This window comes from Thalassophryne amazonica, chromosome 15 (assembly GCF_902500255.1).
Source record: "Thalassophryne amazonica chromosome 15, fThaAma1.1, whole genome shotgun sequence".
Classification (NCBI taxonomy): Eukaryota; Metazoa; Chordata; class Actinopteri; order Batrachoidiformes; family Batrachoididae; genus Thalassophryne; species Thalassophryne amazonica.
In genome coordinates this window covers 15,557,126-15,701,304 of record NC_047117.1, presented here as the reverse complement: position 1 = coordinate 15,701,304, position 144,179 = coordinate 15,557,126, and the positions used below count along the sequence as shown (strand labels likewise).

Sequence of the window (144,179 nt, the reverse complement as noted above, 5' to 3'; positions counted from 1 at the left end):
AGGCCCCAGTCAGCTTGTCTTTGTGCTCTGGACACACAGAGGCCTTGTGACCCTGCTGCTGACAGTAATAGCAAACAAGGGGCTTACCATTTGCTGACTGGGTGTTAGCAGAGCTGGGTGTACCTCCAGAGTCGTGGTTGGTCTCTTTACTATGACGAGAAGATGCCGGGTGTTGAGATGAACGGGGTGCAGAGACAGTGAAGCGCGGAGGTCCTCCTCGACGAGCGTTCTGGTACTGCAATGCCAGCATCGCTGCCGTCAGGCCGTCTTTAGGCTCGAGGCTCGTGTTCTCTGACCCAAGTGCGAACATCAGGCGGCAGGACACGAAGAAGCTGCTCCAAAATTATGAGTTCCCCGATTTGCTCCTTGGTGAGCTGATCCGGATGAACCCACCTTCGATAGAGGCTCTTCAGTTGATGGTACGTTTCTATGGGTGTCTCCCCAGGTGGTACAGTGGGACACCGGAACCGCTGTCTGTATGTTTCAGGGGAAATGTCAAATTTAATCAACAAGGCAGCTTTTAGATCCTCGTAAGAGTGCGCCTCCTCCTCATCCATGGCTGTATATGCTTCCAGGGCCTTCCCGGATAGAAGCGGCACAAGACGGCAGGCCCACTCAGTCTCTGGCCATTTCCACGTTTTAGCAATTCTCTCAAATCGTAACAAATAGTTCTCAATGTCCTCTCCAGTCTGGTAAGGAGGTATCTTTGGCTCAACCGCATAAGGTCTCCCCTCCATAGGTGGCACCGTATCCAGACCACTGGGGTTGTCCTCTGGCGGCCAAAACAGGGTCATTGACTCACCCTGAGGTTGCCTGGGAGCAGCAGGGGTAGGTAGTGTGGAACATGGACTCGGAGTGACCATGCTTGGACCCTCAACTCCAGTTTTAGATCCGGCAATGGAAGATGAGTGCAGACTCACACGGAGGTTGTGAATCTCATTTAGCAAACCCTTCTCTCTCTCCTTCTGACCTGCCACAAAGTCCTTTATTAAGCTCAGGAGCTCACCCATCGGTTTCGCAGCAGCTCTCCCCTCCTGGAGCGAGCCTCCTGCCTCCTCCTCAGAAGCATACTCCTCTTCAAATTTTCTTTGGGAACAAAGTCCTTTTCTCTTCCTTCGGCTAGCCATCCCACTTCTGACACCACATGTGACGGGGTTCTTGTACAGGATGATAAATGATGGCAAAAGTTGCAGGATGTTTTAAGGTGTTTTCAATTTCCCAAAAACCAAAGTGGAGTGCTATACAAACAAACAGTGAACAATTATTTACAATATTTACAACCAACAGAGAAATAACAATAAACAAAAGGATCATAGTTACCTTCTCTGTAACACGACCAGGCCATGAGCCAGGGAGACTGGCGCCCCTTTATACCCCTAGGCCGCTCCCACAAACCAATTAACCAAAAAAATACAGTTTTCTGCAATCAAACTGCAAGTTTCAGAAATACAAAAATACAAAAAAAAAAAAACAAAATCATCAAATTAATACTTTATTATTTTGCCTTGTCCCCTTACCTGTAAGAAACTCAGGAGAAATGATAAAAGCAGATTTTTGAAAAAACGGCCCTTAATGATGCCATCAGCGGAAGTGGGACTTCACGATTAGTCGCGCAAGATTGATGCACCGCTGAACATGGGCATTCAGTTTGAAACATTGGCCTATTCTTCTTCCGAGATGGCTGGCCAAGCTAATTGTTGCTACTTTAGTGAATGACTATGACCCTTCTCGTGTTTATTCACCTCTATGCGTTTTCCCAATAGTTGCTAGATTGTTAGCTGAACAGAGCATATCATGTTTCACCTCATCGCCTTATGATGTGCCCAGTGTTCAGGAGGCAAACTGCCTGTGCGATCAACCACATCTTTTTATTTTCAATCATTCCTCCTGCAGTAACCATCCAGCAGGAAGCAGACACATCTATCCGATATTACATAGGCAAAACAAAGTTGCTCTTTTGAGTTATCTGGCGCATCAAAGTTCACCAGATACAATATGGTTTGTGCTTATTATATAGTTTTTGTTTTTTTGGTGAGTTACAAGATGGCAGTATCTATTGTTTTTGTTATTGTCTACTACCCAAACTGGCTTAGATGGACTAACACACTCATGTACTCATCCACATTTTTGCTGTCCAAGTGCTCCAGTGGGAAAATCTAACATCACACTTAGCTGTGGAATTTACAAATGAGAAAGGTCAGTGACATCATGACATTAGAGGTGTGACTCTTTAAAATGTGTTTGCATAAACACAGGGAGCCTGTCGCTTTAAGAAACTTAATGGCGTTTATTTACAGGGTCAAAGGGCACTAGTCACAGGGTGTGTTAGATGCTGACTCACCTCCTACTGCAGCCTGTGGGTGCGTTCTAAGGCTTACGTTTTTTCTTCTCTCATACGTAAAACACAAGGACTGAGAATCCAGAAAAATATATGATCATTTTTCTCAAATGTGTTTCCTGACATGACAGACGTTTGACATGCAGGCGATGCATTTGGGTCAGTGGTTAGTTTAATGGACAGCTGCTCTCACATATCCCTCACATTTGACAAATGGGAAGTTTGACAGACCTCCAAACATAAAAAACAATCCGCCTCTCTCACTAAAGATAAAAAAAAAATTGTTAACCGTCTGAGCCCCTGAATTGTCACAATTACAAATTTTCATTGAAAACAAGTTTTAACCTGAAAATTCACCTCCAGCAGCCGTTTATCTTTCTATTTACATTTTTTTTTATCTTTAAGTTATTCTTTTAATCTCAGCATGCTTCTGATTATTTACCTTTGATTCTGACCATTCATCTTTGATTTTGCTGAACCTTTATTTAACCTTTAATCCTGATCACTCGTCGTTGGTCCTGAATGCTGAACTTGGACTTGGCTCCTTGATCAATATCACTCCCACTTTTAGCCAGTTGTTGAACTTTCCTCCTGATCTTTGATTCCCACCTACAAAAATTTGATCCTCATCCCTTATCTTTGATCCTTATTGCTGAATCTTTATTATCTATGATCCTGATCACTCACCTTTGATCATGATTGATGAATTTGAATCCTGCTCTTTTATCCAAATCACTCATCGTTAATCTGATTGGTTAACTAAACACCAATCCTTATTACAGGATCAAAGAAACCTCGCTAAGAAGTTATGTTTTTGGCATTAATGGATGTTTACCTTGCTTTTGTTGTGTGGGCTGCTGATGAGGAGGTACTGCTGGCCCACCACCACCAGAGGGCGCCCTGCTTGGAGTGCGGGCTCCAGGCACGAGAGGGCGCCAGACCTAGAAGAAGTGACAGCTGTCATTCATCCCCTGCACCAGCTGTCACTCGTTCATCATCATCACACCATAAAAGCCGGACTGCAACTCCATCTCCTCGCCGAGAAATCGACTACCAATACCAAGGTAATTTCTCTGCTGACTGACACTGTGTGTGTTTAACCTGCACTTCTATTACAGCCGTTTTCCTGGAGTGTTGCCTTGTCTGGAGGATTGGCGTTTGGTGTGACAGCGACGGCTTCGCCTCACACCCCATCTCAGATAAGTGGTTGACCAGGAGCTGCACAAGTGTGTGTGATTTGGAGGTGGAGGTGCTCCCTCCTAACTGTGTTTGGACTGTGAATTACTGAGTGTGCGGACCCACACTCACACATCATATCTCTGCTTTCTGCCAGCAGTACCAGGGTCGACAGCCGAAGACAGAGGCCACCTGGGGACTCGGGACTTGGCGGCTCCGTTGTTCTTCAGACCATTGGTGGTGGAAGCCGTGTGGGACGCGGCTTCTCTCTCGTCAGGGGTCTTCTATCTTCGAGCCTGCCCACACGTCACCTGGTGTTTATTGACTGTGAAGATTATTGTACGTTTCGTTGTGTATTATCACAACATTAAACTGTTACCTTTTGGCTTACTCATTGTCCGTTCATTTGCGCCCCCTGTTGTGGGTCCGTGCTACGACACCTTCCCAGCAGGATTTCTCGGCCATCGTCATGGATTCCGAGGGGCGTCAACCCGAGCTTGAACGGCCAATGGAAGAGCCAGGAGCGCAGGCGTCAGCGGGAGGCGTGTTGAGTGAGCTGCAGCAGATCTTAACCGCCTTCACGGCTCGGTTAGATTTAGTGACCGAGCGGAATGTCCTCCTTAATCGGAGGGTGGAGGCTCTCACCGCCAGGGTGGAAGCGCGCGATCAGGGCGCTGTTGCAGCCACTCCTCTGGCCGGTCCTGGGCCTGTATCAGACGTTCCACTGGTCGTTCAACGAACCCCCCCCACCGTCCCCTGAAGCATACATAAGCCCTCCGGAACCGTACGGGGGCTGTGTTGAGACGTGCGCAGACTTCCTCATGCAGTGTTCGCTCGTCTTTTCACAGCGCCCTGTCATGTACGCGTCAGACGCTAGCCGGGTGGCTTATGTTATTAATCTGCTTCGAGGAGAGGCGCGCACCTGGGCTACGGCGCTTTGGGAGCAGAATTCACGGCTCCTAACGTCTTATACTGGGTTTGTACGGGAGTTCAAACAAGTGTTTGATCATCCCAACAGAGGCGAGACCGCTTCGAACGTGCTGCTGTCTATGAGGCAGGGGCGCCGTAGCGCAGCCGAGTATGCAGTCGACTTCCGCATCGCGGCAGCGAGGTCCGGCTGGAATAACGTTGCGCTCCGCGCCGCCTTTGTAAATGGACTGTCCTCGGTCCTTAAGGAGCACCTACTGGCTAAGGAGGAACCGTGGGATGTTGACGGGCTTGTCGATTTAGTTATACGCTTAGACAACCGTTTAAACGAGCATCGTCGGGAGCAGGCCGGGGGGCATGACCGGGCACGAGCTGTCCCTCCCCCTTCCGGTTCCGACAAAGTGACGTCGTCCCCACGCTTCACTGCCAGAGAGCTCCGTGTGGCTACAGCTCCCCCTGCTGAGGAGGCTATGGACACGAGCAGGGCCAAAGTAAAAACAAATGTTAGACAAAGGAGGCTGGCCCGCGGGGAGTGTTTTGTCTGCGGCTCTTGTGAGCACATGCAGAAAGACTGCCCTAAACGGTCAAACTACAACGCCCGTCCTTAGAAACTGGGCTAAGGGTGGGCCATAACACACACGCGGGAAAACCCCGCAAATCTGCACGAATCCCAGTAACAATCCTTTGTGGGGATTTAACCCTTCACGCCCCAGCACTGGTAGACACGGGGTCGGAAGGGAATCTGCTGGACAGCAGATGGGCAAAGGAAGTAGGGCTCCCCCTGGTGGCTCTGCCGGCACCATTGCAGGTGCGAGCACTAGATGGCACCCTGCTTCCATTAATCACACATCAGACACAACCAGTGACTTTGGTTGTGTCTGGGAATCACAGGGAGGAGATAGTGTTCCATGTAACACCATCTACCTCCCGAGTGATTTTGGGCTTTCCATGGATGGTGAAGCACAATCCCCGGATAGATTGGCCGTCCGGGGTTGTGACGCAGTGGAGCGAAACCTGCCACCGGGAGTGTTTAGGATCCTCGGTTCCTCCTGGCACTACAGCTAATGAGGAGGTCAAAGTTCCCCCCAATCTATCGGCGGTGCCAAAGGAGTACCATGATCTTGCTGACGTTTTCAGCAAAGATCTGGCGCTCACTCTTCCCCCGCACTGACCGTATGATTGTGCCATCGATTTGGTCCCAGGCGCTGAGTACCCGTCCAGTAGGTTGTACAACCTCTCACGTCCGGAACGCGAATCAATGGAGACCTACATCCGGGACTCCTTAGCTGCCGGGCTGATCCGGAACTCCACCTCCCCGATGGGTGCTGGTTTCTTTTTTGTGGGTAAAAAAGACGGCGGACTCCGTCCATGCATTGATTACAGAGGGCTGAACGAGATCACGGTTCGCAACCGATACCCGTTACCTCTGTTGGATTCAGTGTTCACGCCCCTGCATGGAGCCCAAATTTTTACGAAATTGGATCTTAGAAACGCGTACCACCTGGTTCGGATCCGGAAGGGAGATGAATGGAAGACGGCATTCAACACCCCGTTAGGTCATTTTGAGTACCTGGTCATGCCGTTCGGCCTCACTAACGCCCCCGCGACATTCCAAGCTTTGGTAAATGACATCTTGCGGGACTTCCTGCATCGGTTCGTCTTCGTATATCTGGACGATATACTCATCTTTTCCCCGGACCCTGAGACTCATGTCCAGCATGTACGTCAGGTCCTACAGCGGTTGTTGGAGAACCGGCTGTTTGTGAAGGGCGAGAAGTGCGAGTTCCACCGCACCTCTTTGTCCTTCCTGGGGTTCATCATCTCCTCCAACTCCGTTGCCCCTGATCTGGCTAAGGTTGCGGTGGTGAGAGATTGGCCCCAACCAACAAGCCGCAGGAAACTACAGCAGTTCCTCGGCTTTGCAAATTTTTACAGGAGGTTCATTAAAGGTTACAGTCAGGTAGTTAGCCCCCGACTGCCCTGACCTCCACCAAGGTCCCCTTCGCCTGGTCGGATCGGTGCGAAGCCGCGTTCCAGGAGTTGAAACGCCGGTTCTCGACTGCACCAGTTCTGGTGCAGCCTGATCCTGATCGCCAGTACATAGTAGAGGTGGACGCCTCTGACTCAGGGATAGGAGCCGTGCTGTCCCAGAGCGTGGAGGCTGATAAAGTTCTCCATCCTTGTGCCTTTTATTCCCGCAGGTTGACCCCAGCTGAACGGAACTATGACGTCGGCAATCGGGAGCTCCTCGCGGTGAAGGAGGCTCTTGAAGAGTGGAGACACCTGCTGGAGGGGGCATCGTTGCCCTTCACGGTTTTCACGGACCATCGGAACCTGGAGTACATCCGGACCGGCAAGCCCGCTGGTCTCTGTTCTTCGGGCGCTTTGACTTCCAGATCACGTACCGCCCCGGGACCAAGAACCAAAAATCAGATGCATTGTCCCGGGTGCACGAAGAAGAAGCCAAAGCGGGGCTGTCGAACCCCACCGAGACCATCATCCCCGAGTCCACTGTCGTGGCCACCCTCACCTGGGACGTGGAGAAGACCGTCCGGGAGGCCCTGACAAGGAGCCCGGACCCAGGGACTGGCCCCAAGAACAGACTGTACGTCCCACCAGAAGCTAGAGCTGCCGTATTGGACTTCTGTCACGGGTCCAAGCTCTCCTGTCATCCCGGAGTGCGTAGGACCATGGCAGTAGTCCAGCAGCGCTTCTGGTGGGCGTCCCTGGAAACCGACGTCCGGGACTACGTCCAGGCCTGTACCATCTGCGCCAGGGGCAAGGCAGACCATCGGAGGACGACGGGACTCCTCCAACCCTACCAGTGCCTCATCGCCCCTGGTCTCACATTGGCCTGGATTTCATCACGGGCCTCCCGCCGTCCCAGGGCAACACCGTGATTCTCACGATAGTGGACCGGTTCTCCAAGGCGGCCCACTTCGTGGCCCTCCCGAAGCTCCCGACGGCCCAGGAGACGGCAGACCTCCTGGTCCACCACGTCATGCGGCTGCATGGGATACCATCGGACATCGTTTCAGATCGTGGTCCCCAGTTCTCTTCACAGGTGTGGAAGAGTTTCTGCAAGGAGCTGGGGGCCACCGTGAGTCTCTCGTCCGGGTACTACCCCCAGACAAACGGCCAGGCAGAGCGGGCCAACCAGGAGTTGGAGCAGGCCCTTCGATGTGTCACCTCCGCGCATCCGGCGGCCTGGAGTCACCATCTGGCCTGGATCGAGTATGCCCACAACAGCCAAGTTTCGTCTGCTACCGGCCTCTCCCCTTTTGAGGCATGTTTGGGGTACCAGCCCCCATTGTTCCCGTTGGTGGAGGGAGAGGTCGGTGTGCCCTCAGTCCAGGCCCACCTCAGGAGGTGCCGCCGGGTGTGACGGGCCGCCCGCTCTGCCCTGTTAAAGGCCCGGACGAGGGCCAAGGCCTATGCGGACCGCCGGCGTTCCCCGGCCCCCACATACCAGCCCGGGCAGGAGGTGTGGCTCTCGACCAAGGACATCCCTTTGTGTGTCGACTCCCCAAAGTTGAAAGACAGATTCATTGGACCCTTTAAGATCCTCAAGATCATCAACCCGGCCGCAGTGAAGCTTCAACTCCCGGCTTAACTGCGGATTCACCCTGTCTTTCATGTTTCCCGTCTCAAGCCACACCACACCTCGCCCCTTTGTACTCCGGGACCTACGCCGCCTCCTGCCCGGCTCATTGACGGGGAGCCTGCCTGGACAGTCCGCAGGCTCCTGGACGTCCGTCGTAAGGGCCGGGGTTTCCAATATCTGGTGGACTGGGAGGGGTATGGACCTGAAGAACGCTGCTGGGTGAAGAGGAGCTTCATCCTGGACCCGGCCCTCCTGGCCGAGTTCTACGCAAGACATCCGGACAAGCCTGGTCGGACGCCAGGAGGCGCCTGTTGAGGGGGGGGGGGGTCCTGCTGTGTGGGCCGCTGAAGAGGAGGTACTGCTGGCCCACCACCACCAGAGGCCCTCTCGTGCCTGGAGCCCGCACTCCAAGCAGGGCGCCAGACCTAGAAGAAGTGACAGCTGTCATTCATCCCCTGCACCAGCTGTCACGCGTTCATCATCATCACACCATAAAAGCCGGACTGCAACTCCACCTCCTCGCCGAGAAATCGACTACCAATACCAAGGTAATTTCTCTGCTGACTGACACTGTGTGTGTTTAACCTGCACTTCTATTGCAGCCGTTTTCCTGGAGTGTTGCCTTATCTGGAGGATTGGCGTTTGGTGTGACAGCGACGGCTTCGCCTCACACCCCATCTCAGATAAGTGGTTGACCAGGAGCTGCACGAGTGTGTGTGATTTGGAGGTGGAGGTGCTCCCTCCTGTGTTTGGACTGTGAATTACTGAGTGTGCGGACTCACACTCACACATCATATCTCTGCTTTCTGCCAGCAGTACCAGGGTCGACAGCTGAAGACAGAGGCCACCTGGGGACTCGGGACTTGGCGGCTCCGGTGTTCTTCAGACCGTTGGTGGTGGAAGCCGTGTGGGACGCGGCTTCTCTCTCGTCAGGGGTCTTCTATCTTCGAGCCTGCCCACACGTCACCTGGTGTTTATTGACTGTGAAGATTACTGTACGTTTCGTTGTGTATTATCACAACATTAAATTGTTACCTTTTGGCTTACTCATTGTCCGTTCATTTGCGCCCCCTGTTGTGGGTCCGTGCTACGACACCTTCCCAACAGCTTTGATCCTGTCAACAGAGTCAGGACATATTCTGACCTTTGATCCTGAGCATTAAAATAATCAGTAATCCTGTTTACTGGATCAAAGAAATCAGGATCTGAGATCCATCATGAAATATCAAAGGAAGGATCAAGATCAAAGGAATTGGGGTCAAAGATCAAAAGTCAAAAGCAAAATATACCCCTTGATGAGGCACAAAAAAATGTACCTTCTTTTCTGAAATAAGTTTTTAACAGTTTTAAAAAATTGCTTTAATCAAGATACTCTATTCCTGATTCAGAGGTATTCATTCATGCGTGACTGAATTTAAATGACATCAGTAGATAATTAAAATGTGCTGGATTTCTGAAAGGCACCAAACCACGGTGCCAAACTGGAAAGTCCTGAATAAAGAGTGATGACCGAATCTGAGCCAAGATGCAAGTTGGACAGGAAACAAAATGTCATGAAAACAAAAGCTAAACACAGGATGAGTTCTATCAGTGTGTGTTACATTACAAACTAGATTTACATCCCAGACAAGCTATTTCTGTACAAGTAGTTTGTCAGACTGCTGGTTGTCAGTGGAGAAGGTGAGGAAGCCACCTGATCATCTGCCTGTAGAGGCCGACCAGCCAGGTGTTCTAAATAAAAATAAAATAAAATAACCCACTTAGGCTGATGAAAAAATCAAGTTTAAGAAACAAATCAAAAAGTATAATGGTTGTTGTTTTGGTTTTGAGTTGGAAGTGAAACAAGAAAGAGGAAGAACATACAGTGTGTTTGTGTCTGTGTGTTTGAATAAGGTCATTATTGTCATGTGTGCCTGAGTGGAACCGCACAGATGACATTCTTCAGCAGCTGAACACTAAAAGAGAATGTTGATGTCAGTGCACATGTGACACGAAGATGTCAGATAAACTCGGTGGGAAAGTGAGAGTGTAGTAAAGTCAACACACCCAGGCGTGACCCAGAAAGGCTGCAGAGATCATGTTGACACTGTGAGCAGGAAGGTTCAGAGTATTTATGAGCCACATGATGTGACCTGCACATGTTCATGTGCATTTCTGTGTTCAGGGTGCGTTCTGGGGCCTGATGGTGGGGCTGGTGGTGGGTCTGTGTCGGATGGTGTTGGAGTTTGCCTTCCCCCCTCCTAGATGTGGTGTGGTGGACTCTGCACCCGCAGTGCTGCGCAGCGTGCACTACCTGCACTTTGCCATTCTGCTCTGTGGGCTCACCGCCATTGTGGTCACCACAGTATCACTCCTCACACCGCCGCCGAGCCACGAACAGGTGTGTACACATTGTGCAGAACAACAGGGCAGCGAGCCGACGTGCGAATTTCACTGTTGATACAACTGTGATGGCATTTATCTTTACTGGGTTTGACACAAAAGCAGCTTGCAGTTTGAAACATAGGAGCCAATAGTCTGAGGCCACACCCACTCAAATCATAAAAAAGTCAACAATAAAGTATAAAGAAAACATCACTTGATGCATTAAATGTGACAATCTCATGGTTTCAGCCGTGGACTGCTCAAAGACTCAGATATCTGCATCTTTCAGGTTCTTATTGTCCTATAAATGATGCATGCACAGTCGCACACTAAAAATTCTTTTTGTCAAATTCTGTATTGTTCCAACGCTATGAGCTTGACTTTTCATGTTTTTCCTCATGAGTACTGTCTAAGCTTTAAGAATAAAATCTCCCAATACAGTTGCATTTGATCTTTGTTTTTACTTCTTGCAGACACGGCAAAAGTGGGAAGTAATTGCACCTAGCATGGACAAACATGGCCGACCTATTTGGGCACCATGTGTTTGGGTGCATTCCAGGCAATTTCCTATACAAGTATGACCCACATTGCTGAGTGGCTGGCACAAATATTGAAAAAGCACCAGTTCCGTCTTCTTCTCCCCTTTCTGGGTGCTTTACAGACCTTCTTTCCAGTATGGTGCCGCCAATTGTTCCGAAGATGATACACACTCTTTGTGTACAGCTGTTATGAACTAATGTATGAGCTATATAATCCAGCATTCCACCACAGAGTTAACTAAATGCCTGTCCAATAATACATCTGAAAATATGGCCAATATGAATTATGACTGGAACGTCATACAACTTGACCTTGTGACATTTGTTCCTCATAGTCCAAAGGTGGTCAACACATGGTTATGTGCCAAATTGCTGTGGGGAAGGTCACAAATGTTTGACATTGACCTTTGGATGCCAAGCCTTCCACATCAGACTCAGTTAGATCTCGAAATGAATTAATCCTTTATAAAATGTCAGAAAATAGAAGAAAACAGTCTCAAGCTCAACAGCAGATATTTTAAATCGTTATTGACAGCTATGCTCTCTGTTGTCCAAGTTGGAGAACTTGTCCCTCGAGAAATAACATTAAATAGTAAATGTATTTGCATATCAAAGTAAAACTCTTGAAAAATATCATGACAATTCACATACAGACACAAAAAATGGCTTTTTAGTCTAAGTTCTCTTTCATTTTCTCTTGATTTTTACAGGTACGCAATCTGACTTGGTGGACTCTGACGGAAGAGCCACAAAGAGAAATTCCTTTACAGAGGGGGCCCTCCGTTAGCCACCGTAGCTCCCAGGGTAACAGAAAATATTCAACAAGCATGAAGAATACCACTCATATGTTATTCCCCAAACTGCTCTAAAAACAGCCTGTCATGATTTTCATTAATACTCAGTAGTAGTAGTAGTACATATTCCTTTCACTATGTGCTAGTTAGCTAGCTACTGTGGTCTGCTCTGCTCATAATATTGTTTTTGCTAAACCTGATGTAGCACATTCTCTCATTTTATAAAATTAAACCCGATATAGTTGTATAACTTGTTACAATTTGTAGTAGGTCATAATAGTAGATATTCCATTGACTATGTGCTAGCTAGCTTGCCACCATGGCATGCGCAATTTTGTTATTAGCCATGATATACTGTAGTCTCATTTTATAAAACGCTGCATGATATAATTTTATGTCACATATTTTCTAATGGGTTGTAAGATAATACTGGCTAATACAACTACATTCATGTAATTGTTATCTCATTGGTTAGCATGGAGCTAGCACATGAATGAGCGTTGAGATAATTTGTAAGCAAATGATACTATTGTTAGATATTTCTGTGTATTTATACAGCGACCATGTTCTTAGTATTACAACAAGTACTGGGAAGGTAACAGTATATTTTTTCATTGCACAACATCAGACTATCTTTTAAGTTATTTTACGGAGTAATTTTACCTTGCAGCTGTGTAATGCAACGTATTTACTTATGATTAGCTCCACATTGACAAGACAGTAGCCACTGCACACACAAATATTCAAATACATCACAGACATATTATGGGTATTGCCATACAGATGTTTCTAAACAAAATATGTCCCAGCACCTTTGAAATATTACTTTTGTAATTTTTATGATTTAAACACACAAGATCAGCTATATGAACCTTCAAGATTACTGCATGTTTTCAATACAATTTCACACCAATAATGTCATAGTAAGTGCCTTCTTGTGTGCGTATATGTGTGTGTATAATGTAGGTTCTGAGCCGGCATGGTGGGTCACATGTGGTCAGGGGGCCAGATGGTGTATCTCAACAGTACACCACCAAGAAGAGACGTCATCCCCGAGGATTCCTAGCGTTAGAGAGTGTGTGTTCTGGTCTCGGTTCTGTTGTGTCAATGCACTCCTGCTGGTCAGCATCAACATTTTTCTCTATGCGTACTTTGCCTGAGTGAAGGAGCAGATTTCACATCGCGCCTCATTCTGTCCTGCTCAAGTGTGACCAGCCACCTTCAGCGACAAAGCAAGGACTGACCTGTGCAGATCCAAAGAGGCGAGGACAACAAATGATTGTTTTTATTCAGATTTTCACTTAATACATCTGAAGTCAAGGATTGTGCTTTAAAGCTACAGTCTGTAGGATTTAGCATCATCTAATTGTCAGGTTGCCAACTGCATTTTGCCACCGCTGGTCACGACTTTGTTCCCTTCATGTTTTTATATGTCTGGTGACAGGGTTTCATGCTTCCTTGGCTTCTCTTCCAGTAAGTAATATTTCTGATCCTCCATTTCTATGTGGGCTACCAAACATGTTAGCTTACATTACCAACTAGTAATGCAAGTCTGCTTCAGTCTTCAGGCTGCATTGCATTGTGAAAAGCAGACCAAGTCCTTTTTGGGTTACGGTATCAACATGGCAGTCTCCATGAGGGGGCCTGTTCCCATGTAGATATGAAGTGTTCATTCTAAGCTTTTGAAAACCCATAGATTATTTGTTGCAGGTAATTACAGACTAATGAACATATAGTTATGAATGCAATATTCCATTTCTGCTAAGAAACACCCCTACATCCTACACACTGTAGCTTTAAAAAGTGAAGCCTTGAGATGTAATAGGTGGTGAGTAAAAGCACACTAATTATATAAAATATCCAAACTCATTAGGCCAAAACAACCTGAATATAATTCCTGTGTCTACTCCCAACTTTACCCAGATCCACCTTCAGATTATTTCATATCGCTTCCAGGTCAAGGTCAAACCTCATGTTTTTTTGTTTTTTTTTGTGAAAATCACATTTGTTTTTTGAAAAAAGCTGGTAAACTAAAAACTGATAGCCCCACCACCTCTGAAAAAAAAAAAGCTGTATAACCTCTGCGGCAAAGGTAATGACAAAATACAGTGTGCATCCATCAATGAAATGCTAATGTGCATAGATATACACCTTACTGACAGATGATAGTTTTTTTTTCCCCCAAAATCAGTTGGAGTACATGATTTAAAAAAGTTTGCGACACAAAAATCACCCTTTTTTATACCAACTTGCCTATACTGTTATGTATGTTCTTGTCTATTTACTTTAAATCAAAATTCAAGGAATTATTGTTTCATTCAATTAACTGTTTTAATAAATGGGTGTATAATCATGAGAGATGAGACATTATGAGCTTGACTTATATTGAAATAAAGCATGTGAAGTTTATTCCTTTGAAGACAATTTAAATATCACAACAGAGGTCTCCTCAGAGTGTCATATAGAGTATTACCCATCCCATACAGTGACAATGTCAAAGAAAGAAAGAAAAAAAAAAAAAACAACAGGAAGAGATCTCAGGTTTCAGAACTCCACACAGAAAGGGAAGCGATCTCATCGCCTTTTTGCTATGAGGCAACAGTGTTAACCACTACACCACCATGCTGTCCATATAAGGATTATTGTTAACAGAAATCATCAGTTATACAGCCAGTTTTTTTTTTAGACATGTCTTGGAGTTCATTTACATAAATCATTAAGAAACACAAACATTATGGTTTTGTATGTTAAATCAGACCCTCCAGAAATATGCAGTGCCAGGAATACAACTACTTCAACAAATAATTTAAGCAATACATCTGTATCTCTATTTATATAGATATATACCCGCCCATCTCTTTATATGTCCATGTATATTGGTTTATTTCTCTGTTGAAATCCTGCACATTCCTTGAAGGTGTGGTAAATGTGTCTTACAAGTGAAGGAAGCCACCAAGTCACCTATGACAACCCCGAAGGAGTTAGAAGCTCCTGTGGCTGTGATTGGACAAACTGCACATGGTGTAACTTCTGGCTGTTACGTCACTACTTACACAGCTTCATGTCGAAGTGGAAAAGAGGATTTTCATGCAAGAAAACACATCAAATCTAGGCTTCAGTCTCCCATGTGCCTTCTAGCAAGTTTTAGCTGAAATTTCATTTATTTTTTTATTTTTACAAAAATCCTTCTCTGTGCTTTTGAAACTCAGAAAAGTAAAACTGTGCATGAAAATAGGGTGAGGAATCTGAAGTCCTTGAGACAAATGTGGGGAAAGTGTTATTAAGAAAATTAATGTATTCGTGTACAATTGTAAATTGTTCATCCTTCTGGGGGACCCATAGGGTTTCAGTCGGAAAGTCCAGTTTACCAAACACTCTTCCAAGGATTGTCTCTACCGAATTTCAGAAAAATCCATCGAATGGGTTTTTAAGAAAATCATTGGATGATGCATGAATGTAATATTAGTTAAACCTCTCGAGTCTGATCGATTCATTTAAACTCCATTTTGGTGTTCAGAGGTAAAAAAAAAAAAAAAAAAAAAAAAAATCACTGGCCAAATACATCTGGACCTGACTGTCGACCATGTGTTATTTTAGGGTATTTAATTTCCTTCTGCTCATTATATGCTTGTATTTAAGGTCTTTGTACTTGTGAAGGAGGCTTCTTGTTACAGTTTTGTGGGAGTTCGACTCGTTCTTGTCAGCAGTTTCTGGTGAATGACTGCTTTATATTAAATTATGACACAAGCCCAGACTTTGTTTGAGTGTTATGTGGAGCAGCTTTAAATAGAACTCACCGCCCTCCCCCCCAAAAAGTTTTTTTTCTTAAAATTACAGGCAATAAAATAAGAAAAAGTGTAAATTTTACTTTAAATTGAACTTTCAGCAGGAACATTGTTGATATAAAGAATCTGTCGCCCATTAAAGGCCTTAGTAACCAAATAAAATCACTTTTTATTTTAAATCTGTGCAGTTCTCTCATTTAGTCTACTATAAAGAAGGGGTGGGGCTTAGACGGCATAGCATGTTGGGCGCAAACATGCCCACCTGAAGTTAAGTGCAAGCTGTTGGAAGGACGGACAGTGGTCGGTTAATACAGCTGATCGGTACGAGTTGGTAGGACGTCATTGGTACAGCGGTTGGACGTACTCTGGTGGAAATACTCCCACTCTGCCGTGGCACCGCCCCCTCCAGCTCACCGAACTGGAGCAGTCCAGCAGGTCGATGATGTCACCTCGCCGGAAGTGAAGGTGGGCAGTTTGAGGCGGTGCGTAGTCGCAGAGGGCATGAGCCAGTCGAGGATTCTAAAGAAAAAGTGATGACATCAGTCGGAGGCGTGCGTTTAATAACAGACTATATTACTGACGCCGTTTAACGGTGTCATACCCCCATAACTGGTTTCCAGCAGGCGCAGAGAAGGTTCTTTCTCTTGGTGAGACATGCTGTGGATGTACAGGAGGGACTCCTGACAGCTACTTTTGTAAGGGTTTGGGTAGGGGTTACAACTCGTGTGGGACGTCAGGGGAGGGAGCGTGTCCCAGTGAGCGTCTCTGAGGTAGACCGCTTTCTCCACAGCGATGCTGTGAGTCCTGTAGAAATCCACCAACTGATTCAGGGAGCAGAAGGACTCGTCCCATATGCAGTATTGACTGGCCCCCTCCAGAACCCGAAAGTGTTCCACTTTGTCACCATAGCTGCAACAAGAGGGTGGGACACAAATAAGTAAGACTGATTATGTAGCACCTTTCAAGAGCAACAATTTCAAAGACCTTCACGAACACAAAGGTGACAACATTCAGAACGCAGAAAACTGTAACTATGAGCCTGAGTAGGAGGAGCTCGGACTTCTTTATGAAGGTATCACAGTGTCCAATGGAAGAACAAGTCCCTTCGGCTGCTCCCTTGTTTGCACTCGGGGTCGCCACAGCAAATCCAAGGTGGATCTGCATGTTGAATTGGCACAGGTTTTACGCCAGATGCCCGTCCTGATGCAACTCCACATTACATGGAGAAATGTGGCAGGGGTGGGTTTTGAACCTGGAACCTTCTGCACTGAAACCAAGCACATTAACCACTTGGCCACCACCCCTGCCTGTCTAATGGAAGAACATTCCACAATTTAATATTCTTAAAAGTACCGCCTCCTTTAGCTTTCAAAAACCAACAGGCTCAGACTGCAAAGCCTCAGAAACCTGCTCGTCACATGAGGGCGTAGAAGCTGCAAATTGTAAGAGGTCTTACCACGAAGAGTTCCGAATATGATGACGTGAACTAAAGCCTGAGCTTAACTGGGATCAAGTGTAGGAAAATCAAGATCAGCGTCACACAGGATCTTTTTGAGCGAACCTGGAAGAATTTGTTTTTGTTGCAATCCAGAGATTTATCAAAACAAAAGTACAACAAATGGCAAAAATGTAGACAGAAATTACTTCTCAGTATGCCAGTTGGGACCAACTGTGATTAGACTTGGTAAATGTTCTTGATCTTGGCTTTAACTCCACGACAGGCCCATGTCCTTCAGTTCAGTTCTGCACCAGGTGGACAAGAGTTGGTATTCTAAGGGCGTGTCACAGCATACAGGTTTTTATCTTCAAGAAAGTCATTTGAGATCCTGCTTGACCAGTAGATCCACAGATTCTGCACATGCAGCCATCGTGGGAAGTATCTATCTTACAGTACTGACTTTCATTCCTACTGTTTGGACAGTCACGTGGGTAAAAGTCAAATGCATCAAAGCAGAACTTGCTTTGTTCAGCCTGGTTGTGATGCTTTATTTGCTCCGTTATCAGTACTTATTAGCCTTATGAGATATGAGAAAATGTTGTCGACTACTGTAAATGATCATTGAGGATGATCTAGATGCACCTTTCTACCTGTAGGTTATAGCCAGCAGAGCTGATAATCTGAAGATGTCATGTGGAGAACAGAGTTCCTATCAGATAAACGAGAACCTCGCATACTAGATCAATCAATCAACTTCAATCAACTTTTTTCTTATATAGCGCCAAATCACAACAAACAGTTGCCCCAAGGCGCTCCATATTGCAAGGCAAGGCCATACAATAATTATGAAAAACTAGATGTTGAATCTATTCTAAAATATGTGTGGGAGATGTGATCTAACTGAAGAGGTTTTGTTGTGAGGAGTTGAAATAAAACATGACCCACACCATGCTGTGTGCACAGTCATAGAAAGAGAAACAGCGTCACCCTGAGTTAGACTGTGGAGATCACAACCCTGCACATCTCTGACAGATATTAAATTTATTTCATATCCACAAAACTGAGTTTTGTGGACTTCAAGTACATAAAAATAATGCATTGTGCACGATTTTTGTTTGTAGACTGACATATCTCAATAACTGCTGATCATAGGGCATTAATGTAATTCTTATTTTTTTGTAAAAGAAGTGTCTGTAGGCTCTCACAGAACACTGTCAGAAAGTGAACTATGGCAACACACAAAAACAACATAATACTGTACACAACCTACTCAGAAATTCCAAGTTTCCATTTGGTTCAATGGAACATTTTTCTAGAAAATGACTGCTAATGAATTCCTGTTTTGACCTTTGATCCTGAGTAAAAAAAAACAAAAAAAAAAAACAGCAATTGAAAAATTTACCTGCTTTCTCACTACGTTTTGTCAGTGCAATGAGTTTTTTTAAGCCCTCAAAATTTTCTGCAATCATCACTGAAACAATAAAAATTTGAATTGTAGAGGATGAAGGAACGCTTTTCTGGGTTAAGAAATGTCTGTTTCAATAAAAACACAGGGGTGCTCTTTAAAATGAGCCACTAGGTTAGCATTCAAAAAAAATGAAATAGCTTTTGTGGTTTTTGCGATTGATCTATAATGAAAAACAAGATTAACCAGAAGGGCATTTGAGAGAGTGCATGCCTCTACCAAAGTCCCCACAGGTCCCTTTAATTTAAGATCCAAACAAAACAGGGATAGGGAAGCGTGGGAAGAGCTGCTTAGTCTCCTGCCACTGCGACAGATAAGGGGCTGAAAATGAATGAACAAAATTCCAATTCTTAAACCACTCTAGTGGACCACCCCTGTCTGAAAACGCAGCTTTCTCCTCCACATCTGGTTCATTATTAACACAAAATCAAGAGATCATCAACACTCATCTTTGAGCCTGATCGCAGCCTTATTCTTGCTTTTGTTTCTGATTTCTGACATATGATACTAATCCTGATGTTTGTTCCTGACAACCTGAACAACTGAGACATTTGATCCTGACAGCTGTCCTGTGATCCTGATCCCTAATATTTGATCATGATCTTGGTTGTTGCTCACTCACCTTTGACCCTTGAGCAGTCATCATCTTTGATCACATTCTTGACCTCTGAACCTGAAGGTTTAACTTTGACCCCGGTTGCTTAACATTGATCCGTATCTCTGGCCTTTGAACCCAAACACTGATATTTGATGCTCATCACTAAAATTTATTCCTGATCACTGACATTTAATCCGACCGCTGGGATAGTCTTCGATCATACTATCCCCCCAAGGCCACCCCTGTGACCCTTATATGGAATAACTGGATCTAGAAAATGAATGAATGACATTTAATCCCGACTGCTCCCTTTGAACTGAATCCACAAGAGTTTCATTAAGACTGGTTTTGAAAAATCCTGATAACTGGACACCTGTGGGGACTATACAGGACTTACTACTTTGACTTTTTCAAGTATCAGATCAAATACGGTTACACTGAAGGATGAGAAAAAGATTAAATTTGATGTGTAGAACCTGAACTGAATCAGAACACTTGTTTCTGTGCAATGACATACAGATGAGGATTAGCAGATTTAATGCTGCGTTTACAAAAACTGTAAACATGAACTGTGACCGATCACCGTGACAGTTACGTGAATAATTCCCATTGCTCACTCGCTCTCTTCCTGACAGAATTCTGTGAGTGTGTGATGTGTGTCACTTACGTAAGGTACCTGTGTTTTGTTATGTAACGCCCTGATTACTGAACACATTTCATTTATTCTCTACGATTAAACGTGCCTCACGTCACGCCGGTGACCCAAATCACAACTCTCAACACAGACACACAGATATTTTTAGTGCAGCAAAGAACAAATTAAAATAGTCTGATTCCACACTTCAGTGAAAATGACAGGCACAGGAAAAAAAAAAGTGTTAATGTGCTCAGTGGGATGGAAAACAAACGCTCCAGCACACACATAATAAAAGACAAAGCCACTGCATATTCATGCTACGGCTCAACAAAAATCCATTGCAAAAATGGAACAGTGAGGCTGCAGACTGCTGTGATAAAACTCACACTGGGAGGCTTGTTTTTTTTTTTTTTGGGTGGGTGGGTATGTGTGTGTGGGGGGGGTGTCATCACTTCAAGCAGCAGATGCTCAACTCTGATCAAGCAGCTGCTGTCAGCAAAACAGATTAAACTCATGTAATCTCCATCCATCCTGCTACATGAATATCTACTGAGAGACTAATATGTGATGCGTTCACTGACCTCACAGAGAGTGAGAACTCTCCAGGTGCTGATTCGCTCTCTCGAATTAGAAACACACCGCTGGCCTGCCGACGCAGACGCTGCTCAGCCTCCTGTCTGGACACACTCCCTGCAAACCACCTTAAAAAAGAAGAAAAAAAGTGCTATTTGACACTCATAATCAAAGAAAGCAATTGCTTCAGAAAAGGATTCATTGCTTTGAAATGCTTCAAATATGAAGCAAAAATAAAAAAAATGAGTCAGTGTTGTGAAATAAAATGGGCGGTATGGTGGTTTAGTGGTTAGCACTGTTACTTCACAGACAGAGGGATCGTGGAATCGCTTCCCACCTGGTCCTTTCTAGGTGGAGTTTGCATGTTCTCACCATGTTTGTGTGGGTTCCCTTTGGGTGCTCCAGCATCCTCCCCCTTCCAAAGACAAAATGTTTTACTCTAAATTGACCATAGTTGTGAATGTGTTTATCTATAATGGGCGCTCTAACACACCGGCGGCCTGTCCAGGGTGTACCTCGTCTCTCACCCAGTGACTGCAACCCTGTGAGTCTTAATTGGAATAACCAAGTATAGAAAATGAAAAAGTGTTTCATCAAGTAACCAGGAAATATTAGAAAATAGTTTTAGTGACACCTAGTGGACAGTGAGCATCTTGAACCCATTAATTTAAAATACGATGCTAAAACACCCTCAGCAGTATGACTATGTAATCAGTGAAAGAGTGTTTAGACAAAATGTGACCTTTTGACCCCTTAGAATAGGTGATGGTCAGCCATCTTTGAACTTGTCCAAGGTCTGTGTCCCAAGAATGTTCCCTGTGAATTTGAAGGGAGTAATGGGACTTAATTTAAGCTGAGCACAGACAGACGGATGGATGGAAAATCTTCGCAATACCCGATGGCCATATTTTGGCTTTGGGTAAAAATTATTTGGAGTTTAAGATAAAATAAAGTAATTTCTGTAGAAAATTAAGAAAAAAAAGTGAAGCACTGTCACGGTAACACTTAGGAGACATTGTTCCACCTGCACCCCTGCTTCAGGAAAACGGAAAAAACAAAACAAAACAAAAAGTCATCAGATGACCTGTCCCCCTGGCCACCACAAATCAGTAATACAAAGTGTCGGGGAGTCACCCAGGTACATGTTTGTGCTAAATATGAATGAAATTGGTCAACTGGTTCTTGAGATTTCACGCTAACAAGGGTGGCAATAATATCTTGAATGTCTTGCTGTGAACTTGAAATCGACCCCAAGCTCAGATGTAGTCGACTGGTGTTGGGGGATCACACAAGTACACCTTTATGCTAAATGTGAATTAAATTGGTCAACTGGTTCTTGAGATATCGTGATAACAAGCGAAATCGGACGGACAGACAAACAGGCATGCTGACCACTATATTAACCCCCCCCCCCCACACACACACACATTTCATACCAGGGGGATAAACAGTCACTATATGAAAATGCTTAGATCCTGGACAGGATGCTAGTCCATTAGAGGGCCACAGACAGACACACACTTTATCACAATCATGTTAACATGTAGGTTACAGTTCTGTTTCATCCATTCATCCATTTTCTATACCCGCCTACTCCAATTACAGGTCACGAGGGGGCTGGAGCCTATCCCAGGGGTCAAAGGGCATGAGGCGGTGTACACCCTGGACAGGACGCCAGCCTATCGCAGGGCCACAGAGACAAAGTCATGCACACCCGCACGTACCTTCCCTGTTTCAAAACAATGCAAATGCTAAATGGATAATTTACTCTAGAAAATGTTTTGGCGCTCTGAACATCTCAAAGCAAATAAAAGTGTCAGAAAACAACTCGCTCTTTTGAAAATGTTCAAAGCTCCACGATACTGACACCGAGCAGTGAGAAAATTATTTACTGCTTTCAAGTGCTGAATAAAAATAAAATAAAATCATGAAACAACTGTTTCGGAAAATGATTCATCATTTCAAAAGATTAAATAAATCAATTTATATTAAACAAAAGATTCAAAATGCTCCAAATGCAATAATTCCTACATCGAGTAGAGCAAGATTGCCACCCCCCCCCCCCCCCCAAAAAAAATCTGCTTATGTACTTACTGCCCAGAACTACATCATATAATGCTTTTTGCAGTTATGTAAATGCCATAAAATGAATGAAATGTGCCAGTCTGGTGAAACTGTGCAAGTTTTTTGTTAGAAATGTTGTTGATTTTTAAATAAATAAAGAGAAAAACAAAATTTACGGATGAGGAAGGAGAGAAATGTAGTTTTGTGGCACGTAACCACGTCTCCCGTGGACCTCTGCTGTCACCCAGTACGAATCCTCCTCTGCATCTATCACCTAAAACGCACATCAATGAACCCAGTCACACAAACCGCTGCAAAATGTCACACTTTCATTGCTTTTTACATTTTCAAATCTTGCCTACCTTGATGATGTCCCCTTTGTGAAAGCTGATCTCATCGGATTCTGACGCTGTGAAGGAGAAAAGTGCGGTTGCTTCCATGCTGGACAGACGAGTGGGACAGGAAACCACTTCCAGCTGATGGGTGAGGAGCAAGAAGTGAGGAGAGCGCAGTAGGCTGCTGATGTGCCACTGACATTCTGCTCATTAGTTAATGAGGAGAATCTTCTCTGCGCATGCGTCCTGCTCTTCTGCCGAGTGAAGCCAGCTGCCAAGTGTGAGGACACGTGGAGACTAAAACGGCGCTCTGAACTTTAATGAAGCTCTGCCACCAGGGAAATGTGAGCGTAATGTGCAGTAACCTCCATCTACACTTCCAGTTGATTTAAAGCTGCATCACGTGCCTGCAGCATTGTACCAAAGTTAAAGGGGTCGCACTCTGTGACATCATCTCTGTGACACCTTTTACAGTTAAATACGGTTCATGAGCCTTTATGTTGGATTAGATTAGAAAGAACTTTACTAATCCCTTGGGAAGACTCCCTCAGGCAAACTGAGGTTCCAGCAGCATTGTATAGCAGCACACAGGGTAAGAAGCACACAGAGTATCAGATGTAGAGGTAAAAAACAATTTACAAAATGTAAATACAAATATAAATATCAGAAATACTGCTTGCTACTGGTTTACTGGCTACTACCGTTCCTCTCATTACCGTCCCCTGTCTTCCTGTTAACCCCCCACCACCATGAGAAGTTGTACAGTCTGATGGCCTGAAGTACAAAGGAGTTTTTCAGTCTGTTGGTCCTGCACTTGGCAAGGAGCAGTCTGTGGCTGAAGAGGCTCCTCTGGTTGCTGATGACGGTGTACAGAGGGTGACTGCCATCGTTCATAATGTCCAGCAGTTTGTCCAATGTTCTCTTCTCTGCCACCGTCCCCAGAGAATCCAGCTTCATGCCAACCACAGAGTCAGCCCGCCTGATCAGTCTGTCCAACCTGGAGTGTGTCCTTCTTGGATGTGTTGCTCCCTCAGCACACTACGGTGTAAAAGAGGATGCGAGCTACCATGGACTGGTAGAACATCCACAGGAGTTTCCTGCAGATGTTAAACAACCGCAACCTCTTCAGGAAGTAAGGCCTATGTTAAACACGTTTGTCACGAGACATGCCCACTGAGTGAGGCTGACCCCACACCACAGGTTTTCTGAACAGCCGGTTTGAAGCTCAACTAGGCTGGTTTGGTATCTCACCATCTTGGCAGTGGCTAACTCCGCCCAACTTCCAGCCAACCTATAAATGAGTCAAGGGATGGAGCGTGGGCAAGACCGACTCAAAGTGACCATGCCTCCTAATTATTCATAACTTTCATCCATTTTTTTTTCTGCTTCTCTGAGTCTGGGTTGCAGTGGCAGTTATTCAAAAAGTTAATCATAACTTTTTTGTCTTAAAATAGCTTAAATGGGTGAATTATATTCAAATCCCCCAACAACCTACAGTTCTCATGAAGACATGAAAGTAGCTAGAGACAAAACCATATGCCAGGATGTAACATGTTATTTCTTCTGTGAAGTTGGCATTTTAACATGGGGGTCTATGGGGAGTGACTTGCTTTTTTTCAAGTGGCCATTCAAGGAACTGCAGGTTTTGGCACCTCCACCTTGGTTTTCAGCATCAGAAGTTGATGTCTGAGTAATACACAGTGCTCAGCTATTGTGTGTCAAAGGGGAAAAGCAAACAGGTGCTCCTTTCCATTCAAAGCAGCGGAAAGAGTTTGTTGCTTGGAGACTTTTGTTTAAAACATCAATCACCTTTTAGATGATTTAATATTGTTTTTAAGACACCTGGTGGGTTATATCAGCTGACTGAAAAAGTATATAATGTGGTGATCCCTTTACTATCCACACAGTTAAAGACACTGACCAATTTTTCTTTTACCTATCACAGCGTGTGATAAGTGAAAGCAAGTAATCAATGCGCTCCAATTACATAAAAATCCACTGAACATTGTAAGAATGACACTTTTTGTATGCAGTCCCAAATTTTTAAACTTTTTGATTCCATTTTACATGGAATTGTATTGCTGTTACAGAAAAACATGATAATGCTGTGTGTTGTAAGAACTTGAAAATATTATAATGTGAAAAGTTTCATGTTATATAATGTGATACTGAGCAAAACGTTTTTAACGGGTGTGGCAGCAATATGCTGCTCTAGTTTCAAAGTCAGGTTTCTGCAATTCCCTCATTATCTTGTTGCTAAGTGACCAAACCTCGTCAGTATCCAATTACAATACATCCAGAAATAATTCACAGTGCTTCACTGTTTCCACATTTTGTTATGATACAGCCTTATTCTAAAATTGATTAATTTTTGAGTCAAAATTCTACTCACAACACCCCACAATGGCAATGTGATAGAAGTGTTTTTGAAAAATTTTAAAAATTATTTAAAAAAAAAAAAAAGCTAAGGAATCACATGTACATAAGTACTCACAGCCTTTGCTATGAAGGTCACAATTGAGCTCAGGTGCATCCTGTTTCCACTGATTATCCTTGAGATGTTTCTACACCTTAACTGAAGTCCACCTGGGGTAAATTCAGTTGATTGGATGTGATTTGGAAAGGCACACACCTGTCTACATATAAGGTCCCACAGTTGACAGTGCAAGACAGAGCACAAACCAAGCATGAAGTCAAAGGAAGGGCACAGAAAGATTTCTGAAGCTTTGAAGGTCCCAATGAGCACAGTGGTCTCCATTTGTAAGTGGAAGAAGTTGGGATCCACCGGGACCCTTCCTAGAGCTGACCACCTGTCTAAACTGAGTGATCGGTGAAGAAGGACCTTAGTCAGAACCCGGTGGTCACTCTGTCAGAGCTAGAGCATTCCTCTTCCAGAAGGACAACCATCTCTACAATCCACCATTCAGGCCTGTATGGTAGATGGAAGCCACTCCTTAGTAAAAGGCAAATGGCAGCCTACCTGGAGTTTGACAAAAGGCACCAGAAGGACTCTCAGACCATGAGAAACAAAATTCTCTGGTCTGATGAGACAAAGATTGAACTCTTTGGTGTGAATGCCAGGTGTCATGTTTGGAGGAAACCAGGCACCATCCCTACAGTGAAGCATGGTGGTGGCAGCATCATGCTGTGAAGATGTTTTTCAGCAGCAGGAACTGAGAGACTAGTCAGGACTGAGGGAAAGATGAATGCAGCAATGTACGGAGACATCCTGGATGAAAACCTGCTCCAGAGTGCTCTTGACCTCAGACGTGACGGTTCATATACAAGAAGACTTGAGATTGTAATTGCTGCCAAAGGTGCATCAACAAAGTATTGAGCAAAGGGCCTGAATAGCTAAGTACATGTAATTTTTTAGTTTTTTTAAATAAATTTGCAAAAATTTCAGAAAAACCTTTTTCATGTTGTCATTATGGGGTGTTGTGAGTAGAATTTTGAGGGGAAAAAATGAGGCTGTAAAATAAAATGTGGAAAAAGTGAAGTGCTGTGAATACTTTCCAGTTTCCACTTTATATGCAGATGTATTTGTGACTTAGTGATTTATGTCTCTTCTCTCCTTTTCTTTATTTGCAAGCACATGTTTCAGGAATAGTTGAAACTGTATGTTATATTGTTGTTGTTTTATTTATTTAAAATGTAACATTAAAAAAATGAATGTGAACATGATGTTCAACGTGGCAGATGATCTAATTCTGTCACCGTGTGTCTGCTCCAATAATTTCACACTGCACTGAAAGAAATGTTTTCACACTATGTACAGTCACAATTAAATAGCATTAAAGTTGCAAGGACGACGACAACTAAATGACACAAAACAAAAATAGGACAGAGAAGTGCTTCCTCAAGACGAAGCTGCTGTTAGAAGTGACACGATTAAGTAATGAGTTAATTAGAGCACTGTGTAACCTGGTTGACCATAACCCGTGACTGCCCCCTGCTGGAATTCAAAAGAACATTGTTTGGCTTTTCAGTGCTTGAGTGCAAAACCAACCACCAGGGGAGGGGGAAACTGTGGCAAGACAACAGAATCTATAACAAATGTGTTTAAAAAACTGCAGCAGTATCATACTACAATCTGAGCAGTGTTTGTTTGTTGCCTGATGTCTCTCACGTCCTTTAGGAGATTTCCATCAAACATCATCAGGGGATGAAGGTCAAGGGTTAGTCTTGGTAAAAGGTCGAAATCATTTGGGTCAAAATTTAGATTTTTCACTCTGACATCCCCCAGATGTGGGACACATGGAGGTGGGCAAATCAAATATACCACAGGTCAGTTACTGGGGTCAAGGTCTTTGGGGTGAAAGGTCAAAATTTGGTTTTCACTGTAATTTGTACCAAACCTGGAATACGTATATAGGTGGATTCTGGAATTGCCCAGCAAGAAGGTCAAAACTGCCAAAGGTCAATCATAAGGGACAAGGTCATGTACTCTTCCCAGGTCCTTTAAGTTGATTTCCACCAAGCTTGGTGTGACAGCGATGGCTGACCCCAAAACTGCCCTTAAAGAATTAATTCTGTCAAAGGTCAAGGTGAAGGAATTAGATTTTCAAGTCTATTTGGACCAGATGTGTATTCTATAACTGCCTTGGTAAGGTCAGCCAGAGGTCAGTCATTTAGGTGAAGGACAAGTCAAATGTCAGATGGGCGTGGCTCTCACTGTCTTCGTGCCCACGGGTGCTGTTACTGAGTGTAACCATCATCCCGTGTAGTCATCCCATTTCTTTTTTACAGTCACATCCACTGTAGCGGCTTTCGCTCACACAGGCAGGACGGCTTTTGATAAAAATACACAGTCAGCTGTCCACAGTGTTACAGAGTGATACGGTCACTGTCCACCGTCAGTCTGTGTCAGTAGCAGTCCACTATCACACCTTCTCCTGGTTGTGTGTCTGGATGAGTGTGTGCGACACTAGTGGTCAGTATGTCCTGCAGCAGAGAGACGGCAGAGTTATGAACGTGGTCACTGCTTTGAGTCAGAACAGCCAACCTCTCGTCCAAAGACAAAGTCCACAACAACTCACATATACCAATGTGGACGCAGCCGTCCTCTTCAGGATCGACCTTTCCTGGACCATCGAGACCCTCTGATCTCTCCACACGACAATCACACTTCTGCATGTCCAGAATGCGTCTGATCTCCAGCCCCCAGCCACATGCATGGAGCTCACAGGACACTGTGGTCACTGCTGCCATGGCAACAGGTGTGTTCAGGACGCAGACTGTGTCTCTGAGTGTTATCAGCAGTCTGCAGGCCTTCAGACCGACAGGTCTATCACAGTCGACCAGACCACTCAGCAATGCCGCGATCACTCCCTGCTCCACCAGATTGCGCAACGTAACGTTCAGATCGGACTCTGCGCCATCAGGGCCTGCATGATTCTGTCCAAGCGTGTGTGAGCGCTGCGTGCAGGCCTGATGAGGAACCACAGCGTATGGGTGTGGCCGTTGACCTTTCAAGGCTTCCTCCAGCAGCAGCTCTGCGAGCTCCAGCGTACGAACCTTGACCTCCCAGTCCAGGTCAGCGCTTCCTTGCGAGAGCACCGAAGGCACAGATTTCATCAGCAGAGATGACGATGGAGGTGTGAGTGACGGCCATGAAGATAACCACGTGATGAAGTACTGTACGGCCGCCCTCCTGGCAAAACCCTCCGTGTCTTTGGAGAGGATTTCCAGCAGCACGCTCACTAGGTCGATCTGGAGAGAAAGAAATGTGGCATTTATGTCATTAGCATTTTTATAATACAGACAGGTTGCGACTATTAACAATCAAACTGTCATTCTGCATCCGTCAAAAAAAACTGTTGAATCTGCTCAACATCTCATGAATCAAACAAATCTTAACTTCATTGTGTAATTCATCTGTGAATAAGTTGTTGTAGCTTATCCTCTAATACACAAAGTGGACATTTTAGGATTGTAGGTACAAAATCAATAACAATCAAACCTTTTTCAATTTTATGTTTTGCTGTTGTTTTCTCTGGAACTATAAATGGCTCAGTTTGCAAAATAAGCAAAGACATTCAGGACTTACAGGAAAAACAGTGCTGCAGAATCTGGAACAAGTGTGCATAATTTGTTAGCACATAATAAATCATTTGTGCACGCACAATCCTTTGTGTCGATTTCTTTCCCTGTGACACCAGCTTAGGATGTTATGTTTGATTATTATATTATGGTTTTGCTTGATTTTTAACTGTTAATAGAAAATGAGTAAAACAGCTCAAAACACTAAATATTTACTAAGAATGATATGAACTACATGTGACATACTATCTGTTAAAAGTTTAGATCATGTCCTTTTAACACATTTCCTCATTTGTTTTATTATTTGTCAGTGCTGCTGTCTACTTGTTTTGATGTAATAATTATAACAGCTGTATTTTTATTTATTTGTACTCGTCGTTATCCTTTGTTACTTTTTTGTTTCATTAATTAATTAAATTTATATTTTGCTCAACCTCCCACATTATTTTTGCCTTATTTTGGCATTATTTTAGAACTTTTCTTCCAAAAATTTTAATTTACACATTTTTACCAACATGGGAAATCAGTTGCCATGACGATGAGTCTGCTGTAATCACACCTGTACTTCCTGAGCAAGTGGCAACCTCCACTGCTAAAAAATTAGGCCAATGCGGAAGTGCCAATCCTGTAGTACCTCAAATGGCCACTTGTGGCTGTCTTCAAAAGAGTGTCAACCCCTACAGAAAACTGCTAAAATGTCTAAATTTACATCAGAAACAAACCTGTTTACAGCAAGCGGCAACTCTCAAGCCTGAATTTTGGCTTGAAATCAGAAGTCATTTATACCTGAACTGAGGTTAGCCTGTTAGCTGGCGCTTCATACTCTAAGAGGGGGGCATGTTCAGGCTTTTTTCACCACCCATGGAGCCACCCACGCTCCACCCCTTTATGCATTAATGAGTTCATCGTGAATCAGTATGGGCGGGACTCTCGAACATATGCATTAATCAATCTCCCAAACCCAGATTACCTAGCTTGTTAGCCTTAGCTAGCTTGGTAACAAACCTGCTCTTCAGAAAGCCTTGGGTGATGTTACTGACAGTTTGTCCTGTGGCAGATATACAGTCTAATTATGACTTGTTCAAATATTAAAACATTTTCAGTCTCTATCTTGCTTACCTGCTCACGTGTTAGCGTTGCCCCCTGCTGCCAGCCATGTGCCAGCGTCTGTGCCAGGGCAGAGATGGCGCTGGCTCTCACGTAACTCTCTGAATCCTTTATCGCCTCCACAAGGAGAGGAGTGGAACAGCAGCCCAGCAGAGCTTCAGAGGCACTGCACACCCGCTCAGGTGATTTTGCGTGGAAACGCACACTTGCCAGCTTTCCACAAACTCCACAGTTGAATCTCTCACCTCCCAACGCATGTCGCACACACGCTTCTTCACGACTGTGATGAGATCTAACAGAGACACACACAATAAAGAATAAAACCACCCCTCTGCTCTGTATCTGGAGTCTCGGCCTTCATCGTCTGTAATGAGGTGGATGCTGACAACTACCTTGTTTAAGTTCATCTTTTATACAGGACGTGTCCGTGCAGACACCCACCCATTTTACTACGGCCTGGTAGGACTTGTGAAGCACCTGAGAACACACAGTTAGTAAAGTTAAAGCAGATTAAGAACAAGCTGCGCAATGATACAAAAAAGGCACTTCACAGAACTTATTCATCACCCCTTTAAATGCTTTGAACCCAAGTAGCACTAATGACAAACAAGATCAAAGAAAACAGTGTATTCAAGTATTGTATGTGAGCATGGACATGGACGGACAGACACGCACACTTACAATAGCGTCACAGTCAGGATGGTTCAAATATTCTATCAGAACAGTGAACGCCTCATTCATCTTCTCCTTTGCTCCTGAATTACAAAAAAAAAAAAAAAAAAAAAAGGACAGAATGTTCTGTTGTTTGGCTGCACACAAAACTATTAGTGCATATGCAGCATTGGTAAATCATTTAACATATCTATTTCTGTGAACTGTATGTGTATCACTTAAGTCGACTGGCCTTCACTTCAGCCTATTGTGACTTTATTAGGTTCCAGTCTCTCACTGCAATCACATACAGAAAAACAGCACCTTATGTTATTTTATACACGTCCTCAGTTCTACCTGGACTGTCACTAAGAGCTGCCAGAGTCTCCAGAGCACATTTCTGAACTTTGCCACTGCCGATGATGTTCCTGAAAACCTCCCTGCAGCTGGCAGATGAGGGTGATGATATGTGGCCCCTGCAGATCCGTAACAGTGACAAAACCGCAGTGACGATTAAAAGCGGAGGACAGGGGAGGAAGTCAGGAGGCTGACAGACAGACAGAGCGACAAAAGCAGCCACGTTAGCGTCATTTCCAAATTTAAGAAATAAAAACTGTTTTGTGGTGTCTGGTCTCCCTGTTGTTCCTGCAGCCTCACCGTGAGTGTGATCTGCTGTGTGCTTGTCAGACAGGCGCATAGCAGGGAGATGCACAAGGTTTTACTCTGCAGCTGCTCCACCACTGAAACCCGAAGGTGATCTGCAGCAGAAATAAAAACTTATTACTTTAACATGCTGACAAAAAACCCCACAAAAACCTCTTTAAAGTCTATGCTTTGACTCCCATCTGCTTACTGGCTGGATATTCAGCAGAGTTACACACACAAACAAAAAAAATGTCATTAACTGGTTGTACATAGTTATAAACCACTACATGCTTGTACATCTTGAAGAGAATTAAAACTGTAAAGGTTACAGATCTGGATAAATTGTCTGCATTTCTATAGAGCCTTTCCACCTAAGGAAGGACATTCAAAGTGCTTTATAATGATGCACACACACACACGCTGCCATGCATGGTGCACAGCTGCACACTACTAATTGTTTAAACCCGCTCTCTATGAAACAACTTGTTTTAAAGTTATTTCAGTATTTTACAGCCCTAGTCACAGAGTGCCCCCCATGTACTTCTTTCTAATATATCAGCTTAAATCAGCCATGTATCTGAGAAGTTCATTCTAGTCAGTTTGTTTATGTGAATGGCTTTTATGGTAAGTAGTTCATATAGAAAGTTAATATCATGTGCAATATATGTTGTAAAAATAAATGCGAAAATAAATCATTAAAAAGGTACAATTTTTTTTCTGAAATTCTATGTCAAGCTAGCTGTTTTCAGAAGTAAAACAAAGTTCCTCCAACCTGAATTTTTTTTTGTATATGACCTGTTAAATTTAAACACACACACACACACATACGATACAACAGGGACATTTTGAGACTTAGCAGAGGTATGCATTCTGTCAAGTTCTCTCCTAGTTTTTGCTGTGTACATGCATGTCCTTTACCAGATGTGTGCATGTCCAGTAGACTCTGGCCCGTAATAATATCCAGAGGCAGCAGCAGTATTCTCACAGCTCGACCTGTGTGGACAGCATCACTAGACAGAAACAACCCCCGCCCCCCCAAAAAAGATTCCAATGAGTTGACAAATTGAAATCTAAAAAGTGAGGTATGAGCATGACATCATGCTGTGAGCAAATTCTTACATTAGGTCCCGGCGGAGAAAAGCAGCTGCAGCGTGAATGAGGTCAAAGGGTTGGTTCACATTCAACATGGCTGAGAGGAGACGGCAGAAATGTGGGTTTGATTCTGCGCAATTAGAGCTGCTGAAGACAAACAGAGACTCACATGTTACTGTCAAAGCCATATTTTACATCTTTCTCTTTGCATAAAGCTTTGCAACATCATGTGCCTTCTATGAATGCATGAATACAGTCATTGTGCAGCAGCGGAGAAATCCATTTAAAAGGCACTTCATGAATAACACGGTTTCTTCTTTGACTGCACCTTGGAAACGTCAAAATAGGAGTCAAAGTTAAGCAGGACAGCAAAGAATCTGAACATCACTCTTGTCTGAGTTTTTACCCACTGGCCTCACTGAGTCAATAACTGGACCCCGCCCTCAGATTTCACTAGCGACCCTTCAGAAGGTGGATGGAAAAATCTTTGCTGCTCCTTGTTGAACGTTGTGAACACACAACATGCCACTGTGCCGTACACATTTCAAAAATTTTAACTCCCTACCACTGAGTTAGCAAAATGTGAACTTTTTGGTGGCCCAAAACCCAAAAGAAATGCTGTGGGACTACTGGGCCAGTGTTAATGGTTACCCTGATTTAGGTAGTTTGAGACAGCTTGGCACCACTAGACTCGATAATAAAATGAGACGCTTAGTGCAATGTAATCTGAACAAAGCCTGATCTGTGCAATATGGTAATCATGTCAAGCTTCATCAAACATGCCATGCTGATGTCACGGTTGGTGGTTGTTGTGGAATTTCTGTGATGATGTCAGCATAAAATGAGACAGGTGACGCAAGGAGCACTCAGGATTCAGTCATACGATACAGAGAGATTTAATTTCAGTTGAAGCAGAAAACAGATGCACCTGCAGGAGACTCCCAGGTACAGCATGCAGCGTACCCACTGAGCCTTCTGGCTTTACACACTCAGAAAGTTGTGTGCCATAGTAAAAACAAATTCATAATACCAACATGGCCTTTGGCTAGTCTGGGCCATGATCAGATGTTTAGTCATGAAACACGTGTCATATCAACACAGACAGCAGGCAAGGGATGACCCTGGCCTACTACGCTCTGCTTCTGCAGACATGAGGGAAACAACCATTTTTTCTTCCACAGTGGTATAAATAGCAATGAGAACATGTTTGCAATAACCATGATTAGCATGAACATCTTGGTTCAAGATCTATACTGGATGTCCTTTCTGATGTAACTCCAGATGTCCAAAGAGAATGGATGGGCATGGGGGGGATTTCAACCCAGGACCTTTTTCCTGTGAGGCTAAAGTATGAACCACTGCAACAATATGCTGCCCACTATGTCAACATAACTATGTCTGTGATAATAACAACTTAGTACCTTTGAATTACCTCAAGGGTGCTTTACACCAAGGGGAATATGAAGAGTTCAGATGCAAAACCCAATAAGTCCTTTTTTTTTCAAATGGAGAAAAATGCAGTTGAAATTTAAAGTAGATTTAAAGGAACCCCTATGAGGAAATGCACAGTCTTTCATCAATAACATGAAAACAGTTTGTTCAAATTCTTTCATATTTTGCACTGATGGTCCCCTTGACAGCCAAGTACATGTTGACGTCAACTAATAATTTATGGTTTTGGAGATACTGGGTTTTGCATCTGAACTCTTCATATGGAGTTAATGACTTTAAAGGGAATAGTGAACAGGTAAGATTTAAGACAACTCTTAAAAATGCTCAGAGAAGGAGCACTACAAATCACTGATGGAACAGAGTTCCAAATATTGTAGGCTGCCGCAATGAAGGCTGCTTGTGTTTGTGGTCTGGTGTGGGGGGAATGGACAGCAGACGCTTGTCAGTAGGCCATAGAGTCTGGGATGCGATGTAAGGATGGAAAAGGCTCAATAGTGAGGTGCAAAGGTACAGTGGGATTTATAGGAGAGAAAGAGGTGTTCATAAGAGCTGTAGAACTTAATAGGATCCCTGTGAAGGGATCCTATTAATGTGGCAGGGATGTGGCTCCCTGGTACAAGAATCAAATTGGCATGACTGCGGTGTCCAACCAGTTTACTTTCCTTATGTTAATTTGATAGTCTACCTACAACCTACCTGTGTGCAGCCAGAATAACATCCATCAGAGGCAGCGTGAGGTGGCTGTAACCTGCCTGCACCAGGGTCTCCAGAGAGGGTCCAAATGTCCTGAGTAGCTTCTGTCTGAGAGGAGGTCTGACCTGGTGTAGGAACAGTGCCAGCAGCTTGAGACTCTGCAGACTCTGATGAAGCTTGCTGTTTTCATGGGGAACGAGTGACTCCCTGAGGTAGTTTGTGATTTCAGTGATGACAGCAGCATACTCAGCACTGGTTTCTACTATGTCCAAAGAAACAGGTGCTAACATGTCGTCCTCTTCCTTCTTATAAACACCATTACATCCTGCGGAGGAATCTGGCTGACAGAAGACCAGGATGTGGACAAGAGACTGATTGGCAGCTGAGGCAACAAATATGCTGGAATCAGTCTGAAGCTGAAGAAGCACACCAAGGAAATCTGGAGAATGAAGAAAAAAAAAAAAAAAAAAAACCACTAAACAATGTGAAGTTATATGTCAAGAATTATGAACGTGAAATGGGAAAATTCCCCATCTGACATAACAAAGAGGAGCCAGAACATAATCAAATCTGGATTAAAATGTGAAATATGCAAGAAAACATCTACACAAAGACACACCTGTTTTTAATAAGATGTTTAGAGCCTTTTGGTGCTGCAGCAGGCTCTTTAATCCTTGGATCCAACCAATCCGGATACTGGGATCCTCCCACAGTCCTGTTTCTTCCCAGTGCTGATGGTTAAATACCAGGTCAAGAATGGAGAACTCCTGCAAGGAACAGTCATAAAAGATTATTCAAATCCCCAAAAATCCATTACCAATACAAGAGTTTAGTAAAATTATAGGTAGAGGTATCAGGAGTCATACTTGAAGCATGCTGAAGCCATCTGGCGTGGCACCAATTAAACCAGTGAGCTTCAGAGCGAAGGCGAGGACAGCGGGGTGTGCAGATGTGTTGTGAATCACTGTGGATATGAATTCAAGTAGACATGGACAGAACTCGAGCAGGGATCCTCCTTTATCAGGACGGAAGTTGGACAGTAGCACAGGTTTAATATGTAGACATCTGTCCAGGCATTTTCCTCAGCATGTACAATAAAGTAGAAGAAGTGAGTCTTATATAGTCCTGTAATTTCCCCCAGTTCTTTATGTAACTTACTACAAAGAACCACATCAATATATTCCTCATTTTTAATTTATTGAAGGTCACGTTGGAAACCAGGCCTGAGTCTTCATAGATGACGTCCATCTTGTGAAAAGACGACAAAGATGGCTCGCACAACACTTTTATACAATGTGGGTGTTACAATGGGTGTGGTTTAGTCTATATGTTACTGACTCTCACAGATAGGGGGAGCCCTCCCTGTATCTAAAACTTGCACATGCCTGATGGAAGTGAAACTTAACTCTTATGTTTAAACTTTAAACCAGATCTCAGAGACTTCCAATCAAATAACAAAGGCTAATACTTGACCACTAACATAAAATAAGGAATTAGCACAGATATTATCTAACAGCCACCAAGCCCAGTAGTGCCCATGCTTATCTCTGGATTCTGAAGAGGAAAAGGGTCAACGACTCCCCCTGGACGGAACCCCAGTGCAGGGGTTGTATCCCCACCCAAGGTCAGTACCAATTTACAATTGAGTGAACTGGGACAATACAGATAAGGTGTCTTGTCTAAGGACACAGATAGGGAGCATGACCAGGAATCGAACCCAGGTCTATATAATCCGCCAAACCCCTTATCTCACTCTGCTATCTGGTCTTCATTACAAAGTAAGAACAAGCTGAGTGTCAACATAATATCCCAACATGTGGACAGTCCACACACAAAGACCACCCATCTGTCACAGCCAAATGAAACAGGTAGCAAAGATGCAAAACAGGAAGTGAAGTTATATCTCAGTAATGGTTTGACAGATCGTAACCAAACTTTGCACATGGGCTCACGACCCCACAGTGAGGAAGCGCAACAAAATTGGAGTTATTTAACATCTAGGGCAGAGGTGGGATGAAGTCACTGTCAAGTCATTCTCAAGTCATCAATCTGCAAGTCCCAACTCAAGTCACAACTCAGCTTGCAAACAATTGGTGCTCATTATAACTTGAGACTTGACTTGGGACTTGCTGATTTATGACATGTGTGTGTCTTGATGGTGACTTTGTCCCATCTCTGATGGCAGTGCTTCTGGGAGGGAATACTCTGACCGGAGTTGTTTTGTTTTCTCTGGAATGCACAGTCCTGAAATTTGAACATTATGTCCTAAATCATGCAAGTCTGCATACTTATGGAAGTGTGCTGTAACAGAATTCCAGTATGGTCACATCTCCTTCGAGCTCTGTCCACCACACCAGCCACTAGCTGATGTAAATGTGGACGAAGCAAATTAAGATTTTGATGCTCAGATTTCAGGCAGTAAATACAAACTTCATCTTCTTCTTCTAATAGATTCCGGCAGGCTGTACGCTGGCGTAGCATGATGCTGCCCCCCACAGGTAATAGTTAAATACTTTATCTTATGTTAGACTCTCAAATAGAGGTTGGTGGAATGAAGGAACTTAATCACAGCTTTGTCCACTAAAAGCGAGTAACTACTCTCAGAAAAAATTGACCTAAAAGAAAACACAGTCAATCCACAGTCTGACAAATCTTTGAACAATTTCCGCCTATCTAAATACAAACTGTGGGCACATTGTGTAAATAAAGCATCCAACGTGAAGTGCTAACCAGCCTTGGTGAAGCTTGTAAACCAGTCCAGCAGTTTCTCCAGGCTGGTGTCATCAGTCAGAGGCTTCACTGAGTCCGCCAGAGCGTCACACACACGAGGCAGCAACACCGCAAACTCCACGTCCATACTGAGCCCTTAGCTCACTGCTAACTGCTAAATTCAATGCTAACTTTGCTGCTAACTCACGAATAGACGTCTCATCTGACACCGAAGCTCCGAAGCTTGTGTTTGCCCAAATGAAGCCTATCAGGTTCGAAGCTCGAGTCGCACTGATCCATTGATCTGAATTCGTTCAGATCGGTGTTGAACCCTCTGGCCGAATCACGTGACCGTTTCGAGGGGAAAAAAGCGCGGTATTTAACCTTTTTCAATTTGGAAATAAACCTTATGTTTAGTTTGTTGAATTATTTGTGGATTCTTAAAATGGAGAGACTGCCTGTCCAAACACTTATAGGCCCGAGATTAATCTTGTTACAAATGAAATATAACCTGATAATAGCAATAATAATAACAATGATAATAATAAATAACGGATTGACTGTACGGTAGGAGGGGATATGTGATGACTTAGAGATGGAATCGGGCCATTACAAGTCTAATAAACATAATAATCATTAATAAACCGCGAAAAAAAACTAAACTAAAACGTGTCTTCCGTTTTCTTCTTCTTCAGTCGAGTCATTTGAAACTTTTACTTGATCTCTTTTCATATGGATGAAGTCAAACCGCAGCAGCAGCCTGTGATCCGTGATACGTCCCATCCACATGGTTTACAACTCGACCGTAGTGCTTCCGGGTCTCTGTGAGCGTGTTCCTGTGCTGCGTTTCCGTGGATTCGTCCATTTTCACCGAACCGCACATGGTGCCCCGCCGGCTGAGCACTGTCAGCCTCTTACAGTCTGGGATTTTACTCCGTCGTCGAGTAAAAATTGTCTCGTAGGCTTGTTAAATGCAAGATACGGTGGACATGGTTGACGACCCCGAGTATGAAGAGGAGGAGCCTTCCTTCAGCGATCCGGAGGACTACGTGGATGATATCGATGACGACGGTGAGCGACATCAGGAAAACCCCCGGCTTTTGGGCCTGCTGCTAACTGGATAGCCGAACAAAGTGCTCATGTGCTGACTTTGCCTTCCGCTACATTTCACTAGGCAGTCCACGAAATCACTCATTTTGCGGTGTACAATACGTGTTGTTATTATTATAGAATATGTAACGGTTTCCCTTAAATTTGACACATTCTATTAACTTTAACACAGTCCAAACCCATAGCGGCCTCCCAACGGGGAAAAAAAAACAATGTTAATGAATTGCTCACAAAAATGTTGTTTTGTTAAAGATGCAAATATGAAAAAATATCTTGCAGGTTTCCACTGTCAATTGGATTTATACTAATCCATGTCTATATTTTATAATAACATTTTGCATGTAAATTCTGACTAATTCCCATGTTATGTTGACTGGAATACGTACTTTGCGGATTCTTGTGCTTGTTTAGGTGTTTGAAATAAGATTATTGTGGAAATACGTTTTATGCCTTTTTTTATTATTATTTGTCTTGGCAATTTGTTCATGCATTTTTATGTACCCGTTACTTCTGTTGTCAAATCAACTTGAGACAATAATGAAAAGTAACATACCGAATTTTATTGTGGAAATTTATAGCCAAATATCTATTTTCAAAATTACAAACGATCACATTTTTAAAACCAAGAAAAGCAGAATATTGTCATATTTGAGATGCTCAAATGAGAAAATGCTTAATATAGTTGACTGGATAAACTATTAAAAACATCCATGAATAACTAAAATAGCACACTGAATGATTTTTGTTCATAATGATAAAATTTTACAGCTTTGATAAGCAGTAATGCATGAAGGAGTCCACACACAGCCTTACTGTTCTATGTACACATCTGTGGATACTTATGAATGAATTAATTTATTTGGCACACAAACTCAACAATAACAAAAAATTGATAAACAAGACACTTATAAACGCCCACCCCTTATATATATATATATATATATACACACATACGCACACTTCCAACAGCAAGTACCAGCACAGACTATAAATTGATCAATAAAAAGAAAACAGCCAGACAAATGCAGTGCACAGTCCCCAAAAACAGAAACAAAAATCTATAAACCTAGTTCATCATATTATAAGAAGCAATCGTGTTTTTCTTATGCAGCCTTTTAAAGCCAAGTAATGTACCGGATAACTTGATGTTATCAGGACAGTTATTCCAAATATTAACACCTTTAACAGAAATTCAACAACTTTTTACAGTAGTTTGAATCTTTGACTTCTCAGTTACTAACGTTCCTCTCAAATTGTAATTGGACTCCCTCATTTTAAACAGATCTTGGATAAGTTGAGGAAAAAATTAGTTTTTGACTTTATACATGATTTGCATTGCGGCATACTCAACCAAGTCCCAGAATTTTAAAATATGTAAACCAACAAATAATGGGTTTGTTGGTTCACGGTAGGGTTTGTCACTAATAATTATTATGGCTTTCTTTTGTAGTAAAAATAGTGGTTTTGTATTAGTTTTGTATGTGTTTCCCCAAACCTCAATGCAATAGGTCCATATGGAATCAGCAATGAATGATATAAAATAAGTTAATGAATGTTGCGAGAGCAAACAGAATAGGATCCAAGTATGAATTTTGTTCCACACAAATACTTGTTTAACAATACATAAATACCAGGCATAGATTGAGTGACCAATCAATGAAAAAACAAAACATGAATACACAACACAAAGCCCCTGCAATCCTCCATTTCATTCTCATTCAAACTGTTCTAACTGGCTCATGCTCCTAATGCACAGACCTCTGATATTTTCAGGTGCATCCTTTGTTTTGCTAAAAAGCTATGATGGCATTAAGACAAAGTTCACAAACAAATTTTCAGATTTGAAACATCAGAATGGCGTTTATACTTCATCATTCATTAGAGCCATCTCTCAGTTAATTTTTTGAAACTTGTGATAGATTGTTGAGATTCCAGGGAGTAACAAACTAATTTTCAGAAGCTAAGTACTGTGTAATTATTTTCATATAATGCTTTTATTTTCATTACTGTTTACCGTCTGGGCAGATGCAGTGCTTTTGTTCATCTTCAGTTGGAATGGAATAATAATTAGTTAACTGTTCAAAGCAGACATAACGGGTTTCTGGTTCTAAATTGGTTTACTATTATTTAAAAGCTATGTAGTTTAGACAGTGAGGAACTAATTTCATTGCTGTTTACTAGTGGATACCAGTTGTCTGCCAACTATCACCTCCACATAAGTGATGTCTTGAAAGAAATCGAGCCATATTAGAACCCTACTGATGTCTTTCAGTGAACACATTGGGGCAGTGTCCTTGTATTGTTTAGAAATGAAGTGATGTGCGAGTTGTGACCTCTGCTGTTCTCTTTGCCTTTTTCTGGTCAGAGCTCCTTGGTGATGTCTTGAGGGAGAAGCCTCAGGAGGCTGATGGCATAGACTCAATGGTGGTGGTGGACAATGTTCCCCAGGTGGGCCCAGAGCGTTTGGAAAAGCTCAAAAACGTCATACACAAGATTTTCTCCAAGTTTGGCAGGATCACCACTGAATTCTATCCAGAGACTGATGGTGTGACCAAAGGGTATGACCCTTTGCATTGATGTATGTTCTGCTTTTGTTGTTTTTCACTTTGAATTCAAGAGAAAACTTTATTTATTTTAATGTAGATACATTTTTCTTGAGTATGCTGCTCCAACTCAGGCCTTAGAGGCAGTAAAGAATGCTGATGGATACAAACTGGACAAACAGCACACATTCAGGGTCAACCTCTTCACTGACTTTGATAAGTACGTGTGCATTATCTGGTATTAAATTCAAAATCTTTAGTACAAATAAGAGTGCTAACGAGGTTTATTTTCCATGACCTCCCCCCACAGGTACATGAATATCAGTGATGAGTGGGAAGCTCCAGAAAAACAACCATTCAAAGATTTTGTGAGTGTTTAACAGATAATATTCTTTATGTTTTATTGTAAACAGAAATGTTTGTGTTTATATTTGGAAATTTTAGTAAGGTTTTTGTCCCCATTAACCCTACAGAATACACCATCATGTCATCAGTAAAACTGTTGCTAAAGTGGTTTTAGTTCCATCTTAAAGTGTCCTTGTGTTTCTCCAGGGTAACATGCGGCATTGGATTGAGGACCCAGATTGTCGAGATCAGTACAGTGTGATCTATGAAGCTGGAGAGAGAACCGCAATTTTCTCTAACGACGTTAAAGAGCCCCTCACAGTTGAGGAGAGAGCTGTAAGTAACTGAAGAATTAATTAATGCAGAACAAAGGAGGTGGTTGTTTGGCTTGATGATGTCTATGGATCTACTGCAGCGCTGGACAGAAACCTACGTACGCTGGTCTCCTAAAGGCACTTACCTGGCAACCTTCCACCAACGAGGAATTGCACTTTGGGGTGGCGAGAAGTTCAAACAGATTCAGCGATTCAGCCATCAGGGTGTGTCTCTCATCGACTTCTCGCCGTGTGAAAGGTAATCATTTCTGTTTGTTCGAATTAGGTGTCGACATATATGACTTATTTATTTTTCTGAATAATACGACTGGAAAATCAGTTTGTTGTCCAGCCCTGCACACAAGGCAGTATTTATGTAGGTGACCACATTTCTCAGTTGAAAGAAACTGAGAATGTTGTAATTAAATCACATAGAGAAAATGCTTACTGGTACCTCGGATGTCTGGAAGTGGATGTCATCAGATTTTTTCATTTGGGTTGTCTGAAGCTTATTGTGTGCTTGTGATGCTTTTTAGGTATGTTGTGACGTTCAGTCCGCTGATGGACACTAAGGAGGATCCACAGGCCATCATCATTTGGGACATTCTTACAGGACAAAAGAAGAGAGGCTTCCACTGCGAGAGCTCTGCACACTGGCCCATATTTAAGTCAGTACTTGACATTTTCTTGATGACTTGTTAAAATGTTTTCACATTTTCTGCTCATGTAGTGTTTTGTTGTGTTGTAATTGTATTCGTTTATTCTCAGATGGAGCCATGATGGAAAGTTCTTTGCTAGGATGACTCCAGATACTCTGAGTATCTATGAGACGCCAGTATGATGACTTTTAAAAAATATATACTACTACTATTATTGCTATTATTTAATTTACAGTATGATTGTACATGTGACAACGAAATCTTGCCTCTGTTCTTTTCAGTCTATGGGCTTGCTTGATAAGAAGAGTCTCAAGATTAATGGGATCAAGTAAGACTGTCCTCAGTACTGCTTCTGAGGATTAGTTTTTTTTCATTTACTTGTTAATTGGTGTATATATTTGGGGAGTTTGACCACTCTGTGCATACAGGGACTTCTCGTGGTCTCCCGGTGACAACATTATAGCTTTCTGGGTACCTGAAGACAAAGACATACCAGCCAGAGTGACTCTGATGCAGATGCCTTCTCGTCAAGAGATTCGAGTTCGCAACCTCTTTAATGTTGTCGACTGCAAGCTACACTGGCAGAGGAATGGAGATTATCTCTGTGTGAAGGTGGACAGGACGCCGAAAGGAACACAGGTATAGAGTGAATTAAAATGAAAAAGAAAACAACAAAATAACAGATACCATTTAAAATGAAATTATGAACTTGGATTTTTATCCTTTGCAGGGTGTGGTCACCAACTTTGAAATATTCCGTATGAGAGAAAAGCAGGTTCCTGTTGATGTGGTAGAGATGAAGGGTATGAACATGGCTATGATGCTCTCACATCCAAAGTAACAGTGGTTGTTTTGCGTAATGAGAATCCACATCTGTTATGTGTCTGTCCTTCTAGAAAGCATCATAGCGTTTGCATGGGAGCCCAATGGCAGCAACTTTGCCGTTCTCCACGGAGAGTCTCCCAGAATCAATGCCTCCTTCTATCACGTCAAAAGTAACGGAAAGATTGAGCTCCTGAGTGAGTATTTTCTGCAAATATCCAACTGGTGTTTTGACACAAGGATGCATAAATGTGACAACATATTCCAAAAGAAGCCCCGCTGTTAGGACGGAGGTCTCAGCAGGTCAGGGATTGAAGGGCACGGGCTTTTAATAATGTGTAGACGCAGTGCCATCACATGACTTTCAGTGCTGCTGTCCCCATGTTGGTGGGAAAAAGAGATGCTGGATTGACTCATCTGGTATACAAATAGGCCTATGCATGTCAGATTGCAAAGCAAATGCCTATTTCTACTCCACTAAAGACAGTGTATACTTAGATGGTGAGACTAAACTGTGACATGCCAAAATGTTAGCTAGATGTGGGGCAACATCTGGACAGTCTGCCTGGATGACTGAACAGGCTGCCTTGTCTTTCAGAAACTACAAAATTGTCAAGTAAAACTTCAGCCTTTCGAGTCAGCCACAGTCCAATGGTCATGAATTTTTCAAAAAGGGTGATTTATTATTTTTTTCTTCACTTTTATCCTATGTTGATCACCTTATGTCCAATGTAAAATACAGTAATTTAGGGATATTGGTTCAAAATTTTAGATAAACATTTTACAGCGTTATGAATATTGCATTTTTTTCCCCCCCTTCGAGATACACACTCTATGTAGCATTACACACACACACCTGACCATTCAGGTATTGAAGAAAACAGGTATGCATTATCAGAATTTTTTTTTTTTTTTATTAACTTAAGGTGTCAATGGGAATTTTATTCTAAGCGGGTACATACTCACAATACAAGAATATACATGTTATTTTTTTAGGTCCTGTGACAGACTGGTGTCTGGGGTGTACCCCGCCTCACGTCCCATGACTGCTGGTTTAGGCTCCAGCTCTCCAATCCCCCGTAACCCTTAATTAGAGTAAGCGCTTATAGAAGATGGATGGATGGACATGTTAATTTTGACAGTGAAATTAGCCCATGTTGTGTCCTCATTATGAGATTGCTACGGACTCTACATAAATCACCAGACACAACACAGCAGATGTTTGTTTGCTCTTTTACACCACGCGATCCTAAAACAGTTCAGATTACCACGCTGTATCTTAAGTTTTAAAGCAAATCAGAGTATTTGTATAATGAGTTATTTGCAAATTTGCAACGCTGAAAAAAAAATGTAATTTTTACTTTAATTGACATTCTGTTCAAAAGAAAAAAATAGTTTTTTCAAGGCAATAAGTTAATGCATGTAGGCAGTTGTTAGTGTTATAACCAAGAAAAAAACACAGGTACTAATGAAAAACTCATCACAACTTGTTATACATACGAGGTCTGTCAATAAAGTATAGGTCCTTTTTATTTTTTTCAAAAACTATATGGATTTCATTCATATGTTTTTACGTCAGACATGCTTGAACCCTTGTGCGCATGCGTGAGTTTTTCCACGCCTGTCGGTGACGTCATTCGCCTGTGAGCACTCCTTGTGGGAGGAGTCGTCCAGCCCCTCGTCGGAATTCCTTTGTCTGAGAAGTTGCTGAGAGACTGGCGCTTTGTTTGATCAAAATTTTTTCTAAACCTGTGAGACACATCGAAGTGGACACGGTTCGAAAAATTAAGCTGGTTTTCGGTGAAAATTTTAACGGCTGATGAGAGATTTTGAGGTGATACTGTCGCTTTAAGGACTTCCCACGGAGCGAGACGTGGCGCAGCAGTCCCAGGCGCCGTCGTCAGCCTGTTTCAAGCTGAAAACCTCCACATTTCAGGCTCTATTGATCCAGGACATCGTGAGAGAACAGAGAAGTTTCAGAAGAAGTCGGTTTCAGCATTTTATCCGGATATTCCACTGTTAAAGGAGATTTTTTTTAATGAAAGACGTGCGGGCAGATTGCAGCGTCGGCTTGCAGCCGCTGCGACGCTCCGCCACAGGAAAAACACCTCTGTTGGAAGCGTTAAGCGTTAAGTTGGAACATGTCCAGCTGTTAAACAATTTCTCAGATACTCACTCCACTGAAAGCCATCAAAAGCCGCCTGGATTTTACAAATGGTTATCAACACGGAGGTGTTTTTCCTGTGCCACCGCACCGCGCCGGCTGCGTCCCGACGCGTGGACCCGTCTGCACGTCTTTCATTAAAAAAAATCTCCTTTAACAGTGGAATATCCGGATAAAATGCTGAAACCGACTTCTTCTGAAACTTCTCTGTTCTCTCACGACGTCCTGGATCAATAGTGCCTGAAATGTGGAGGTTTTCAGCTTGAAACAGGCTGACGACGGCGCCTGGGACCGCTGCGCGACGTCTCGCACCGTGGGAAGTCCTTAAAGCGACAGTATCACCTCAAAATCTCTCATCAGCCGTTAAAATTTTCACCGAAAACCAGCTTAATTTTTCGAACCGTGTCCACTTCGATGTGTCTCACAGGTTTAGAAAAAATTTTGATCAAACAAAGTGCCAGTCTCTCAGCAACTTCTCAGACAAAGGAATTCCGACGAGGGGCTGGACGACTCCTCCCACAAGGAGTGCTCACAGGCGAATGACGTCACCGACGGCCGTGGAAAAACTCACGCATGCGCACGAGGGTTCAAGCATGTCTGACGTAAAAACATATGAATGAAATCCATATAGTTTTTGAAAAAAATAAAAAGGACATATACTTTATTGACAGCCCTCGTAAATGTGATTGTGGCTTTTTGAGACAATGAGAGCAAAAGAGAGAATGGGGCGAGAGTGATTGGGACATACGTGCAACAAAGATCACTCAGGCTGGGATTTGAACCTGCAGATGGCGGAAACTGCATCTTGTGGTTTTTTGATGGCATCCATTTGTTCTCATTCCTTATTCACTCATTAAACATACCAAATATTGTACAGAACAAACATATTCTTCAAATGCTCAGATAGGAAGAAGACATTAAGAAGCTGTGACGTGAATGAAGCAAACCTCCTCCTCTGTACGCAAGAGCACTCACATACTTGCAGTGTAATTCTGCAAGTTCGCCTTCAGTGTAAGAAATAAGCCTTTTTCCTGCCAAGATAGTGATTGCATGATCTAATGAAGTCAGCTGGGCGGGGTTCTACAGATGAAGATGCACTCTGTGCAGCCGTTCACTGCTTCTCATGAAGAAAATAAAGCCAAAATAAGGCTCTCGTTTGTAGAGTTCATCTTAAAATTTGACACAACTTCAAATGTCCCAGTCACTCTGCTTATTGCTCACTGCACTGCATCAATGTTAATCAGTCTGCCCAAGTTCAGTGATCTTGTCAGCTGTCTGTAAAAGTGGAGGAACGTTCTGGCTCTGATGTTTTTAGTAAGTACTGCACAGTTGATGTTAGCTTTGTACACTTTCTAAACCTCTGGATACTTTGTTTTCCAGAGATGTTTGACAAGCAGCAGGCCAACAGCATCTTCTGGAGTCCACAAGGACAGTTTATGGTGCTGGCGGGACTCAGGAGGTTAGTTTGACATTTGTCCAGCTGAATAAAAGAGAGAGAGTGGACAAGAAGCCACTGATGACCATCTAAATTTTCTGACACCTCGTATGAGAGCTATTATGCTCCTGATTCTGACTTTGTTCTGAGGCTCACAGTGTTATGCGTTTGTGCTTGGATGTGTGCACGGATGCGTTCACTTGTGTGTAAGCTGTTGTCTCTGTGTTCAGTATGAACGGGGCCCTCGCCTTTGTGGACACGTCAGACTGCACCATGATGAACATAGCAGAGCACTACATGGCGTCTGACGTGGAGTGGGACCCGACCGGCCGCTACGTTGTTACCTCCGTTTCCTGGTGGAGTCACAAGGTGGAGTCATGACCCAAAAGTGCTTTTTGTGTGTGTGTCTGTGTGTGTGTGTGTTCTTGCTAAGGGGCTAAGTCAATAAAATCTGTGCATAACTGTTTCTTTCCTGTATCTGACATTTTTCATGTCTAGGTGGACAATGCGTACTGGCTGTGGACGTTTCAGGGGCGTCTTCTTCAGAAGAACAACAAGGACCGCTTCTGTCAGCTGCTCTGGAGACCGAGACCTCCAAGCCTGCTGAGCACAGAACAGATCAAGGTACCATTCAATATATATGTGTGCCTGTTTGTGTTGGAGCCAGTGATGACAGACTAACTTTTCTGACACCTCGTATGAGAGCTGCAGTTAAGCTCCTGATTCTATCGCTAATCTGAGGCTCTCAACTACAACATCCTGTGTATTGAAGCAAGTAAATTGGCAGTCCATGGTCCAATCTCTGGGTATAAACCCCAGCCCTGCATGCCTCAAGGCCTGTATATTACTTATACACAGTGTCTCTCATTTCTTGCAGGCGATCAAGAAAGATCTTAAGAAATATGCAAAGATCTTTGAACAGAAGGATCGCCTGAGTCAGTCTAAGGCATCTAAGGTTAGACTCATTCCATTAATTTAATTTACTGTATTGTTTCTTCTTCAAAAATATTCCTGATTTTGAGGAGTTTGTTGGCAATTATGTCTGCATTTTAATATGTTTGTTTTCTGTGTGGAGTATTATAAATTTTGTATTTATAGTTTCTAATTCTAACTAAGCCACTGAAATAGCATAAATCACCTGTGGTTTCATGTTCCATGGCACAATCAGTATTTTTTTTTTCTCTTTTTCATGATTCCATGTGCTAGATCCTGAATGTGTTTTTGTGGTTTGAGTAGGAGTTGGTGGACAAACGCAGGGCCATGATGGAGGAGTACCGCCACTACAGGGAGGCGGCGCAGCAGCTTTATCAGGAACAGAAGGACCTCCGCCTTGAGCTCAGAGGAGGTTTGGCCTCCTGCCTGTTAAACTCTTTAAAGTTTACTTTCATCCACAGTTTTCATCATTAATGCAGAGTTCATTGAATTTTGTTTGTGTCTTCCAGGAGTAGACACTGATGAGCTTGATAGCAATGTGGACGACTGGGAGGAGGAGACCATTGAGTTTTTTATCAACGAAGAAATCATTCCCCTTGGCGATCTGTAGTTCCTTACGCAGGTAACCCATGTGCATAAGCAGAAAAATACCTTTCTCTTTCCGGCATATAGTTCTGGAGTTTGACTGTGCGGTCTACATTCAGTTGTTGGTCCTGATTCCACTTTGTATACTTTGAATATGGAGCACCCACCTCCACAGTGCATGGCTGTAGAAATGGGGTCAGTCAAAGTGCATCTCACAATCCTCTTGAGTTCAGAAGGTGTGATCTACATTCTTTGAGTAAAATCAAGATTCAAATGTCTGAGTTCCTGAAGACCTTTCCCTCTATCCTGCAGTGCCACTTCATTGGGTGCTACTGGTCCTTCAGGACAGAGCTTGTGTAACAAGGACATGTTGAAAAACCTTTTGGTAATTCCTGAATTTGATTACTTTTAATTATTACTTACTTGGGGGGGGGGGGGGGGGGGGGGGGGATTGTTTAGCATTGCTATGAGGATTTGGACAAATTTGAATCAGTTCACAAATGTCAAAAATAAAATGTTAATAGCGGGAAGAAAAAGAATTGGAAGTGTAGATGCCCAATTGAACTCCCTCTGCATTAAGCCCAGGTTACACATAGACGGTTTTGTCGGCGAGTAGTACGTAGACCGAAGTTCGCGGTAGTTACGGCTGTTTTCGCGGTGGAAAGGGGCGATTCGCTCGCGCGCACGTAAAAAAAAAAGAAAGAAAAAAAGAAACTCCGCTGTTCCTCTGCTCTTTCCCCCAAAAAACTCTGTCATAATTGTGTTTAGAAACCAGTCACCATTTGTTTTATTATACATCTGTGTAGTTAATTAATAAAATATTCTCTACAGACGATTCGCTCGCGCGCACGTAAAAAAAAGAAAGAAAAAAAGAAACTCCGCTGCTCCTCTGCTTTTTCCCCCAAAAAACTCAGTCGTATTTGTGTTTAGAAGCCAGTCACCATTTGTTTTATTATACATCTGTGTAGTTAATAAAATATTCTCTACAGACGATTCGCTCACGCGCACGTAAAAAAAACGAAAGAAAAAAGAAACTCCGCTCCCTGCTGCTGTTTGCTGCGGGGCTGCTCCTCACTCTTTCCCTTAAAAAAACTCTGTCATAATTGTGTTTAGAAACCAGTCACCATTTGTTTTATTATACATCTGTGTAGTTAATTAATAAAATATTCTCTACAGACGATTCGCTCGCGTGCACGTAAAAAAAGAAAGAAAAAAAGAAACTCCGCTCCCCGCTGCTGTTTGCTGTGGGGCTGCTCCTCGCTCCTTCCCCCAAAAAACTGTCATAATTGTGTTTAGAAACCAGTCAACATTTGTTTTATTATACATCTGTGTAGTTAATTAATAAAATATTCTCTACAGACGATTCGCTTGCGCGCACGTAAAAAAAAAGAAAGAAAAAAGAAACTCCGCTCCCTGCTGCTGTTTGCTGCGGGGCTGCTCCTCGCTTTCCCCCAAAAAACTCTGTCATAATTGTGTTTAGAAGCCAGTCACCATTTGCTTTATTATACAGCTGTGTAACTAATAAGCAAAATAATCTCCAGGACGATTCGCGCGCGCATGCACATAAAATAAAAAGAAACTCCGCTCCACGCTGCTGTGGTTCTGCTGCTTGCTCCAAAAACTCTGTCATGATTGTAAAATAAAGGACAAAAGAGACGTCCTGCTCACAGGCTGCTACCAGATACAGGACATGTTCACATCTTCAAACTCCAGACATCTCCACGTCACTACATATTCAGTCCCTGATTGGTCATCGCGGCACGACGAGAACTGCGGCACTACAGGAAGCGGCAGGATGAAACGGCGATTAAAAGGTATCAAATGCCGTTGTTCACGTTGTCGCTGTCATCACGGGAGGTCTCCGGGAGCGCTCCCGGAATTACTCCACATGTTGAATAATTTTTTCGACGATTCCCGGTAAAGCTGGAACTAAGCCACGCCCCCTAGTGCCGGCGTTAACAACGGCGTGTGATTCTTAATACGGCCAAAAACGCTTCCGGGAGCTCTTACCGTCTGTGTGTAAATGGGGCTTTAAAAGCGAGTATATGGAAGCAGTTTGCCTTCTATGACATGGAGATTTAAGTATTGTTTTTGATCATCTAGCCATTATTTGTGGTGTTGAAGATGACGCATGCTCACATGTAGGCTGCAACAGGCCAGTTTAATCACCCACCAATTTATACTCTGGGATATGAATTGCTCTGGCAAACCCAAATGTCTTGGGGGAAATCAGAAGGAGAGTAAATCACATAGCCCTGGCAGGCAGATTTATTCCCCAGGTTGTGTTTTGAGCTAGGAAATAGAAATAGCCTAAATAATACTACATGGTGTAGCTCATAATGTTTCCAGACAATAAAACAGGCTAGCCTACTTTAACGTCAGGTATAGTCTGGGCTGTAGCCTGGGGTATATCTTGAGCTAGGAAATAGAAATAGTGTAGCCTAAATAATTCCCCAGGGTGGTGGTGCTGTTATCGTTGTTGTAATTATAATAATGAGAGCAGGTAGAACAGATCTGGGTTCAGTTCCGGGATCAAGGTACCATTTGATTTATGTGGCTGCCTGTTTGTATTGGAGCCAGTGATGACAGACTAACTTTTCTGACACCTCGTATGAGAGCTGCGGTTCAGCTCCTGATTCCAATGCTGATCTGAGGCTCTAAACTGCAGCATCCTGTGTGTTGAAGAAAGACAATTTAATGATGAAAACACATTAGAAGGTCAAAATATTGACCTGTGGCCTTGGTGGTGTTTGTAGTACATCACATAATACCAGCCTATCGACTGGGTTTTGATTTAAAGTGTGTCTGCTTTGGGCTGGTGTTTTGGACATGACACGTAATCTGCACTGCCTACATCCAGCCTGCTGTAAATGGATGCAGACCTTGGCTTTTGCACTGGTGTCCCAGAAGGAGTTGAACTCTCAACCACTTCACACTATGAAGCCCAACGATAAGCACCAGTGTTGCTGACCAAAAAAAACCCCCAAAAATATTGGTCTGCCCTTCCTTCACTGCGTGTGCGTCGTTTCGGACCACAGCAGCACGTCTTAGTCTGACTCTCTACACCCAAAGCGATCAAATGGATTCATGTGATTATTAGCCGTCAGATGACAAAGTAAAACCTCTTAAATCATTCTGAAGTCAGATTTAAGCAGAAATGAGGCGATAATCAGTGAGTCACTACTGACGCTCCGAAATGATGTAGGTGCACATCAGACTCAGACGTGCTGCTCTGATTGGTCCCCTGTCTTTTATTATGAAATAATGCTCAATTTATGTGGAAACAATTGTTGTACAAAAGCTTCAGATATCTGTCGCTGAGATAGATGACTGGAGTGCAGTTTTAAGTAGAAACAAGGTGATTATCAGTGCGTTTTGGATTAACCTGTAAAACCTGAGTGCCCCCGGGGTCAGTGGATGAGGTTGATTTTAATATGAAGTGCAAAGTAAACAAAAAAGGCCCTGTAATAATGCATTATGCTCATGTGAAAATCTGTTATAATCTCTGTGTGCACACAATGGGGGGGAGGGCATTCAGAAATGACAGATTGGCTTATATTTCACTTGTGACTATAAAGTCATCACATTTACAAATCCTGATAATATTGAGTTAATGTTAGCAAGAATAAAGACCAAAACAGTGAATATAAGACTCAAGTTGTATAGATGAAGAATTGCTTCAAAAAGTTAGCAGGTAACTTATATGGAATGCTTCATTGACATTGGTGCACTGATGGGATCTGGCCATTGGTGGAGTTGAGCCACAGACTTTCTTGCTGTGACATTGAGTGCTGATTGAACACAATGCTGCATTCTGGAACAAATAGGTTGGAATCTCCTAAATGAAAATTGTCCCTTTGATTGTCGAAGTCCTCCAGCTCCGTGGCATTATACACCTCACAAACAAAAGTATAACCTTTTTAAAGCAGTTGGTGGGTTTGAGTACAACTTTAGACCTAGTTAACTGCCACCACGTGAAGATATCTATGAAAGAACGTAATTCTGGTCTACCGTCCTCAGTGGGAGATCATTGGACTTTTCTTAAGTACATCATATTTGTCCATTACATCTATTAACAGACCAGTTTGTTCACTTAGATATTCACAGTGGTGGATAGAATACTGGAAATCAGTACTTCAGGAAATGTTCTACTGCTACTATTAAAAAAAACCCACCCAAATAAGTTTGAAAATTCACTCCTAAGAAGCTTACCTTCAAGGAAAAGTTTATATATATATATATATAATGTACCTAGTTCATAAATTACTCTAAGTACAAGTTAGTTTGTTCAACTATTTATGTCCTGGAAAATAGATTTTCTCTTTTTCTTTGAGCTAATTATTTACATCTGTCTTTGAATGCCAGAAAAATGGGTTTGGTCCAAGACGGGTATTAGAAAATTTGAAATTCCAAGATGTCGTGAATGCACCTGTATGCTAATGTTAACCATGGTTGGCGTTCTCGTTAATACGGCCCGTCAGTAGTTGAAATGTGCCCTGTTAGTGTAACAACATCCCATTATAAATAGCTGCATGCGCCACATCTGGAAATGTGGCATTTCCTAGAAAACTGTTTACATAAAAACAATGAAATGTCCAAATAAAGAGTTTGTAGCCACATATGTTTTTGATTTGAGTTGTTCTCTTTCCATTTTGAATGTCAGTGCATCCATTTTTTGTGTGTGTGTGGAAAGAGCAGAGACGTTTTATTGATTGGAGGACGACGACCACGCTCTGAATCTTGAGGTTCACCACGAGCCTTGGTATTCTACGTTAGTGACATCATCACAGCGCACGCCTTGTGGATCAGCAGCCACGTTAAAGGACAAGAGAGGATACTTTACTTTTCTCTCATCTGCCTTTTTTTTTTTTTTTTTTTTCTCTCCACGCCCTGCGGAACTTAATATTTGGTCATACTGCCTCCTTTTTGCTGTTCATTGATTGGAGGCGCTGTTCTCCTGCCTCTTCTATTAATTGGACTTCTTGTCACTGAACTGGTTTTACCATGCTGGTGTGTTGTCACGGGGCAGCAGAGAGTGCCGTACCAGTGGTGCGTGGAGGAGCTGTGACAAAACAAGTAGCCTTGTTAGTTAATGTGCTGATGTGGCACTACAATGGTCTGTATCCTCCTCCTTTCAGAATAGGCTTTCACACAGCGAGGGGGTGTGCTGGGGGAATATCTTTAAATAAACGTACAAACTCAATACGACAGCTCAGTCTTGGTGTTTGGTTATTGGATCATCTCTTCTGTCCACCCAACCTGACAGAAATGATTATAAGTCAACACACAAGATGGATGAAGGCTTTTCCATGCATGTTATGTTAAATCAGGAATGACATGTAATTTAAATCCCATACTTCCAATTGCCTTTTTAAAATAAAACATTTTGGCTAATTATATGTACAATTTATGACAAAATCTTTGTGATTCTAATACCCTCTCAGGACCCACCTGCAGTACCATCACAGCCTGCCTGGGGCCACTGCCCACATTTTAAAAATTGCTGCTCATCCTTGTTTTCAACCTGATGCCATTGTTTTTGTTCAGAATGATTCATGTCCACATTCAAACAATGTCACTGGGCTGTGATCCAAGTATTGGGGACAGTGTTTTGCCTGTGACCAATCACAGTGACCCAATTGTTGGTGGATAGGTTTATTAGTCTAAGTGGGTCTGGCTGCCTGATGGAAAAGTGACGGCAAATACTGTTTATCCCCCCACATTACAAAAAAATGGGCTTTGAAAGAGCTGTTTTACCTCATTAACCTAATCTGTTCACCCTGTCTGAGATATTCACTGTGTGACGGGATGAACAAAGCCATGTCATTCGTAGAAGTTAGGACTTTGAATTTTGAGTGGCATCTTAAATTTATTCAACAGGCACCATTTCTGAACTGCCTGGTTCTTATGACATGGAGATATCAGCCCACCTGTTATAGTCTCACTGTGTCAAATGTCTTTTTCTAATTTTATCTAATAGGAAACACCTTTTCTGAACAAACAAAAATGTCAAAACTGACTTGGTGTTCCCTTTATCAGGTTGAAATGAGCAATTTTTTTCCAATAAAGTACCACAATTCTATGTGCTGCCCTTGTTAGCTCACTGAACAGGTAAATGAGCTCATTTAAAAGATTTTTTTTTTTTTTTTTTTGGTTTTTGCAGTTAGGATAAACACATTAACTTGACATTGGTTGCATTTAATATTGATTACAAAAATGTGTAATTACAATGTTAAAAGGGACTGGGTATGTTTCTTTTCGCATCTGCAAATTTTTCAATGAACTCCCACAATTCTATAACTTTCCTCCATGATAGTTACCTGAAAAGGTACATAATGAATGAAATTTCAAAAATAAGCAAGTTATTGTGATCATTTGTGTTAATATGAAAAATGACTGATTACAAAAACATTTGATATTTTCTGCAAAAGGTGCATAATTACAATGTCAATACAGATGAGATGGCTCTTTTGTCAGTATAATGTCTATTTTTTTCTATAATTACATTTGTCATCCACGTGAGCCAGATTTTTTTAAGTAGATAATGACATTTCAATAATGCAGACTTTAATTAGAATTTTTTGTTGTTTATATTTTGTGTTGCTCACTTTTTGACATAAAGCTTGGTTTATAGGACAATGAAGAAAGATGGGTGCCACAGATTCCATTGTACTAAGTGAAGTACAGGTGAAGCTGTTTTACCTAAATACAAATAAAGTGCATTAATGCTGTAGAATTTTTTTTTTATCTTTATTTCAAGGCAAATGTGGCCTTGCAATCCCACTAACCCAAGGAGGACATCTCTGCTTAATATTATAGTAATCCATTATTGTCTTTCTGTCAACAGTAATTATATAATTTATATTAGTTACACAGTTACATGATGGGCAACTGCCATCTAAACAAAAATGTAAGATCCAAAGTTGGACTCTGTTATGGTATTCCATATAAAATGCTCACTCTTTTGGAAATTAGAGATGAATGGATGATAATTAGGCTGGAAAATAAATGAATATTTGATTATGAAATATGAGGGTGTAATAAGGTTACTAGATAGCAGGGCCATTGTGCAAATTTGAATTGTTATTCTGCATCCTGTTTGTTACCTCAGTTGAAAATTCAACTCGCGTGTAAGACTTGAATTAAAATTCAAGGGACATTCTGAATTCGTTCCTCCAGTTTGTGCAGCTCTGAGGGACAGTCAGTGGGTTTATAAGTTTTTAGCAGTTTCGGCAGTGTTGATGTTCCATATTTATGGGCGTAAGCAGGGTTTCACAACCTAAATGTGGGACGGTGGCGCACGGATGGCTGGGTGGTTAAATATCGCGAGATCTTTCATTGTGTCGAGAGCACGGACCGCTACAGCGCTGCGGTCCGTTTGCCAGCCGCCGCTCTCATCAGCGGGCGGCGAGGAGGAGAGAGACCGAGGTGACAAAGGAAAGGACCGACGGAGAGGAGGCATGGAGCCGGCGTACAGGGTAAGAAGGAGTGTCGAAATCCGTTTTTACATTTCTTCACACAGTTTAATCGCTGGGCACGGTTAATTGTTGCCGTGATGTGTGAAGGACACAAAGGAAACGAAACACCGGCTCGTCTCCTTCAAAGGAAGCACAGTGAGGACGTTAGTGTGGAGGGGGTGAAAAACAACAAAAATTAAAAAACAGGTGAAACTGGAGAAAAATGAGTTTACTTCATTTGGTCTGCTGTGGAAAGTGTCTGGTACAGTCAGTGAAAGAGCACATTGTAGTCTGTGTGTACTGTATAAATTAAAGTTGTTTTCAGAAGAATGCAAGGAGGTGATGATGGTTCCTCACGGGAAAAAAAATTAAAAAATACGAGGAAAATTTACAGTTCCAGAAGTCAATATACGTATCACAGAAACGGGTTAGAATGGAGTTTTAGAAAAAGCGACTATTTGAATTCACAAAAAATAAAAATATATATATATATATATTTTGAGCTGTATATGGTTTCCAAATGGAATATATATTTATCACACATAATTGTTTATTTATTAAAATAATGAATATTAAGCAAATTTCGTACTATCTGTATGCATTATGCTGTGTATGGAGGCCTGTTTGTGCCAGCTTACAAGAACAAAACAGCACACATTACCTTTCACTTGCATTATCAAGTAGTGTTTTGTACCATAAAAATGAATCAGATGTGATTACGATGCTAAAGTCAAAAGAACACATCTTGTAATTACATGGATGTAGAATGAAAAAAACAGGGCTAACTGATCTGACCAACTCAATAAAAATGACAGCTATTCCTATTCTCCTACATTTTGTTGTTTGTATTGTTTATTCATAGCACATATAATTACCCTTTTTAAAAATAAATCAAATTATCTTATTTTTCTGGTGTGTGGGAGTTCTCTGTATGTATGCATTTTGTGTACTGTATTGGCCTGAATATAAGGCATCCCCATATATATATATATATATATATATATATATATACACACTCAACAAAAATATAAATGCAACACTTTTGGTTTTGCTCCCATTTTGTATGAGATGAACTCAAAGATCTAAAACTTTTTCCACATACACAATGTCACCATTTCCCTCAAATATTGTTCACAAACCAGTCTAAATCTGTGATAGTGAGCACTTCTCCTTTGCTGAGATAATCCATCCCACCTCACAGGTGTGCCATACCAAGATGCTGATTAGACACCATGATTAGTGCACAGGTGTGCCTTAGACTGTCCACAATAAAAGGCCACTCTGAAAGGTGCAGTTTTGTTTTATTGGGGGGGGATACCAGTCAGTATCTGGTGTGACCACCATTTGCCTCATGCAGTGCAACACATCTCCTTCGCATAGAGTTGATCAGGTTGTCAATTGTGGCCTGTGGAATGTTGGTCCACTCCTCTTCAATGGCTGTGCGAAGTTGCTGGATATTGGCAGGAACTGGTACACGCTGTCGTATACGCCGGTCCAGAGCATCCCAAACATGCTCAATGGGTGACATGTCCGGTGAGTATGCCGGCAATGCAAGAACTGGGACATTTTCAGCTTCCAAGAATTGTGTACAGATCCTTGCAACATGAGGTGATGTTCTTGGATGTATGGCACAACAATGGGCCTCAGGATCTCGTCACGGTATCTCTGTGCATTCAAAATGCCATCAATAAAATACACGTGTGTTCTTCATCCATAACACACGCCTGCCCATACCATAACTCCACCGCCACCATGGGCCACTCGATCCACAACATTGACATCAGAAACCCGCTCACCCACACGACGCCACACACGCTGTCTGCCATCTGCCCTAGACAGTGTGAACCGGGATTCATCCGTGAAGAGAACACCTCTCCAACGTGCCAAACGCCAGCGAATGTGAGCATTTGCCCACTCAAGTCGGTTACGACGACGAACTGGAGTCAGGTCGAGACCCCGATGAGGAAGACAAGCATGCAGATGAGCTTCCCTGAGATGGTTTCTGACAGTTTGTGCAGAAATTCTTTGGTTATGCAAACCGATTGTTTCAGCAGCTGTCCGAGTGGCTGGTCTCAGACGATCTTGGAGGTGAACGTGCTGGATGTGGAGGTCCTGGGCTGGTGTGGTTACACGTGGTCTGCGGTTGTGAGGCTGGTTGGATGTACTGCCAAATTCTCTGAAACGCCTTTGGAGACGGCTTATGGTAGAGAAATGAACATTCAATACACGAGCAACAGCTCTGGTTGACATTCCTGCTGTCAACATGCCAATTGCACGCTCCCTCAAATCTTGCGACATCTGTGGCATTGTGCTGTGTGATAAAACTGCACCTTTCAGAGTGGCCTTTTATTGTGGGCAGTCTAAGGCACACCTGTGCACTAATCATGGTGTCTAATCAGCATCTTGATATGGCACACCTGTGAGGTGGGATGGATTATCTCAGCAAAGGAGAAGTGCTCACTATCACAGATTTAGACTGGTTTGTGAACAATATTTGAGGGAAATGGTGATATTGTGTATGTGGAAAAAGTTTTAGATCTTTGAGTTCATCTCATACAAAATGGGAGCAAAACCAAAAGTGTTGCGTTTATATTTTTGTTGAGTGTATGTATATATATATATATATATATATATATATATTTGAGAAAAATTGTGTTATAATAAAACCACCATATTTATTTATTGTTTTTATTTATTTATTGCTGTGTATACTGTATTGGTCTGAATATAAGCCTTGCCTGATTATAAGACACCCCCATATTTTTCAGATGTATATTTAAGAAAAAATATTGAGTTATATATTGTTGTGTTATGCTCACAATAATGGCATATAGAATTTATTAGCAATAATATAACAAATATATGCCCCAAAAGTGTACATGATATTGTGGGCATTATCTTGTAGTAGATAATGTTACACTGAATTACCTGTACGAACACAATGTTTATAATACAATATATAATTTATTACACAACAATGAATTCTGCATTACTTTGTCAGGACCCCTTTAGCTGGAGGGGACTAAGGGGATGTCCATGTTTCATTTGGCAGTGGCAGATAGTTGATTATTAGATTTGGGAATGGACTGGTTTTCTGCCTGGGTAGTTGCTGTACATGACCCAGGGCGTTTCTGAGGGGTTGTGGATGTGGCAATGTGATGCACCAGTGCACCCTCTCAGACTTAACTTGACTGCATCAGAAAGGGAATCCAGCATAAAACGTGCATAAATTTGAAATTGCAGATCATAAAATCCAGGTTCCATACCAGACTAGATGAGGTAGATATCCAATCTCCGCTATGGTGATCCCTAACAGGAACAACCAAAGGCGGAAGACACTATATATTACATTTATTCATTCATTCATTTTCCGAACCTGCTTATCCCAACTGAGGATCATGGGCGAGCTGGAGCCTATCCCTGCAGTCTTTGGACCAGAGGCAGGGTACACCCTCAACAGGTTGGCAGTCTATTGCAGCAGTGACACATATGGACAAACACATTCACACCTGTGGTAAATTTAGAGTTACCCATTCACCTGAATTCACCTAACCTGCATGTCTTTGGAAGTGAGGAGAAAGGAGGGAACTCATGCAAACACAAGGGAGAAAATGCAAACTCCACACACAGAGGACCATGTGGGAAGCAAACCTGGGACCTTCTTGCTGTGAGACAACAGTGCTAACCACTAAGCCACCATGGCACCCTTACACATTACATGATATATGATATTATACATGAAAATTATACATAACTACATTGTAATTTATGGTTACACAAAATATATGGTGACAAAAAATATATTATCTTTGCTAATTTGGTTGAATAAGAACTGTCAAAATGAGGTCTGGACCCAAACAAATTGTGTAAGAATATTTCCTCACTTTCCTCGTTGACAGTTTTTTTCTGACAGCTCCTTTAGTTCTGCTTCCTTCTGATATGTTAGTTTAAAACATTTGAGAAAATTATGCTGTGCACCTCATTTCTCTTCAGAGAGGTTTGTCGTATTGTTTCCACTAAAATATTATTTCTTTGTTTAAAACTTTCATTATTAATTATTCATTTTTTTTAAATAAGTCATGATTATACTTTTAAGAAAACATGGCTCAGTCTTGGTAGGGGTAGTTGAGGTTTATTTTCAGCTGTTGAAAGCAAGCTTCCACTGGTGTATGTGGGCAGACAAGAGAGACTTTAAAATAGACCACATACAGTCAACAAGGAAGTTATTTCTAAAATCAAACAAGGTCTAGTGGAAAGAAACGCCACAGTAAAACCAGTAATGATATGACCTAGATGATTTTCTGCTTTGCACATCTGGATTTTCTTTCTTTTATTGTGACATAGGTTTTTTCAAACAATATTTTTCTCAATTACAGACAGTCAGGGGTGTAAACCCTCCTCTGAAATGTGCTGCATCGACCCCCCACAGGCTGTTTGTTCACATCTCTCTGACAGTTGAGTACCCTGAGTTGAACTGATTCCCATGTACCTTGGAAAAATCTCGATCAGACACCATTTAGCTGTTGAAATTAAATTAGCAATGGTCTAATATTTAAAATACCAAAAATACTGATAAATGTCTGTTAGCTCAGGCATGGGAGCATGCACTAGGCACTACATATTACCACATCCACCACACTAAGAAGTTGCTTTGGTTCCTGATGAGCAACAACCTAGGCAGAGCAGCGGTCAAACCCCACCTCGCCTTGGCTTATTCCAGTCACTGGGGTCCTCAAAACTGAGGCACCTGCATGCTGGATCATCATCAGTGACACTTGCTACATGATTATGTGTCCTTACATTGCAAATAGAATGCCTCATCTGTGTCACCCAAAGTAACCACTGGTTTGACATAAAGTCATTCCAGTTTGATCCAAATGTTCTCTAGAGAGAGAGGGAGAGAGAGAGACTTAGTACCAAAGACATTCAGCCATTGCCTTAGGTTACTGAGTCTAATACCCCATCACATATATGCTGGTTGAGGCCGAATTGCGTCAAAATGACAACGGCCACAATCGGGAAATATTGAGTTGCGGTCTGACCAGTGGACGGCAGTCTGTGAGCGTCCACATATTTGGTCCCATTCGCTCAGCTGTCCCGAGTTTGTTGCACATGTTCAAAACACTCTTGGCACCATCGAGATGGAACGCACATCTTACTGCAGTCTGTATGCAGTTTTTACATCATTTGATCACAGTCTACATATTCTGATGGCATCAAAACAGCATCTGAAATGATCTGATCCCAGTTGATTGAGCTCTGGGATCGATCGGTCACAGCAAAGCCTGCTGCATGTTGTGCCACGTTTGTCCACCTCCACTGGACTCCAGTCAGGGAGGGCAAAGGAAATGTTGACTTGTAATAACTTGTATGTGGCACATATTCATCATATACAGTGAATGTGAACAGTACACAATCAAACCGAAAGCACCGTGTGCTGCTGCACCTCTCCATGGTCTCATGTGCATGCATCATAGCGCACATCGAGTGCCAAGCTGAACGGATCTCACCACTGTAATATACATATTATTACCAAACTCTGTAGGAGGTGTGATGTGAAAGTGTATTGCCAGGCTGTGACAACATTATTAAACATGAAACTCACCTCCGGCATGGAACCATGGTCCTTACACAGTGCAGAGCGCACAGGTTCCAAACCACAGCCTGTGGTGAAAAGCCTCTTATCCCGGCTGCAAAAATTAAATCCCATGTGATAAGCCAACTGACATCATGGTGTGCAGACTTGTGTTGTGCTCCTGAAGTGAGCAAAAAAGAAATTAAAGTTCACTGGAAAGGCTGTGTATGGCGCATGGTGTGACTGCTTGGTCCGCTGCCAGCAAACTTTCAGCAAAGGTGTCCAGTGGCACCTGCACGCACTTAGTGGCTCATGCAGCCTTTATGAACACACACATGCACACACACAGCTGAGTGATCATTTCAGCCCCACGCGTGTTGGCATGCGTGCGAGGAACACAACGCTGCCTCCCACTCCACGTGTTTGCCATCCAGACGTTTGGACATCAAGCAGTCTTCAGCTGCTTTTATTGCCATCTGACAGCAGTCTGTGTCATCTAAACTGTTGTCTATATATGCTTTGGATGCCATTGGGCAGGTGTGGACGAGGTAATCTGGATGCGTTCTGACACTGCTGACCATGGCTCTTTTCCTCCTGACTGCATCCGATGATGGTAATATTTGCCGTTTCACCCTGGTTCCTGCACATTCTTGCTATGTGTGACGGGGGCTTAAGTCTCACAACCATAGACTAAGACTGGAAGCACCAAGGGTCTCATGTACAAAGGTGGACACGCACAAAAACGTAGTGTATGTCCTTTTCCACGCTAACGTTCTGATGTATCAAAAGTGAAATGACCATGAAAATGTGCAGTGTGTCACGCAAAAGTCATAGCTGGGATACGCACATTTCTACAGCTTTTGGTCCACTGGCAACATGTACAGGTGATGCTAGATGCAGAGCTTCTTAACAGGCCCCCAATTGACTCCCTGTGTTCAGTATTTGTCAATAAAATCGTGTGTAAAGTTGTGAATGTCACACACTGTTGGTCATGGCACAACTCATTTATTTTAACTTTAGTGCGTATGTGCTGTTTTGAGCTGACTGCATTTACAGCATCACACACACACACACACACACACACACACACACACACACGCTCCCACTAACATTTTTCTCCTTTCATGTTTATTCCATTTGCAAGGATACCAAATAAACTATCCTTGCATGTCTCCACGTCATGTTCAGTCTTCTGTAGCTCCCACTCCCACTTTATTTTTATTCCCAGCTCCCAGGAGAATAACACAATTATGACTAGTAAGTAAAGTTGAAAAACATTGCCGGCATTTATTTAAATAATAAAGAACACATGAAAACTCTTTATCTTGGTTTATATATATATATATATATATATATATATATATATATATATATATATATATATATATATATATATATATATACTCTCTTTAAATTGTCCTTTGAATCATCAAAGAGGGAAATAGGAAAAATAGAAAAGTAGAAAAAAACCCTCAGAGCTCTGAATAAAATAAAATAAAATAAAATGAATAAACCCCAAAGTCCATCAATGTTCATCTACCCGGGTAGTATGTTTTTTTTTTTTTTTTTTTTTATGTGTCCCACGTGCGGGTGTGTGCGTTAAATCTCCTTATCTGGAGCCTTTGGATAGAGACACAGGAAGTAGGCGAGTGGCAAGACACTCCTCTTCTCTCTACTGGCCGCGCGTGCATCCAGGGAAGTTCGTTGATGAAATCAATCTCTCAGAAAAAAAAAAACAACCTGCATAGCAGGGTAACAGTACTGTAAATAACTTCTTAATCACTCTCGTCAGATCTGAAACGTATTCTTCGATATCTTAACTCAAAAGTGCAGTATTTCAAACGTAATAGTCCATAAACTGCACAAAATGGAATTCGGTCGCTAGCTTATTAGGTCAATAACATGGATTTGAAATGGCATTCACGAGCATAGGCAGTTCATTAGTTCAGTTCAACTCCAGTTGGTTTTTTAGCTTATGGTCAAAATACATCAAAGTTGCTCAAAATAAGCTTACACAACGAAATCATACAACTACATGAACCTAATACATCTTCATAAGATAAGTCTTATGTGCTCACTTCGTGTCATTAACCAAAGACCACGAATCAAAACATTGGAAGCTAATCTCACGCCTAGCGCGCGAAGAAATGAAAAAACTCACCGGAGCAAAGGAAAGTATATACACAGTAATGCTGTCCGGGTCTTTTCTTGCACGAATCTTGGTTCTCACAGGATTAATCACTCAAAACAAAAGTAGTTTTTTTTTTAACTGAATCATGAAAATAAAATAATAATTTAACTCATAGTAGTCTTTGCTTCACCACTATTCTTCAATGCAAACGTTTCCTTCACGTTTGGGATCTCGCTCTGTTCACATAGCAACAAGTGCTCTTCATCTACTAATCTCCCTTCCCAACAGTGTTACTACTGCCCCTAGTGGACGGGAATGGAATTTCAAGTACATAGATAAACAGCACATAGGAAATATAATAGAAACTGTCAAATGAGGTTAACTGGAAAATTTGAGTGGGTTACATCCTCCCCTCCTTAATCTGCATGTATCCTTGCATGTTCTACACTACACTGCAAGTGTACCCTACACTATATCAGTGGGTAAAGGGGTCAAGTTGTATATGTAAGGGGCATCGACTAGGGTCTGGGAGAAAGCTTGGTCTAAACCAGCTAAGATGGAATGCATTACAGTAAGTAGGGGGTTCCCTAGAGTGGAGTATGTAAGTCTTTGGGGGACTGCTCGCTCTCGAGCAGATCCTCTCAGTGGCACCTCACTGTCGGGGGCAACTTCAGCGTCTTCTACCTCCATCCATTCCAGTACATCTCCACTGGTCCTCCGTGGTGATGCATCTTCTCGTTCACTTCCAGGGCTATAACGCTCACTGGGATCTGCTGCAGGAACTTCAGCTGTTACGGACTCGGATTCAGACAGATTCTGAGACAGACTTGCTTCATCATTCGTAGGCTGAAATGCTGGAGCTTCGGGATCAAGCACAGACTTTTCAGAACTCACGCTAACGTCTGGTTTCTCAGGACTTGGTTCAACTCTCAACTGAGTGTCACGTTTGGCTGACTGGTCAGTTTCAGGTCTTTCAACTTGTGGAATCTGTCTTTCCTGTTCAGCTTGAACATTTCTTGACTCCCTCAAGCGTTGATCATAGAAGGAATAATACTCCTCTTCGTCGTCGTCAGATTCCTCTTCTTCATCCTGAGGTTGATTGGGTTCAGGAGCAGGTAAGTTGTCAGGTTTCTGTTGGGACTTATTTTTCTTAGGTTGTTCGTCGTTGACAGTGGATGGGAGGAACCCACATGGCAAAAGTAAATCTCTGTGTAAGACTCTTTCAGGTCCATTTGTGTGCTCAGGGACTAAGACACAGACAGGGGAGTCTTGAATTTGCTTGACGACCTTGTAAATGGTTTCACTCCACCTATCGGCAATGTTATGCTTCCCTCTGATGCCAACATTGCGCACAAGGACTCTGTCTCCGGGTAACAGTGTGGACTCTCTCACCTTGCTGTCAAATCTGCATTTGTTTTGCAAAGCAGTTTTCAGACTGTGTTCGGTTGCAAGTCTGTAGCTCTCTGTTAGACTCTCTGTCAGCTTTTTGACATACTCTGTATGGGATATCTTACTGAGACCTTCTGGGATAAGTCCAAATGCAATGTCAAGTGGAAGCCTTGGTTGGTGGCCAAACATCAACTGGTAAGGAGAGTAGCCTGTGGTGTCGTTTTTAGTGCAGTTATATGCATGTACAAGAGGATGCACGAAATCCTTCCACTTCACCTTATCTCCTTCTTCCAGCATTCCAAGCATCTCTAACAGTGTCCTGTTAAAACGCTCAACGGGATTCCCCGGGGATGGTAAGGGTTTGTCCTCGTCTTTTTGATGCCGAGCAACGCACAGAGGTCTTTGATCAGAGCTGATTCAAAGTCACGTCCTTGGTCGCTATACAACCGTTCAGGAAATCCGTAGTGAATGAAAAAGTTGTTCCAGAGAGCTTTTGCCACAGTCTTAGCCTTTTGGTCAGCTGTAGGAACTGCCACTGCGTACTTAGTGAAATGGTCTGTTATCACTAGAATGTTCTTAGTGCCTCTTCCGTCTGACTAACGACAGGTACTCCATGCAGACCAACTCTAAGGGACGACTGGTCTTAATGTTCACAAGGGAAGCACTTCTCTCAGCTTGCACCTTCCTTCGGATGCATCGCTCACATGTTCGGATCTTCTCACTCACATCAACGGACATTTGGGGCCAATAGAACCGGGCACGGACTAAGTCCAGTGTTCTTTCAATGCCCATGTGTCCGACAGCATCATGGAGGTTTTCCAGTGCAGCTTTTCTGTACTTGACTGGGAGGACAAGTTGATGAGAATGTTCACCCTGGCTCACTCGTCTTCTGTACAGGACATCACTTGAAAAGACGAACTGGTTCATTGCCCTCAGCATCAACTGGACGTCTCTGTCTTCACGACACTTTGCTCTGTAGGAGAATCGTTTCCCTGCCTTCACGATGTCGATGACTCTACTGATGGCTGAATCCTGTCTTTGCTCACAGGCCCAATCTTCAAGAGACATCCGTGGCAACATACAGGATCCAGGTACATCGGTCTGAGAGAACTCTTCAGGGATAGCAGAAGCCTCCATTGCCAAACACTTGATTGGCACAGGTGGATGTATGGAGTCTGACCCATTGTCTGTCACTGAAGAGTGCTGGTGCCTCTGACAAACTGCCTTCACAGCCTCAGATGGGAAATCAGTTCCTTTGTCTTCCTGGAGGAACTGTGCAAGGAAGCGCTGGATACGATTCTCCTCATCGTCGGAAGTGGGATCAGGCTGGCAGTGGTCATGAGGATGGGGTCGCCTTGACAAGCCATCTGCATCTTGGTTTTTCTTCCCAGCTCTGTACTGGATGTTGAAGTCAAAACTTGAGAGGGCTGCTAGCCAGCGATGGCCTGCAGCATCGAGCTTGGCAGATGTAAGAACGTATGTCAATGGGTTGTTGTCTGTGATAACAGTGAACTTCGCTCCGTAAAGATAGTCAAAGTACTTTTCTGTGACGGCCCACTTTAAAGAGAGAAATTCAAGTTTGTGTGCAGGGTATCTTCGCTCACAACGGTTCAGTTCTCTGCTCGCATAGGCTATCACTCTCAATTTCCCTTCTTGTTCTTGGTATAATGCGGCACCAAGTCCATGAGTGCTGGCATCAGTGTGTACTACGTAGGGCTTTTTCCATGTCAGCAAAGGCAAGGATTGGAGCTGAGGTGAGTTTCTGAATGAGAGCTTTAAATGCATCCTCACAGACTGGTGTCCATTTCTCATCAAAAGGCTTTTTGTAGTCGGCACTCGAGGGGCGATGAGAGCTGCTGTGTGGGGAGACCAGCTTTCTCTTTGGCGGCAGGTACCCAGCAGTCAAGTCATTCAGAGGCCTTGCGATTTTGGAGTAGTCTTTTATGAATCTCCGGTAATATCCGGCAAATCCAAGGAATGATTTCAGCTCTTTGATGTTGTTAGGTCGGGGCCACATGGTTAGGGCAGCAATCTTTTGGGGGTCAGTTTCTACTCCATTCGCGGACACAACATGTCCAAGGTACTTCACAGATGTTCTAAAGAATTGACATTTCTCTGGCGAGAGTTTTAGGCCAAATTCTCTCAATCTCTGAAGAGCCCCTCAGTAGACGTTCTTCATGCTCCTCAAGTGTTTCTGAGAACACAATGACGTCATCGAGAAAGACTAAGACCTCTCTCAGGTTCATTCCGCCCATACACTTCTCCATGACACTCTGAAATGTACTGGGGGCATTGGTAACCCCTTGAGGCATCCGGTTAAATTCCCAGAACCCCATTGGTGTCACAAACGCTGTCTTACACCTGTCGTCCTCATTCATGTCAACTTGATAGTAGCCAGACTTGAGGTCCATGATTGAGAACCAGTTCGACCCGGTGAGGACTGAGAAGGCTTCTTCAATGTTGGGTAAAGCGTATGCGTCCTTGATTGTCTGTCTGTTCAATTTCCTGTAATCTATGCACAGTCGGATGTCACCATTCTTCTTCTTAACTACAACGATTGGAGACGCGAAGGGGCTGTCGGACTCACGTATCACACCAACATCTTGAAGTTCCTTCAGGTGTCTCCGAACAGCCTCATAGTCGGAAGGATGGATTGGTCTGGGTCTCTGTTTAAATGGAGTTGGATCTGACAAGCATATCTTGTGTTTGATTTCAGTTGTGTGACCAAAGTCGAGGTCATTGAGTGCAAAGACATCGGATACTGAATCGAGTTTCTTAGTAATTCTGTCCTTCCATTCTGCAGACAGAGGAGAGTCACTAAAGTCGAAGGTGAGTTTGCCACCATCAGACACATGCATGGTGTTGCAAGTTGCAGAGGCTGATCCGAGACGTGGTGGCTCACTCTGGGTGACTTTGTTGCCCTGTGCAGGTAAGCATGACACAGCCGTGAGGAATGAAAGCTTTGCTATGGCCTCTGGAAAGCCTGATGTCATGTGCGGTCTCATTCTTAACTAGGACAGGCAACTTAAAAGAGGGGACTGAGGGACTTGTCATGACATAGCTACAGAACAGGAGGCCGGCAGGTAGGCTGGACTGAGGGGGCTCAACTAAGAGGGTGGCGTTAGTTGATACAGGGACATGTCTGGCGTATCCATTCAAAGCCAACCTTTCTCCTGCAGGAATGATGACACACTTTTTGCTCTGTAACTTCACAGTCCCTACTCGTCCATTCTGCTGGTTTATCTTGAATCTGTTGTACAAACGTTTTACAAGTGGGGAACAGTTGCCACTGTCCCTTCTGTGTTTCTCATTCTGGGTGGGTGCACAGTTCTCGTAAAGAGGATCCAGAGTGTTTGTGCCAATCAAGAAGGGGACATGCATGTTGGTTCTGTGGTCAGGCACCACAAGTGCAAGGGTGTGGATCTTCACAGGTTTCCCCATGATGTTCTCTGGGAAATCAATGCTAACCTGGATGTAACCAGAGTAGGGCACTTCTTGACCACCAGCCCCTTCTATGTCTAACAAATCTTGAATGAGGTAAATGGGCAGGTGTGAGAGGTATGTCTTGTGAAAGGATTGGAAAACTGTGGTGACCTGAGAACCTGAATCTAGGAGGTTATCGCACTGAACACCCTCGATGACAACAGCAGAGGTACACTTTGGCTCTATTAAACCTATTGGAAGAGCACCACCCAGTGGCTGGCTTGGGGAATGGCTTTCACATAATGCAGTTTCTATTGTCCGGTGTTCTGGGGGACGTTTTGGTTCGTGTGGGGGTGCAGTGAGTCCCTCTACTGCAACCCTGTCCAGTTTAAATGCCCGTACTGAGTTTGCCATTGAGCTTGTTTTGTCTTCAGTTCTCTGTATCTCTGGTCCACCAGTGGTTAGTTGGGGGGATTTTCACACTGTCTGGCCAAGTGACCGTCATTGCCACACTTGAAGCAGAACCAAGCCTTCGGCATGGGCTTTGAAAGTGTCTGTTGGGAGTGAACTGCAGCTACAGCACTAGCTGAAGGGGTTCCAGTAACTGTAGTCTGGGGGTTTTTCTTAGCATACTTTAGCTTTCGTTGTTCTCTCTTGCTTGTGAGCTGCATTTTTAGTTCAGCAACCTGCTTACGTAAAGCCTCGGTTTCGTTAATGTATGTCTGGAGAACATTAGGGCTCGGGTCATGACAGAAAGATGCTTCTTCCACTAGCTGCATGTTCATGGATCTGTTTTTTGTGCTGCCTAGATGGCGGTGCATACGATCTTGCTTGGCCGCTCTGTGGTCTTCCTGTGTTCTCACTTGAAGCAGGAATTCGGAAAAATCTGGGGGGCGTCTCTGTTTTCTGGCCTAACTGCAAGGACAAAATGAGAGACTGGTCCCAGCATCCACGTTGGAACTGCCGCAGCACCTGGTTGTTGGCGTCAGCTTTGGCAATACCGCCCCTCTTTATGACTGTAGTGATCAACACCTGCAGTCGCTGCAGGTACTCTGAGGCTCTCTCTCCAGCGTTCTGATGAGTGCTGAGAAATCTTGCAAAAATCTCTTGCCCGTCCTCCACTAGTCCATAAGCTGACTCGAGAAGCTTTACATAGTCAGAGGTGTTGTGTGTTGGGGGGTGTGGCTGGACATTTTGGTGTTCTTTTCTTTTCTTCGCTCTCCAGGTGGTATGAAAACTGATTTGTCTGTGGAGAAGGTGCTGGCTGAAGAGTCCTTCACCCTCATCAACATCATGTGCAGCACCTGTGGGTGGTGCTCACATGCAACCTTAAAGACTTTCAGCTGAAGCAGATAATTAGATGGCGTTCTGCATTTAAGCCATGTGTGATTCAAGCAGAATTGCCGGGAACTCGACCTTGTGATGTTCGTTTGTGAGACGCTGAGGACCGCGCCTGGGTTTGACACATCGAGCCTGTGAAGCAGGAAGGGTGAGGGACACATGCTGTCAGCACACATCAGAGGTGATTAATTGTTTGACTACTCGTTGATAGTAACTTGGTATTTTGTTACGCAGTATATTTGAATTGTGATGAGAATTGTGCAGCTTGCTTCTCACTGCTGTGGCATGCGGACAAGTGATCCTCCACCTGTTGTGAGAAGCTGCTCATTTGCATAAAGCTTAAAATACAGACCTGAATGTGTTGCTGATAGTGTGTGTCTTATGAAGGATATTAGTTGTAACTGCTGACTTACCTCACTTCTTCTATCCTTCGCAGAGAGTCGGTTTGTCGTGTCCACCTGGGGGGTGTTTGGCGGTAACAGTGAGTCCAGAAGCGCCGGGCTTCGATCCTTTTGGGCGCTGGAGAGCGTGCCAGCCTTCACTCCACCAGAATGATGCTGTTTTAGTTTCTACACTTTATTATGCACCAGAGGGTGAATAAATAAATTGTTTTTGTTATTGGAACCGCTTTCTGGTTATTTTAGCGCTGGGTTCCGTCAGACGCAGGTCCGCTCCTCAACCCGCGTCGACACATAACAAGAGGGGGCTGAATCTGGGCCTAGCTGTCTCACTAAATCGGAGGCTGTATGTCACGGGGGGTTTTGTCCTGAATCATGAGTTCCACGTGGAGAGACCATGTCTGAAAATCTGCTTCGTTAGCAGGCTTGGGGAGTTTGCCTGAGAAGGGACGAAGGCGTTTGAATCCTTGGTTTGAAGTATCAACTTTGTTGTTTTTAGTGACATCCTCTACTATTATCTTCTGCACATCTGATGGGTTGACAATGTCTTCACTGAATACTCTTTGGGGAGTTTGGAATGAATGCCCTGTAGTGTACTTGCTTTTAGGGGTGTGTTCAAGGGAATAATGCTGAGGTGGGCATGCACTGATGTGTTTTTTACAAACTAGGGGGGTGCTACTGTCATCAGAATCAGCTTCGCTATTAGAGCTAGTGTCGCTACTTAACTCTAGGGGTTCGGTCTTGGGGGGTTTCTGAGGAGTGGTGGTCATTCTCTGAGGAGTGGGAGTCATTCTATAAGCCTTATCTACACGCCACAATATCTCAGGATTTCTAGGACTGGAAAAGTATTCAACTGCTTCAGATAGTAGGTTAGCTGATTCCTCTGATTCAAACTCCACAAGGGCTTTAACACCATTCGCTTGCCCTGTCTGTCTAACCCGTAGCACGTTTTTCACCGTTCCATAAGTGGAACAAAATTCGGTAATCTGCTCGTCAGTGTCATGCAACGTAATACCCTCAACATACACAGCATTTCTCAAGTTAACACCATATGCATTCTCAGTATCCATGGTAACCCAAAAAGTGTAAATTCAATTCACAGTATAAACTTCAAACTATTGAAAATGGAAAAAAAAGTAGTACAATGTATCTTATCAGTCAAACCGGCAATAAAAATAGTCAAAAATAAACATATACTCCTCCTGGCAGCAGGCTCGCCAAATTATATAAGGGAAGGTATGGCTCTTTAGAAGTTATCAGAGATATTAACTGAGCGCCCTTGATCTAAGGTTCTTTTCAAGGAGGAGAATAACACAATTATGACCAGTAAGTAAAGTTGAAAAACATTGCCGGCATTTATTTAAATAATAAAGAACACATGAAAACTCTTTATCTTGTTTTTTTTTTTATATATATATATAGTCTCTTTAAATTGTCCTTTGAATCATCAAAGAGGGAAATAGGAAAAATAGAAAAGTAGAAAAAAAAAACCCTCAGAGCTCTGAATAAAATAAAATAAAATAAAACAAAATGGATAAACCCCAAAGTCCATCAATGTTCATCTACCCGGGTAGTATGTTTTGCAGTTTTGATGATTGAAACCAGGAAAGCCTTACAGGTCATAGGTCAAAGGTCAAAGTCAGGAAAAATCATGGAAAAATTGGAAAAACCATATCTTTTAACATTGAATGAATATTCCAAAAATCACAACTCTGTCAAAAAAAATGTAAGGGAAGGTATGGCTCTTTAGAAGTTATCAGAGATATTAACTGAGCGCCCTTGATCTAAGGTTCTTTTCAAGGAGGAGAATAACACAATTATGACCAGTAAGTAAAGTTGAAAAACATTGCCGGCATTTATTTAAATAATAAAGAACACATGAAAACTCTTTATCTTGGTTTATATATATATATATATATATATATACTCTCTTTAAATTGTCCTTTGAATCATCAAAGAGGGAAATAGGAAAAATAGAAAAGTAGAAAAAAACCCTCAGAGCTCTGAATAAAATAAAATAAAATAAAATTAATAAACCCCAAAGTCCATCAATGTTCATCTACCCGGGTAGTATGTTTTTTTTTTTATGTGTCCCACGTGCGGGTGTGTGCGTTAAATCTCCTTATCTGGAGCCTTTGGATAGAGACACAGGAAGTAGGCGAGTGGCAAGACACTCCTCTTCTCTTTACTGGCCGTGCGTGCATCCAGGGAAGTTCGTTGATGAAATCAATCTCTCAGAAAAAAAAAACAACCTGCATAGCAGGGTAACAGTACTGTAAATAACTCTTCTTAATCACTCTCGTCAGATCTGAAACGTATTCTTCGATATCTTAACTCAAAGTGCAGTATTTCAAACGTAATAGTCCATTCAGTCCATAAACTGCACAAAATGGAATTCGGTCGCTAGCTTATTAGGTCAATAACATGGATTCGAAACGGCATTCACGAGCATAGGTAGTTCATTAGTTCAGTTCAACTCCAGTTGGTTTTTTAGCTTATGGTCAAAATACATCAAAGTTACTCAAAATAAGCTTACACAATGAAATCATACAACTACATGAACCTAATACATCTTCGTAAGATAAGTCTGATGTGCTCAGTTCGTGTCTTTAACCAAAGAGCATGAATCAAAACAATGTAAGCTAATCTCGCACCTAGCGTGGGAAGAAATGAAAAACTCACCGGAGCAAAGGAAAGTATGTACACAATAATGCTGTCCAGGTCTTTTTTTGCACGAATCTTGGTTCTCACAGGATTAATCACTCAAAACAAAAGTAGTTTTTTTTTTTTTAACTGAATCATGAAAATAAAATAATAATTTAACTCATAGTAGTCTTTGCTTCACCACTATTCTTCAATGCTAACGTTTCCTTCACGTTTGGGATCTCGCTCTGTTCACATAGCAACAAGTGCTCTTCATCTACTAATCTCCCTTCCCAACAGTGTTACTACTGCCCCTAGTGGACGGGAATGGAATTTCAAGTACATAGATAAACAGCACATAGGAAATATAATAGAAACTGTCAAATGAGGTTAACTGGAAAATTTGAGTGGGTTACAAAAAGATCAAATTTCTTTCATATTTGAGAGATTTATGTAGGATGGTCTCTTTTATCGACTGACAAACTTTGATCCGGATCTGATCCAGATTACAGGTTTCGTGGCCATTTAAATTTAACATTGAAAAACCCATTTAATATATATTTTACATTATATCTGAATCAAACGTGCCCCAATCACTCTCATATTTGAAAGTGAGGTGCAGACTGGCACTGATTATTGGCTGACAAAATTTGATCCAAATCTGATCCAGATTGTGGATTTTTTTGGACATTTGAGTTTAATATTGAAAGTCCATTTGGTGTACATTTTACATTATATCTGAATCAAAAGTGCCTCAATCACTCTCATTTGTGACATTGAGGTGCAAACTGGCACTCTCAATGAATAGACTAAATTTGATCTGGATCTGGTCCGTATTGCAGATTTAGCAGATATTTGATTTTAACATTGAAAAGGCCCTTTTGATCTATATTTTGTATTATATTTTAGCTTATGAAAAGCCACTTCTAAGCAGGACTTTGACCTTGACAGTTTTTTCCAAGGTAAAAATTTGTGTAATTAAAAACTAGTGTTGGCGGAAGTTTGCGCTCTATAAGCACGGTGCTGTAGTTTTCATTTTTTTATCTCGTGAAAATGTATCTTGTTGGAAGAAATAATGTATGTGACTTTAAATGTTAGTTTGTTGTACCATTTGACAATACGTGCTGATTGTTAAACAGAAGAAAAACAGTAGTCTCAGTCATATTTCCTGTTTCAGATGTCAAGCAGGAAGTGTCCATTTCCGTCATAGACCATCATCATATTGCAGAGAAAACCACTTCTCCTTTCTTCTCCAATCGCGGCTGTTGATCTAACAATGGGAACGTGGCGTTGTCTTCGAGGTGTGTTCATTCTGGGGTCTTTGTTTGTGATCCTGTTGCTTGTTGTCTACTGGGATGACATCGGCGGGTTCAATGTCTATCCAGTACAAGACCCCAAACATCAGCTGCATGACTCTGAGCCCGGCCCATGGGTGACTTCATGCCCTTCTCACCTTCCCATCTTCTTTACCACTGCTACACTGATGCCTACTGACATCCCTGAGGAGAGAGGAGCAGCAGCCGAGAATGAAAAGCAATCCAAGACGAAATTTGAAATAAAGAACAAAGAGGAAGAAGAGAGGCCTTCTGATGCAGCGAGCACCAGGGAGCAGGAGGAGAGGAAGCAGAGGATCATGGACGTGTGTTCAGGAAAGGATGTCGTAGAATTCCCAGGAAGGACTCGGACATTTGACCAGATTCCCAACAAGGAATTGGATCACCTGATTGTGGACGACAAGCACCGGATCATCTACTGCTACGTTCCAAAGGTACCGCTGATGTGTGGCTGTTTGTTTGTGTGTGTGAGTTAGTTGCTGTGTGCTTGTATTGACATGTGGTCGTTTGTGTTGCACTCAGGTCGCGTGCACGAACTGGAAAAGAGTGATGGTGGTTCTGTCTCAGTCTCTAATTTCACCCTCTTCTGGAAAACCTTACACAGACCCCGAGGCCATACCTTCTGACCTTGTGCACAACTCCTCTCTGCATCTCACATTTGCTAAGTATGAACACACACATGCACTTTTTTTTTATAAAGTACACACTGTAAAATCAGGTATGTGGGACGCTGCTCTGCTGGAGACCAAGAGCCACCCGTATGTTCCATAGATGGACAATAAAGTTTGACCTTTAGACTTGTCATATTCATGACAAAACCTCAATACTTGTGACACTAAAACATACTTTGGAAAACTGCCCTCTTGCTGAACGGGTAATTCACTGTCTAGACACCTGACAGACCCCCCCCCCAACTGTGCTGGTGAAAAACATGTGACTTTTTCACTTTAGAACTGATGTGATTTATTTTCAATGTATTTATGCATGACTGGATAATGTGTATTATTTGGTTTCTGTTTTTCATTTGTGGTTTGTGTTTTTAATTTGTGCAAATATTTGTTGTGATTTTCTAGTCTTTTTACCCTACGAGTTGGTGGAATGGCGAGCAGAGCATTGTTTTCACTGATGTGTGTGAGAGAGAGAGAGAGAGCTAGGCTAGGCTTCTAGGCCATATAGGCTTCTTGGTTATATATATATATGTATATATATATATATATATATATATATATATATATATATATATATATATATATATATATATATATATATATATATATATATCAAATCAATTTCATTTATATAGCGCCACATCACAACAAACAGTTGCCCCAAGGCGCTTCATATTGCAAGGCAAAGCCATACAATAATTACAGAAAAACCCCAACTGTCAAAACGACCCCCTGTGAGCAAGCACTTGGCGACAGTGGGAAGGAAAAACTCCCTTTTAACAGGAAGAAACCTCCAGCAGAACCAGGCTCAGGGAGGGGCAGTCTTCTGCTGGGACTGGTTGGGGCTGAGGGAGAGAACCAGGAAAAAGACATGCTGTGGAGGGGAGCAGAGATCAATCACTAATGATTAAATGCAGAGTGGTGCATACAGAGCAAAAAGAGAAAGAAACACTCAGTGCATCATGGGAACCCCCCAGCAGTCTAAGTCTATAGCAGCATAACTAAGGGATGGTTCAGGGTCACCTGATCCAGCCCTAACTATAAGCTTTAGCAAAAAGGAAAGTTTTAAGCCTAATCTTAAAAGTAGAGAGGGTGTCTGTCTCCCTGATCCAAATTGGAGCTGGTTCCAGAGGAGAGGAGCCTGAAAGTTGAAGGCTCTGCCTCCCATTCTACTCTTACAAACCCTAGGAACTACAAGTAAGCCTGCAGTCTGAGAGCGAAGCGCTCTATTGGGGTGATATGGTACTATGAGGTCCCTAAGATAAGATGGGACCTGATTATTCAAAACCTTATAAGTAAGAAGAAGACTTTTAAATTCTATTCTAGAATTAACAGGAAGCCAATGAAGAGAGGCCAATATGGGTGAGATATGCTCTCTCCTTCTAGTCCCTGTCAGTACTCTAGCTGCAGCATTTTGAATTAACTGAAGGATTTTCAGGGAACTTTTAGGACAACCTGATAATAATGAATTACAATAGTCCAGCCTAGAGGAAATAAATGCATGAATTAGTTTTTCAGCATCACTCTGAGACAAGACCTTTCTAATTTTAGAGATATTGCGCAAATGCAAAAAAGCAGTCCTTCATATTTGTTTAATATGCGCATTGAATGACATATCCTGATCAAAAATGACTCCAAGATTTCTCACAGTATTACTAGAGGTCAGGGTAATGCCATCCAGAGTAAGGATCTGGTTAGACACCATGTTTCTAAGATTTGTGGGGCCAAGTACAATAACTTCAGTTTTATCTGAGTTTAAAAGCAGGAAATTAGAGGTCATCCATGTCTTTATGTCTATAAGACAATCCTGCAGTTTAGCTAATTGGTGTGTGTCCTCTGGCTTCATGGATAGATAAAGCTGAGTATCATCTGCGTAACAATGAAAATTTAAGCAATGCTGTCTAATAATACTGCCTAAGGGAAGCATGTATAAAGTGAATAAAATTGGTCCTAGCACAGAACCTTGTGGAACTCCATAATTAACCTTAGTCTGTGAAGAAGATTCCCCATTTACATGAACAAATTGTAATCTATTAGATAAATATGATTCAAACTACCTCAGCGCAGTGCCTTTAATACCTATGGCATGCTCTAATCTCTGTAATAAAATTTTATGGTCAACAGTATCAAAAGCAGCACTGAGGTCTAACAGAACAAGCACAGAGATAAGTCCACTGTCTGAGGCCATAAGAAGATCATTTGTAACCTTCACTAATGCTGTTTCTGTACTATGATGAATTCTAAACCCTGACTGAAACTCTTCAAATAGACCATTCCTCTGCAGATGATCAGTTAGCTGTTTTACAACTACCCTTTCAAGAATTTTTGAGAGAAAAGGAAGGTTGGAGATTGGCCTATAATTAGCTAAGATAGCTGGGTCAAGTGATGGCTTTTTAAGTAATGGTTTAATTACTGCCACCTTAAAAGCCTGTGGTACATAGCCAACTAATAAAGACAGATTGATCATATTTAAGATCGAAGCATTAATTAATGGTAGGGCTTCCTTGAGCAGCCTGGTAGGAATGGGGTCTAATAGACATGTTGATGGTTTGGAGGAAGTAACTAATGAAAATAACTCAGACAAAACAATCGGAGAGAAAGAGTCTAACCAAATACCGGCATCACTGAAAGCAGGCAAAGAGAACGATATGTCTTTGGGATGGTTATGAGTCATTTTTTCTCTAATAGTTAAAATTTTATTAGCAAAGAAAGTCATGAAGTCATTACTAGTTAAAGTTAAAGGAATACTCGGCTCAATAGAGCTCCGACTCTATGTCAGCCTGGCTACAGTGCTGAAAAGAAACCTGGGGTTGTTCTTATTTTCTTCAATTAGTGATGAGTAGTAAGATGTCCTAGCTTTACGGAGGGCTTTTTTATAGAGCAACAGACTCTTTTTCCAGGCTAAGTGAAGATCTTCTAAATTAGTGAGACGCCATTTCCTGTCCAACTTACAGGTTATCTGCTTTAAGCTGCGAGTTTGTGAGTTATACCACGGAGTCAGGCACTTCTGATTTAAGGCTCTCTTTTTCAGAGGAGCTACAGCATCCAAAGTTGTCCTCAGTGAGGATATAAAACTATTGACGAGATAATCTATCTCACTCACAGAGTTTAGGTAGCTACTCTGCCCTGTGTTGGTATATGGCATTGGAGAACATAAAGAAGGAATCATATCCTTAAACCTAGTTACAGCGCTTTCTGAAAGACTTCTACTGTAATTAAACTTATTCCCCACTACTGGGTAGTCCATCAGAGTAAATGTAAATATTATTAAGAAATGATCAGACAGAAGGGGGTTTTCAGGGAATACTGTTAAGTCTTCAATTTCCATACCATAAGTCAGAACAAGATCTAAGGTATGATTAAAGTGGTGGGTGGACTCATTTACATTTTGAGCAAAGCAAATCGAGTCTAACAATAGATTAAATGCAGTGTTGAGGCTGTCATTCTCAGCATCTGTGTGTATGTTAAAATCGCCCACTATAATTATCTTATGTGAGCTAAGCACTAAGTCAGACAAAAGGACCGAAAATTCACAAAGAAACTCACAGTAACGACCAGGAGGACGATAGATATCAACAAATTGCTACGAATGAATGAATGAATGCAAAATAAAACTGTTTTTTGGGACTTCCAATTTGGATGGACAAGACTAAGAGACAAGCTTTCAAATGAATTAAAGCTCTGTCTGGGTTTTTGATTAATTAATAAGCTGGAGTGGAAGATTGCTGCTAATCCTCCGCCTCGGCCCGTGCTACGAGCATTCTGGCAGTTAGTGTGACTCGGGGGTGTTGACTCATTTAAACTAACATATTCATCCTGCTGTAACCAGGTTTCTGTAAGGCAGAATAAATCAATATGTTGATCCATTATTATATCATTTACTAACAGGGACTTAGAAGAGAGTGATCTAATGTTTAATAGACCACATTTAACTGTTTTAGTCTGTGGTGCAGTTGAAGGTGCTATATTATTTTTTCTTTTTGAATTTTTATGCTTAAATAGATTTTTACTGGTTGTTGGTGGTCTGGGAGCAGGCACCGTCTCTACAGGGATGGGGTAATGAGGGGATGGCAGGGGGAGAGAAGCTGCAGAGAGGTGTGTAAGACTACAACTCTGCTTCCTGGTCCCAACCCTGGATAGTCATGGTTTGGAGGATTTAAGAAAATTGGCCAGATTTCTAGAAATGAGAGCTGCTCCATCCAAAGTGGGATGGATGCCGTCTCTCCTAACAAGACCAGGTTTTCCCCAGAAGCTTTGCCAATTATCTATGAAGCCCACCTCATTTTTTGGACACCACTCAGACAGCCAGCAATTCAAGGAGAACATGCGGCTAAACATGTCACTCCCGGTCCGATTGGGGAGGGGCCCAGAGAAAACTACAGAGTCCGACATTGTTTTTGCAAAGTTACACACCGATTCAATATTAATTTTAGTGACCTCCGATTGGCGTAACCGGGTGTCATTACTGCCGACGTGAATTACAATCTTCCCAAATTTACGCTTAGCCTTAGCCAGCAGTTTCCAATTTCCTTCAGTGTCGCCTGCTCTGGCCCCCGGAAGACAATTGACTATGGTTGCTGGTGTCGCTAACTTCACATTTCTCAAAACAGAGTCGCCAATAACCAGAGTTTGATCCTCAGTGGGTGTGACGCCAAGTGGGGAAAAACGGTTAGAGATGTGAACGGGTTGGCGGTGTACACGGGGCTTCTGTTTTGGACTACGCTTCCTCCTCACAGTCACCCAGTCGGCCTGCTTTCCTGGCTGCTCGGGATCTGCCGGGAGGGAACTGACGGCGGCTAAGCTACCTTGGTCCGCACCGACTACAGGGGCCTGGCTAGCTGTAGGATTTTCCAAGGTGCGGAGCCGAATCTCCAATTCGCCCAGCCTGGCCTCCAAAGCTACGAATAAGCTACACTTATTACAAGTACCATTACTGCTAAAGGAGGCCAAGGAATAACTAAACATTTCACACCCAGAGCAGAAAAGTGCGGGAGAGACAGGAGAAGCCGCCATGCTAAACCGGCTAAGAGCTAGTAGCTGCGCTAAGCTAGCGGATTCCTAAAAACACGCAAAGTGAATAATGTGTAAATAATTTAGAGGTGATTCAGCAGAGGGAGTGCTTTAGTTAAGGCACGTGAAGATTACACTGTGAAACAAATCGTTATCTAGTTAACTAGATCAATCTAACTGCGCAGATTAAACAGCTAACAGATATAGCAAAACACCACTGTGCTCCGGAACAGGAAGTGATACAATACCGCAGTGAGAACCAACCACCAGTAATGGTTCAACACCAACAAAGTCGCCACTTATATATAGTCGCCTATATATATATATATATATATATATATATATATATATATATATATATATATATATATATATATATACAGAGAGAGAGAGAGAGAGAGAGAGAGAGAGATATTGTGCACAAGGCAGAGTACACCCTGGACAGGGTGCCAGTCTGTCACAGGCCCACATATAGACTGACAAACACATTCACGCAAACTCCACACAGAAAGGCCACAGGTGGGAATTGATCCCATGACCTTCTTGCTGTGAGGTAACAGTGGGTCAACTAAGTCATCGTCCTGCCCATTATTATTATTATAAAATGAAAATTACAGCAATGAAAACTTATTATGATTATTTATAATCTGCTTTTCCATGTGCAGGTTTTGGCGACATTACGGCTCTCTGTCTCGCCACCTGATGGCGCTCAAGCTCCAACATTACACCAAATTTCTCTTTGTACGAGACCCCTTCGTACGTCTCATCTCTGCCTTCAGGAACAAGTTGGCAAGGTGTGTTTCCTCTCACATGTGACTAATGACAGGGATCAGATTTGTGTGTGGAAACAGGAATGGGCCTTATTTTTACGTAAACTGCAGGTCCAAAATTTCTAAACAAGTGTTTCTGTGTGCTTGTACGTTAGGCCCAACAAGGACTTTTACCAGCAGTTTGGTTCTGTCATGCTGCATCGATACAGTAACGTCTCTGGGAATCTGCCAGAAACAGCAGCAGATGCATTTGCAGCGGGAATCAAACCAACGTTTCAACAGTTTATTGCATATCTGCTGGATCCAGAGACTGAGAAGGAGGCGGTCTTCAATGAGCATTGGCGACAGGTATGTATGCAAAAAACATCAAACACTAAGGGCCCCTTCACACATAGTGTGAAGTTTGGTCGAATACAACGAATTAGCGTGAAATAGCATGAAATAGCTCGAATTAGCGAACCACGAAACATTGCTCCAACGGGCAGGTGTGCATGATGTCAGTGCGACGGTTTGTGCACGTGGGAACACACTGCCAGCAGTTGCTGTGAAGAAACAATAAATAAATTAATTAAAAAATACATGCTGTGACAGTTTTGTGCACACGGGAACACAGCAGCTTTTCACAGCAGCTGCACGATGTGGTTAAAAATCACAGAGCTGCTGAAAATAAAAAAATAAAAATTACATGCCACCCACGTGATTCGAACCTGCACCTTCCAACAGCTCTGATTGCCAGTCAGAAACTTTACCACTGAGCTACAGTCGCAGTCCCGTGAAAGTTGTGGGAACTTGCCTGATATGAGGAAGGAGATGGACATAAAATGAAATAAACCCACACACCACATAAAAAAAACCCACATTCATCAAGCAGGCAATACAAGTATGATCCATCTGATCCTCTGTAGATGTAAGTGGGGAATAATTTCACGCTAAACTCAAGCCCGTAGAGCCCACCTAAATATTTGAGTGGGAATGGGGCTCTTGTGACAGGTCACACACACTGTCAGAAACGTTTGTCTCATTATTACGTTTGACTACACGGTAGGATCGCTTTTTAAGCTGTATTTTATATCATATATTAATTTTGTGTGCATTTCAGAGAAGTGCGATAAATATAAAACAAACATTTTTTTTTTCTTTTTGCCAGCTATCAAATGAGATTCACAGACACTGTTTTGCTGTTTGTGTGTTTCAGGTGTACCGTCTGTGCCATCCCTGCCAGGTAAATTATGATTTTATTGGACGACTGGAAACTCTGGAAACAGATGCGGAGCAACTTCTGAGGATGCTGGAAGTGGATCAGCTGTTGCACTTCCCTTCCGGTGCACGTAACCGCACTGCAGCCAGCTGGGAAAAGGACTGGTTTACACAGATTCCCTTAACAATGAGAAGAGATCTGTACAAACTCTACGAGCCAGACTTTGAACTGTTCGGCTATCCCATACCTGGCAGTGTGCTGCACCAGTAGACCACGCAGAGCCAAAGACCCAGACCCACAGCGACGACACACTTCAGTTACCTTCACACATGCCTTTCACGGTTTCTATAGAACTAAAGTGCCTGACAGTATTAATATGTGCTCGTCTTCATTTATCATCATTAAATGTGACAAGCACACTCTCAGTTTGAGTCCCTGCAATAAAGCACCTTAAATAGTATTTTAATGAGTCGCTGGGCAGACTCCAGGCTATTTATTGGTTGATATTTCTGTAAAGAAATGCATGGCAGAGAAATAAAGTGATTTTTTTGTGTTTCACTTGCACTTTCGAACTTTATAGTGATTGTGCTTTCATGCCTTAATACAGAAGAGGCAAAAGGCTCCTCATAAGAAATTACAAATCCAACGGCTGCTTCAGTTCAGCTCAGTTGATAAACACATTTTAAAAAATTGATTAGTTACTCAGCACCTCAATTGTCAGGTGGGGAACAAGTTGGACCATAAACCTTATGTGTTTAGTTTACTATTTAGTAATGATGATGTTTGTGTTTTAATCACTGGGAAAGCTGAGAAAACCATTTCAAGACACCAAATTTTAAATAGGATTTCTTAAATTTTATTACTCCTCTGTAAAAATTTATTGGTTAAGGGCCATATTTTTCTCTCACTTAATTCCCTAAGACACTATACCGAAAATCAACAGTTGTGGGAATAGAAATAAACTTCAGATCCCTCTATTAATACTTTTATTTTTTGAAGATAAAGAAAAGCAAACCTTTGCTGCAGCTGTTCTGTATGGATCCAGATGGAGTATCTCAGCCAGTATGGGTCTTGGATTGACTTCAGTTGACTAAAATAAGGAAAGCAGTGCTGCGATGACACAGTGACAGCATTTATCAATTATAAACTGCAAGTGGATTAAATATACATCATTTAGAAGTACTTTGGAACATGATTCTCAGTATGACCCCAATAATTGATCCAAGAAAAGATTACTGATTCAGTATGTTATAGCCAGATTTATTGGCTGTGATTATAATGAAGTATATTTTATTTCTCAGCTCATTTTCAAAAATGCTATGATGAAGCAAACCTACTAAAATAGTGAGTTTTTGTTATTTTGGATTTTTGGGTGAATTTTACTTACATTAGAGTGGATTTAATACACGTGAAATGCACAAGTTTAATTTTCTTCTGTTTCTTTATTTATTTTGTTGCATTGCATTTTTTTAACTAGCATGCCCTGTTCATTTAGAACAGGGGTGGGCAATTAATTTTTACAAGGGGCCACATAGGGAACCTGAATTATGCCCGAGGGCCACACCATCGATAACTGAGCTGTCTCCCATTACAAATTTTACAAAAAAAATTACCTAGTTAATAGCTTTTATAGGTAATTTTTATTATTGTAAAATATGTAAATATAGCTAAATAAACCTCTCTAATTATTTGCAACACACAAGCTTGACATTTTTAATATATGTAATAATAATAATCACAGACCTCATGAGGGCCGGACAGAGACATGCAAAGGGCCGCATGTGGCCCCCGGGCAGCAGTTTGCCCAGGTCTGATTTAGAATGTAGTAGCCTGGTGCTGTGCACATGTTTACAAAGCTGAACATATCAACAGAAATTACAGCAAAACCTTTACTGAAACTCTTAAACAACTTGGCGCCACATGATATGACTGAACGACTTGTAACAGTCCAACATTCACAAACTCTCCATCATCTTCTTCAGAGCTTCTAGCTTCTTCCTCAGATGGGCTCGCTATTCTTTCACCTTGGCAAACTCGTCCGGGAGACTCTGTGAAAGATCTTAGGTCATCATTGGGTCTTTGATGAGTTTGGTGATCTTCATATCATCTTTCACAGGGTCTGTGAGCAGAATTTGTTTCTTCACATCCACCTTTTTTGGAGGCAGGTGGGTCCCCATCAGTCAACACTGTGCCTTACTTTATCAGATACTTGACTAACAAAAAAACAGCGACAAGACAAATGCCACAAATTCCATAAATCCAGGATTTCTTTGTCTTGGAATCACTTTCCTTCACAGATTCTGCCTCCTAGGCTTCTGGCTTTCTTGGTCTTCTAAGGATTTCTTTGTCTTGGGTTTACTTTCCTTCACAGATTCTTCCCTCTGTCTTTCCTTGGTCTTCTAAGGATTTATTTGTCTTGGGTTTACTTTCCTTCACAGATTCTTCCCCCTGGCTTTCCTTGGTCTTCTAAGGATTTCTCTGTGTTGGGTGTACTTTCCTTCACAGATTTTCCTTCTGGGCTTCTGGCTTTCCTTGGGCTTCTAAGGATTTCTTTGTCTTGGATTCACTTTCCTTCACAGATTATTCCTTCTGAGTTTCTGGCATTCCGTGGTCTTCTAAGGATTTCTGTCTTGGATTCACTTTCCTTCACAGATTCTTCTGGGCTTCTGGCTTTCATTGGTCTTCTCTGGATTTTTTTTTTTTTTTTGTCTTGGATTAATTTCCCTTACAGCTGCATGTTCCCTATTTCGTATGCCCTTCTTCGGATCTTCTATCTCTGTCTTTACATGTGCTCGCTCATCTTTTGCCTTTGGCAAGAGGGTGTGAGGGATCTTGGGTGTTCAAATCAGATTTCCTGGGACCAGGCCGCACATTTGAGCAGCGTTTGTCGCCATCTAGCGGGCAAAGCTAGCATTTCAGGGTTTCTGTTACATTTCCGATTTGAAACCCAAAATTTTGGAAAATTGCATTAATAAATCCAGATCTATTGGGAAAACAGGAAAAACCAAAAGAAAGCCACTTTCTGTAGCAATAATTCTCCAATTTGGTTGAGCATAACAGTAGGTCTGATGCTGTCATTGTGTGGAATATTTCTCAACAGGATTAAAACCACAAGGATAAACATCTTCAGGACATTATAGTGCAGCGGATAAGAGAATATTTAGAGGGGAATCCTGCAAATGGTGATAAAAGCATCAAATTCGACAGAAATACTCCTCAGACAATCCTCCTTTGAAAAACCGATTGGCCACTTGATTTTTCAATTTGTGGTCAGGTAGAGGTCAATTGAAGAATTACACAGAGGTCAAAATTAAAAGATGCTCCAATCATATTGAAATATATTCCACATTATTTGCCTGATCATAAAGATTCCAAAAAGGTACAGTTTGGACTATCTGTGACTGAATTCTATGGAGTTACGGGATAAAAACATCAAGAATGGTGACAAAGGTCAGTTTCATTATGTACAGGGGTCAAAAGTTAAAGTTGCTCCAATATTGGTAAAAAGTGATACAAATTCCATTTTGAGTTAACACGGTTTTAAAAAGGAATAGTTTGGACCATGTATCATTGTTACTTATCACGTTACGGGGTAACATATGTCACATGTCATACAATCCAACAGACACAGTTTGACCTTTGGAGACCAAGCATTCAACACTGTCAAAACTATTCCATTTATTAATACTATTAGCTCAACCAATAATTTGCATCACTTTTTACCAAAATTGGAGCAACTTTAACTTTTGACCCCTGTACAAAATGACACTGACCTTTGTCACCATTCTTGCTGTTTTTATCCTGTAACTCCATAGAATTCAGTCACAGATAGTCCAAACTATACCTTTTTGGAATCTTTATGATCAGGCAAATAATGTGGAATATTTTTCAATATGATTGGAGCATCTTTTAATTTTGACCTCTGTGTAATTCTTCAATTGACCCCAACCTGACCACCGATTGAAAAGAGAAGTGGCCAATCGGTTTTTTCAAAAGAGGAGTGTGTCCGAGTATTTCTTCCGAATTTGATGCTGTTATCACCATTTGCATGATTGTTTCACTTACCTGCTGCACTGTTAATATAAGCCAGTGCAATCTGCCCTGAAGTGACAAAAACACAAGAGTCGGTGTTTTCAGATGAGAATGACGCAGTCCGCCACTTTCTGCTGCACAAACAGCAGCTTTTGTTGCCCTGCTGTCTGTTTCCACGTGTTCCAGTTGCTTCCACAACTCCTCCTCTTCCACCTCATACTGCTTCCCCATTGGCTGAAACTCCCGTCGCTTATCGGGGAAAGCGAAGGTCCCCGCCCACCGCGCTGTTTGACAGCTCGCGCTGGTTCCGTCCCAACGCGGAAATATGTAATATTGAGTGGAATGGTCGCGTTGTTGTTATTGTGGATTTAAAGCGAAACTTCTGGTCCACTTTTGGCAGTTTTTTGTTACGAATCGTCACTGTTTTGTTGCCGTTAAGTCACCGTTGTCAACTTTCACACCAATGGACGCCCGCGACAGAAATGGGCAAAGAACTCGACCTCTGCTAGTGCGCTAGCTGCGGTCCGTCGTTGTCCACAAACATCAGCATGAAAAGGTTGGTTCTGGCGTCCATGGGGGCTTTGGGACGCCTTCTGCTGTGTCTGCACCTGCTGTCCTGGGAAGAGAAAGTCTTTCAGGTGAAAAGTGCAATAACTGGATAATGTCTATCTTATTTATTTATGAGTGGCGTCCTCACGCGCGCTTCTGGTGTCTATTTCAGGCTCGAGTAAAGTTGCCATGTTGTGATCGGACCTTTAATGTATTCAGTACGGGGGCAAAGTTAGCGGGAACGATTAGTTGAATAGTCAGATGATCGAGAAAGTAGGTGCAACTGGCAAATTCTTGAAGAAAATGCTTGTGGTTGCTGCCGACTTGTATTGCTTATAAAAGCTGAATGAATATGAGTTGAAAGCAAAAGCTACAAGTGAATCAGAAGCTGAAGACTTCTGGAAAGATATAAGCAGGATTAAAAAAAGGAAAGATGAAGTAATAAATAGAAGCATAGATGGATGACTTCAGCTCCTACATAGTTTTAGTTTTTGTCACTTTGATCTACAAAGTGCTGGTCATATAATTAGAATATCATGAAAAAGTTGACATATTTCAGTAATTCCATTCAGAAAGTGAAACTTGTATATTATATTCATTCATTACACACAGTGATATATTTCAAATGTTTATTTCTCTTAATTTTGATGATTATAACTGACAACTAATGAAAATCCCAGATTCAGTATCTCAGAAAATTAGAATCTTACTTAAGACCAGTACAAAAAAAGGAGTTTTAGAAATGTTGGCCAACTGAAAAGTATGAACATGAGAAGTATGAGCATGTAAAGTAAGTCCCTTGTTTGCACTCGGGGTCGCCACAGCAAATCCAAGGTGGATCTGCATGTTGAACTGGCACAGGTTTTACATATGAGCATGTACAGCACTCAATACATAGCTGGGGCTCCTTTTGCCTGAATTACTGCAGCAATGCGGTGTGGCATGGAGTCAATCAGTCTGTGGCACTGCTCAGGTGGTATGAGAGCTCAGGTTGCTCTGATAGTGGCCTTCAGCTCTTCTGCATTGTTGGGTCTGGTGTGTGGTATCTTCCTCTTCACAATACCCCATAGATTTTCTACAGGGTTAAGGTTAGGTGAGTTTTTGTTGCTGTTAAGTCACCGGTGTCAACTTTTACACCAATGGATGCCTACGGCAGAAATGGGCAAAGAACTCGCTGGCTAATTAAGAACAGGGATACCATGGTCCTTAAACCAGGTACTGGTAGCTTTGGCACTGTGTGCAAGTGCCAAGTCCTGTTGGAAAATGAAATCTGGATCTTCATAAAGTTGGTCAGCAGCAGGCTGCATTGACCTTGGACCTCAGAAAACACAGTGGACCAACACCAGCAGTTGACATGGCCCCAAACCATCACTGACTGTGGAAACTTTACACTGGACCTCAAGCAACGTGGATTCTGTGCCGCTCCTCTCTTCCTCCAGACTCTGGGACCTTGTTTTCCAAAGGAAATGCAACATTTACTTTTATCAGCGAACATAACTTTGGACCACTCAGCAGGAGTCCAGTCCTTTTTGTCTTTAGCCAAGGCAAGACATCAAGTCAGCAGTCTTCCCCATGATTGTGTAGTCTTCAGTTACCAAGCAGGTACCAAGCCTGCCGCTTGTCCAGTTGAAGGCTTGGTACCTGCTGCTGTTCCCTGTATATTTAAGAGTTTCAGTGTTGATGAAAAATGCTTTCTCTAACCCTTGCACTTAGTCACTGCCTACTGGTGCTGCAAGTTCCAACACTGTAGTCTCTGGACAATGAAAATAATGCCTTTCCAGTGGCGGAACCATGCATACATCGTTCTTCGAATTTGGCTCCGGTTCCATATTACATTAGTAATTTGTGCAGCTGAGAAGCAACTCCTGCATCAGTGTCTGTGGTTCGGTTGCTGGCCTAGGCAAACATTGTTACATGCGCCTCTCTTTATTTGTCTTTGGCTTGTCTTGTTCAATTTGAATACTTAGACTTTCAAATAATAAACAAGAATGATCCCTTATGTATTGTTAAGCTAAAAAAAAACTATCACACAACTATATTAACTAACAGACTGATGCAAAGATATTTCTTTATGTAATAATGATTAACCCTGTTCTGTGTTTGTGGATGATTTTTTTTTTTTTTTTTGGTGTGGCCAATTGCCCCATCATCGTGGGTAAATATGGGAACGGCACACAAATGCCCAGACAAACACGCATAACAGAAAGGAATCAGGATATCCTGCTGAATGAGGAACTATGATTATACATTACAATGACAAGATTGGAGTCTTAGAATACGCTTTAGTGGAGCTGGACTCAAATCACAGTTGCATGACATGGTGAATTCCTCTATGGGAACACAGACAGGTGGCCTAAAACCTCTCTCTCTCTCTCTTAATCTGACAACCCATCAGGTTGGAGGAGTCAGATCAGTAACCCTCCCAGAGTCCCTCTTGTTTGTCTCAACACTGGACGGCAGTCTGCATGCTGTCTCTAAACAGACAGGAGACATCAAATGGACCTTAAGAGAAGGTTGGTACACATATACAGCGGTCTTCATGTTTCATGTTTGAATTTCATGGAATTCATAAACACCTTAAATTTCTTCCAGACCCCATTATTCAAGTGCCCGTCTACTTCACAGAGTAAGTCACAGACACGCATGCATTAGTGTTTCTGTAGTTATGACATGGTATAATTTAAAAAGTTTCATATTGAGGGACTTCCGCTATGATATTCCGGTATGATGAGAGTAGACGCGTATTCGGCTCACTCTGAGTTCGGTAATCACTGAGTCGCTGGTGACACTTAAAAATGATACTGCTGAGCTCCGAAATGACGCATGCATAGCGAAGGCAGGGGTGGACCGATTTTTAGGGGGGACCATTCGGTCTGCAACACTGGCTACTGGAGGAAAACCCCTGACCAATTATCCTGCACTTTCATCATTATCAAATGAAAGATCTAGTGATTCGCAAGGCATGTAAGAGGGGTGACCTGACCTGGAATGGACATAAGATTTGGCTCTATGAAGATTACAACCCCGAAGTGGTAAGACAGCATGCAGAGTTTAAGAGTGCCATGTCTGAACTCTACAAGTGGGGACTCAGGCGTGCACTCCTGTATCCAGCCACACTGTGTATTACTTTGCAGACGGGGGAGAGGAAGTGGCTGCAACAATCTGCATCGGACACCGACAAGTTTGTGCAGGACCTGTGCATAGACGAGAGGTGCTTTTTTTTTTTTCTCTTTTCATTTCAGTCACCGCTGTCTGCACTGTTACAAGTAAAGTGGACTGATCATGGCTGTTGCTATTTCTGCCTTTTTGGTAGTCAGACTGAAATGACTGAAATTTGTGTTCAGTGCCTTCTCATAATTAATACTTTTTTCCATCAGTCCTTCCCCCTGTAGTATTGTTCCTGTGATTGTTGAAGAAGGAGGAGAGGAGGGGAAAAAACAAACCTTTATTTCAGCCGAAACCATTTATTTCTCTTTAATCCACTAGATGGCGGATGCAGCCTGTGAGCTGTTGCCAGGCAGCCCCCATCTTGCTTAGCATTATTATGTGTCATCAGGCATTAGATTAAATAGAAATCAATGATGCGCTGACTTAAACTTGGCTATAATATTAATGATTTGGGGAAATGACTAAAATTGCTGAATAAAGGTTGGAAAGTGATTTATTTTTGTGTCGATCTGTATTCTGTAAAGTAGTGCTTCCGTTTTACTGCCTGAATGTTTCATCGTGATAAATATCGCACCATTCATTTAGCAACTCAATTAGAAGTCTCACTTTCATAAGTCTGAATTTATCTCTCTCTTTAATTAGCTGCATTTATCAAAGTCCAACTTATCCAAACTTTATCCCAGTGTTTCTGGTCTGTGTGATGGATGTAACTGTTCTCCCTGTGATTTAAGTCATTTTTTTTCTTTGCTTCAAACCTCAGCCTTATTGGATTTTGGATTTTGACGTTATCTCTCACGTTCTTGGAGTCAGGCTGGACTCTTACCTGCTGATTGCCATTTTTGGAGTTCCTGGAGTCCCCACTGCGTCCTTTACTAACTCGCAGCCAGATGTAATTGCCTTTCTCTCATTGCTAGCACGACGCAGAATATTGCTATCCTGGAAGGCTCCACATCCCCCATACATTTCTTTATGGTTTTTAATAAAAAAATAAACAAACTTGAAAAAAAAATCAGGTTTAGACTCAGAGGGAGGGCTAATGGGTTTCTAAAGTTGTGACAACCTTGTATGGCTTATCTTGGATTGTTGAAAACTTTTGGACCTGATTGAACTGATTATCGTGTGTGTGTGTGTGTTGTGTTTAAAATAAATAAATGGACTGCATTTATATAGCGCTTTTTCATCTATCAGAAGCTCAAAGCGCTTTACAATTATGTCTCACATTCACACTCACACACTGATGTCAGGGTGCTGCCTTGCAAGGCGCTCGCGACACACAGGGAGCAACTCGGGGATTAAGGACCTTGCTCAAGGGCCTTTACTGATTTTCTGGTCTGCCTGGGGTTTGAACCGAGAATACTGCATATGTGTGTGTGTGTGTGAATTTTATTTCTTATTTTGTAGGGCCTATTGGGATTGGATGTTAATGAATGTTCGGGTTGTAGCATGTTTGATTACACTTTAATTGTGCTTGCACTTTTGTAAATGATGTCATAGTGTTTTGTCTTTTGATGAAAACAATGATAAATAAATGTTTTTTTTTAAAGTTCCACATTATACTGTACATCTTTTCAGCCAGCTTATAAAGTTTACCAGGTCACCCTTTCCTTTGGAGAGAAGGCGTGGCACATAAATGGGTCGACACTCCATCACTCTGTCTTCCAGCGACTGTGTGGGTGTGTTGTACACATAGACTGTATATGGACAAACTCACTGGGTGTGTCTCAAAGAGCAAGCAGTGGTTCAGATAAGGATGTCTGTGTCACACGTATCACAGCAGTCCAAAATGTGACACTTTATAAATTATGCTGATAGCGAGGTAGTTTCCTCATGTGTTGTCATAAATCTGTAGAACCTTGAAGATGTTAAGAAACGCTTGCTGTTTTGCCACGTGTATGTAGCAGTGTGACTGGTGTCATATTTCCCGAGTTACATCATAATGTGCTTTATTGCATACATGTTATTGCAAACAGAAACCTACAGGGGTGCACATGTGCTTGTGTACACACACACACACACACACACACACACTTGCTTCCAGATCAAATGACAGCAGCCACAAAAGACAAAAAACCAGACAGGATGGTGCACTCACTCATGGCTAAAGTCCACCAGACTTCCAGAAAGACAGTTTTCATTAATTTGTGTACATTTCATAAATAATTTTGGCAGCACATGAATTCCTGTCTCTGCCTGCACACATTTTTCTGAGCGGACATAAAATAAAGGTGCATCTTTTATATATATATATATATATATATATATATATATATATATATATATATATATATATATATAACGCAACACTTTTGGTTTTGCTCCCATTTTGTATGAGATGAACTCAAAGATCTAAAACTTTTTCCACATACACAATATCACCATTTCCCTCAAATATTGTTCACAAACCAGTCTAAATCTGTGATAGTGAGCACTTCTCCTTTGCTGAGATAATCCATCCCACCTCACAGGTGTGCCATATCAAGATACTGATTAGACACCATGATTAGTGCACAGGTGTGCCTTAGACTGCCCACAATAAAAGGCCACTCTGAAAGGTGCAGTTTTATCACACAGCACAATGCCACAGAAGTTGCAAGATTTGAGGGAGCATGCAATTGGCATGCTGACAGCAGGAATGTCAACCAGAGTTGTTGCTCGTGTATTGAATGTTCATTTCTCTACCATAAGCCGTCTCCAAAGGCATTTCAGAGAATTTGGCAGTACATCCAACCAGCCTCACAACCGCAGACCACGTGTAACCACACTAGCCCAGGACCTCCACATCCAGCATGTTCACCTCCAAGATCGTCTGAGACCAGCCACTCGGACAGCTGCTGAAACAATCGGTTTGCGTAACCAAAGAATTTCTGCACAAACTGTCAGAAACCATCTCAGGGAAGCTCATCTGCATGCTTGTCGTCCTCATCGGGGTCTCGACCTGACTCCAGTTCGTCATCGTAACCGACTTGAGTGGGCAAATGCTCACATTCGCTGGCGTTTGGCACGTTGGAGAGGTGTTCTCTTCACGGATGAATCCCGGTTCACACTGTCCAGGGCAGATGGCAGACAGCGTGTGTGGCATCGTGTGGGTGAGCGGGTTTCTGATGTCAATGTTGTGGATCGAGTGGCCCATGGTGGCGGTGGGGTTATGGTATGGGCAGACGTGTGTTATGGATGAAGAACACAGGTGAATTTTATTGATGGCATTTTGAATGCGGGATAATGCATGGCCCCATGTTGCAAGGATCTGTACACAATTCCTGGAAGCTGAAAATGTCCCAGTTCTTGCATGGCCGGATACTCACCGGACATGTCACCCATTGCACATGTTTGCGATGCTCTGGACCGGCGTATACGACAGCGTGTACCAGTTCCTGCCAATATCCAGCAACTTCGCACAGCCATTGAAGAGGAGTGGACCAACATTCCACAGGCCACAATTGACAACCTGATCAACTCTATGCGAAGGAGATGTGTTGCACTGCACGAGGCAAATGGTGGTCACACCAGGTACTGACTGGTATCCCCCCCAATAAAACAAAACTGCACCTTTCAGAGTGGCCTTTTATTGTGGACAGTCTAAGGCACACCTGTGCACTAATCATGGTGTCTAATCAGCATCTTGGTATGGCACACCTGTGAGGTGGGATGGATTATCTCAGCAAAGGAGAAGTGCTCACTATCACAGATTTAGACTGGTTTGTGAACAATATTTGAGGGAAATGGTGATATTGTGTATGTGGAAAAAATTTTAGATCTTTGAGTTCATCTCATACAAAATGGGAGCAAAACCAAAAGTGTTGCGTTTATATTTTTGTTGAGTGTATATAGTGGATGCAAACGTATTCAGCCCCTTGGTATTTCACACATTTTAATTTGTTTATGGCATTTCAAATATAAACATTTCTAAAAATGATCTTTCTTAAACTCAAACTGAAAGTAAATCTCTACAACCTGATATAAATTAATTAAAAATATAAAAGCCGAGATGATGGGTTGCATAAGTAATGGGCCCCTTTGGTATAATACCTGTAAATCATCAGTTTTATTGCCAGTTTTCTTCAGACTCATCAGGGGATGGATACATGAACATTTCCAAGTCACTGAATATGTCTTAGACTTCATATTTCTTCATAATTGATGTAAATAAACAGTATGGCACTCTATGGTAAATCTGTGTGGAGTAGACAGTTCTCAAAAACTGAGTGGTTGTGCAAGAAGGAGAAGCGTGAGCAAAGACACCTAGACAACACAGAAGATGTTATACAACCCCTGGCAAAAATTATGGAATCATCGGCCTCAGAGGATGTTCATTCAGTTGTTTAATTTTGTAGAAAAAAAGCAGATCACAGACATGACACAACTAAAGTCATTTCAAATGGCAACTTTCTGGCTTTAAGAAACACTATAAGAAATCAGGGAAAAACAATTGTGGCAGTCAGTAACGGTTACTTTTTTAGACCAAGCAGAAGGAAAAAAATATGGACTCACTCAATTCTGAGGAATAAATTATGGAATCATGAAAAACAAAAGAACGCTCCAACACATCACTAGTATTTTGTTGCACCACCTCTGGCTTTTATAACAGCTTGCAGTCTCTGAGGCATGGACTTAATGAGTGACAAACAGTACTCTTCATCAATCTGGCTCCAACTTTCTCTGATTGCTGTTGCCAGATCAGCTTTGCAGGTTGGAGCCTTGTCATGGACCATTTTCTTCAACTTCCACCAAAGATTTTCAATTGGATTAAGATCCGGACTATTTGCAGGCCATGACATTGACCCTATGTGTCTTTTTGCAAGGAATGTTTTCACAGTTTTTGCTCTATGGCAAGATGCATTATCATCTTGAAAAATGATTTCATCATCCCCAAACATCCTTTCAATTGATGGGATAAGGAAAGTGTCCAGAATATCAATGTACACTTGTGCATTTGTTGATGATGTAATGACAGCCATCTCCCCAGTGCCTTTACCTGACATGCAGCCCCATAGCTTCTCTTCTCTTCTCTTTTCTTCAGGCAGTCATCTTTATAAATCTCATTGGAACGGCACCAAACAAAAGTTCCAGCATCATCACCTTGCCCAATGCAGATTCGAGATTCATCACTGAATATGACTTTCATCCAGTCATCCACAGTCCACAATTGCTTTTCCTTAGCCCATTGTAACCTTGTTTTTTTCTGTTTAGGTGTTAATGATGGCTTTCGTTTAGCTTTTCTGTATGTAAATCCCATTTCCTTTAGGCGGTTTCTTACAGTTTGGTCACAGATGTTGACTCCAGTTTCCTCCCATTCGTTCCTCATTTGTTTTGTTGTGCATTTTCGATTTGTGAGAAATATTGCTTTAAGTTTTCTGTCTTGATGCTTTGTCTTCCTTGGTCTACCAGTATGTTTGCCTTTAACAACCTTTCCATGTTGTTTGTATTTGGTCCAGAGTTTAGACACAGCTGACTGTGAACAACCAACATCTTTTGCAACATTGCGTGATGATTTACCCTCTTTTAATTTTTTGATAATCCTCTCCTTTATTTCAATTGACATCTCTCGTGTTGGAGCCATGATTCATGTCAGTCCACTTGGTGCACCAGCTCTCCAAGGTGTGATCACTCCTTTTTAGATGCAGACTAACAAGCAGATCTGATTTGATGCAGGTGTTAATTTTGGGGATGAAAATTTACAGGGTGATTCCATAATTTTTTCCTTAGAATTGAGTGATTCCATATTTTTTTCCCTCTGCTTGGTCTAAAAAAGTAACCGTTACTGACTGCCAGAATTTTTTTTTCTTGATTTTTTTATAGTGTTTCTTAAAGCCAGAAAGTTGCCATTTGAAATGACTTTAGTTTTGTGTCATGTTTGTGATCTGTTTTTTTTTTTCTACAAAATTAAACAACTGAATGAACATCCTCCGAGGCCGGTGATCCCATAATTTTTGCCAGGGGTTGTAGACTTCTGTGGCTGTGATTGGTGAAATTGTGCACAGTGCAAGTTTTGGATTTTATATCCCCAGTTATACAGCTTCGTAAGAGGACTGGACATATGCTGAGCACGGACAGATGGACGCAAAGCCTTCGCAGTATCGATGGCCATATTTTGATGACCTCGGGTAAAAATTAGGATATTGTGAAAAAAGCTTGCTGTTGGTTTTTTGTGAGGTATTGCAGAAAGTGACATTTACATATATGTAAAGTAAAATATTTCAAGCATATGTTCATTTTGATAATTATGACTTATAGCTCAAGTCACTGCATACCTCAAGTCATTATTTATGCAGTATAAATACCATGAATCTCTGTCTGGTTCAGTACATACCAACCACAATCATGGGGAAGACTGCTGACTTCACATTTGCCCAGAAGACACTCAGTGACACCCTCCAAAGAGGGTAAGCAACAGAAGATCATTGCTGAAAGAGCTGGCTGTTCGCAGAATGCTGTATCAAAACATATTCACAGAAAGCTGACTGGAAGGTAAAAGTATGGTAGGAAAAGATGCACAAGCAACAGGGATGACTGTATCCTTGAGAGGATTGTCAAGCAAAGCCAATTCAAGAATTTGGGGGAGCTTCACAAGGAGTAAACTGAGGCTGGAGTCAGTGTATCAAGTGCTTCCACGCACAGACGTGTCCAGGAAATGGAGTGCAAGTGTCACATTCCTAAGTGTCAAGCCACTCCTGAACCAGAGACTGTCAGAACAGAAGTGTCTTACCTGGTCAAAGAAGAAAAAGAACTGGACCATTGCTCAGAAATCCAAAGTCCTCTTTTCAAATGAAAATAAATTTTGCATTTGGAAATCAAGGTCCCACAGTGTGGCGAAAGAAGAGAGTCCACTGTGTTTTATGAAATCCAAAGTCAACGCAGCCATCTACCAGGAGATTTTAGAGCAATTCCTGCTTCCATCTGCTGGCAAGCTTTATAAAGATGCTGGTTTCCTTTTCTAGCAGGACTTGGCACCTGGCCACAGTGCCAAAACTGGTTTTCTGACCATACTATGACTGTACTTGAGTTTCCTAATTGACATTGTCCCATAGATTTTGTATGGGGTATTTGCAAGAGGAAGATGAGACACTAGACCCAACAACACAGACAAATTGAAGGCCTCTAACCGGGGCTTCTGTAACACCTCAGCAGTGACAGGTTGATCGCCTAATGCCACACTGCTGATGCAGTAGTTTGTGTACAAGAAGCCCGAACCAAGTATTGAACACCTCTTATTTTTAGCTTTGAAACAGCCTTTTGAAAAAAAAAATATGGTCATTTCCTTCTGTTTGGTGACAAGGAACTCCAACGTAGTGGCTGGATTTTAATAGAACGTTTGGAGGGAGATGGCGGTAGGTTCAAAGAGGAATAATGTTTTGGAGGTAAGTGGAAGTGATGATTTTCTTTTCCTTTAGGTTGTTGAGACTGTTTTTTCCTTTTATCTATTCACCAATGTTCCAGGCTTATAATATTCTAATAGCTACTGCTCACATTTGTTGGTTGGAGAGTAGTTCAAAATATTGGGATGAAATCAGCTCTCCTCCTTGAACTAATACATGTCTTTATTTAAATAGGCCGAGTTTTCTACCAGACCCAAACGATGGCAGTCTGTATGTCCTGGGTGGAAAACACAAGGAAGGCCTCATGGTGAGACATAGTTTTATTTATTTATTTTTAAACCTCAACAACATCCAGAAAAAGGTAACAGGTATGTGATTACTTATCTCGGTGTGACAGGAGGGCTGAAAAAGCAAATTCACTTTCTATTAACCTTTGATTGAAAATGGTTCTCTGATCTGGGAAGAGCTCAATTCAGTTTTGGTAGTGATCTCCCCCACAATTTTTTTTAATCTTTATTTTATTTTTAAGGTGCATTTACACATAACCAAGTCACGTTACGAATGTCATTTTTCTGTCATTCGTGACACATTCGTGACATTCTTAATGTGACTAAACGCATCTGAATAGGTTTCTTAATAGTGCGTGTTGGTGCGTGATATTCTTGATATTCGTGGAGCATGTTTTTGCCTGTCAAAAAAGCTTCCACGAATGTCACACACCCCCCTCATTTCGTCTCATGTCGTGGAGGTCACAACTGAGCGTATTGATCCATCTTGATGAGTAGTGATCCTTAATAGAACGTGACAACGTTGGTAGTGGTTCCTGTGATGGTTCTTGGAGCCCAAACTGTCACGCGTTATTACAAAGTGACACGGAAACTGTCAAGTTTTGACACGACTTGTAACGCGGCGTCACATTTCACTGCGCACCACGACAAATCAGTTTTCTGTCACGTGCACACAATTAAACTCGGCTCCAAGTGTCGTTCCACAGTTCCTGCTGAAGCTCCTCAGGATGCTCCTGCAGGTGTTCCACCTGCTGTTGTAACCGATGAGCGGGAGAACAAGTCTGAACCAGAGGAGCAAGAGGAGGCTCACGTGCAGCCAGACATCTCTGCACCTCCTCCAGTCCGGCGCAGGAAGAAGCGCATGCACAATTAAACCCTGCTGCACTGCATTTAGTTTGAATGCTGACACCAGGTCGGCTAAAAGTCTAATTTCAGTGCTCTTCAGCGCGCTCCTGCAGGTGTTCCACCTGTTGCATGTGCCTGATGTTTGGTAAAATGCGTGAGACGACAGCCGCATGAAGCCACACATCTGGCTCTGTCCTCCTCCTCCTCCTCCTCTCTGTGCCACTCCATGGCACAGAGCCCAAATATGCATGCAGTCACAAAGTTCTTCTGAAAATCTGAATTCGGTTGGATGAATATGGGTGTGTGTGGAGAAAATTCACCTCGTTCACAACGTGACAGAACTTAACGATGCGCTGTTACGCGCAATAGCGCGCAACAACGCGGAACAGTATTCTTGACCGTGCGTAATGGTTCTTGATAATTCTCCAGCAATACGTGCCATTAATCATAATGTGTGGTAACAGGTTGCAGCAGTTCCTGAGGACTCCTGACACCTCTGCCCCGAATCATCACATTCGTGATCAGCGGCCAAGAATGTACAAGGTCTGTTAGAAAACTATCCGACCTTTTTATTTTTTAAAAAACTATATGGATTTGAATTATGTGCGCTTGCATCAGCCAAGCTTGAACCTTCGTGCGCATGCGTGAGTTTTTTCACGCCTGTCGGTTGCGTCATTCGCCTGTGGGCAGGCTTTGAGTGAGCACTGGTCCACCCCCCTCGTCGGATTTTCATTGTCAGGAAAATGGCTGAGCAATTGGAGCAGCGCTGAATCAAATTTTTCCAGAAACTGTGAGAGACAGCCAGGTGGAAACCATTCGGAAGATTCAGATGGCTTTCGGTGAAGATACTCTGGGCGTCACACAGATTAAGGATCATTACAACCGGATTAAAGACGGCCCACAGCGGCGCAGGGCGCGCCGCGCTCCTAGCGGCCATCGACAGGCTGAAACGACCAGGTCATGTCCAAACTGAAGGCTGTGTTGATCCGGGACGTCGTCTGACTACCAGAGAAATTGTGGAAGAGGTGTATATCAGCACTTTTGTGGCACATTCCACTGTTACAGGAGATTTTGTAATGAAAGACGTGCAGAAGAATTCGCGCATCGGGACGGAGCCGCTAATGGCACACAAGAAAAAGCACGTCTGTGTTGAAAACCATTCGGAAGATTCAGACGGCTTTCGGTGGCTTTTCAGTCGAGTGAGTATCCGAGAAATTGTGTAACAGCTGGGCATGTCCTGTGAGACTTCCAACATGGACGTGCTTTTGTTGCGCGCCATTGCGGCTCTGTCCCGACGCGCGAATTCCTCTGCACGTCTTTCATTACAAAATCTCCTGTAACAGTGGAATTTTATTTTCTGTTTTTGAGGGGTTTTTTTTTCCTGTGCGCATTTATGTAATGTGTATATTTTCCATTTATGACCACATTACTCTGCATCTGCAGAAACTGCCTTTTACCATCCCTGAGCTGGTTCAATCAGCTCCCTGCAGAAGCTCTGATGGGATACTCTATACAGGTGAGACGGTATCACTGCTTTGTGTGAAATGAAACGGCGCATCTGGAAAGTATTCACAGCGCTTTACTTTTTACGCATTTTATGTTACAGCCTTACTCAGAAATTGAGAAAATTATTTTTCCCTTCAAATTTCCACCCACAATACCCCATAATGATAAAATGAACAAAGTTTTTTGAAATTTTTGCAGATTTATATAAAAAAAAAAAAAAAAAATCTAAAATCAAATCCAATCTACAGAGAATGGAGAGGTCTCTAATTTTTATTGTAGGTACACTTCAACTGTGAGAGACAGAATCTTAAAAAAAAAATTCTTTGTTGGCAGGAGAACTTGCAAAATTGACAGTGGATGAAATACTTATTTGCCTCATTGTATATAAGTATTCGCACCCTTTGTTCAATATTTTGTTGATGCACCTTGAGCAGCAATTACAGCCTCAAGTCTCCTTAGATATGATGCCACAAGTTTGGTACACCTATCTTTGGACCGTTTTGCCCATTCCTCTTTGTAGTACCTTTCAAGCTCCATGAGGTTGGATGGGCAGTGTTGCTCCACAGCCATTTCAGATCTCTCCAGAGATGTTCAGTTGGATTCAGGTCTGGTCTCTGGTTGGACCACTCCACTGCTGTCTTGGCCATGTGTTTAGGGTCATTGTCCTGCTGAAAGATGAACAGTCGCCCCAGTCTGAGGTCAAGAGCGCTCTAGAGCAGGTTTTCATCCAGGATGTATTTGTACATTGCTGCATTCATCTTTCCCTCAATCCTAACTAGTCTCCCAGTTCCTGCTACTGAAAAACATCCCCACAGCATGATGCTGCCACCACCATGCTTCACTGTAGGAATGGTGCCTGGTTTCCTTCATACATGACACCTGGCATTCATGCCTAAGAGTTCAATCTTTTTCTCATAAGACCAGAGAATTTTGTTTCTTATGGTCTGAGAGTCCTTCAGGTACCTTTTGGGAAAACTCCAGGTGAGCTGCCATGTGCCTTTTACTAAGGAGTGCCTTCCATCTGGCCACTCTACCATACAGGCCTGATTGGTGGATTGCTGCAGAGATGGTTGTCCTTCTGGAAGGTTCTCCTGTTTCCACAGAGGAATGCTGGAGCTCTGACGGTGATCATCGGGTTCTTGGTCACCTCCATGATTAAGACCCTTCTCCCCCAATTGCTAAGTTTAGACAGGCGGTCAGTTCTAGGAAAATTCCTGGTGGATCCTATATTCTTCTTTTTACACATGATGGAGGCCACTGTGCTCATTGGGACCTTCAAAGCATCAGAAATGTTTCTGTTCCTTTCCCCAGATTTGTGCCTCAAGATAATCCTGTCTCAGAGGTCTACAGACAATTCCTTTGACTTCATGCTTGGTTTGTGTTCTGACATGCACTGTCAACTGTGGGACCTTATATGTAGACAGGTGTGTGGCATTCCAAATCATGTCCAGTCAACTGAATTTCCCCAGGTGGACTCCAGTTAAGCTGTAGAAACATGTCAAAGATGATCAGTGGAAACAGGATGGAACTGAGCTCATTATTGAGCTTTATGGCAAAGGCTGTGATTACTTATGTACATGTTTTTTATTTTTAGTAATTTTACAAAAATGTAAAAAAAAAAAAAAAATTACAGTCATTAATGGGGTATTCTCAGTAAAAGTTTGAGGAAAAAAATAATTTCATCCATTCCATTCATCATGGAATAAGTTTGTAATATAAAGTGTAGAAAAATGGAAGCGCTGTGAATACTTTCCAGCTGCACGGTATGTAAACTGAGAATGACAGGTGACTGCTATTACATATCCTGGAAGTGCTGAGTAGTTCAACTGTCCATGTGATTTCTTGGACAGGTAAAAAGCAGGATGTGTGGTTTGTGGTAGATCCTGAGACTGGTGAGAAGCAAACCAGTTTAACCACCTCTGCCTCCGAGTCTATATGCCCCAACAGTCCTCTGCTCTACATAGGACGCACAGGTAGGCTGCTCTGGTGGATGTGTGTGCCTGTGCACACGCACACAGACTCATATTTATTTAGTCATGTGAGGTTTGTGTATTTAACTTTGTGTGTTCCAGAATATGTGGTTACCATGTTTGACACCAAAACTCAGGAGCTGCAATGGAATGCAACTTACAATGACTACTCTGCTCCCCCTTACGATGAGAAGCAAGACTACAGTATGTTTTGGACTCACACATAAAACAGTTAAACAAAGCAGCGATTTGTGGAGTATTTTCACATTCTGTGTATGACACCTTCACACATTAAATGGGATAATTGAGCAGGATTTTATGAAAAGAATTACTTGGTTTGATTGCTCAAAAGTTGGTGTGACTTCCTGTAGAAAGCATGGCGTCTTTTGGGAAACATAAGAATTTGGATACTTAATTGACTTATTTTTATGGTAATGTAATTTTTGGATTGAGCTTTGCTCGTGTGCTCACTTGGGGTTGATGCTGTAGTACAGTCGTTCCCAAAGAAAGTGGCCCACTTTGAAATCTAAAAATCTTCATCAGCCCACCCAAACCTGTAATCACAACTTTGACTGACAAATGAGAAAAACATGAAGTATTTTTGTATATACAAGGTCTGTTAGAAAACTATCTGACCTTTTTATTTTTTGCAAAAACCATATGGATTTGAATCACGTGTGATTGCATCAGCCAAGCTTGAACCTGCGTGTGCATGCGTGAGTTTTTTCACGCCTGTCGGTTGCGTCATTCGCCTGTGAGCAGGCTTTGTGTGAGCAGTGGTCCACCCCCCTTGTCTGATTTTTATTGCGAGTAAAATGTCTGAATGATTTGGAGCTTTGCTGCATCAAATTTTTCCAGAAACTGTGAGAGACAGCCAGGTGGAAACCATTCGGAAAATTCAGATGGCTTTCAGGGACGATTTTATGGGGATCACACAGATTAAGGAGTGTTACAGCCGGTTTAAAGACCGCCCACAGCGGCTGAGAGCGCGCCACGCTCCGAGCGGCGATCGACAGGCTGAAACGACCAGATCATTTCCAAAGTGAAGGCTTTGTTGATCCGGGACGTCGTCTGACTACCACAGAAATGGCAGAAGACATGGACATCAGCACTTTTTGGGCACATTCCACTGTTACAGGAGTTTTTGTCATGGAAAGAGGAGCGGAGGAATGTGCCACAGAGCCGGGAATGGCGCGGGACAAAAGCACCTCCGTGTTGGTCTCACAGGACGGCTTTCAGATGGCTTTCAGACGGCTTTCGGTGGCTTTTCAGTCGTGTGACTATCCGAGAAATTGTGGATGAGCTGCACATGCCAGAACATGTCCTGTGAGGCTTCATCACGGCGTTGCTTTGCGCCATGCGGCTCTGTCCCAACGCGTGAATTCCTCCGCACGTCTGTCTCAGTGTGCCGAAAAAGTGCTGATGTCCACGTCTTCTGCAATTTCTCTGGTAGTCAGACGACGTCCCGGATCAACGTTCGGCGTTCAGTTTGGAAATGAACGGCACATTCCACTGTTACAGGAGTTTTTGTCATGGAAAGAGGAGCAGCAAAGATCCAAATTGTTCAGACATTTATTCGCAATAAAAAATAGACGAGAGGGGTAGACCACACCTCACTCAAAGCCTGCTCACAGGTGAATGACGCAACCGACAGGCGTGAAAAAATTCACACATGCACCAGAAGGTTCAAGCTTGGCTGATGCAGTCACACATGATTCAAATCCATGTAGTTTTTGCAAAAAATAAAAAGGTCAGATAGTTTTCTAGCAGACCTCGTATACATATATATATCATGCACAGAGCGATGCAACACATGGCCAATACGTCATTGCTGACACTTCCTCACAATGCACGTACAGTTGTGCTCAAAAGTTTACAGACCCTGGCAGAATTTCTGTTTTTGTTTTTTTTTTTGTTTTTTTTTTTTGTTTGTTTGTTTTTTTGGCAATTTTTCAGAGAATATGAATGATTTTTCCCCACTCATGGTTAGGGGTTGGGTGAAGCCATTTATTGTCAAACAACTGTGTTTACTCTTTTTAAATCATAATGACAACAGAAATGACCTTGATTAAAAGTTTACATACCCCTGTTCTTAATACAGTGTATTGCTCCGTTTAACATCATTATTTTTCCTCAATATGCTGTAACGTGGGAGTTAAAATTAAACAGTTCAGATGTGTTTGTATTGTAGATGTTCAGCGTTAATTCAAGGCATTTGAACAGAAATAGCACTTTAATCATTTAGTAATTATATTTAACAAACCACAAGTATGTGCTTAAACTGGCTGTGTTCTTAATACAAATCATCACTTTTATAGCCAGTTTTCTTTAGACAAGTCAGGGAATGGATATGTAAACATTTCCAAGTGATGGAATATGTTTTGCTTCATTTACATCATTCAAGCTGAAATTTCATATCTTAATTTCATGTCAACATGAAGCTGTGTAACTGGTGAACGCAAAAACCAAGTAACATGCAAGAAGGAGACAAGTGAGGGAAGCCATCGAGAAGTCCATGACGACTCTGATGGTTAAGGGCTTCTGTACCTGTGACATGATATTTCAGTGGCAGGTTACCAAAAGGCACATTGAAGCCTCGAGCTGTTTTAATACATGTCCTTGTATGAAAGTGAATAGTTTTGTGGGGCCATTTAATGACTCCAGTAATCCTATGCAATGCAGGAAAAAGCTCAAAGATGTTTTGTTTTGATCTTCTGAATGCTGACATGTTCTACCTGATTTCTCTGTAGAGATGGCGCATCTCGTATCAAGTGGTGACGGTCTTGTTGTGACAGTTGACAGAGAGTCAGGTAGGGAGAGGTGTGTGTTTTTTTTTTTTTTGTTTTTTTTTTATTGAGTAAACTTATTTATTTATGTTTTTACTTCTCATCGCTGTTTTTATGAGGTTTTAAATTGTGCGTTTATGTACTTGTCCCTTTTCCAGGTGATGTTCTGTGGAGTCAGAACTACGGCTCGCCCGTTGTGGGGGTCTATCTGTACTCTGGTGATTCACTAAGACACGCCCCCCACCTGTCACTTGCCATGGAAACACTACGGTTTCTCACTTTCTCCTCTACACATGACCAAGCAGACACATCTTCCACCTTGAAGTGGAGCTATCAGTTTGTGAAGGAGCAAGCCAGCGCACAAGCACAACTTCTGTAAGTGAAAGTATATACAATCATACACTCATGTTCATACATTTGTGAGGTTCTTCTGCTCAGATTTACGTTGTTATTTTCTGGGCCAGTATGTAATTGTGGGGTACCTCAGAATATATACCTAAAATCATGTTATGGCCAGAATTCAGGAATCTGCATCATTTTACTTCCACCAAAATTTATTTTGTTTCAGCTTGTCTGTCCAGTAGTTTTGTTGGTTTGTTTGTCTTGTCTAATTCACTAGTGCATTTTCCCCCCTCAAAATTGTACACACAATACCTCATAATGACACTGTCAAAAAGTTTTTTAGATTTTTGCTATGAAGTTCGAAATTGAGTTCAGGTGCATCCTGTTTCCACTGGTCATCCTTGAGATGTTTCTACAGCTTAATTGGAGTCCACCTGGAGAAAATTCAGTTAATTGGACATGATTTGGAAAGACACACACCTGTCTACATATAAGGTCCCACAGTTGACAGTGCATGTCAGACACACACAAACTTATCAGCTGATGGCAGAGTTAGGTCATTTTAACACATGCAGTCCACTCGGTCTGAATTTCACAGTTAACCCTAAAACTATTGAAACCTACATGAGAATAATCAGGGACGCTGGAAGTCAGTCACAGCTTGGGGTGCTGAGAGAGAGTTTAGGGTATACAATGAATCCATATTTAATGCTATACAACAAAACATTTGTGATTTTTGTAGTTTTAGTGCAATTTTCCTTCGCCTGGTAAACCACACCCATTCACTTTGCAAATAAATGTGCTTCAGAGTTCTCAGACTAGCCAGGCTAATTTGACCCTGCAATAAACGGCAAGCTTAAAATCAAATCGATGTATTTCAGAATAGCATAGCATATTTACCTATTTACAAATAATAATAATTAATAATTTTGTTTATATAGCACTTTAACACTGACAAATTTGTTCAGTAAACAAAATGCATTAAAATGGCATTAAAATTAAAACAAATAAAAAAACACATAAATAATTTACAGGCTAGATTTAAAAATGTCCATAGAATTGGACTTTTGTTTCACATATGGACTGCCTGTTTTCTCTTTATTGGGTCCATTATATGTGGATAACAAGACAAAACAAGAAATAACACAATTTATTAAACTACATAACCAGTTCATAGATCCTGTTATCCATCTGTCTGTGTTTGTGCATCAGATGAGCTACACAGAAAATCTACTGATTGTTCTAAAATGAAATCATATTTAAGTTAACAAATGGTTTGTTTTGGCACTACTATTAACCCTCTCAAAGCAGGCACTGCAGATTTGCAACAGCTAACTATCTGATTTTTCCTGTTACTAAAAATTAATGTGAGCCTGAGAGGGTTAAAAGTTTTTTTTAAGTTGATTTGTTCAGTAAACCAGGATGCCCCCTGGACGCCTCACTGGAGAGGTGTTCCGGGCATGTCCCATTGGGAGGAGGCCCCGGGGAAGACCCAGGACACGCTGGAAGGATTACATCTCTCGGCTGGCTTGGGAACGCCTTGTTGTTCCCCCGGAGGAGCTGGGAGAGGTGTGTGTGGATCGGTAGGTCTGGGCGGCTTTGCTTGAGCTGCTGCCCCCACGACCCGACTCCGGATAAAGTGGAACAAAATGGATGGGTGGATGGATGGATGTTCAGTAAACTTATTTCCCTTGCAAATGCACCTGTTGAACATTGTTCTGCTGACAGTCATCTTAACTAAAGTGATAACTTGTCTTTTATTTGTTGAAGGCCAACTCTCTATGTAGGAAAACTGGACTCCCACTTCTATGCGTCCACCTCACTCGTCCACCATGGTGTCTCACTGATGGTGCGTTCATCTACTTTACCTTATAACTGCATTCACCACAGCTGTTTCATGGCCGGTTGACGTGGCATGCGGTGCTTGCTACTTTGTTACGTCAGGTTTAATTTGGGAAAAGGAAGTGATGGTTCTTTCTGTGTGTTTGAATGGCAGCCTCGGGGTCTGATCTTGGCACGGATTGAGGGTCCAGTAACAGAAGATGTGACTATGAGAGAGAGGGGGGAGTGTGAAATCACACCGTCCACCGATGTGCGCTATCCGGCAGGAACTCTCAAAAGCCAGCAGAACCATTGGCTGCTTATCGGTAAACACATAACACTGTGCTCACACAGTCAGGTTTCATCTTCTTCAAGGGTAAATTACCCCTTTTATCAAATTTAATGATGAACTCGATAATTTGGTTAGTTTGTGGCTGCAACTACAGCCGCTTATCAATACTTCTACATCAGTGGCTTCTAAACTTTTTGGCTTGTATCCCCTTTAAAATGAATCAGTGTGTGCACATTACGCTTCAGTAAAGGTTCTATAGGCTGTAGAGTAGTCCAACCAAAATAAAACTCTCAATGTACAATGTGAACTTTTTTAGGCAAATAAAGTGGTAAAACAATCTACACTTCTTTATGTAAATTAGCTGAGAAGTGGCCTGTTAATTGTCTGACTTAAGGTGCCCTGACACTTGCACAAATGTGATCCGCACACTTGCACGCAATCTGCCGTGCAGGAGAGTAAACTTGTTGTAAACCGTTGTAAACTGTGCGCGGCTTCATGCAAGTGCACAAAGAAAATTTTGAAATGTTCAAAATCTCTGTCACGTATTAATTACGTGAACTGCATGTGAACATTGTGCAAACAATTAAAAACACTGTATGAGTGCGAGTGATTGCATCAGCGCACCGCATCACAGTGCAGCTCATCTGATCGATTATAATGAGATGTTAAATCTATCATAAACTTAATTTTACAGCTACTCATGAGAAGGAAGGAACATGCAACTGTTTTACCAAGCCATTACAATGTAAATATTTCAAATAATTACTTTTTAGACTATTCCAAATGCATGAAGTGCAGGCAAGAGAGAGAGGGGAAAAAAAAGCTACAAAATAATTATTTCATATACGCAGCGTCCAGCGGCACAAAGTGCAGTGTCCAGCTGGGAACACAGTGGGTGGCACTTTCAAGATGAATTGGGCGAGAGTGCGGAGCTAAAATGCGTGCAAGTGTCAAGGCACCTTGTAGTGGGAACAATTGTTTTAAATCATAACGTAAATATCAGTATTTCTCACGATAAGACACCTGCTTTAATAATATGATGCACATTCTCATCTGATAGGATTTAGCTGAGTGCGGTGTGTGTGTGTGTGTGAGAGAGAGAGATATTCTGTATGAGGAGGAGGTGCAGCGTGTGTTCAGTCTGTTCACTTGTTATTCATGAACCCATGTGAAGGTTTCGACAGCCGTTTTGGACAAAAGGCCATACAGTTTGACACACTCTTGTTAAAAAATAAGGCATTTCCAAATCAGAAACTTACCAACACAGATTTCCAGACTGACGTTTTTAATTATCTTAAAAATGACCCCTTTCACCGTGAAGGGGTTAAATAAGTATTGAAACTTTCATTCGTTCATTTTCTGTATCTGCGTAGTCCAGTCAAGGGGTCACGGTGAGGAGGGGGGCTGTTTCCTATCTCAGCTGTCATAGGGCGTGAGGTGGGGTACACCCTGGACAGGACGCCAGATTATCTCAGGGCCACATATAGACAGACACATGCACATATGCCTATGATCAGTTTAGAGTCACCACTTCACCTAACAGCATGTCTTTGGAAGTGGGAAGAAGCCAGAGCACTGAGAGAGAAACCACGTGTGAACATGCACCTCCACACAGAAAGGATCAGGACGGAAGCAATCCCACGACCTTCTTGCTGTGAGACAACAATGCTAACCATTAATACACCATGCCATCCTTAATGAAACATGACTAATACTGATGAAACATTTAGTGAAGTCATTATAAACTTCGAAAACTATGAACCATAGGGCATGGGTTAAAGTTCTCCGTCACCGTGACGGATTTCCGGCATTTGGAAAATTTAACCACACATACGCGTGCGAACGTGGTGTCATGCGTGTTTTGGGGCCGAAATATGATAGTCTCACTGTCAAAGCAACATCCCATTCTGCGCTAATCAAAACAGCAACAACGTCAGTGTGGAGGAAGGGACTGTGAATTTTCACTCCTCTCCGCTCTGTTTACTGCTTGCTATGAGCCACGGTCCTTCTCCTCTCTGTCTTCGTGGGAACATTGGCAGACACTCCCCAAGTAGAGCGAGGCGTGGCTTTGCTTTGAACCAATGAAGCAATGATCCGACTCTGCTTCGATGGTTTGTCGCTTTATCTTAATTTTCCCCCGCTAAAACCCTAAAGAGCATATGTCTGTGAGTAATATTTACCTTTTTTATATTAAACCGACCTGTTATGGTCTTCTAAAACATTTGATAGATGTATTTTATAACTTAAACGGGACCGATGCTAACGCATTAGCATGTCTATGGCGTTTTCAATGATAAAGTTAGCATTAAGCAGTTCGCATATCAGCACAGTTTGTGTGCATGTTTTCTGTATAATAAATAATGGCTTAGTGTTTGTTGTCGTAAAAGAGTCAAATGTATTATGAATTATAATTTATTTTTATTTATATATTAATAATAATAAGAAGAATCAGAATCGCCTTTATTGTCATTGTAATTTCCATTACGAGATTTGAGTGCAATTCCAAAAAGGTGCTTTCCGTGGTGCAAGTAATTTTTAGCCAAATGAAAGATCATGAAATTTAACGGTAAATTATTCAGAGTATATGCACAACTAATATAAACATAAGGTAAAATAAAATGAAATGTGGACTAAGTAATGTAAAACGAGAATTATATACAACTGGTTAAGTTTAATGACAATTTGTTTTGGTCAAACCACATCTAAGCTGTGTTTTTACACAAAAAAATAAATGCACTAAATTGCACATTTGTTTTTTGTTTTTTTTCATGAAAATATCTTATTAAAGATCACATATTTTAGTCAGGCCTTTAAAATACTTTTGTGGACTCTTGCTGTAATATGTTGTCAGTGGTTGAGAGTTTCTGTAGGCATCTAAAAATGCTCATAATCGGATGAAACCTGATGGAAATCTCTCCAAATAAAACAAAACATTACTCCAGGTATGTTTTTGACGAAAATATAACATCATAACTTTATTACAAGGTCAAATGTTGATGTTGCGTGATAAAGGCCTTTTAATAATAACTTACTTCAAGAAATAATGGCAAAACTCACATGTAAGTAAAAAAACAAAAAAAACAAAACAAAAAAAGATTAATCAATTACTAAAATAATCGTTAGTTGCAGCCCTAGTTTGTTTTAGGAGTGAGAGCATTTTACTGATTAAATGTGAATAAGCCAGTTTTGAGTTTCTCAGTGCGCATGCGTTTTCAAAACTGTGACAGTGTTACTTGGTGCACAGCAGAATAATGTCAGTTGCTTTAGGCCCTAATTTTGTATTTTATTGACTGTACAGTGACACAGCACCGGATTAGAACCCATTCACCGGATTAGAACAAATCAAAATACTACAGAAGACAAAGAATTTTTACTTGACAGTTTGAAGTGCGTTTTCTTTGTTTCAGAAGACTTCATACCCATTAAAATTCACCAGAATATATAAAATTTGACTTGCTCTTTTAAAAAAAATTCTGTGGGAGATCCCCCAGACCCCCATAGTTTGAAGTGAGTTTTCTTTGTTTCAGAGGGCTTCATACCCATTAAAATTCACCAGAATATACAAAATTTGACTTGCTTTTTTAAAAAAAAATTCTGGAGGAGAACCCCCAGACCCCCCATAATCAATACTGTGTTTTTACTTCACAGATTGAAGTGAGTTTTCTTTGTTTCAGAGGGCTTCATACCCATTAAAATTCACCAGAATATACAAAATTTGACTTGCTTTTTTAAAAAAAAATTCTGGGGGAGAACCCCCAGACCCCCCATAATCAATACTGTGTTTTTACTTCACAGATTGAAGTGAGTTTTCTTTGTTTCAGAGGGCTTCATACCCATTAAAATTCACCAGAATATACAAAATTTGACTCGGTCTTTAAAAAAAATGTTCTGGGAGAGCACCCCCAGACCGCCCAGAATCAAGACTACACCCCACCCCCACCACCCTTTTATGTACCTTTATGTTCAGTTTTTGCATTCTTTTTATGCTTTGTCTGTCTCTCCTTAGAGGCTATTTAGATTTTATTTGTATGCTGTATAATGTGTTTATTGTATTTATTGAGGAAAAAACAGTGTGTGCCCCCACTACGCCACATTTTAGGGAATTGCTGGCATTGAATTTTGCCAGGAAAAAAATTTGTCAGATGAAAATGTATTGCTTTAACCCATGCCATAGGGCCACCGCTGAGAACTGCTGACACCGAGAATGTCTGACACAGTGTGACTAGACAATGTGTGTGTAATTTTGTGCAACAGGTCATCATGAACTTCCTCCAGTTGCTCACACCACCATGCTCAGGGAGTTTCCAGTCACCCTGCAGCGTTATAGCGAAGCAGTCATCCCTCCTCGACCGGCGGCGTCCCCCTACCACCAGCGCTATGTGAGTCACAGGTCTCAGACATGAAATGATGGTTACTGTCGGTTCCAGCAAATCTCAAAGGGGCTGGAAAGTTGTTGTTGGTAAAAGTGAACAACCACAGAAACAGAAGAGAAGCCTCTGTCTTCATTATTCATGCTGTCTCTCACCTTCTGTCCTTCAGTTTCAGAATGTCCGTGGTCACCATAGTGAAGATAATACCTATGCAGGAGGTGTGAATGAAGAGACACCACGACAGCTGGTGAAGCCGTCTCCTGTGCTGCCCGTCTACCTGTCTCACGATCGTCTCACTCTGGCTGTCCTCACCTTGCTGCTGGGAGGATGGCTGGCCTTCGCCCTCACATACCCCTCTGTGAGTCCTTGTGTGTGTTGTCACATGCAGGTTTTAAACTTTTCTTAATTTGTAAGCACATATTGGCAGCCTTTGTTCAGTTTTCTTTTAAAAACTTTAATTATTTGCAGTATTGACCTCATTCTCTCAAACCACATTTCTCTCACTTCAGCTTCTTTGTTTTTAACTTGACTTCACGTGTCACTTTGTCAGCAAACACAGAACTGAATACATTCAAATTCAAACCAGTCTATGTGCCCAGTGTGAATCTTTCATTAGCTCTTTATCACCTCAGAGTGTTTTTGTGCAATTTACACCTAAATCACATATGCAAATGAGAAATACTCAAACATATGATAAATGAGTAATTTAATTTGCACCAACTGTAATAAGACGTGTAAAATGAGCCTTTCTCAAAATTAAGAATGCCACAACACACTTTAAAATCTGAAAATATTAAAGGTACTCCATAAAAACTACTGGATATTCAGCTCTGAAATTTGGCGTTTCAATAGATAGAGGTGAGGACCAATCAACTTCCTGTTTTTGGCCATTCGCCCTATTAAGGTTTCAAATCCCGCAAAACTTCGGAGAGGTCGCCGCGCTCCGAGATCTCAGTAACATTAAGAACTGCATTGAAACGCTCTGATCGGGCTGCACACAGACAACACCATTAACATCGCAACATAAAACTATTTTTATATTGTGCCTAAAACGTATCTGGGTTTGTAGACGTTGTTATTGCGTTTCTTTTATGTAAACATGCGAGAATCACAGGCTGTCTCTCTGTTATTTTCAATGGGAGCTGCTGTGAGCTACGCTCACTTCCTGATCATGTTGTTCTGGGGGAAAGTGAAGTTTGCCCTTTAACGTCTTGATTATTGTTCTTTACAACACTGTTTGTCCTCTTTGTTCCAGACCAATATATATAATATGTCTGAAATTCGGTTTGCGTTTATTAAATTCCACGCAGATTAAACGTAGCAGACACGGATTATTTGTTATAATTGTTTTAGGAAGTTTTTTTTTTATTCGGCACACAAAATATTCAAATAGAAAAAAAAAAAAGAACAATTCCACAAAGCATAAACAAAACTAGTGAGTCCGAAAGGGTGTGGGCTGAAGCAAAGCTTATTAGCGCCCACCCCTGCTAGTACAAGTCCATCAGTTCTAATCAGTCATATTTACATAAATAAAAATTCACTACTACATGTCGACACACAGACATACACATCAATATACTATTCACTTATATTTATATTGTACCAGATCACAAGAAAGTCAAATCAAGGCACTTTACGCAAGTAAGGACTAACCTTACCAACCAACCCCCAGAGCAAGCACAAGGCTACTGTGGTGAGGAAAAACTCCCTATAAGGAAGAAACCTCAAGCAGACCAGGATCTTGGGGGTGACCCTCTGCTTGGGCTGTGCCATATATACCTATATACATACATATATACTTTACATACATAAATATATACATATATATACATACATATACACGGTCACTTATATACATACAACCCCTGGCAAAAAGTATGGAATCACCGGCCTCGGAGGATGTTCATTCAGTTGTTTAATTTTGTAGAAAAAAAGCAGATCACAGACATGACACAAAACTAAAGTCATTTCAAATGGCAACTTTCTGGCTTTAAGAAACACTATAAGAAATCAAGAAAAAAAGATTGTGGCAGTCAGTAACGGTTACTTTTTTAGACCAAGCAGAGGAAAAAAATATGGAATCACTCAATTCTGAGGAAAAAATTATGGAATCACCCTGTAAATTTTCATCCCCAAAACTAACACCTGCATCATATCAGATCTGCTCGTTAGTCTGCATCTAAAAAGGAGTGAACACACCTTGGAGAGCTGTTGCACCAAGTGGACTGACATGAATCATGGCTCCAACATGAGAGATGTCAATTGAAACAAAGGAGAGGATTATCAGACTCTTAAGAGAGTAAATCATCACGCAATGTTGCAAAAGATGTTGGTTGTTCACAGTCAGCTGTGTCTAAACTCTGGACCAAATACAAACAACATGGGAAGGTTGTTAAAGGCAAACAAACTGGTAGACCAAGGAAGACAAAGCGTCAAGACAGAAAACTTAAAGCAATATGTCTCAAAAATTGAAAAATGTACAACAAAAGAAATGAGGAACGAATGGGAGGAAACTGGAGTCAACGTCTGTGACCGAACTGTAAGAAACCGCCTAAAGGAAATGGGATTTACATACAGAAAAGCTAAACGAAAGGCATCATTAACACCTAAACAGATAAAAACAAGGTTACAATGGGCTAAGGAAAAGCAATTGTGGACTGTGGATGACTGGATGAAAGTCATATTCAGTGATGAATCTCGAATCTGCATTGGGCAAGGTGATGATGCTGGAACTTTTGTGTGGTGCCTTTCCAATGAGATTTATAAAGATGACTGCCTGAAGAGAACATGTAAATTTCCACAGTCATTGATGATATGGGGGTGCATGTCAGGTAAAGGCACTGGGGAGATGGCTGTCATTACATCATCAATAAATGCACAAGTTTATATTGATATTTTGGACAATTGAAAGGATGTTTGGGGATGATATCATTTTTCAAGAGGATAATGCATCTTGCCATAGAGCAAAAACTGCAAAAACATTCCTTGGAAAAAGACACATAGGGTCAATGTCAATGAGCAGATCTGATTTGATGCAGGTGTTAATTTGGGGGATGAAAATTTACAGGGTGATTCCATAATTCTTTCCTCAGAATTGAGTGATTCCATATTTTTTTCCTCTGCTTGGTCTAAAAAAGTAACCGTTACTGACTGCCACAATCTTTTTTTCTTGATTTCTTACAGTGTTTCTTAAAGCCAGAAAGTTGCCATTTGAAATGACTTTAGTTTTGTCATGTCTGTGATCTGCTTTTTTTCTACAAAATTAAACAACTGAATGAACATCCTCTCAGGCCGGTGATTCCATAATTTTTGCCAGGGGTTGTATATACATATACACCTACCCATATCTATATATCTACATACGCATATACATACCCACACATTCAAATAGACAATAAATCCCACTTATAAATTGAACATTCCCAATAAATCAAATTATATTTGCTTCTTTATGATACTTAGACGTGATGTTCTTTTTGAGTAGTTTCTTAAATCTTACTAAGGTACCACTCATTCTAACCTCTGTTGAACATTCGTTCCATTTTTTCACCCCAACCACAGACACACAAAAACCCTTTACATTTGTTCTTACTGGTGGTTTCATAAAAATTGCACAACCTCTTAAACTATATCTGGATTCCCTCAATCTGAACAGACTCGGTAAGGCTTGGTTTTTCGCTCGAAACAAAGTTTGAATTGTAATCGACCAAATCTATAAATTTTAATAAATTTAAAGTCACAAATAGAGAATGAGTTGGTTCACGATAATGTTTATTGCAGATGATTCATATGGCTCGTTTTTGCAAAAGGAATATTGGATTGGTGTTTGATTTGTAAGGGTTTCCCCATGACTCAACACAATATGTCATATATGGTACCATCAGAGAATGATATAAAGTAAGTAACCCTTCTTGTGGCAGTACGTCTTTGGCTTTATACAAAATGGCTATAGTTTTTGACAATTTTGATTTCACATAATTTATATGTGCTTTCCAGCTAAGTTTATTATCAATTATAACACCTAAAAATTTATTCTCTCTTACTAAGTCAATTTCCTTATTGTTTATAGTTAAACTTTTACATTTGGGTGCCTGTTTATTTCCAAATGTAATACATTTGATTTTCCCAAGGTTGAGTGACAACTTATTAGCGTCAATCCAAACCTTAAATTTTTTCCAGTTCTTTCTCCACTATGTCCAGAAGCTGTCCAAGATTTTCACCGCTACAGAACACAGTTGTATCATCCACAAAAAGGACACATCTCAGTGAACTCGACACCCAACTTATATCATTTATATAGATAATAAACAACAAAGGACCCAGCACTGAGCCCTGCGGCACCCCACATGTGACTTCCCTGAGTTCAGAATTTGTATTATTGAATTGAACATACTGAAATCTGCCTTGTAAATAACTAGTTATCCATTCATATGCCAGACCTCTGATTCCATATTTCTGCAGTTTAATTAATAGTATTCCATGGTTAATTGTGTCAAACGCTTTCTGTAAATCAAAAAAAAAAAACACCTACTGTATATTGTTTATTGTCAATTGCAGTTGCTATACTTTCCACAAAGTCCATCAAAGCTTGTGATGTAGTTCGAGACCTTCTGAATCCATATTGTTCTTCACAAATGATGTTATGCTTCAGTAAATAATCATTTAATCTTTTAGCAAATTTTTTTTCCAAAATTTTGGAAAATTGTGGCAGGAGTGATATAGGTCTATAATTAGAAAATGTGTGTTTGTCACCAGTTTTAACAGAGGAATTACTTTGGCTATTTTCATTTGAGAAGGAAATTTACCAGTACTTGGTCACATATTGCAAATGTAATTGAATGGTTTTACTATACAATCAATAACTTTTTTTAATAAAGCCATATCCAAATTATTAAAATCAGTCGATTTCTTACTTTTTGAACCATGAACCAGATGAAGTATTTCCCTTTTGTGAGTACCACCAATGAACATTGAAACAGATTTGTTAAACGTTGAATTATTTACCCAGAAGTTATTAGTTGATGAGTCAATTTTACTGGTAAGATTTTTACCCACATTAACGAAGTATTCATTAAAGTGTTCAGCAATAGACTCGTCGTTATCAATCGTGATGTAGTTGTTACTCTGAAAAAATGCAGGATAATCTCTAGTTACTCTATTCTTTTTTTACTATTTCATTTAATATGTTCCATGTGTTTTTGATGTTATTTCTATTTTTGACAAGTAACTCATTATAATATCTTTTTTTACTGAGTCTCATGATATTGATTGACTTATTCTTATATGTTTTATACTTACTTTCAGCTTCCTTACTTTGTACTTTTATGAATTGTTTATATAGTAAGTTTTTCTTTTTACATGCCCTCTGAAGCCCCTTAGTTATCCATGGTTTATTGCTATATTGATTTCTGTATATTTTGTCAACAAATGGACAGTGTTTATTATACAGACTGGAAAAAATGGAAATGAAAGCATCATATGACATGTCAACATCATCAACAAAAACATCCGACCAATTCTGACTTGATAAATCCTCCCTTAAATTATCAATTGTTTCAGGTGTTACTTTTCTACTCATGAATTTGATATTGCTTCGATATTTACAACAACCCTCCAATGCAAAGACTGAGAAAACTGGCAAGTGATCACTGATATCACTGACCAGTAGTCCCCCACTAAGATTACCGGATATAGCGTTAGTTAAAATATTGTCAATGAGAGTTGTTGAGTCCATAGTTATTCTGCTAGGATGAATGATGGTTGGAAACAGTCCTAAACAGTACAAGGTGTTTATAAATGAAGTGATTTGTGAATGATTGTGAGGGTTTAAAAAATCTATATTGAAATCTCCACAGACAAATAAATGCTTATTTCTGTTGATTTTGTTGTACATTCCTAAGATAACGTCTTCAAAGCTGTCAATATTTGTCCCAGGAGCTCTGTAAATACAACTAACAACTATGTTTTTGGAGTTTATAGATGTCATTTCTATGGTAACGCATTCCATGATGTTGTCCACTGTAAATGACATGTTGTTAATGAGTTTACAGTTATAATCTGACCTTACATATAATGCAACGCCTCCGCCCCTTCTCGTCTGCCTATTAACCAGGAACAGTTCATAACCATCAAGATATACCAGATCTTTATTATCCTCATTTAACCATGTTTCCGAAATTGCAATAACTGAAAAACTTTTTTTTGGATGTTTTCAAACAATCATTAATAGTGGACAGATTATGAGAAAGACTTCTGCTGTTGAAATGTATAATTGAAAAATCTTCATCATTGATTTTATAATTTTTGAATTGTTATTCTGTAAAATATTTGCACTGTCTCACAATATTCTCACTGAAAAAGGTATCAGGATCATTTTCAGATTAGAAGGGGCGGTTAGCAGAATTATTATAATTAAATGTATCTAGACAGAGCTCCTGGGCAGAAATAAACAGATCATTATCCTTAGTCATTATGTCTCTCTTGTCTCCGGGTGTAGATGATGTGGATGAGTGGGTTGCTCCAGTCTGCATCTTGATGCTATGTTGTGTTTGAGTCCTTATACCTATTCATATTTGTCCAGCTCCTCGATGTTCCGTATTGCCATGACTTTTGCTTGTTCTGGTGATCCCTTCAGTTTGATGAATATTTTACAGTTTGAAGTCCATGTGTGCTGGATTTTTCCCTGTTTCTTTAAGAAGCGTGCTTTCCTGGCGATGTTGGCGTTCCGTTTGGTGAGATGTTCATTGATGAATTTCAGAGTATCATGCAGCAGTCTCTTATTAATGTGATGAAAAGCATTAAAAAATTACATTTTTGTAGTATAATATTCATTTACAATTGTCATCATGTGGATTCTCTATGTTGTTTTGACTGGAGCGACTCTCTGGCGTGCAAGGGATTATGGGATACATCAATAGTGCGAATGGGGCTATCTTTATTTATTTATTTATTTTTTAAAATGTAAACACAACATAAAATAAAACACACAGGCCTGTCAAGCTGCTTGTTGCTAACTGGAGGGTCCTGCTGGTGATTGGTTGATGTTGTGGTCATGAACTTTGAGTAGTTAAAACATTTGGCTGTGAGAAATGCATTCCCCTTGCGTGGTGTTGGCTCTCACCATGAGAGACATGGAGTGGACCTGTTGTTCACTCACGTTGATAGGAGCCAGCTGAGATGGTTTGGAAGTCTGCTTCCTTGATGCCCTCCCTTTGGGGATCTTCCAGCCATGATATTGTCTGAGGAGATCTCAGGGTATACCTCAAGCATGCTGAAGGGATTATATGTCCGGTCTGGCCTGAAAAAGATTTTGGTTTGTCAACTAGGAGCTGGAGGACGGGGCTGAGGAGAGGCTTCTGTGTGTGGTACTGTGGCTACAGATAAGCTGTTGAAAATAGATGGTTGGACTCTCAGTGCTACAAATTCTAAAAGCATACAGCCATTTATAGACTGTGAATGTGAGCTAGATGTTTCATGTTGACAGTTTTACTCACCAGCACTGAGTGGGAGTACTCAGTCAAATAGTGAGGAATATTTGTAGTGTTGTGCTTCTCCAGAACAAGTTGAAATCAAGGTGATACTCTTTTGCTACTCATGTCTGATCAGTCCTGAATGAATAAAACTGTTAAATGCAGTCTGATTTCTCGCTGTCACTTCAGAATGACAAACTCCTGTGATAATAACAGTGTGTGTAAAAGAAAAAGTGTTACATGTGAGTTGTGAAACTCGTAGAAATGGATTAAATTGCAGTTGACGAGCTCTGCTTTTTTTCACACCAGCCCCTCGAACATTAACTCCTAAGTGTGTGTGTGTGTGTGTGTGTGTGTGTGTGTGTGTGTGTGTGTGTGTGTGTGTGTCCAGTGGGCAGGCCAACAGCAGAAAGCTCAAAGGCAACCAGATGAAGCTTTGGAATCTGACCTCCAGAGGGTGCAGACAAACACACTCACTAATGCGCAGACTGTGGCCTCAGTTTCTTCAGACTCAGCCCCCTCTGGAGATTCAAACCACTCCACTGGTGAGTAGCTGATGAAATGAGTTCTGTTATATCGACATGAGGCACCGCCAAGTGCAGTCATGTAACATTGTATTAATGCAGTTGAGCTTAAAAATGTGCACTTCCAGTTTTTACTGTTTCTGTCAGACAAAAAAAAAAAAAAAAACTCTGTGGAATACTGTCAACATTTTATTTTTTATTTTCTGAAATTCAGGCTCCCAGCCTGGATGTACTGACCCTCTCTCTAGTCCTCACAGCAGCACCTCAGAGGTTAATGAAAACGGCTCGGCAGGGTACAAGCTCACAGCAGGTGAGGCGCACATTTAAATATCGTTTCTTCCTGCAAGTCCAGTTTAGATGAGAAATGTAAATGTTTCAGTGTCATTTTACTTTGTTTTCAGAGGGAAACAGTGATGAGATGCAAGTGGGTAAAATCATCTTCACTCCAACTGAAGTTCTTGGACATGGTACAGCAGGAACGTTTGTCTTCAGGTATTTTGTGTGTGTGTGCATTTAAATTTTTTTTTCATAGTAATGGGCCAATGCAGACTTTTATAATGCCATGCATTTGTGAAATAAAGTTCCATTGCTGTTATCAGTGACATAATGTGTGTTATGAAGGGGTAAATTTGATGGGCGCAATGTGGCCGTGAAGCGAATCCTACCGGAGTGTTTCGAGGTGGCAGAACGTGAGGTGCAACTCCTCCGAGAGTCTGACACGCACCCAAACGTCATCAGATACTTCTGCACAGAGAGAGACCGTCTCTTCACATACATCGCCATTGAGCTGTGCACTGCGACTCTGCAGCAGGTCCGCGAATACCTGGAAGCAAAATTACTCTGGGTCTCCTCAACAGACCTGCTTTTTTTAAAAAAAAATGAGCGTCTGCTCTTAAAACGCCGTCTCTAAATGTTAAAGTAATGAATTGTGTGTCTTCTCTGCAGTATGTAGAAGATCCGTCCTGTTTTCTTGATCTGAATGCTATAACTTTACTGGAGCAGACGATGTGTGGACTGTCACACCTCCACTCTCTCAACATCGGTACGCGATTTCCAAATTATCTCCCAAAAAGCATTTTATTCACATGTAGTGCCTTTAAAAACAAACCAAAAAAATCAGAGTTTTAACATCGTTCTCCACCGTCTTAAATTAGTCCATCGTGACCTGAAGCCAAGGAACATCCTCCTTTCTGGTCCTAGTGCCCTGGGCGAAGTCCGAGCTCTCATCTCTGATTTTGGACTGTGTAAGAAGATCCCAGACGGTCGGCGTAGCTTCTCTTTACGCTCGGGGATCCCAGGAACTGAAGGGTGGATCGCTCCTGAAGTACTGCGGGACACACCTGGCAACAAGCCTGTAAGCAACACACACAAATATTACTTTTAGTATTTTTGTTTGTTTGTTTTTTTCAAGAAATCTTCAAAGCGTTTTACGTCAGTGTTGTAGCAGTGCGGTATCAACACAAGCCCACAAGGGGGCGCTGCACTTTTCCCTGTTCTGCGCCGCCAATTGCGAGATTGCTCTCTCTTCTGTGCAGACGGCAGCAGTAGACGTGTTTTCTGCAGGCTGCGTGTTTTACTACGTGGTCAGCAGGGGGCAGCACCCTTTCGGAGATCCGCTGCGACGTCAGGCCAACATCCTGTCGGGGGAATATTCCCTCTCACATTTTAAGGAGGACGTACACGGTAAGGGTAAGAAGGGTGTTTAGAAAATAAACTCGGCCCTTGTTTTGATTAAATTTTAATATGTAGCACGTCATGTCTTAGACTGTGCTATCGCAAAATAATGTAAATGTCTGTGTCCTGCATGGGTGAGCTGAAAATATCCATTTTTCCCACCCAATCAAGATGACGTCATAGCACGGGATCTGATTGAGCTAATGATCAGCGCGGAGGCGGATTCGCGCCCCTCGACTTCCTGCGTGCTGAAACATCCGTTTTTCTGGAGCGGCGACAAGCAGCTGCTCTTTTTCCAGGTGTGTTAAATCAGATGGTCTTGTTAATTAGAATGAGTTCAGAATTCCTGTTGTCTGCAGTTGCAGACTGCAGGTGGCGCGGTCACTTTTTAATGCAAAAGAGACAACAATTTGAAAGGAGTGAATCTGTAACCTCACTATAAGTTAAAAAGTTAACTTATAGTGAGGTTACAGATTATTTCCTGTAATATCGCACTAATTAGCCACATTTACCCGATTAAAACCGGTGGGACTCTTGTGTGCCAACATTTGTTGGTTTGCAGGATGTGAGCGACCGCATCGAGAAGGAATCAGCCGACAGTCAGATTGTGATCCGACTGGAGTCTTCGGGGAGAGCCGTGGTTCGAACCAACTGGAGGATGCGCATCTCGGTGCCGCTACAAACAGGTGTGCACGCAGGAAGGCAACGCCGTGAAGCGCCTGTTTCTCTGGGTTGAGAAGATCTTAAATCTGCAGTATTTCCTTTTACAGATTTGAGGCGTTTCAGAACATACAAAGGGAACTCAGTGAGAGATCTGCTGAGAGCCATGAGGAATAAGGTCAGTCTGCTTGCAAACAACACGTGCGCGCACACTAGAGCTGAAACAAGTCATCGAGTTAATCGATTAAAATTGATTATTAAAATAGTTGTCAACTAATTTAGTCATCGATTAGTTGCTAAATAACTTTGTTTTATCGCAAATGTTTTGTTTCTTCCATATAATCAACAGAGCTTTGCTTTGAATCTTGAACCAATGAAGGAGTGCTTCGAGCTGCTGCTTCGTTGGTTTCATTTGTTTTATTTCGCTTTATCTTAATTTTTCCCCACTAAAACCCTAAAGAGCATTATGTCTGTGAGGAATATTTACCTTTTTTGTTAAACTGACCTGTTATGGTCTTCTGAAAGAGTTGATAGATGTATTTTATGCTAACGCTGATGCTAACATGTTAGCATGTCTATGGTGTTTTCAATGTTAAAGTTAGCATTAAGCTGCTGGCATTTCAGCATATTTCTGCATGTTTTCTGTATAATAATTAATGGTTCAGCGTTTGTTGTCGTAAAAGAGTCAAATGTATTACAAATTATAATATTTTTTATTTATATATTAATAATAATAGCAACAATAATAACTAATAATAATACAATAACATGCTTTTGGAGGGTGGTATGCATTTTCAGAGGCCCGACATCCACGCCCAGTGATTAAAAAGTTGGCTCACTTAACTTTTGTTGTGTCGGTGAAGCTGCTGTTCATTGTCGTACTATCCGTGAGAAAATGATCCAGAATATCCATATTGGGACCAAAACACACTTCTCGCCTTTTCATCCCCCCCCCCCCCCCGCGGACAGTTCTTGGGCTGCGTGCTATGATGTAATTTCTTTACGCACAGCGGGCAGGTATAGCCAGGTAGCGTCGACATAAATCTACGATACCAGCCTAGCAACGCCCCGGTAAAGTGATAATAATGCTACAATACAATTTTAGAGAAAGAGACATGAGTCACATGTGTCATTGTGAAATGACCACATAGTTTACAAGTTATACAGAGAATGTTGCACATAAAATGAGTCAGGCTACAGTTTGATTTAGGTTTTATGGTTAACTGGTTATGCTAATTGCTCATTTGCAGCAACAAAAATACCTTTTTTTTTTCACTATATATTTTATAACATTTATATGTTTCAATGTTTTATGGCAACTCAGCACTTTGATAGAGCAATGCCATTTGAAATAATTATTTTTGTTCTTTATTATAAACTGTTTTATTCTTTATTATTTTATATTTCAACAGCCAAGGGACATTTGACAATTTGTTGATTTTCAAGTATTTTAAGTTTTCAAACAATCTTCTGTTGTTAAATAAAGTAATGGAAGGAGAGAAAAATAGTTTCCCTGGCACACTTTTAAAAAAACTCCCCGCTAATCCGATTAATCGATTAATCGTGTCGAAACCCCATCTGATTCATCGATGATCCAAATAATCGTTTGTTGCAGCCCTAGCGCATGTGCACACACACACACACGTTCGCTCCGTTTGATTGAGCGTTTTCTCCTCTGCACGTCACAGAAGCATCACTACCACGAGTTGCCACCGGAGGTGCAGGAGACTCTGGGAGAGCTGCCCGAAGGCTTCGTCAGCTACTTCACGTCACGGTTTCCACGGTTACTGCTTCACACGTATGCTGCTTTGCACATTTGTGCCCACGAGAGACTCTTCCACCCTTACTATCTGCCGCCGAACGCCAAATAGCAACCGAAAGACTCTGCACTCCACCACGTCTACAAAAAAAATTACACGTTTACTCTTGTGCCAGAAGAAATTCAACTCTTTTTCCATTATTCTAGTTTTTTTTTTTGTTTTTTTTGGAGGCAATAACAGTGCTGTGGAAAAAAACATGTAAATACCCTTTGGGTTGTTTTTATGCATTTATTTATTTATTATGCCGTTGTTAGATAGGACAGGATTTGAAAGTAATACAGGGATGCCATATCTTTTAAATACTTTTTTTTTTAAGTCCAGAAAATTCTTTGCACATGTGCAGTTTTTTTAATTCAAGTGCAAAAATATATTTATATTTATATGCACCATGTAGATTGTATTGTAACAATGTGTCAGTCCATGTGACACCATGTTGTTTATTTGAACTGAGCCTGGCACAGTCCAGTGGCTTTTTGGGCCTGACCACACACCAGGAGCTGATGGTCCAGCTCCTAGGATCACTGGAGCCCACAAACCCCTCCACCACCTAGATTGGGGCTGTCTCTGAAGTCCTGCAGACTCTGTACTGGAAAGAGAAAGAGCTGAGCCTCGAGGTGAAACTCTCAATTTACCAGTCGATTTACACTCCTATCATGACCTACAGTCATGACCTTTGGGTAGCGACTGTAAGAATAAGGTTGTGGATACAAGCCGCGGAAACGAGATTTCTCCGTTTGGGTATCAAGGATTACACTCGGGGCAGGGTGAGAAGTAGAGATATACAGGTAGGACTCTGAGTAGAGCCGCTGCTTCTTCACATCAGAAGGAGCTAGCTGAGGTGGTTAGGGCATTATGTGAAGATACATCCTCGTCATCTCCCTAGTGAGGTCTTCCATCACTGCAGAGACTGTATCTGACCGCTGGGTTGGGGAGACCTCAGGATACCCAAGGAAGAGGTTGAGGACTTGGCTGAGCTACTTTGTCTGCTGCCACTGCAACCCGGAGAAGCATCAGAAAATGGGGAAGGTTGAAAAAAAAAATCAGATTGTTACTGCTTCCAAACTATGTAACAAATATTACAGAAATTGATTAGCAGGATATATATATATATATATATATATATATTTAAAAAGACTGAAAATGTATTCACTGGTGAAGGTATTTGTTTCTGTATCAAACCAATAGGCAACATTTTTTATTACATTTTGAAATAAGGTATTTTATCAAGTTTTAAGTTCAAAATAAATCAAAAATATGTTTAAGTAAAAATCCACTCTTTTGAGCCAAACACTCTGTGCATCGGTACGCTGTTTCAGTTTGCAGTTACAGGTTCCAAAAATTAACTATTACTGCCAGTAAAGGCTGAGAACATATTTTAATGGATTCTTGGTGGGATTTATTTTCAGGTTTATAAATTTTTCTCACAGCACTGTAAGGATGCAGAAAACAGTTTTTTTTGTTTTTTTTTCCTCTGAGATTAAAAACATTTTTTTCTTATTCATCTTTGGCGCCCACCAAAGCATCATGTTGTCTGCTGATACTCTAAGAATTTTTCCAATGTTTCCTAACATGTGGGCCGCTGATCCTGCTGAGCTTTGTCGCTCACATGTCCATTACTGCATCGCTGAAGGTAGTTACACTGTTTGAAGACTGCACGGAGCTGCGTCACTGAAGACGTCGCTACAGAACACTGTTTGAATGTGAGCACAATGCAGATGTTGCCAAACTCAGATTATGAGGATGTGAAGGCAGCAGGTTTGTTTTTTTTAAACCATTTCAGAGCTACTTTAAACATGTCTTGATGTTTACCGTTTTAAATGAAATGCATCAGATCTCACTTTGCTGAATGTTGGTGTCACCAGAAGCTTCTTTGTTTCCTGTTTTTACGCTAATGCCATCAAAGATCCTGTAAACTAAATGAATGGTTTATCTATCAGTCTGCTGTGGAATGAATGAAGAAATTTTTTTTGTACTTTTTTGAATAAGTGAAATTAAACAATGCTTTGATTGTGACAAAGCTAATTGTTTACGGCTGTTTACTCTTATCTGATACTCAAGTACGACTACAAATGAGTTATTTTTCATTTTCAGTTCATGTGTTGATTATGTTCTTGATTAATTGAGTAGTAGTTTGTTTCAGAAAATGATGGGCATTTGACCGGTGACCGTACGAAAGTGAATGCTAAGGCTATCGCAGACGCAATTAAGATTAGCATATGTGGTTTGTGGTAATTCCCAGAAGACGTTAATCTTTGGCAAATGTGCCACCAAATCGTTATCGGTGACTCTAATTGTTAGCGAAGTTATCTCACATTCACATGTTGGAGGTTTGTGACAAACAGTAAACCAGATGTATTCAGTGAGAACAGTGGTACATTCCACCACCGCTAGCTGCAAGAGCGGCACGCCACACATCGTAATGGTATGTGCCGTTTAACTTTTCTACTTCCTGCAGCAAAAAGAACAAACGGGGGGTAGATTTACCTTCTAATGACAGTGAAAGACAGTATGAGATTAAAAATTTTACTGCAAACACATTTGTATCAGATACAAAGGACTAATGTGGGTATTACCAATAGAAAAATGCCTGTTACTTCTTGTAAAACAAGGATCAGAGGAAAAGCTTCTTGTTTCATTTGAAAAATTGCAATGAAAGTGACTATGTAAATTCAGAATTTTTCCCAAGAATTGTCACAACCTTTTTAATTTCACTACAGGACATTTTTTTGTTATAAACTTTATTTGGAAGCATTTTTATTATACCAAATTGGTTCACTTTCATTGGTTTCTAAACAAGATTGGGGGGGGGGGGGGGGGGGGGGGGGGGGGGGGTGTTTAAAAAAAAGTGCACACCCTATTTTTGCAACTCTATCTGCCACTAGGTGGCAGCACAACATATACCTGATAGACATGAAGGTAATAAAATACTAAGCTCTTGTGATTGACTATACAAGTACATATAAAGTCCAATCTGTTTATTTTCATAATGCTAGTGACAGGTTGTGGCAGACTGACATTCTTTTTCCATTTCTTACACGCCAACAAAAACTGCACAAAAATTTGAGCATTGATAACACATAGGTGATAGAAGTCCACAGTAGAGGTGGGCGATACCGGGAATTTTGGTATTGATTCGATACCAAGTAAATACAGGCCCAGTATCGCCGATACCGATACTTTTTCATATTTAAGCTTCATAGCTCCAAAGGATCCAAAAGACCTAGGATAGAATTTCACCAAACATTGTACGTGACAACAATATACTTTATTATCACAATCAACATTTTTGTTTAAAAAAAAATCACTCAACACAAAACAAAATCTCCTGAGGTAGAAGGCTGACAAACCACAATACAAGGGTGCGCTGCTCCGTGTTGTGTGACACAGCGCTGCTCTTACAGAGAGTAGACTTTGATGAGTCTGCGTGCGCAGCAGTCAGTGCATGCGGGAGAGAGAAAAAAAGCTTGAGTATCGATCTTTTTCCATGAGGATCATTCAATATCAATACTAGCGTTATCGATATTAGGATTGATCCGTCCACCTCTAGTCCACAGTGACGTGTGAATATTAATTTAATGCTGCATTCAAAACACTCGGAAGTTTGGATAGACCAACTTCTAGCGTGGAGAAAAATATCTTGAACGCTCAGTCGGGCCGGTATTTTCGTTCGGAATGTCGTGAAGATACTGAGCAACCCGAGGTATCAGAGTCGACGTCGCAGCTGCATTTAGTCAGACGTCACTCATGTTGAAAATGTAGCTTTAAAATGAATTTTTAACAAGACATTACTGCTGTATGTAATATATTAACATTCTGTGTACAATGAGTTAAGTCACTACACATCAGCAAAAACATTTGAGGACGTTAGCGCAAAAGATAATGTTAGCCTAGCTCTTTTTTGATAAGCTAAATATTTGATGCATATTTGTTGCATGAACTCATGTTTCTTGTGGGGTCTTTCTGAGGGTTCTAAATGCAGCATGAAGAAATGATCATCAGGAATTAACATGTATTGCAAAAAGAAAGTTTGGGGAGACTCCTGACACCCGACCAAAAAAGGACTTCAGCAGGGACAGGGAGGACAAGGATCGACGACTTCTGACTTTTGAGAAGGAGCTGGAGACCAAAAACCAAACCTTCAGTTTGAAGGAGGAGAGGTTTCTGAAAGAGATCACAGCCAAGGAGAAGAGGTTTCAGGAGGAGCTTCAAGGACAGAAAGATGACAACAGGAAAGAGCTGGAAAGGATGAAAAGACATTTTCAAGAAGAACTGGAGGCAAAAAACAAATGTTTTAGAACCAAGGAGGAGAATTTTATGAAACAGATGGCAGCCAAGGAGGAAGGATTCAAGATGGAGCTCCAAGGACAGAAGGAGGACTCAAGGAAAGAGCTGCAAGTCCTGAAAAAGTGTTTGGAAAAGGAGGTGGAAGCTAAACACCAAACGCTGAGAATGAAAGAGGACAAATTCCAGAAGGAACTGGAAATCCAGAAGGACGAGTCCAAGAAAGGGCTTGAAACCTTGAAGATGTGTTTGGAGAAGGAGCTGGAGATGAAAGAGGAAACGCTGAGAACAAAGGAGGAAGGATTCCAGGAGTAACTGGAAATCCAGAAGGAGAAGTACGGAAAAGAGCTGGAAACTCTCTAAAGAGGAAACATTCAGACTGAAGGAGGAAATGTTTGTCAAAGAGATGGCAGCAAAGGAGGAGAAACTTAAGCTGCTGGAAGCACAGAAACAGATTTTTGTTCAACAAATGGAAGCAAAGGAGGAGAAGTTTAAGAAGGAACTGGCTGAGAGAAAGACCTCAAACGGATTTATTTTCTCAGGCGTGTCTTTTTGCTGGTCTTGTTACAGCAGCATTTATTTTTAAAAAATGAACATGCAACAATTTGATTTTTTTTTTTCATTGCAATTTTTTGTGACAGGCGCTGTGACATATGTGTTTTTTTGTTTCTGTATTAATAAAAATTTTATATAAAATTTTTTGATTTGTGTATTTTTTGCACTTCTATTCTCAGGTATTATCTTCAGTCATAAATATGGATCCCACAGTTGCCACTGCTGGATCCATTTTATACCCAATAGTTGCCACAAAGTTGGGCAATTTATCAAATTAAGATTTGGGGGGGGGGGGGGGTATCAAGGTCATTGGAGTCAAAAGGTCACCAAGCACAGTGGAAGAGCAGCAAGTGAAGATGGAAATGAGCAATAAAGAGGTAGAGGATGAGTGCAAAGTGAAAATATGAAGATGGGGAGACGACACATGAAAACAATGTCTCGACATGAAAACAAAAACAAATGCATTTTGGGAGTTTTCTATGTAAAGCACTTTGATCTATTCATATATGCATGTAAAGAATGTTATTTATTAGGACAAATGTTGGCAAAAGCTATTCAAACCTGTCCCCCTCGCCAATGCTATATTTATCTTTACCCAGTATCTTGTCCCAACTATTCTGCCCAATCTGGCAACGCAGGCTGAGCTAATGAAAATGAATTCAATACAGTAGTTTTCAAATGCGCCAGCAGAGGGCGGCGTTTCCACTTTGTGGGCTTCAAAAATTCATAATCGGAGGGAAACAACACAAGAAGCTGACAGAGACTGAAAACGTAAGAAGCTTCTGTTTGACTCAAATACAGTAAAGTTACGGTTGGACATCCGTGTCCCTGATGTGCGCGCACATAGCAACGCACATAGTAACCAGCGAGCTGCTGAAAACAAACCGTTGTCACGCTCATTTTCTACTTGACATCCATCACACTCGCATCATTCTGCCACGTTTTATCTACTTAATATACACCGGTTTTCACAGACGATGCCACAGTTATGTGTTGCAGTTTGCTGTACCAACCACGACAAGTTAAAAGATCGAATAGTGCCTTTTTTGAGCTCCCAAAGCGCCACAAAAGTGCAGACAGAGGGGATAAAGGGCTGGCTGTTACCAGCCGAGTAAAAGTGAGTAAAATAAATTATTTGTGAAGAATAAAATTAAATTAATCGTGGATCTGGTTGGTGAATGGCAGTTGAATGGTGTCTCTAGTAAATAATCATGAAGTAACTGTCTGGCCCTGGCAAGTCACAGTGAAACAGGAAATGTCAAATGTCAAACACTTCCTGGCATGGGTGGAGCTAGAGCGGAGGCCGGGGTTTCACTGGACTTCCCTGAAATCTGATTGGATGCAGATAACTGACATGTCATGGCACTGCATGTCTGGTTGAAAGAGCTGCATTTTGAAATCAGTAGTGAGTCACATTGACTGCTAGGTTCCTCCTGTCCAGTAGCTGGTGCTGTGTACCATAAAAAGTTCTAATCCACCTTAGTAGAAGAAGAAAAATGTTTGCCTCAGATTTGAACTGAACACGTCATTTGAACTCTGGACTTCTAATCACACTAAACTTATATTGGTGAGTAAACGACCGTATTTTAAGCCAGAAATGAGGTCCAGGTTGGTAAAACAAGCATTTCTCCTTTAATTTTGGTTACCTTCTATACATGTTTCAGCTAACAGCAGCTGATTCAGGCTCTGTGGGCTTATTAGTGCAGCAGATAACTGAAACAATCTTTAAAAGGTGATACAAGCATCAAATTCAGCACAAATACACCTTAGACATTACACTTTAAAAAAAAACCCGACTGACCACTGGAATTTTCAATAGGCAGCCAGGTAGGGGTCAGTTGAAGAATTACACAGGGGTCGAAATTTAAAAATGCTCCAATCAAATTGAAAACTACACCACATTACTTGTCTGATCATAAAGATTCCATAAAGGTATAGTTTGGACTTTCTATGACTGAATGTTATGGAGTTTTGGGTTCCTTTTTGAAAACCTATTCACCAATAATTTGCATCACTTTTGAACAAAATTGGAGCAACTCTAACTTTGGACCCCTGTACAAACTGAAACTGAACTTTCTCACCATTCTTGTTGTTTTTACCCCATAACTCTATAGAATTCAGTCATAGATAGTCCAAACTACACCTTTTTGGAATCTTTACAATCAGACAAATAATGTGGTGTAGTATTCTATACGATTGGAGCATCTTTTAATTTTGACCCCTGTATAATTCTTCAGTTGTCCCCTACCTGGCTGCTGATTGAAAATTCAAGTGGCCATTCAGTTTTTTCAAGAGTTCATGTCTATGGAGTATTTGTGCTGAATTTGATGCTTGTATCACCATTTGCAGGATTCCACTCTAAATATTCTCTTATCTGCTGCACTACGAGATATGAGATGTAACATTCTGCTCCTCAGTGTTTCTCATTTGCCCTCAAAAGTATTGGAACACTTTATTTCACACGTTAATTTGTTTATTCCATTTCAAATACATTTTTTCCCTAAAATTATCTTCCATAAACTCAAACTGAAAGCAAATCTCTACAACTTGATAAACATGAATTAAAAATCTAAAATCCAGCTTCCTGAAGTGGTGTAGAGGAGGATTTTCTTAAAAAGAAGACCTGAAAGTTCAGCTACAATGTGCCACAACGTACATTTGAGATGAAAGCCTAGATTTGATGTTTTGGTGAAAGAAACTTTTGTATTTCTTCATAATTGATGTAAATAAAGTCCAAGACACATTCATTGACTTGGAAATGTTCATGTTTCGATCCCCTGACTTGTCAAAAGAAAACTGGCAATAACACATTATCATTTTCATCAAGTTTAAGAGATTTGCTTTCAGTTTAAGTTTGAGGAAGATACACTCAACAAAAATATAAATGCAACACTTTTGGTTTTGCTCCCATTTTGTATGAGATGAACTCAAAGATCTAAAACTTTTTCCACATACACAATATCACCATTTCTCTCAAATATTGTTCACAAACCAGTCTAAATCTGTGATAGTGAGCACTTCTCCTTTGCTGAGATAATCCATCCCACCTCACAGGTGTGCCATACCAAGATGCTGATTAGACACCATGATTAGTGCACAGGTGTGCCTTAGACTGCCCACAATAAAAGGCCACTCTGAAAGGTGCAGTTTTATCACACAGCACAATGCCACAGATGTCGCAAGATTTGAGGGAGCGTGCAATTGGCATGCTGACAGCAGGAATGTCAACCAGAGTTGTTGTTGCTCGTGTATTGAATGTTCATTTCTCTACCATAAGCCGTCTCCAAAGGCGTTTCAGAGAATTTGGCAGTACATCCAACCAGCCTGTTTTAAAACAAGGTTCGGTCAGATCGGCACACAGAAATGATCACACAGACTGCATTTTGCTAGAACAAAAAGGCGTATATTTATTCCCCACAAAAGCAGTTACATCAAACACAAGTGGTTGCAGCGCATTTTTCTCTCTTACCGTGCGTGACGCCTTTAAGGTGGAGAGCCAACACCTTCAGCAGAGTGTGCCTGTCAACCGGCTGGGCATTCGTACGTTAACCCGCAGCAGACTCTGTTGAAGCATGGTTCTACTCCCTCTTTTCTAGTGTGTCCGCGAAGGGAGGGTGAGTGGCCAACTCAACCTCCCTGGCGCACATAATTTCTTTAATCAACAGGCATCTGAAAGTTATTTTCTCTATTACAAAGACATAATAAAAGCAGTTCTTCACTCCCAGTTCAGAATGATCCCAGCATGCTTCACTCCCAGTCGTTAGTGGCTACAAAAACAAAGTTGTGCTATCAGTGTAATAATAACAAGTACATCCAGCTCTTCGCTCCCAGTTCAGACTGACCCCAGAGTGCTAAAACAAAGTTGAATAACAAGTACATTCTCAGGGTTACGTTAAGACAGGTGCAAAACAGCACAATAACATTTATTATACATTCCACTCTTGGTGTTTTGCACCAGTCAATTTATGTAACCACCAACAGATTCAAGTAAGGCTGGGCTCCAGCCTATTCCAACGATTATGTCCTGCCATAGCATTTCCCACATTTCTTCTAGTGATTCACAAACAAAATTTTGAGTAATATAGTCTTGATTATACCTGTTCCAAACAATATACTTATATACAAAACCCGATGTTGTGGGGTCTAATGTAACATTATATTGGTTTACTCCAAAAGGATCATGAATTAACAGTGTCAATTTCATCTCATTCGTTGAAATATTACCCATTCCACCTCTCGCCTTAAACGTATAACATAGATACATGTAAAAATGTTACAAAAAGTCATCACACATATTGCTATAATTAATATCATCAAAGGTGGCACTAAGGTACTCCTGGCAGTGACAGACATCCCTGAAAAGATATCCCACCAATGATGTGCTGATGCTTGCTGTACCAATTTTGCCACATGTTTTACCCGGTCACTAGCTATCAATGTAGACACCATGAGACTGGAGATGTTGGACGTATGTGACTCTATTAATTGCTGAATTTCCGTAGATTGTTCCAATGCGCATTTGAAACGCTCCAGGGAAAGACTCCATGGGGAATGCAATACATCCCATTGTACCGAAGTCAGCCGACTCGATACAGAATAATTAGTCAAACGATACGTCCGGTTTCCCCAATGCCATAAGTGCACATTGTTCAGGCAGCCAGTAAACGGAACCGAAGGTACTTGTGAATTGTTTTCTCATTGTTGCAACACACAGAGCATGTGGGCCGATCTGCCACAACATTTCTCTTGGTGTTTCCCTAGTCCAGTCACAAAGTACAACCTCTGAGTCGGTTAGACATGGATTGGCATATCCCGTTTGCAGCACACAGGCCATACCTTTATCTGTTTTGTCACACATTTTGGTATCAAAAGTCGTATTAGTTTTTGGTTCTAACCACTCTCCATCCATATGCAAGAACCAATAGCCATTAGTCGTAATTACCGGTAATACTTGATATTTACAAACAACCTTTGGTTGTGTCACATTGTACTGGGTCCAGTGTCCAGTACATACTGTTTCATTACACTGTGTAAATTCTGGATGTAACTTTAACCATAAGGTATCAGTTATATTCCAAATCCATTTCCAATCATGATAGTTCCCTGTGGTAACTATACGCTGAAATCTTTCTCTTTGAGCTTCAGCATGAAGAGTTTGTATAGCACATGCTGTCCAATTTCCCATATGAGATAAATTTTGGAAGACATTAAATGTTTCATTCCATAATGCCAATTGCCATTTGAAATTCTTTTGCCACAAATTAGTATTTTGTACTTGTCCTACCAATGCTGTGGGCATCCACTCTCCAACCTGATGAACTACTTGGGACGAGTATTTCCCAGTGTTTGATAACATTGTTCTGGTTACCTCATTATCTACTGTATTCGACACCCCCAGGACAGTTCCTGTTCCTCCTAATAGAGTGTCATACCACGCCCTTCGACGTCTTCTGCAAATTGGAATTTTTGGAAAGGTAACTTGCCAATATACCTTCGTTTTTATTGTGGTCTGTGCCAAATAAGTACAAGTATCAATCAAAGGTGCAACCTGGGTTTGTGTTGCCTTAGCCTCTGTTGGTAGTACCCACAGCATGTACAGGAATGATCTCCTCCCTTTAATTTCAGTACTATTACTGAGCATTACTTTACTCCACGGTTTAATAGTCCAGGTGGTTCCATTGACATTACTACACGATTTACTTGTCATATTAAACACACACATGTTCACTCTAGCATTAAGAGTGACATTACATCCCATAGTAAATACTGGTATATGGTGTCTGGCAAAACAGTTCACACATCGCCATAGTTTGCAATTACTGGTGCAGGTGTAATCATCTTGCGTTCTGTTGTTGGCGGAGTTCTTCCATCCTGTTTGGAACAATGGTATCTCTTCAAGTTCGTTTCCTTCCGTCATCCCCAGCAGCTGGAGACCATGGCACCACCTACAAGGAGGAGTATGACCCAGCAGCCGACACCTCCAATCCCGGGGTTTCCACTGGTTGCCATGGCGACGTACACCTCCTGTGGTCCTCGATCGCCCGATCAGCAACTCCCACCAGGACATTGAGTCTGATCAACAGAAGAAAGACTATTCATAGAATAACAATGATTAGTCCTCTCTTACATAACACTTTGATATAGGCACATTTACCCATTTTTCTTCACCCTGATAGAGTATACTAACAGTTGCATCATTCCCTTGAGCTATAATTTCTGCCGCCTTAGGCGGTCCGTTAGGTTGTTTCACCCAAACTTTGCCACCTGCTTGATCTGAGGAACCAAAACCTTGTGTTCCTCGTGTAGTTATTACTACGGGTTTTGGTATCTCCTGTACCAACCCCATTTCACAGGGTTTGATTATTAATTGAGCAATTTTGTCCCCTTTGTTCAATATCAGGGGTTGTTCTCCAAATAATCGACAAACCACTCCAATCTCACCTTGATAATCTGCATCTATCACTCCGGCTTGAATGGTTAAACCTTTGAGTGATAAACCGCTACGTGGTAAAATGTGTCCATATGTCCCCTTTGGACACTGCAGGCCTAACCCTGTCTTTACCACTTGAATTTGATCAGGTACCAATGTTACGGTTGTCAATGTTCTTAAATCCAGTCCTGCTGAGCCTGGAGTTGCTCTGACAGGTAGTTCCGCTTGTGGATCAATTTTCCACATTTTGATGCTTTCTGTAGTATGCTCTATCATTTCTCCTGAAATCATTCTTATCAAGGGTGTGGATCCTGACCCTAAAGGTCGATTGTTCAGCTGATCCACAGCAGTGGTCAAATCCTGTTTCCATTGTTGCATAGTGCGATCTTTTGATAGCTTCAATAGGGTCTCTTTAAGGAGCCCATTCATTCGTTCTACTAGTCCCGCCGCTTGCGGGTAATAGGGAATATGATAAATCCATTCAACATGATGTTCTTTGGCCCACTCTTTCACTTTATTTCCTGTAAAGTGAGTGCCATTATCAGTTTGAATCTGTACTGGCAAACCATAATACTGCTGTATTATTTTCAAACACTTAAGTGTGGCCATTTGATTTGCAAATTTACATGGATGCACTACCAAGACCCCAGAAAATGTATCTACAGCAGTGCATGCATGTCTACATCCCTTAGACATGGGCAGTGGTCCAATAAAATCTAACTGCCAAATTTGACCAGGACTTTTTCCACGATTTAACTGCCCATGCAAATGTTGAGGTACACCCTTCCGGTGGTGTTGACATTGTTCACACTCAGTGATTGCTGTTTTCACATCATCCAATTTTAGATCAATACCTCGATCTCTGGCCCATTTTAGGGTACCTTGAACCCCCCAATGTCCTGCTTTGACATGAGCCCATCTAGCCAATCCTGGGCTGGATTGTCTTAATTCAATCATTACTCTTACTAATTGATCTGCAGCTTTATTATATAAAGCTTCTGAGTCTTGTCCATTTGTGTGTGCATCTACATGCATCACAGTAATAGGAATTGTTTTAGCCTTTTCCCAAATGTCTTCCCACAATTCTCTTCCCCAAACTTCTTTAGAATGTATTTTCCAATTAGTGGCATGCCATGTAGGCATCCAGGTAAGTAGTCCTTGGGTCACTGACCATGAATCTGTATAAATATGGAGGCCCTGTGGTCCTCCCTGCATGACCACCATATGCACGGTCTTCAACTCCGCCCACTGACTGCTTTTTCCTTCTCCTAATTCTTCCAGAGACTGACCTAATTGTGGCTTAAAAGCTCCTGCTTTCCATCGCCTTTTTCCTGCTTGATATTGACAGGAACCATCAGTGAACCATGCTCGACTTTTCTCATCATCTGACAAATCATCCCACCTTTTTCCTGCTTTAACAGGAGATTCCTCCAATGGTTGAACTTCAAAAGGTTCCTCATCTTCCTCAGGAGCATCAGCTACTTGTTCATGCAGCAATGACACCCCTTTTTCACCTGGTTTTACACGCTCTGACACATACCATTTCCATTTTATTACACTAGCCTCCTGAGCTGTCCCTATTCGGTGAGTGGTGGGATTACTCATCACCCATGAGAGAATAGGTATCTGTGTCCTCATCATTACTTCATGTCCCACCGTTTGTGATTCAGTTTCAATCAACGCCCAATAGCATGCTAAAAGCTGTTTTTCAAAAGGTGTATAACGCATACCTGCGTCCGGGTCTCGACCAGAATCCTAAAGGTTTTCGTATCCTGTTTTGTTTTTGCCATAAGCTCCAATTAGCATAATCATTTAGAGCAGACACTTGAAGTTCTACTGGTCCTGATTGCATTTTTCCTAAGGACACAGCCTGCTGTATGGCTTCCTTTGCCATATCAAATGAGCATTGTTGTTCCTCTCCCCATACAAACTCTTCTTTCTTTCTAGTGCATCGATATAAAGGCTGTAAAATCTGTCCCAAATGTGGAATATGATGTCTCCAAAATCCAAATAAACCAATATATCGTTGTGCATCTGTCTTACTGTGAGGTACTGGAAAGTTAGCTATTTTCTCTTTAGCTTTTTGTGTGATTTCCCTCTCTCCTTTATTCCAAACTATTCCTAAGAATTTCACTGTTTGAGCTGGTCCCTGGATCTTTGCTGGATTAATTTCCCAGCCAAATGATTTCATATGAGTCACTAATTTCGGTAGATATTCCACTACTTCTGCTTCTGTATCTCCTTGAAGCATAATGTCATCAATGTAATGTGAGATCATCATTCTCATTGGAACCTGGAACTGTTCCAAATGCTCCGCCACCACTCTATGACAAATAGTGGGACTGTGTAAATATCCTTGTGGCAATCTTGTGAATGTATATTGCCGTCCTTCCCACGTAAATGCAAACTGTTCCATCCTATCCTCTGGGATTGGTATAGTAAAGAATGCATTAGCCAAGTCTATAACAGCATACCACGTGCCGCTGTGATGTTGCACTCGTTCAATTATGCTCACAGCATCAGGCACGGCTGAAGTTAATGGAGGCGTGTGTTTATTTAGACCTCTAAAGTCTACAGTCATTCTCCATGTACCATCCGATTTACGGACTGGCCACAATGGATTATTCCATTTTGTTGTCACTGGTTTCAAAACTCCTGCCTCCAAGTAGTCTTTTATGGTTGCAGTAATTTCTGCTTGTCCTCCAGGAATACGATATTGTTTCTGATTAATCACACATATAGCCTCTGGAATGGGAAAAGGTTTCATTTTTACTTTTCCCACCAGAATCATTCTTATGTTTGCTATCCCAAATTGAAATTTAACCTGTTCTAAATGCAAAGTCATTCCAGCTAAAATATCCATGCCAATTATCCATTCATTAATTGGAGTCACTATTACAGTGTACACTTTAATTGGCATATTTCCAATTTTAAGCGGTATCGATATATTTTTTCCTAATCCAGTTAAGGGAACTATAGGTCCCTTCATTTTCTCTGGATTTCCATGAATCAATGAGGCCTCCGCTCCTGTGTCCACTAAAGCCGAGGTGACTTGAACTGATTTTTTTTTCCAAAATATTTCCAATCACACATGGGGTCTAATATCACTTGTGAACCATTGTTTTAATTCTCGGCGGGCCACAAGAGTTTGACCATCATCCTAATCTTCCTCGCAAGGGTCAAAGCTCCAAGAACGCCTTTCTTTATTTTTCCCCTTCTTTTTGTCTTTCTTTCCTTTCCGGACTGCAGCTATTTGCACCAGATCATCATCAGAGTCCTCCTCCTCCTCCTCCTGTAGGGGAGGGGCACTAGGTTTCACTCCTTTCTTTTCTCCCTGCACAATTTCTTTCAACGAGGCCAATTCAAACATATCAGGGCGCATCCCTGACACACAAGTCACTTTCAATCCTTTTTGTTTACATTTTTCAGCCAAGACGGAAGTTGGTACACCGTCTATTTCTTCGGCTTGAATTTCCAATTGCTTCACTTGTTGTTCTAATCTTGTCACCTTTTGTGATTTAGCACATTCTGATGAGCGGACTGTATCTAAAGTTAAAACCCGCTCTTTCCAGGCTTCTGCACAAATCCACATCATTTCACTAATTCCTCCCAATGGAGCTTTATCTTTAACCTCCACCCGTTTTAACATCTCACATAAAACTGGTGGAGTTGCGGTGGGAATTGCTCCAGTCCACGACCCAGGGCGTCCCCCACGTCGCCGTAGAAGCTGGCCTATTTCTTTAGAAGTGATCCCATCCCACCCAGGGACCACTTCTTCCTGTTGAGATGCCTCCTCGGCATCCTTCTTTCCCAATCTAAAGCAAGACTCCTGCTGAGATGCCACCTCCGCATCTCTCTTTCCCAATCTAAAGCAAGACATTTCTGTGTGTAGTCTGAGCGTAACCGTATCCTGCCGACAACGCCAAAAATGTTTTAAAACAAGGTTCGGTCAGATCGGCACACAGAAATGATCACACAGACTGCATTTTGCTAGAACAAAAAGGCGTACATTTATTCCCCACAAAAGCAGTTACATCAAACACAAGTGGTTGCAGCGCATTTTTCTCTCTTACCGTGACGCCTTTAAGGTGGAGAGCCAACACCTTCAGCAGAGTGCGCCTGTCAACCGGCTGGGCGTTCGTACGTTAACCCGCAGCAGACTCTGTTGAAGCATGGTTCTACTCCCTCTTTTCTAGTGTGTCCGCGAAGGGAGGGTGAGTGGCCAACTCAACCTCCCTGGCGCACATAATTTCTTTAATCAACAGGCATCTGAAAGTTATTTTCTCTATTACAAAGACATAATAAAAGCAGTTCTTCACTCCCAGTTCAGAATGATCCCAGCATGCTTCACTCCCAGTCGTTAGTGGCTACAAAAACAAAGTTGTGCTATCAGTGTAATAATAACAAGTACATCCAGCTCTTCGCTCCCAGTTCAGACTGACCCCAGAGTGCTAAAACAAAGTTGAATAACAAGTACATTCTCAGGGTTACGTTAAGACAGGTGCAAAACAGCACAATAACATTTATTATACACAGCCTCACAACCGCAGACCACGTGTAACCACACCATCCCAGGACCTCCACATCCAGCATGTTCACCTCCAAGATCATCTGAGACCAGCCACTCGGACAGCTGCTGAAACAATCAGTTTGCATAACCAAAGAATTTCTGCACAAACTGTCAGAAACCGTCTCAGGGAAGCTCATCTGCATGCTCGTCGTCCTCATCGGGGTCTCGACCTGACTCCAGTTCGTCGTTGTAACCGACTTGAGTGGGCGAATGCTCACATTCACTGGCATTTGGCACATTGGAGAGGTGTTCTCTTCACGGATGAATCCCGGTTCACACTGTTCAGGGCAGATGGCAGACAGCGTGTGTGGCATCGTGTGGGTGAGCGGTTTTCTGATGTCAATGTTGTGGATCGAGTGGCCCATGGTGGCGGTGGGGTTATGGTATGGGCAGGCGTCTGTTATGGGCGAAGAACACAGGTGCATTTTGTTGATGGCATTTTGAATGCACAGAGATACTGTGACAAGATCCTGAGGCCCATTGTTGTGCCATACATCCAAGAACATTGCAGCAGGATAATGCACGGCCCCATGTTGCAAGGATCTGTACACAATTCTTGGAAGTTGAAAATGTCCCAGTTCTTGCATGGCCGGCATACTCACCGGACATGTCACCCATTGAGCATGTTTAGGATGCTCTGGACCGGCGTATATGACAGCGTGTACCAGTTCCTGCCAATATCCAGCAACTTCGCACAGCCATTGAAGAGGAGTGGACCAACATTCCACAGGCCACAATTGACAACCTGATCAACTCTATGCGAAGGAGATGTGTTGCACTGCATGAGACAAATGGTGGTCACACCAGATACTGACTGGACCCCCCCCCCCCCCCAATAAAACAAAACTGCACCTTTCAGAGTGGCCTTTTATTGTGGGCAGTCTAAGGCACACCTGTGCACTAATCATGGTGTCTAATCAGCATCTTGGTATGGCACACCTGTGAGGTGGGATGGATTATCTCAGCAAAGGAGAAGTGCTCACTATCACAGATTTAGACTGGTTTGTGAACAATATTTGAGGGAAATGGTGATATTGTGTATGTGGAAAAAGTTTTAGACCTTTGAGTTCATCTCATACAAAATGGGAGCAAAACCAAAAGTGTTGCGTTTATATTTTTGTTGAGTGTAATTTTAGAAATTTTTATTCTTTATTTATTGATTTGTATTTCTTGTATTTGAATGGCATAAACAAATTAAAATGTGTGAAATACCAAGTGTTCTAATACTTTTTATCTTAACCTTATGATGAGTGCAAAATGAGTGTTATTATTACTGTTTTAACAATGTTTAATTTTCATTGTTGCTTCACTTTCTGTGATATCATAGTCATATAGTATATCATATTGATATGACAATATTAAGATATGATAATGTGGCCATATTGTGCAGCCCTACTCAGAATCAGAATTGCCTTTATTGTCATTGTAATTTGCATTGCAACGAGATTTGAGTGCAACTCCAAAAGGTGCTTTTCTGAGGTGTGAGTAATTGTTAGCCAAATAAAAGATAATAACATTTAACAAATTATTCAAAGTATATGTACAACTAAATAAAATAAAATGTGGACCAAGTAAAATGTAAAACGAGAATTATATACAACTGTGGGATAATATTGCACAGGAAATATTGCACATAGTTTACAGATATTGCACAAGAAACTTGAAAAGTACAGATTAAAGTGGTTTGTTATTGTTCAGTGCAGTGATCGCTCTGGGGAGAAAGCTGTCCCTGAGTCTGTTTGTCCTAGTTTTGATTGACCTATACCGTCAGCGGGAGGGTAGTAGGTCAAACAGGTGGTTGCTGGGGTGGGATGTGTCTTTGCTGATGCTGGCAGCTCTGCTTAGGTAGCGAGAGCTGGCAATGTCTTCCAGGCTGGGCATAGAGCCAGCTAGACAACTAGCTGAAACTTTGAATATTAATTTACATCTACATTAAAAAAAAAAACATGCTTAAAGTGGCAGGGGGTTAAGAGGGCTGTAATTAGGGGGGTCAGCTGAAAGGCAAAAAAAGAAAAAGGCTTAAAAAGGTCGGGGGTCTGGGGAGGGGGGGGAACTCCCCCAGAAGCTGAAAGGTTTTGGCCATGCTAATGCTCCCCTGAAGCATTTATTCAAAAAAAGGTTTGAAGGACCTAAATGACATGGTGAGATGCTGCCCGTTCATGTCTGCAACATATACATATTATAGCAATAGTGTTTTTGTTTTTATTTTTTATAGTTGCACTGAAAGAATAAAACACCACTTAACTAGCTACAGGAGAGGTGTTTTTTTCCTTGCAATATTAATATTTATGACACGTAGCTCTATGAGCTTCAGCCTAATATTGGTGATAAAGCTTGTAGCAACAACGGCAAAAGCTCCAAAACTATGGACAAATAGACCTAATAAATATCTTAAAAACTTAACGTGGATATACACAAGTAACACCACCTATTATTATTATTATTATTATTATTATTTATGCCTATATGCTGGAATAAGGCATAGAATTCTTCAAATTACGTATTGTTCATTACTTTCGATTTCAATCATACTCACAGGTGAAATGTTCATCCACAGCCTTTGAACTGGCTATTTGTGTAGTTTATAGCTGCTCATGAAGGCATTTTTTTTCAAAATCACCAAGAATAAAGTTGCATGTCTGGTTAAAGATCCATAGAAAAGAGCTTTCAGGAGCGGAACGTGCGAGTGGTAATATGGCGGCCGGTTTGCTTCAGAAATATTGGCCAGTGAGAGATCCAGTATTATATAGAAATCAGTGACCCAATCTGATCATCTGTCTTCTTGTTGTGAAGCTTATTGGCGGTTGGAAAACCTCATAGTGTATTACTGCCACATCTGGACCGGAGTGCAAAACAGCAACCCTGACTGAACAAAACAAAAAAGAATCAGAGAGACACATGTCCAAGAATGTGTTATGAAGAGAGAGAGAGAGGAAAAAACTTTTAATCTTTGTGAGCAGTATCTTGCATTTATTTTTAAAACATGGTGCTACTACTTAATGCAAGAAGAAGCAAAAATAATTTAATTGGGACATTATTATGTGAGCAGAAGCTAATGGTTTAATTAATGTTCTTGTACAAGAACTTGAGTAAAGTACTACTTGTTGACACTTAACAGATGAAAATGTCAAAGCAGAGGTAAATGTGTTCACCTTTGCCTTACTCAATGTAAATAAGCTTTTTAAAAAACTATACATTTTAAAGCGTGATAGTTAGCCCTACTTCAGCCTAGCTGTCCTTCTTGTGGGTGTGTCTGTCTCACAGGGCAAACAAGTCTTCATTCAAAAGGGTGGTCTTTCAGTTTGACAGCATGACTTAATTTCCACCACCTTGTGCTCCAGAGTGTGGATCAGACGGTACCTCATTCAGATCAATATCCAGGAGGAACTTGTCACACGTGTAGATGGTGCCATCTTGTGGCCGTAGATAATAATGCAGTATTTTTTGACACAAATCATGTTAAAATGCAAGTTTCAGGACCAGCCAAACAAAAAAATGAATAAAAAAGCACAACCTATAGTTCAGAAAATACGGTTTGATTTTCCATTGAGTTATTATGACTTTATGTATGATGTACACTTGTAATTTTGACACCCCTCCCCCCACAGATATTTAGCGATACCCTATAGGAGGTCCAGGACTCCAGGTTGGGAATCAGGGATCGAGTCAGTCTTGTGCTGTGATTGGATCAGGCTTCATTTAAAGTGCTTATTTTCTACTGTATCTGGTTTGTCTCTCACACATTTAATTTATTATGGTTACTGGTAATTATGAAGGAGACCCAGAAATGCAAATGTTTCATGTGTCACCCCTGAAAGTACTTCAGAATTTAAGTCAAAAGGCAACATGAGAACCCAAAATTAATTCTTTTTTCCACCAAAAGAGGGAGACATCCATCCTATCTATCCATTCGATAAGGAGATCTGCCTGAAAAAAAGATATCTCACATTTGGTAGATCTCTTTGTGTTATGAAAGTGATGTGTCTTCATATGCACGTGTACACACTGATCTGTTACGAGCATCTAATTGTCATTCTGCCCTGAAGCCTCTGCACTACAGGAGACAAAACCCATCCTTGCATGTCAGACTGTGTCAAGTTGATTTCAATATTAGTGTGAAGGAAAACAGAAGGGGTGTAATGATGAGGTCCAGCGATGTGTCATGGCTTCGTCGTCAACTAATGAAACACCGGTTGTTTATATTTCACTGCATGATTCAGTCGTTTGGTCGGCTTCTGTGCACAGTGAGTGTGCGTGTGAGGAACAGACGGGAAGAGTTTGACTCATTATTAAAGATCAGCAGAAGATCCAGTCCAAACCACCTGAGGAGAAACCATCATCTTAACCAGAGACATGAGACCAAAGTCACTCATTTATGCAGATGAATGTGTGTGTGCTGGCATTCAGATCAAAGCTACAAGGCTACTTGTCAAAAATCATATGTTTACTATCTGGGCCAGTCTTCCTTATACTCTGTGTTGTAATAGAGTGTTGCTGAACAGATGGTAGTTTATCACTAATGTGGTTGGAGAATTGTTGCACTGTACTTCGTTGGTGGGCTCCTTGGTAACACTGCTTCGGAGTTGCTAAACCATTGCTCAGTTCATCCTGCAAAAGGTCATGCCAGTTGTTTGAGTTATTACGAACTGAAAACCAAGTAGTTTTAGTTGTTTGTGGTGGTTCGTCTTACCGTTTTACGCATTGTTACAGCATTTCTGCACTGTTTCTTATAGGCTAATTGGTGTTTGGTTTGTAAAGTATGAATATTGTTCCTAGAGTGTTCTTGGTAACTTGTGATGGTCCTCTGGATAGTTGCTAAAGTCATACTAGGTGGTTCGGAGGGGGTTGTTAGGTAGCTGCAAAGGTGGCAATGAAGACTATTCATGGTTTTAGAGTATCCCAGAATCCTTTGCGCGCTGGGGAGGGAGGCTTGCTAATGGCTCAGCTTAATGCTAACTTTAACACTGAAAATACCATAGACATGCTAACGCGTTAGCATCGGTCCTGTTCTATCAACTGTATCAGAAGACCATAGCAGGTCGGTTTAACATAAAAAAGGTAAATATTACAGACGTGGTCTTTAGGGTTTTAGCGGGGGAAAAATTAAGATAAAGCGAAATAAAACAAACCAACGCAGCAGCAGATCGAAGATCGAAGCACTGCTTCATTCAAGGTTCAAAGCAAAGCTGCGCTGCAGAAACGATTGATTATATAGACCTGCTGCAGGGTCTGTAATCAGTGTAGAGAAATGATCATTTTCCTGACAAACACCCCCAAAAACAACGGCCACTCTGAAGGACCGGTAAGGGAATTGTTAAGCAAAAAGGCTATTGATGTTGATGAATCGAATCATTTCTTAAGGATACCTGAAAAGAACTGGTTCATGACACGCAACGCACTTTTTACAAAAAAAAATAAAATAAAACTCACATTAAAGACTCATGATTATCTTAAACACCTAAATACATATTTTGGTTGAACTCACCTCCATAACGACGCAATGTTGCAAACAAGTTACTTGTTGCTTGTCCATTCCACTGCCCGCAAACGCTTTACACTGACAACGAAATCTCAGCCTCTCCAGCGAGAACGTGATTATGCTCGAGATTTGACAACGTAAAGGTGTCAGTTGCTGTGAT

General features: G+C 41.6%; 6 protein-coding genes, 1 long non-coding RNA gene and 3 other non-coding genes across 11 annotated transcripts in view; 7 read left to right on the top strand and 3 right to left on the bottom strand.

The window, feature by feature from the left end:
• slc5a10 (solute carrier family 5 member 10) overlaps nucleotides 1–14,098 on the top strand; it is a 69,009-nt gene extending 54,911 nt beyond the window's left edge. Inside the window, exons 13-15 of the mRNA XM_034187477.1 lie at nucleotides 10,210–10,425; nucleotides 11,659–11,752; nucleotides 12,709–14,098. Of these exons, the coding sequence (XP_034043368.1) occupies nucleotides 10,210–10,425; nucleotides 11,659–11,752; nucleotides 12,709–12,902 (504 nt within the window). The 3' untranslated portion in view covers nucleotides 12,903–14,098. The remainder of the gene's footprint in view (nucleotides 1–10,209; nucleotides 10,426–11,658; nucleotides 11,753–12,708) is intronic.
• Nucleotides 14,099–14,433: 335 nt separating this feature from the next.
• LOC117525589 (GRB2-related adapter protein-like) lies at nucleotides 14,434–23,241 on the bottom strand. 2 transcript variants are annotated; one of them, XM_034187476.1, is made up of 5 exons: nucleotides 22,665–23,241; nucleotides 22,479–22,576; nucleotides 20,247–20,366; nucleotides 16,109–16,436; nucleotides 14,434–16,046 (listed from the first exon to the last, which is right to left on the bottom strand). In XM_034187476.1, exons 1-5 carry the CDS (start codon nucleotides 22,740–22,742, stop codon nucleotides 15,867–15,869), a joined length of 804 nt encoding a protein of 267 aa, XP_034043367.1. In that variant the 5' UTR covers nucleotides 22,743–23,241; the 3' UTR covers nucleotides 14,434–15,866. The 2 variants fall into 2 exon arrangements, with proteins under 2 accessions (XP_034043367.1, XP_034043366.1); XM_034187475.1 differs by having other exon boundaries at nucleotides 16,129–16,436; nucleotides 22,665–23,239.
• A 2,581-nt stretch (nucleotides 23,242–25,822) lies between these two features.
• brat1 (BRCA1-associated ATM activator 1) lies at nucleotides 25,823–37,305 on the bottom strand. The gene is given in 13 exon segments (XM_034188786.1): nucleotides 25,823–28,349; nucleotides 29,799–30,007; nucleotides 30,010–30,078; nucleotides 30,179–30,263; nucleotides 30,468–30,541; nucleotides 30,795–30,984; nucleotides 31,095–31,195; nucleotides 32,001–32,092; nucleotides 32,202–32,321; nucleotides 34,323–34,758; nucleotides 34,939–35,086; nucleotides 35,186–35,334; nucleotides 37,050–37,305. Coding segments are annotated over 13 exon segments (2,646 nt in total). The 5' UTR covers nucleotides 37,177–37,305; the 3' UTR covers nucleotides 25,823–27,503.
• A 568-nt stretch (nucleotides 37,306–37,873) lies between these two features.
• Nucleotides 37,874–53,148, top strand: eif3ba (eukaryotic translation initiation factor 3, subunit Ba). Its single transcript, XM_034187597.1, has 19 exons — nucleotides 37,874–38,099; nucleotides 40,504–40,696; nucleotides 40,782–40,901; nucleotides 40,992–41,049; nucleotides 41,234–41,362; nucleotides 41,442–41,599; nucleotides 41,877–42,008; nucleotides 42,109–42,175; nucleotides 42,281–42,327; nucleotides 42,428–42,638; nucleotides 42,730–42,802; nucleotides 42,896–43,018; nucleotides 46,366–46,444; nucleotides 46,651–46,789; nucleotides 46,919–47,044; nucleotides 47,298–47,375; nucleotides 47,657–47,765; nucleotides 47,863–47,975; nucleotides 52,602–53,148. The coding sequence occupies exons 1-18, from the start codon at nucleotides 38,000–38,002 to the stop codon at nucleotides 47,961–47,963; spliced, it is 2,043 nt and encodes a 680-aa protein (XP_034043488.1). The 5' UTR covers nucleotides 37,874–37,999; the 3' UTR covers nucleotides 47,964–47,975; nucleotides 52,602–53,148.
• On the top strand, nucleotides 46,494–46,574 carry LOC117527172. The gene has a single exon (XR_004565461.1). It is a non-coding gene; the product is annotated as a small nucleolar RNA SNORD60 (small nucleolar RNA).
• On the top strand, nucleotides 47,082–47,165 carry LOC117527171. Its single transcript, XR_004565460.1, has one exon. It is a non-coding gene; the product is annotated as a small nucleolar RNA SNORD60 (small nucleolar RNA).
• LOC117527170 lies at nucleotides 50,513–50,596 on the top strand. The gene has a single exon (XR_004565459.1). It is a non-coding gene; the product is annotated as a small nucleolar RNA SNORD60 (small nucleolar RNA).
• A 2,136-nt stretch (nucleotides 53,149–55,284) lies between the features above and the next one.
• LOC117526384 (carbohydrate sulfotransferase 12-like) lies at nucleotides 55,285–81,831 on the top strand. Its single transcript, XM_034188444.1, has 6 exons — nucleotides 55,285–55,416; nucleotides 73,473–74,063; nucleotides 74,152–74,294; nucleotides 79,973–80,101; nucleotides 80,233–80,425; nucleotides 81,273–81,831. The coding sequence occupies exons 2-6, from the start codon at nucleotides 73,572–73,574 to the stop codon at nucleotides 81,543–81,545; spliced, it is 1,230 nt and encodes a 409-aa protein (XP_034044335.1). The 5' UTR covers nucleotides 55,285–55,416; nucleotides 73,473–73,571; the 3' UTR covers nucleotides 81,546–81,831.
• A 1,934-nt stretch (nucleotides 81,832–83,765) lies between these two features.
• On the bottom strand, nucleotides 83,766–98,487 carry LOC117526186. Its single transcript, XR_004565225.1, has 4 exons — nucleotides 98,474–98,487; nucleotides 93,211–93,214; nucleotides 84,623–84,631; nucleotides 83,766–83,846 (listed from the first exon to the last, which is right to left on the bottom strand). It is a non-coding gene; the product is annotated as an uncharacterized LOC117526186 (long non-coding RNA).
• ern2 (endoplasmic reticulum to nucleus signaling 2) lies at nucleotides 85,587–124,722 on the top strand. The gene is made up of 24 exons (XM_034188226.1): nucleotides 85,587–85,945; nucleotides 88,252–88,369; nucleotides 88,449–88,482; nucleotides 96,572–96,644; nucleotides 98,914–98,986; nucleotides 100,827–100,949; nucleotides 101,049–101,150; nucleotides 103,697–103,756; nucleotides 103,891–104,107; nucleotides 105,845–105,923; nucleotides 106,071–106,221; nucleotides 110,442–110,566; nucleotides 110,727–110,915; nucleotides 118,418–118,571; nucleotides 118,765–118,860; nucleotides 118,952–119,042; nucleotides 119,172–119,361; nucleotides 119,496–119,592; nucleotides 119,705–119,904; nucleotides 120,086–120,233; nucleotides 120,396–120,523; nucleotides 120,787–120,910; nucleotides 120,995–121,062; nucleotides 122,573–124,722. Exons 1-24 carry the CDS (start codon nucleotides 85,856–85,858, stop codon nucleotides 122,753–122,755), a joined length of 2,913 nt encoding a protein of 970 aa, XP_034044117.1. The 5' UTR covers nucleotides 85,587–85,855; the 3' UTR covers nucleotides 122,756–124,722.
• The last annotated feature ends 19,457 nt before the right edge of the window (nucleotides 124,723–144,179 follow it).

What these genes read in the sequence shown, in the direction of transcription:
- LOC117525589 (XM_034187476.1), bottom strand. Translation starts at nt 22,742, where the DNA reads ATGGAAGCAACCGCACTTTTCTCCTTCACAGCGTCAGAATCCGATGAG. An exon ending in GAGTTCTCACTCTCTGTGAG is followed by an intron (nt 16,437 to 20,246) that starts GTCAGTGAACGC and finishes CTCTTGTTGCAG; the next exon opens with CTATGGTGACAAAGTGGAAC. An exon ending in GTATGACACCGTTAAACGGC is followed by an intron (nt 16,047 to 16,108) that starts GTCAGTAATATA and finishes CTTTTTCTTTAG; the next exon opens with AATCCTCGACTGGCTCATGC.
- eif3ba (XM_034187597.1), top strand. Translation starts at nt 38,000, where the DNA reads ATGCAAGATACGGTGGACATGGTTGACGACCCCGAGTATGAAGAGGAG. An exon ending in GGATGATATCGATGACGACG is followed by an intron (nt 38,100 to 40,503) that starts GTGAGCGACATC and finishes TTTTCTGGTCAG; the next exon opens with AGCTCCTTGGTGATGTCTTG. An exon ending in TCACAGTTGAGGAGAGAGCT is followed by an intron (nt 41,363 to 41,441) that starts GTAAGTAACTGA and finishes GATCTACTGCAG; the next exon opens with CGCTGGACAGAAACCTACGT.
- LOC117526384 (XM_034188444.1), top strand. Translation starts at nt 73,572, where the DNA reads ATGGGAACGTGGCGTTGTCTTCGAGGTGTGTTCATTCTGGGGTCTTTG. An exon ending in CTGCATCTCACATTTGCTAA is followed by an intron (nt 74,295 to 79,972) that starts GTATGAACACAC and finishes TTCCATGTGCAG; the next exon opens with GTTTTGGCGACATTACGGCT. An exon ending in TTCAGGAACAAGTTGGCAAG is followed by an intron (nt 80,102 to 80,232) that starts GTGTGTTTCCTC and finishes CTTGTACGTTAG; the next exon opens with GCCCAACAAGGACTTTTACC.
- ern2 (XM_034188226.1), top strand. Translation starts at nt 85,856, where the DNA reads ATGAAAAGGTTGGTTCTGGCGTCCATGGGGGCTTTGGGACGCCTTCTG. An exon ending in AGCGCACAAGCACAACTTCT is followed by an intron (nt 104,108 to 105,844) that starts GTAAGTGAAAGT and finishes TATTTGTTGAAG; the next exon opens with GCCAACTCTCTATGTAGGAA. An exon ending in GCAGGAACGTTTGTCTTCAG is followed by an intron (nt 119,043 to 119,171) that starts GTATTTTGTGTG and finishes TGTGTTATGAAG; the next exon opens with GGGTAAATTTGATGGGCGCA.